The sequence below is a fragment of the Tinamus guttatus genome, unplaced genomic scaffold, assembly GCF_059628265.1.
Source record: "Tinamus guttatus ecotype Peru unplaced genomic scaffold, ASM5962826v1 Tinamus_guttatus_pri_ptg000254l, whole genome shotgun sequence".
Taxonomy (NCBI): Eukaryota; Metazoa; Chordata; class Aves; order Tinamiformes; family Tinamidae; genus Tinamus; species Tinamus guttatus.
The window spans coordinates 429954-554078 of NW_028288788.1; the positions used below are offsets into that span (position 1 = coordinate 429954).

Below are 124125 nucleotides of genomic sequence, written 5' to 3' on the forward strand. Positions count from 1 at the left end.
CCTGCGTTTCTCACCCCTAAACAAACGCACTCAAGCAGGGAGCAGCACCCCATCCTCCCCATCCCCTCAACAAACGAGCGCTCAGCAAACCTTCCCCTCCATTAAAAAAACTAACGAATAGCACCAGAAAAGCGGGAATTCATGGGAATCCCCCCGTTTCCACCCCCGGAGCTGGGCGCGCTGCAGGGTCTTTCCCCCGGGGCTACCTGGGGTGCGGGCGCGCGGGCGCCGCGGGGCTCGGGGCGCTGCCCAGCTCGGCCACCAAGCGGCTCCGGCGCAGCAGGGCCGCGCGCAGCTGCGCCCGCAGCTCCCCGATGCTCCGCTCCAGCCGCCGCAGCTCGGCCTCGCCGTCCCCCTGCCCGGCCGCGCGCGGCCGCCCGGGGCCCTGCGGCTCCGCGTCCAGCTGGAAGTGCACCCGGCGCTCCCGGCTCCGCTCCGCGGCGCACCTGGGATGTGGGAGAGACGGGGAATGGGGCCTGCGGGGCTGCGGCCCGAGGAGGAGGAGGAGGAGGAGAAGGAGGGAGAGGGAGAGGAGGAGGAGGAGGAGGGAGGAGAGGAGGAAGAAGAGAGGAGGAAGAAGAAGAGGAGGAGGAAGAGGGGGAGGAGGGAGAGGAGGAGGAAGAAAAGGAGAAGGAGGAAGAAAAGGAGGAAATGGATAGGGAGGAAGAAGAGGAGGAGAAAGAGGAGGGGAAGAAGAAAGGAGGCGGAGGAGGAGGAAGAGGAGGAGGAGGAGGAGAAGAGGAAGAAGAGGAGGAGAAGAGAGGAGGAGAAAGAGCAGGAGGAGGAAGAAGAGAGGAGGAGAGGACGAGGAGGAAAAAGAGGAAGAGGAGGGGGAAGAGGAGGAAAGGAGGAGGAGGAAGAGGAGGGGAGGAAGAAGAGGAGGTGGAAGTGGATATGGAGGAAGAAGAGGAGGAGGAAGAGGAGGAGGGGGAACAAGAGAGGAGAAAGAGGAGGAGAAGGAAGTGGATAAGGAAGAAGAGGAAAATGAGGAAGAAGAGGAGGAGGGAGAGGAAGAGGAAGAAGAGGATGAGGAAGAGGAGGAGGACAAAGAGGAGCAGAAGGAAGAAGAGGAGGAGAAACAGGAGAGGAAAAAGAGGAGGAGGATGAAGTGGATAATGCGAAGGAAGAAAATGAGGGAGAGGAAGAGGAGGAGGCTGAGCATGGAGCAGCTGCCCATACCTCTCCCCCAAGCCGAGCCGCTGGGTTTTCTGCTCCTCGGTGCCCGTGTTCAGCGCCCGGTGGATTTTCTGCGGGGCCCAAGGGGGTTTCAGCCGGCGCCAGGGCCCGGGCGCGGGGCCGGGGCCGCGGTGCCCACCTGGCTCGTGTGCAGCCAGTAGTTGAACTTCTTCTTCCGCTTGATGCGGGGCAGGATGAGGCGGTAGAAGACGTGTTCGCCCAGCGAGGTGAGCAGGGAGCCGCAGAGCCCGATGCACAGCAGCACGAAGAGCCCCGAGAAGTGGTAGATGCCCATCTGCAGGGTCTGCGGGGAGGGGGACGTCACAGCGCTGGGGACAGGAGGGGACAAACCCGCCGAGCCCCCGGTCGCCCTCACCTCGGTGACGGCGAAGACCCGCTTGCCGCAGGGCACCATCTTGTACCACTTGTCGTGCAGCAGGTCGATGAACCCGGACGACTTGTAGCGGCTGATGAACTCGGAGATGTTGGAGGTGAGCGGCGAGTTCTGCGGGAGGCCGATGCCGTAGCCTGGTCCGGCGGGGAGGAGACAGCGGCAGAGCTGGGGGCCTTGCCCGAACCTGTGTCCTGTCCCCCCTCTGCTGCTGCCAGTGTCCCCTGTCCCCACCTTCGATGGCGAAGGGTTTGCCCACGGTGAGCAGCTTGCAGTCGGAGTCGATGGAGACCTCGTAGTCGAGCAGCGACTTGTCCATGATGAAGGCATTGAGCTTGGGCGGCTCCGTCCTGCAGCCAAGGTGGTTTTTGCGGGGGGCATCCCCATGACAGTCCCCACCAGTTTGGGGGCAGGACAGGGGTAAATCCCCCCGCCACAGTCGCTCACTTGAGCATGGTGACGCCGGCGGGGGTGGTGGGCACGTTGTAGCGCCGCATGTACTCGTGCATCTCGGGGAAGCTCTTCTGGATGTACTCCTCGGCGCTGCTCTCCCACACGGTGCCGAAGCGGAAGCCCTGCGAGGGGTGGTGCAGCTGCAGGGGGGCACCAGAGCATCAGCACCCCCAGCCCCGGCCGGCGCGACCCCGCAACGCGGACGCGCTCCTACCTTCGGGTCATGGATGCCCGAGAGCTCCTCGAAGGTCTTCTCCCCCACCATGACGGCGGCCAGGTTGGCCGTGTAGCTAGAGAGCACCAGGAGGCAGAAGATGGCCCAGAGGTTCATGAGGAAGCGGCCGGTGCAGCACTTGGGCGTCTTGCTGGACACGGTGCGCCCGAAGAGGATGGCGTAGCACAGGTTGAGGGCCGAGGAGTAAGAGAAGATCTTCATGCGGTTGCGGCCGTGGGGCGTCATGCCGTAGGGGCTCTTCCACTCGTAAAGGGTGAGGAAGAGCGCGGTCATGTGCAGGGCCACGAAGATGCCCACCCACATGGTCCAGTGCAGAGGCCACATGAAGGCCCCGATGGGCGAAGCCGTGTCCTTGGTCCTCACCAGGATGCCCAGGCTGGTGGAGAAGAAAGGGCTGGTGAAGTCGATGACTTTGCTCCGCGCCGAGTTGATGCTGAAGGAGGTGACGGCCATGTGGGCCGTGCCGCTGAGCAGGTCCCCCACCAGGCCGGTCCAGCGGCCGTTCTTCCAGGCCCCGTATTTCCCGTCGCCCACAATGTAGAGCTCGAAGTCGAAGGGCAGATCCTCCGCCAGCTTCTCCAGCAGGTCGATGCAGTAGCCGTAGCAGCACTTCTTGTACTCGCGCGGCACGGAGCCGTTGCCGAGCTCCTCGAAGAGGGCGTCCAGCACGGCCGAGTCGTTGGTGCCGGGGTCCAGGCAGAGCTGCCCGGCGGGGCAGCTCCCGTCCTCGTCCACCTCCCTGGTGAACACGAAGGGGTGCTCCACCAGCGTGACGACGCGCAGGCGCATGCGGGCGCCGCCGGCGCCGGGGCTCCGGCGCTGCGGCGGGCTCTGCCACGCGCCCTCCTCCAGCTCCAGCTTCCCGTGGCTCCACGTGCCCACGGTGACCCAGCTGGGCTCCCCGCGCGAGTCCCGCAGCAGGCGCCACACGCGGAACTGCCGCTCCGTGCGCACCAGCGTCGCGTGGCGCACGGCCACGGGCCCCGTCCGCCCGTCGAAGGACGTGTTGGCCAGGAACCTGGCGGGGACGGGATTGGGGGGGGGGTCATGGTTGAGCCCCTGCTTTGCTCCACATGCCAAGCCTGGCAGTTGCCCCACTCCGCCGCCCGCTGTGGCATGTCCCCTGCTCACATTCCCGCGCGATGGGACGCGGTGCCGGCCCCTTACCGGGAGAGGAAGCGGCCGGAGGACTCGGTGCCCGCGCGGCGCTCGCCGTCGCAGCTGCCCGTGGCCGGCAGCAGCGCCAGGTCGGGGCGGGCGCGCGCGGCGCTGCCCGCGGCGCGCGACACCAGCTCCACGGCGTCCTGCAGGAAGTGCTCCAGCGGCGGCCGGGCCACCTCCCCGTAGGCCAGGAGCCCCGGGGGCAGCCCCTCGGTCTGCAGGTCGCTGGCGCCCAGCGGGGAGCCCAGCAGCCAGGGCACCTCGCGCGGCGGCGGCGGCCCGGCCGCCCGGGCCGCGCGGAACAGGCGCCGCGCGCGCCGCAGGTCGCAGCCCAGCACCAGCACCGGCCCTGCCAGCGCCTCGAGGCGGAGCAGGCGCCGGCGCAGGCGCCCGGCGGCCCCCGGCTGCCCCAGGGCGCTGAGGTCCAGCACGGTGCGGAGCCGGAGCTGCGAGTGGTGGGTCCGGAGCGCCGGGAGGCCGGCGGCCGCCCAGGGCTGGCAGAGCACCAGGTCGACCTCGCGCCAGCCCTTGGCCCGCAGGAGGCTGCCCAGCAGCTCCAGCAGCGTCTCCGGAGAGCTCTGCCGCTCCATGCACAGGTGGAAGGGGCTCTGCCGGCAGAGAATGCGCACGGATCCGCCAGCCCTGGAGAGGCCGGCGGCTCCTGTCGGATGCAGGGGGATGGAGCAGAGGGACCCAGGGAGGAAAGGCCACACGGGCTGGCTTTGGTGCTGCCCTGGAGCTCCTGACCGGGGGGTTAACTGAGCACCCCCTTCATGCACATGGACATGTAAACACCCACTCTCAGCCCCACGCAGCTGGAGCTGCCTCCGCAGCCCTGCCTCCGCGGAGCGGGAGCGCTCCAAGGACGCGGTGCCACTTGCTGGGCGGCAGCCGGAGCCAGCGGGAGGGTGGCGCAGCCGGCCAGCCGGGCTCCATCCCCGTGTCCCTGCGGAGCAGCTTGGGGACAGGCTGCTGCCAGCTCCCTGCAAGGGGAAGGAGTCACCTTCTGCCCAGGAGCAGGGAGCTGTGGGGAGGGACTGGGGACTGCGGATGGTGGCATCCGCTGAGGACCCACCGGGGTTGGTGGCCTTGGTGCAGGAGGCCCCCTGGTCCCAGCACTGGCACTGGGGGGTTGGGCAAGGGGACCTCAGGGGCAGGGGCCACCAGGGCTCTAGGGTGGCCCTAAGGACTCCAAGCTGGGACACATCCCCAAAGCCCTTCTGGGGTGCAAACTGGGAGCATGGGGCACAGGGCAGCTGCAGGAGCCAATCGGCCCAGGAGCTGGAATGGGACTGGGCTGAGGATGGAATAGAGCAAGGATAGGGCTGGGATGGGAGCTGGGAAAGAGCTGAAAAGTGAGCAGGGGTGGGAGGAAGAATGGGACCAGTAGAGGGGTGGGATGGAAAATAAGGAGGGAACTGGACTGGGTGCTGGAATAGAGCCAGGATAGACGCTGCAATGGGACTGGAATGGGAGTTGGGATAGAGCCAGGGCAGGGTTAGGATGGAGGCAGGATGGGAGCCCGGATGGGGTGGGCAGAAGCTGGGGTGAGAACCAAGATGGGGCTGAGATATGAGCTGAAATAGATCCAGGATAGGAGCTGCGATGGAACCGGGATGGAGCCGGGACGGAGGCAGGACGAGAGAAGGGCCGGGGACCGGGGCAGGGACGGAGCCGTCGCGGCGCCCCCGGGCGCTGCCCTTACCTGGGGGCGGAAGGGCAGGGGCCGGTCGGCGTCCAGGACGCTGAGGAAGGGGAGCTGCAGGGCGGCGGCGAGGAAGTCGAGCTGCAGGAGCTCGCGGCGGGAGCGCGGCACGGCCAGCACGGCGGCCACGCCGCGCGCCACGAGCGCCGCGCAGAGCCAGCGCGCGAGCGAGCCGGGGTCCCGCGCGGCCGGGGCGCCCGCCACCACCTCCACGCTCACGTTGTAGGGCCCCCCCGCGCCACCGGCACCGGCACCGGCACCGGCACCGGCTCCGGCCCCGGCGGCGCGGGCCAGCGCGGCGCGGACGCGGCCCGGGGCGGCGGGCGGCAGCAGCGCGCCCAGGCGCACGGCGGGGCCGGCGCGGGCCGGGACGCGGCAGGGCTGCGGGTGCCCCCCCGCGCCCAGCACCGCGGCGCACAGACACAGCGCCCGCAGCCCCGCCATGGCCCCCGCCGCCGCCGCAGCGCCCCGACGGGCCGGGCGCGCCCGGGCTGCGCCGCCACGGGGCGGGACGGGGCGGGACGGGGCGGGACGGGGCGGCCGCGGCCCCGCGCCCTCGGGGACCCGCAGCGGTCCCCGCGCCCGGGAGCGGACGGGGACGGGGCCCTGGCACCCCCGCTGCGGCGGCTCCGACCCGGCGCCGACGTCGCCGCGGCCACCACCGTGGCGTCGGGCCCGCGGCGCGCAGCGGGAACGGCGGGGGCAGCCCGGACCCCCCCAGCCCGGGCTCTGTGCGCTCTAAAACCCTCCTGCTTTCCCCCGTTCCAGCTACCTCCAAACAAGCTGCGCCGTCCTCCCGCTCCAGCCGGGCCCTCGCGTCCTATGTGACTCGAATGACGATGCTCCGGCGCTGCCGGCCTTGGCACAAATCCCTGGAGGCGACTGCGGGAGCGAGGCTCGGAGCTGTGACCTACCCGGGCCAACGGCAGCTCCAGCCTCAAGCCCAGGGCTCGAGGGGCCGGGGGCTTCGCAATCCCCTCCTGGCACCTTCCTCTGCGGGGAGGCCCCGTGGGGCCCTGTCCTCGTGTCACTGCGGGGAAACTGAGGCAGGGCTGGCAGGACAGGGCTCCCGGCAGCACCAACAGCGGCTGCTGCAGGGACGGAGCCTCCGCTAACTTAACATGAAAAATGATGGGGGGGAAGTGCCAAGGAGCAGCAGGCAAAAAATATCGATGATGAGACAAATGTAATGAGTCAAAGCTAATGGATCCTTCGGGGCAGGGAAGAGCGGCCAAGGAGGGGGAGGCTGCGGGCACAGACCCGGCGGGGCTGGGGACGCGCTGGAAGCCCCTTCTGCCAGGGCAGCCGCTGCCAAGGGCGGTCCCGGCAGCTCCATAAACGCCGGGAGAAACGTGGTCCACGGGGACGGATGGAGAAGGGCACAAGCGGGAGCTCCACCTCGGAGTCGGCTCTTGGAGAAGGGCTCTTGGGAGAGGGGAACGGACAAGCCCTGACTGTGAGTGTCACTTCCCTGGGCCACAGATTCGCTCCCTGGGGACGTGGTGGTGGTGACAGGGGTCACTGAGATCTGCAGTCACCAGCGCTGTTTGAAGAAAAACCTCAGGCATCTCTCACTATAAAAAACAAATCTTTTATGTAAAAAATAAACCTAAACAAAACCCACAACCCCCGCTGCCATGGTAGTGACAATACAAAAGGCCGATTCCCCAGAACACCATGGAAAACAAAGTAGCCGGGTCCAAATATATATAAATCATCAACTTAGGAGATTGGAAATAGCACCTTGCTCGGCCCTCCCTGCAGGTCAGCCCCGCTCCAAGCCGCTTCTCGGGCGCTGCGGAGCAGCGGGAGGAGCCGCGGGCTGGATGGACCCTGCGGTACCGAGCAGCGTCCCCGAGGGCGGCCGGGCAGAAGGGATCTCTCACATCCGACCTCAAACCAGTATTAAGAGAGGACAAAAACACTTTTCTGTCTGCACTGCAGGGTCAAGTAACAAAAAGAAACAGGAAAAAAAAAAAAAAGGCCCGGGGGGGAGTGACTGGAAAAGAGCAGAGCTCCATCCCGCGCTCGGTCCCGCCGGAGCCGGTCGCGCTCCTCTCCACCCGCGGCTACTCCACGGCTTCCCCCGGTGCCGAGAAGCGTCTCGGGGTGAAAACGGTCCCTGTGTTGTCCCACGCGCAGCCGGCCCGAGAGCACCCGCAGGGGCCAGGCCCACCCGCGGGGCCAGGCCCAGCAGGGCACCGCGCTGCGGGTGCTGGCGAGGACACGCGGGCCACACGTGCTGGCACGTCCGCGTGTGCACGAGCCCAGGGCCTGGCTGGTTCTTCCCCAGGAGCTGGGCCGGGAGAGGCGGAGGGGTGGGAGGGCTGGGGGTGCCTCTTCATTTGGCTGGTTTGGTGATGATGCGGGCGGAGAAGTCGAACAGGTTCTTGTTGATCTTCCGCAGGGTGCTCACCTCCTCCTCCAGCTCGCTCACCTGGAGTGTCAGATGCTCCTGGTCTCCCATCAGGTTCTGTGAGGGAGGAATGGGACACAGGAGCCTCAGGATCTGGGGTCTCAACTCTGGCCAGTGGGACATCAGCAAACCCCATGTCCCTGCATCCTCTGCCGCCTTCATCTCCGGCTCGGAGCTCTGTCCCTCCCACTCGCCACCTTTGACCCGGGCCCAAGGGGCCGGTTCTGCTCCGTGGGGACCCCCCGGGCTCTGCCCCTCCTCGAAGGGCTCTCACCTTTTCCCTCGTCGAGTGCATCTGCGCGTACATCCTCTCCGCCTTCTCCAGGTAGCTCTCCCCGCATTCCTGCAAGGATCGGATGGGACGAATGACGCAGGAACCCTGGGTGCCCTCACCAGGACCCGGAGATCCCCACTGGGGCTGGCGAAGAAACCCCCCGTTCCTCAGATGCAGCCACAGGGACAAAGCAGCGACCGGGCGGCTTCATGGGCCGCTCTGGACCAGGGAATCCCTGTGCCCTGCGTGGCTGGGCCGGGGGGCTCCCAAACAGCCCCTGGGAGCCCCTTGCTCCAAACCTCACAGCCCCAATCCCGCTGCAGGGGGGAGAGCTCCACGGACTGACACCTCCCAAACAGCTCCAGAGCTGCCCCTGTCCCCAGGAGGGGACAAACAGCCTCTCCGCAAGGGCTGACACCTCCCGGCTCTGGGCGCATGCATGAGAAGCGCCAGCATCACCCCTCTCCAGGGATGGACTCGGAGAGGGAAGCGTGGGGCGAGCGGATGCAGGGAAGCTCCGACGGCGCTCGGAGCGGCTCCCGCCCCGTTCGGAGCGGCGGGAGCCGTGGGAGAGCGGAGCGCGCCGGCGCCGCGGCGCGAGGCTGGCAGGACAAATGACTGCACCAGCCGGGCGACACGGGGAAGGCGAGGGAGGCAGGACGGATTTCACTGCATTGGAGGATGAACTTTGCCGAGGGGAAAACAGCCCCCCTCGCAACAGGAAAAAGCTGCGGACCAGCCTGGATCTTTGCAGGCAGGACCTGGGCACTGCAGGGCCCAAACCCTGATCCTGCCCTGTCCCCACTGCCTCCGGGGCAGTGACTTCAGAGCAGCCCCCCGTACCTGCTGGTGGAGGCCGAGACGCAGCGTCACCCCCTCGTTGCCCTGCTCGTCGCTGCTCTCGGTGCCGTGCAGGTGCTTGCTGAACTTGGGCAGCGGCACGCTGGGCTTGCCGTCCGGGTTGAACATGTTGGCCGGGGCCAGCACGATGAACGCGTTCGTAACCGGGCCTGGAGGAAAGGGGGGGAACGTGACCGGGTTTGTGTCCGCTCCGGGAATGGGACGGAGGATGCAAAGGCGCAGGCGGCCGGGCCTCCCGCATCCCTCCCCAGCGCCGCCGGGATCCTGAGCGGCGACGGGCAGGGATTTCTCCCACGTTCCCGGTTGGGAGCCGGGATGCGGAGCGCGGCGGAGGGGATCCCGGCCTCTGCAGAGCGGCCCCGCCAGCCGCTGCGGCGCGCGGCAGCTCCTCGCAGCCATCCATCACGCGCCGCGCTCGGCAGCGCTAACGAGCGCTTTAATTACTGCATTTACCCACACGGGCTGCTGCTCCGCGCGAGCCACCCCCGCCGCCCCCCTGCCACGCTCACGTGTCCCCGGTGTCCCCTCCGATCCCCGTGTCCCCTCCGATCCCCATCTACGTCCCGGCAGGGGTGACCGGAGCCCGAGCGGAACCGACCGCTCGTCCTGCCCCACGAGCTGGCACGAGCCAGAGGGCCAGAGGAGCCTGATCCACCCAAGCAGAGGCAGCAGGGACAGGGCAGAATGGGGCCCTGGACGGAACCAGGGACACCAGGGGCTCCTAGAAGCAGCTCTCACAGCAGCCCCTCATCCTCATCTCCCCCTCCAGGCAGAGCAGGGGCTGCTCCGAACCCTTGGTGAGAGCGCCAAGGCTCGATCCTTGCCGGCAAATTAAAGGCTCTGTCAAACGCTCAGTCCAGGAGCTGCTCTGCCAGGAGTGCTGGACTTGCCTCCAAAGCTGCTCTTGCCAAAACTTGGCTGTAATAAACCATTTGCTTTAATGCTGCTCCCTCAGTAAGGAAAATAAGTTTGCTGCCTCTTACAAAAACATCCATTAGGGATATTACCCTGCCTGGCTCACCAGCTGCTCATAAGGAAACGTCAAGAAAGGCAGGGAGGACAAAATCTCACAAAACATCTTACAGGTTCCCAGCTCTAATGGCCCCGTCCCCAGCGAGGATGTTAACGCCTCGCAGAGCCACCTCGGAGCGGGCGGATCAGGCATCAGCCTGGGAATAATCTCCTGCCAGTGTGGGAAGCACTCGACTCCATCAGGGAGAATAAATAATCCAGCTGCCAGCACGGCCAAGGACGGAGCCTCCTGTGCCGGCTGGGTAGGAGCATGGAGATATCTGTGGCCCAAGGCGTTTGGGGACAGGATTTGCAGGAGCAGAAGTAACTGATGCCTAGACAGGACGCGGGGCAGGGCTGGCAAGGGGACCCCGGCGTCCTGGCTCAGTGCTCCCCGCATCCAGGGAGCCGCTGCCTCCCGTTGCAGGGGGGCTCGTGTGCTCAGGGGGACAGCGGGTGACCCCGCGCAGCCTGTCCTGCCCGCACAGCCACAGCTCGTCACCCGAGAGCAGCTTCTCCGTGTCCATCCTGCTGCTCGTTCTCTGCTCCAGCCAAGGACGTGCAAACCTTGCTGGAAAAGCCCCCTGGTCCTTCTCGCCAGCCCCGGGTCCTGCTCCAGCCCCTCTCAGCTATTTCCAGCCCCATCATGCGGGGAGGCCGGTGGTTTCTCGTTCGCCCTCAGCTACCTCCCCTTTGCCCCTGTGACCAGAGGGACCTCGTTCTGCTGGACACAGCAAGCCAGGGGTTGCTGTCACATCAGCTGCAGCAGCAAAGCCCACGTCATCGCTGCCCGGCAAAGAGAGACACCCAGGGAACAGGCTGGGGGGATCATTGGGATGGCAGCATGGAACAGACCTTGCTCGGGGGCCAGCATCACCGCTCGGAGAGGCAGCAAGAACGGCACAGAGGAGACTATGACCAGAAATGAGCACTGCAGGCAACTGCCTGCCCCACTGAGACCAGGGTTCAGCCCCATGGGGGAGGGAATGTCAGGGAGAGAAGAGCCCCGGAGCTCCTGAGCGAGGAAAGCTGTGGATAAGTCGCCTGTGGAGTCCCCGTGCAGTGATTCTGCACCCTGTGCTCCCCACGGTGCAGAGCACCCTGAAGAGCAGGGCCCCGGGCAGCTCCCGAGCTGCTCCCAGGCCCGGATCACGCAGCGAGCGGTACCGGTGCCGGGGCTGCTCCTGGGGACGCAGCGCAGGGGCAGCCCTACCTTTGTGGTTCATCGTCTTCAGGCACTGCTTGCTCTGGATGTCCCACAGCCGGACTGTTTCGTCGTGCGAGCCGGAAAGCAGGAGGCTGCCATCCGTGGAGACCGACAGACACGTCACCTGGTTCCTGGAACGGGGAGGAGAAAAGGGAGATTAAACTCGGAACAGCCCCAGGTCCCACAGAAATAGGAGCGATGCAGGCAGACGTGGCTACGAGGTATTTGGCAAGCGTGTCTGGCTCCTCACCTGTGCCCTTTGAAGAGCTTCCCGTTCTCCCGCTCCGTCTGGAAGGTCCGGTCTCTTTGCACTGGCTGCAGAAACGATGGAAGGAAGAAAGGCAGGTTTAAACCCAGGGAAATGAGGGCAGAAGCTCCATCGCTGTGCCTGGACGGGCAAGGGGTGATTTTCTAGGTCATCCTCTTTCCCTTCCCGGGTTCTTCATTCCCTCTAGCAAGTTTCCTCTCTCCTGCCCTAGGCTCCCTCATCGCTGCTGGAAACCCCTCTCGCTGCCCTGTGGTGACATCCTGGCAGATCACACCAGTTCCAGGCAAGGAGGGTGACAGTTCCACAGGACACTGAGCTGCAGGAGGGCAGCACCGAGGGGGACTGCGGCCCCCATCACTCACCCAGGCACAGAGGTCAACCTGGAAGATGGAGCCGTCCATGCCACCGCAGAACATGTGATACTCAGAGAGGTCCAGAGTCACAGACATGATCCCCACGTCGAAGAGGACAGAAAGGAGGAGCTCTCCAGAGGAGACTTCCCACAGCTGGAGCGAAAGGATAAAGGAAAATTAGGGCTGCACAGTCAGAACAACACGTTGCTTCTCAGCTGCATATGCAGGGCCATGTACCAGCATGAACCAGCACGTCCTCACTCTGGGCAGGGAAACTGAGGCATGAGCTGGCTTGCCCACGGTCACGTGCAAAAGCAAAGGCAGAATGAGCAGAGAACCCAGGATCAGCCTCACTTTGACCATGATACAACAGATTTTCCCGGCAACTGTGGAATAGCGCTGAACTTCCCCGTGCCACCCCGTTTCCTGGGGCAGATCCTGCAGATCCCTGCCTGCAGGGCAGGAGAAGAGAAATTCCAGCCCCTATCTGGAGGAGCTGGGCCCTGGCAGCTCTGAGTCATTACAGGGACAGCCAAGAAATTGTGCTATGCAGCCCTCACGGGCAGCTTTGCTGCAGTCCAGCGGAGGTAATTTATTTTTTTAGCCCTACGGGGCTTGCAACCCCCTGGCACACGTGCTTATTCGTGCAGGTTTGGGGCCTGCGCAGAGACCCACCTTGGCTGTCTGGTCAAGGGAGGCTGTGGCTGCTCGCGCCAAGGGCCCTCCGAAGCCGCAGCACAAGTCGGTGATGGGGAGGCTGTGTCGGGACCACACGTGGCGAGGGTCAGGGATCTGCGAGGGCTCCGTCTGCAACACGCTGCAGGGGAGAGAACAGAGGGGAAGATTAACCCCGCGGGGAGCGACGAGGGCTCGGGAGGCTCCGCTGGCTCCGCACGGCCCTGCCGGGGGCGGGAATCGACCGGCGCGGAAGTTGTCACCGGCTACAGCGCGTAGAGAGGCTGGGGGCTGCTGCTGAGGTCCCTGTCCCCAAGGACACGGAGAGGGCGACCTCAGCTGCCATTAGGATCATAGAATCACAGAATGCTGAAGGTTGGAAGGGACCTCTAGATGTCACCTAGTCCAACCCCCTGCACACGCAGGGTCACCTAGAGCACGTGGCACAGGGCTGCGTCCAAGCGGGTTTGAAGATCTCCAGAAAAGGAGACTCCACAACCTCTCTGGGCAGCCTGTTCCAGCGCTCCGGCACCCTCACTGTCAAGAATTTTTTTCCTTAAGTTCATGCGGAACTTTAGGTGCTTCAGTTTGTGGCCATTACCTCTAGTTCTGTCGGTGGCCAGCAATGAAAAGAGGCGGCACCATCCTCCTCACTGCCTCCCTTGAGGTACGTAGCTGAGGAAGGAGAGTGAGAACTGCCTGCACAAAAGACCACTGAAAAGGGGAAGGGAATAATAGAGGTAATGGCCACAAACTGAAACACCCGAATTTCCACAGGAACTTAAGGGAAAATTTCTTGACAGTGAGGGTGCCGGAGCACTGGAACAGGCTGCCCAGAGAGGTTGTGGAGTCTCCTTCTCTGGAGATCTTCAAACCCGCTTGGACGCAGCCCTGTGCCACGTGCTCTAGGTGACCCTGCGTGTGCAGGGGTTGGACTAGATGACCTCTAGGGTCCCTTCCAACCTTGAGCATTCCATGATTCTATAATCCACTGTGGGAAAGTCAGAGGCTCACGCTACAGCTGGGGAGATTCACACGAGACAGTAGGAAAATCCCCCTAGCACTAAGGATAACAACACTGGAAGACACTGCTGAAGAAGGGCCGGACACATCATCACCCGTGGATTTTAAGAACAGCTGAGACATCGCTCAGGGCTGGCTTAGGACTGCCCAGGGAGGAGGCAGCCGAGCTCCCGTGTCCACGCGCCTCGTCCGGACGCTCCGTCCCGGCACGCGGGCGCCGGGAGCTGCTTGCGGGCGCCGTTACCTGTAGAGGTTCCACACCAGAGCCAGGCAGTCCTTGGCTCCCGACAAGAAGTGGCTGCTGTCGTCAGTGAAGCAGAGGCAGGTGAGGTCCTGGTAGTGCCGGTTGAGGATGGCCAAGAGGTTCCCATTGGAGACCTAGGATAAAGGAAAGGACACCGGGATATTAAAAGAAACTACATAAATACAATGGCTATAATCTAGAAATTATTTTTGCATATTTTAATATATTTAAATACATTATTTTGTAATAATATATTAAATATTATTTATTTCTATACGAGCAATGCGATGCTCTGCAGGCGGCTGCTTGCACTCCACAGGTAGCTGCATTTCAGCAAGGCTCAAGTCACCAGAGACTTTGGGACCTGAGCACAGAGGGTTCCCTAAACCTGGAGCTTTTCCCATGGAGAGGCAGCGCTGCAGATAGGGAGGGAAGCAGGAGGCAGCGAGGGAGGCCCATACAAAGAACAGAATCAACTCCCTCATCATCTGAATTACACCTAAAAATAAAACAGTTCAATAGAGAATAGGTGTTTGCACAAAGAAGGTGTAAAATGAGGGCTCTTGGAAGCCAATTCCAGCTCTAGGATGGATTGATGCAGCCTAATGTTCCCGTTTCCTCGGCCGGGAGGACGGTGCCTTCGCCTGCTCCAGCCGGACGCTCGGAGCGTTTGCGGATGAGACCTGCTGGAAGGGATCAGAAAGGGCCAAGTTTTGCAGATGAGGCAGAGCAGAGACCACGGGCAGGAGCCTCCTCCTCGCTGCAGCGTTGGCCCCAGCATTCCGACTGAGGTGGGTTTTTTTCCAACATTGCCACGAGCACATTTTTAAAAGAAAGATCTGATGAATTAAGATAGAGCCACCCACATAATAAACCTCAGAAGCATCCCCCAAGATTGAGAGCTTTACAAGTTAGACATCTTGTGTCTAAACCCAAGCTAAAAACCAGCTGTGCTTTTTAGCTGCTTGGTGAAGCGCTTAGACCATCTTGTGAGCCCCACTGAAATAAAAACGCTACATAAAACCAGGATGACGATCAGGGCGTGACAATCCAGCAGCTTTTGGAGATGCCCCGAGCACAATTCCCATGGGAACGTCGCGTCCCGGCCCCTCGCAGCAGCCCAGAGCCACTGCAGCAGTTGTGAACTGCACAACGCAGAAGTCTTTGCACAAACAACGGGCGTTCACGGGCACCAACGGGCAGGGAGCACCCGCTAACCGGGCGGGATGCAACCTCCACGTTGCCAGCGGATCCTTCATCTAACACCAGCCTCCTCCTCCTCACCAGCGCTGCTGGGATTTTGCACCCCCTTGGGATCCAATCTCCCTTTACGCACACGTAATTTGGAATCATTCATAGGAGATTTCAAACAGACTCCCCGTTTTATCGCGAGACCGGGATAACCAGCACCAACGAGTTGCCAGAAGGCAGCCACGATTAAACACAAAGCCACGAGGCAAACACGAAGGGCTGGAGCTGGGATTATGGTAGGAAAACACCCTGTTCCCGCTGGAGCCGGAGCCGCTCCAGCAGGAACAGGGGCCACCTGGACCCGGAACAAACGGACAGGACAAACTGCAGAGTCTCAGCGGTTCCAGCAAGCGCATTTTGGTGTCCCAAGGGGCGCTTGGTGCCAGCGCGGGGACGCGCGGTGCCCCCGCGGCCTCCTCACCTCCCACAGGTAGATGCTCTCGGCGATGCCCGCCAGGATGTAGAGGCCGTCGGGAGACGCCGTCAGGCAGGTCACGGGCCCCGGGCAGATGATCTTCTGCTGGAGCTGGTCCTGGCAGCGCGGGGGACACAGCGGCCGGTGAGCAGGGAATGGGACAGGGTGGGAAAATAAAGGGGGAAAGGAGGCCCTGGCTCGGGGCGGCCCGCAGGGAAGAGGCTTTTCCAACGTGGCACCCAGGAGGGCTCCAGAGCCGGTGGGAGGGGACGGAGGAGGGAGCGGGGGCAGCTCCGAGCTGCGGGACGGAGCCTTCCCGCCGCTTCCCGGGGCTGGAATGAGGGAGCCGAGTGGCTGCGGCCCCCGGAGCCGCCGCTCCCACTTGTGCAGCCACACGGGGGACAAGGGGGGACCGGGACGCGCTGCGGGGGCCACTGTGGGCAGGGGGGATCACGAGCGGAGCAGGACACGTGGGGGGGTGTCCCCACGCGGGGGGGGTGTCCCTACACGGTGGGGGAGGCCCACGAGGGGTGGGTGTCCACGCGGGGGGGGTGTCCCCAAGGCGGGAGGGTGTCTACGCGAGAGGGGCTTCACACGGAGGGGGTGTCCCCAAGGGGGGGGGGTCCACACGGGGAGTTGTCCCCAAGCGGAGGGGGTGTCCCTACACGGGGGGGAGGCCCACGCGAGGGGGTGTCCCCACGCGGGGGTGTCTCCACACGCGGGGTTGTTCCCACGGGGGGGGAGGTCTGTACGAGGAGGGGTCCACACGGAGGGGGTGTCCCCACGCGGAGGGGGTGTCCCCAAGGGGGGTGTCCCCACACGGAGGGGGTGTCCCTGCACGGGGGGGAGGCCCACGAGGGGGGGTGTCCACGCGGGGGGAAGTCCCCACGGCGGGGGTGTCTACGCGGGGGGGGGGGGGTCACACGGAGGGGGTGTCCCCAAGGGGGGGGGTCCACGCGGAGGGGATGTCCCCGGGGGGGGGTCCACGCAGGGGGGTGTCCCCAAGGGGGGGGTCCACGCGGAGGGGATGTCCCCGGGGGGGGGTCCACGCAGGGGGGTGTCCCCAAGGGGGGGGTCCACACGGAGGGGGTGTCCCCGCGCGGAGGGGGTGACCCCAAGGCGGGGGGCTCTACGCGAAGGGGGGTGTCCACGCGGGGGGGGTGTCCCCACGCGGAGGGGCTGTCCCCAAGGGGTGTCCCCACGCGGAGGGGGTGTCCCCAAGGGGGGGTCCACACGGAGGGGCTGTCCCCAAGGGGGGGGTCCACATGGAGGGGGTGTCCCCAAGGGTGTCCCCACGCGGAGGGTCTGTCCCCAAGGGGGGTCCCCACGCAGGGGGGTGTCCCCAAGGGGGGTCCCCACGCGGAGGGGGTGTCCCCACGCGGAGGGGGTGTCCCCAAGGGTGTCCCCACGCGGAGGGGCTGTCCCCGCGCGGCCGCTCGCTACCTTCCTCTGCAGCTCCCACACGTTGATGTAGCTCTTGCCGAGCTGCGCGCCCAGCAGCCGCTCGCCGCCCAGCAGCGCCAGCCCGCGCGGGCCGCTGTTGCCGCCGCGGTAGCCGGGCAGGGCCGCGCCCGAGGGCAGCTCCCACACGGAGCAGTTCCAGAGCGGCCCGGCGGCGTCCGACACCAGCGCCACCTCCGTGGGCGCCGCCATCTTCGCGGTCCGCCAAGGCCAGAGAGAGAGGCCCGCGCCGGCCCCAGAGCGCCGCCCTTCCCTGCGCGCCGCGCCGCGCCGCGCCGCCGCCCAACCACGAGCGGCGCGGAGGGCGCGCCCTTGCGCTTCCGCGCGCGCCGGGAAGCTAAGCAGGGCCCGCCCCGGCCCGCGCCTGGATGGGGGACGCGCGGCGCGGCGGAACGGGGCCCCATGGGGCCGCCGCGCTGCGCCCTGCGTGCCCCACAGCTGCCCCACAGCACCGCGTGCCCCACAGCACCACGTGCACCCTGCTGCCCTATTGCACCCTCCATGCCAGGGCTCGCGTGCCCCATAGCCGCCCCACTGCACCCTGCATGCTCCGCAGCAGCACGTGCACCCTGCTGCCCTGTTGCACCCTCCATGCCAGGACTCGCTGCATGCCCCACTGCACCCTGCGTGCCCCATGGCAGTCCCGGTGTGCCCTGCGTGCCCCATAGCCGCACCCTGCACGTCACATAGCCACCCCACTGCACCCTGCTGCCCCTTGGCACCCTGCATGCCGGAACTCCCTGCATGCCCCATGGGCACCCCACTGTTCCCTGCCTGCCCCATAGCCGCCCCAGTGTGCCCCATAGCCACCCCACTGCACCCTGCTGCCCCTTGGCACCCTGCATGCCAGAACTCCCTGCCTGCCCCATAGCCACCCCAGTGTGCCCTGTGTGCCCCATGGCCACCCCACTGCTCCCTGCCTGCCCCAGAGCATCAGCAGCACCCGGCTGTTCCCCACACCCTCAGGACACCCTTGCCCCATGGCCTTGGGGATGCCCTGTGCACCCCACTGCCCCATTGCACCGGCACCAACTGCCCCATAGCCCTGGGGATACCCTGTGCCCCCCACAGGCTTTGGGCACCCTGGGCCCTGGCCACCCCCCAAGTGGGAGGCAGCGAGGGGGACACAAAGACCTCTGACACGTTTTTTTTTTTTTTTTTTTTTTAATATTTCATCAACTTTACAGGGTTACAATTGTCTTAAATATTCTGAAGTTTAAATACAATCTGTATAATAATGTTATTATAAAATGTAAACTTTCAGTGTTTTTATTTTATTTTATCTTTTTTTTTTAATAATCAAAAGTTTCAATACCTGAATGTTTGCAAAACTGAAATATTTCGCCAGCGGCCCCGGGACGGTGCCGCCCGGGACCGCCGCTCTCAGAGGTAGAATGTGGTTTTTATTCTTTTTCTTTTTTTTGTCTTTTGTGTTTTTTTTTTTTTTCATTTTTTACCTGAGTTAAGGTATGCGCGCGGGACAAATGCGTCTGCAGCTGTGTTCATTCCTTTTTCTTTTCAAACCCCAGAGAAACTGATTTTTCTTTTTAAATCGATATGCAAAAAAAAAAATAAAGTGGAAGGTAATTATGCTCTCGCTCTCTCTCCCAAAAAAAAAAAATTAAAAAAAAAAGGCAGGGGGGGAGAAGAGCAGGGGAAAAAATAAAAATAATAAAAAAGAAAGTGACTGTACAAATGCAAAACTCACTAAGAATCTACCCGTCCCCCTCCCGGGCACCAATCCCAGACCTGAGCGGCCGCTGCCACCCCCGGATGCGTCTCCCGTTACCCCCGGAGCCGGGGGATGAACCTGAGGATTGGGGACGCCGGGGGGTCCGGACTCGTGTCACGGACGGGGCTTGTGGGGCAGGGGGGGTCCGGGAGGGGCCCCAACGGAGCTGGGGTCCGTCCAGGATCCGTCGGATGCTCCGGGTTGTCCCGAGCCCCTCGGGGCGCTGGGGGAGCCCCCGGCCTGGCCGCGCGGGGACACAGGGACACGGGCACCAGATTTTCCTGATTTTTCTGGCGGATGCCGGCGGTAACGCCCCGCGCCGGCGCGCGCCGAACCAGTTTGCTGCTGGAAGCGTCAAAGCCGGATCGGGTGTCAGAGCGCGGGGCGAAATGTGCCCAAACTGGCTTCGCGCGGGAGGATCTCAGGCGGGGGAGAGGGCAGGGAAGGAGCCAAACTGGGAGAAACCGGGTTAAAAGCGCCCACGGAAGCGGGGCCGAGCGGAGGCTCCGCGCGGGAGCCGCGTCCTGCCCCGTTCCCACACGTCCCCGATCCCGCGGATCGTCTCCGCTGCGGCCTCTCCATCCGCACACGGGACCACAGGGCCCCGTGACTAGGAATGGACGAGGAGAGGCCGCCGGTGCCCGGGTGTCCCCGTCCCCACCTGAGCTGGGGTCCCTGCACCCCAAGTGTGTCCCGGGGCCGTGGAAGCAGCGGGAACCTCCGCAGGCCGCGCTGGAGCCAGAGCCGGAGGTTCCCGGGAAGGAGCTGGGTGCGGAGCCGCATTGGGAAAAGAAAGGGGAGGTTAGAAGTGCCCGAGCTCCTGTTTCCCTGATGAACGCTAATATATATCATCTGCTTGTTAAAGTTCGATTCTTTTTTTTTCTTTTTAGAGAATAAAATAGAAGCTATGTACAACAAAACAATCAAACAACAACCTCTTAAAATCCCATATAGTGACTGTAGTTCTCAAAATAAAGGGGGAAGAAAAAGGATCTAAATGAATAAAATATCTCCCGATTTCCTTTTTTTTTTCTTTTTTCTTTTTTTTTTCTCTTTAAAGAGGGCCAGGAGGTTTCATTAAAGCTCGCGTTGGCAGGCGTCTGCACGTCTGTCTGGAGGTAACACGAGTTAAAATAATAATAATAATAATAATAGAGGTACAGTGCAAAGTGTGGTGTGTGTGAGGTAAAGAGCTCTGGGTCGCAACGCGTCGTGCCGAGGCGCTCGCGGGACGGCGATGGCTCCGAGTCCCGCGGTGTTTAATGAAACCCCCCGGGGCTAAAGCTTTTCTTCCTTGCAAACGAGAAATAAACCCAACAAAACAACACGAAAAGGAGGGGAGCCCGCGGGGCTGACGGCCCCGGTGCCGTCGCGGGGGCTCCGCCGGGGCCGGGCGTTAAGGCGAAGGGTTGTTCGAGGTAGAGCTCGGCGGCACCGACACGGTCGGGGCTGCCGGGGGGCCGCCGCGGCCGCCGCCGCTGCCGCCTTTGCTGTAGGCAGAGGCCGGGAGCGAGGAGGAGGAGGAGGAGGATGAGGAGGAAGGGCCCGGCGGCGTCTGGGCGAAGAGGACACCTGGGGAGAGAGGCCAGGGCAGGGGCTGGGGGCGCCGGCGGGAGCCGCGGCTGCGAAGGAGCCGTCGCGGCGGCGCGGCCGCCCGTGCCCGCGCGCGCGCCCGCCGCCCCTACCTGTGTACACGATGCCGTTGATCTCCACCGACATGCTGATGCTGTTGGTGCCGTTGCTGCTCGGGCCGCTGCCCGCGTCCTGGCGGTTCTCTGCCGCGGGAAGGAGCGCGTCAGGACGCGGCGCGCGCCGGGGGGACGCACGCGGTGAGCGCGGCGCGCGGCCGCCACGGGGAAACGGGGCGGCTTCCCGGGCGGGAGGGATGCACGCAGGGATAGCTCAGCGTTCCCGGCCGCTGTTTGCTGCCGGGGGCACCGCTCCGTGCGGGAATGCCGTGCGGAGCGGCAGGATGAGCCCGCCCGAGCGCCGAGTCAACCCATTGCCGGAGCCCGGCACGGACGGCGGCCGCTCCGGGTCCATCGGGGCCCGTGGGCACGCCGAGACCGGGGGACCGCGAGGCTCCGGGTGCAGCTCCCGTGTCCGGAGCCGCCGCAGCGGGGCCGGCACTGACCTGGCGAGCGGGTGCCCTGGCTGTTGATGCGGATGCTCATGGGCAGCTGGGCCGTCATGGCCAGGAGGTTCTGCTGCAGCGCCCGCTGCATCAGCCGCTGCTGCTCGTCCGTCACCAGCGCCATCTTCTTCTCCGGCGGCTCCCCGGATTCCAGCTTCTCCCTCAGCTGCTCCAGGGCCACCGCTTGGGCGGCCGCGGCCACCTGCACCGCGGCGGCCTGCGCTGCCACCACGGGGTGGCCGGCCAGGGACACGGGCAGCCGGCTGGGCATGGAGATGGGGATGGGCGAGTCCTCCTCTGCGGGAGGAGAGCGGCGGGGACGGTCACCACATCCCGCCCATGTAGAGCCCCCCGTGCCCCCCTGGGCCACTTGTGTCTACACAGAGGGACAATCTTGCCGGGGGGGCACGTGGTAAACCCAGAGCTTGGGGGGCACCTCTGGGTCTGCAACACGAGCGGGGGACCAGGAGCATCCGCGCTCGTCTCTGCCGTGCCGGGATCCTTCCCCAGATCCCTCCCTGCGCCCTCATCCCCGGGCTCCGTTACCTTTCTTGATCTTCTGCACGGGGGCGATGGAGCCGCCGTTGGTGGCCGTGGCCAGCCCCAGGGCCGGCACCTGCAGCTTGGGCGAGGAGAGGAGGCCGTGGGTGCCGCCGGGCGAGTAGGTGAAGAGGGAGCCGCCGAAGCCCTGCCGGCGGCCCTCGCGCCGGTTGCTGTCGATGGCCGCCTGCAGCTCGTTGGGGTTGCTCAGCCCCCGCTTCTCACATTCGTAGGGGTACAAGTACTTCATGTACCTGCGGCGGGAGGGCTCGCTGAGGAGGCGCCTGGCGCGGGACGTCCCCTCCGTCCCTCCCCGCGTCCCGCCGGAGCGGCCGCCGCTGCCGCCGCCGCGGGCCCCGCGCTCACTGTGTGCGTAGCGTGAAGGCAGCGCTGGTGATGGAGGTGGGCAGGTTGAGGCCCTTGGTGATCTCCCGCCACAGCTTCTTGTTGATGACCTCCACGAGGCCGCCCTTCTCCGTCACCAGCATGTAGAGCATGTAGAGGTCCAGCACCTGCTTGGCCATGATGGGGATGCGGTTGACGGGGGTCCCTGCGGAGCGGGGCAGAGCAGAGAGCGGCGTTGGCGGTGCCTCCTCGGGCGGAACTCCAACGTCCCCACGGCCTGGGACACGGGGGACGCCCGGTGCCCTCCCCTCCAGCCCCATTCCCGCTCCACGGGTCGTTCCCCAGACGCTGCCGCCGCCTGCCCGGTGCTGCCGGTCGCGGTGACACGAGCGGTGACGCCGGAGCGGCGACGCGGGAGCGCGGGGCCGGGAGAGGGCAGCACCTCCCGCGGCTCCGGCGCTGCCGAGCGCCGCTCCTGCCCCTCTCCCGTTCCCCTTCCCGGCGGATCCCGGATCCCCAGCCCTGCCCTGCGGCTCCCGCACGGCCCGTGGAGCCCCCCCGGCCCCAGGACTCCAATACTCACCAAGATGGACACGCTCGGGACCGGCCCCCATGAGGGTCCCACAAGATAATGAAAACGTGCATGCAATGCATAGGTGCTTGTGCACAGATACTATTTTTTGACAGTTTCCTTGGGCTAACACGGGCCAACATTTTTCCAAACACGGCCAGCAATTCGGAGCTCCCCATTAGCCCTTCGAGCGGGGAGGATCGCTGCAGAGCGGCCGCTTTGGGCCTTGCTGAGGAGCAGCAGGACAGGCCACCACATCCCACAGCACCGGAGCAACTGGGATCTATGGGTCCATCCCAGGGGCTGCCCGGCACCCTGTGCTGCAGGGGAGGGATTTATCCCTGCAGCCTCCCTGGGATGGAGCTGCCCGTTCGCGGCTGGAAAGGGGGAGAGACAAAGACTCCGACACCAGGGACGGATTTTGCCACCTTTGCAGCAAGAAGAGGGAATGGCAGCGTGGAAGGGGAGTGGGAAGGACAGGCAAAACCCCCCCAGAAGGGGCCAGTCTTGCTAGGAAGGGGCAGTGAGTTCCTGAGGCTTTGATAAAATTCGACTCAAAGGGACAAAAAGCAGGGCCGGTGTAATAATTTAACGACTTTAATTGCTCTGCTGAGTTAATGGCACCGATTCCAACAGAGCAGGTTTGACCCCGGTTTGCAAAGAGGTTAAAAATTAACTACTCGTCTGGCCAGAGTGTTAACCTTGAGGTTATAATGACATGCGAGGAAATAAAACCCGCAGCCCTGGGAGCCCGGATCCGACGTGGAGCCGCGGAGGGAAGGGGCCGGCAGCCGGAGCTCACCTCGCTTCTGCATGAAGCTGAAGAGGTCGTCGAGGAATTCTTTCCTCTTGGGGTCGCCGTCCAGCTCGTACAGCTGCACAAGGGACAAGGAGAGAGGAAAATTGCCTGTGTGTCCACGCCGGCCCCTCCGGATGGCCCGGGGGAACGCAGGGGCATCAGGGAGGTTCTGCATCTCTGGGGGGCCTGGGAGAGCAGCGGCCACCAAGGCCACGAGACACTTGCACGGAGCCGCACCGGGATCCGGAGAGGCTCCAGGAAGAGGCAGCAAAGCATCCGCTTCCCGAGTGCCAGCGCATTCCCGGGGCGACGCTGCCATCCCTGCCCCGACGTCCCCGGGGCTCCCAATCCACGCGCGCCGCGGGCTCGCGGCCATGCGGACACCAGTGGTGAAAAGAACGGTCACTCCCATGTGGGAAGCCAAATTCCCGGGAAACTCGACCCGGGAGGAGCCGGGATGCCTTGGGGAAGCCCGATGCCAACCACAGGCTCCGGGCAAGGCGCGAAACTCTCCGCGCACCTCGCGCAAGCGGCGGGCGCCCGGCCAGGTCACGCAGCGCCGGCCGGGGCCGCTCGTCCCGGGGCGCTGGAAGCTGCTCCGGCCGCGAGGTGCCCGGCCTGACATTTCGGCCCCTGATCCGTCCCGACAGCTGCGGCGCCGGTGCCAGCGCCGCGGCCGCCGCGCACGCCTGACATAGCTCGCATGGAGAGCGGCGACGTCTCCTCGCCGGGAACAGGCGGCGCGCGGGGCCGGCGGCAGCTGCGCCGCACCGTTAAAGGGACACGGAGCGCCGAGGTCCCCGCGGAGGGGACGGCGGGACCGCGGGGCTCCCTGCGGCTGCGCGTGGCCCTGGCGGCTCCGCAGTGTTTTTAACATCCACCCGGCTCTTGGTGTGGGATATGGCGGTGCCTCCACCTGGTCCCTGCTCCGGGGGCCTCTCCAGGTCCCGCTCGCCCCGCACAAGCCAGGCCGGGTTGCTGGAGCGCCCGGGGGCCGCCGCGCGCCCACGTTCATTCCATGCACGAGGCCACCGGACTCTGATCGGTGTCATCAGGGCCTCTGCAGTGCAGGGAACGGGGGCGGCTGCGCCCTCGGTGCGGGAGCCTCGTGCGCCCACGGCCCGGGCTCCTTTCGCAACTCCCGTTTTGCAAAGCTACAAATCAGGCTCAGGAGCCGGCGCTGAAAGCGGCGGCCCCCCCGGCGCGGTTTCGTGCCTGCCGGGAGCACGGCGCGGCGCTGGCAGCCTCCCCTCCTGCAAAAGCATTTCCCGTCCAAGCCTCCCTCGCAGGCTGCCTCCCGCTGCCCAAGGCACGATCCCGGGCTCAACCCGACAAGATTAATGACGCCGGTGCCGTGCGTTGCGCCACGCGGAGCGCCGGAGCAATACACCGCTGGGAAATGTTTTCATAAGCCGGGACAGGAAGATGTATGCGAGGCTCCCGGCGCAGACGTTCCTCGAGCGCCCGTTTATGCTCGGCCGGCTTTTGTGTCGGACCCACCCAGCGCGTGACGGCCCGACGCATTCCAGCCCTGATTTATGGCGGCCGGATTACCCCGCACGCATGCACGCTCATGCACGCGGCGCCTCTCCCTGCTTTGGAAAGCTGCATCCCGGCACGCAGCCTGCCCGGCGGAGAGCTCCGGGGAATCACCCTCTCCATGGGCATCGGCTGTGGAGGCATCCGGCAAAGGAGCTGCCGATGCCATGGGACGGGCTGTGCGCGGGGGGATCCGGCTCCGCAAGCACCGGGAGAGGCCAGGGAATGACTGGGAAAACCGCACACAGGGCGAGGGCTTTCCCGGTGCCCCGACAGCCACGAGGGCACCGTATCCCAAGGATCCGGCCCCTGCGTGCCGGGAAAGCCGCCCTGAGCCCGGCGCGGTGCCCAGCGCTCCGGCTCGCTTGGGGCTCCCAGCACTTGTTCTCCCGCATTTCAGACAAAGGAGCGGAGGAGGCGGGATGAGGAGGCCGGAGGCTCCGCCGGCAGCTGACCAAACACGTCCAGGGAGGGATCGCTGCTCCGAGGGAAGGGCAGCGCCGGGACCCCCCGCGCTCCCCGGCACCGCAGCGGGGTGCAAAGGGAGCCGCGGAACATCAGCGTGCTGGGACGGAGCGCTGCGCGGCCAGAGCTCGCCCGGCCGGGCTCCCAGCGCTCCGGAAGCGTTCCCGCATGGAAGGAGGGAAGCAGAGGGGCCGGGAGCCGGGCTGGAGGGAACACATGACCGAAGCGCGCACAGAGCGCGCTTGTTCCCGCGGAGCCTCAATGGGCGCTTTGTTCCCCGCGCGGCGCCGCGACGGGGCCCGGCGTGGCCGGGAGCCCCTAACCTGCCGCTGGGGAGACCCGGAACCGCTGGAGAGACCCGGAACCGCTGGAGAGACCCGGCCCCGCGGCGCAGGCACCACGCGCTGCCCGCGTGGCCCATTAACCTGCGGGGCTCTAGGGATCGATCGGCCGTTCATTGAAGTGTTGCTTCACTCCGTGTTTATAGAGGCCGCTCCGGCCGGGAGCTGCCGGGGGCTCTGCCGAGGGCTGCGCGAGCGCAACGCCGGGTTCTGCCTTTTGGGCGGCATTTCTTGCAGAAAGTCGGTATTATTTCCCTCTGGCTCCTCCGGCTTGGATCCCGGCTAACACCACCGGCATCCCGTATGGAGCACAAACGCTCCCGGTCAGCGCCCCGGGAACTGTCACCCCAGACACTGGTAGGGATCCGGCTTGGAAATCGCCTCCGGAAGCCTCCTCCGAACCCTTGGCACTGGGATGCGTGAAGCCCCGAGGCCCCGTTCCCTTTCAAAGGACGTGGGGAGGCACCGGGTTAAGCAGACGAAGGGGCGGCGGGCGCAGCGGAGCGAAGCATCTGCTCGGCCGCGGGGATTAGCGGCCGCGCCGCCCGCGCGCTCGCGGCACCTTTGATCCCCTGGCACCCGCTGGGGGCACAGACTGCCCCAAACGCCTCTGCAGAGCCCGGCCCCGCTCGTCCCTGCGCACGGAGAGGGGAAGAAATTAGTGACTTCCCCAAAGGCGGCGCAGGATTTCCTTGCATTGATGAAATCCTGGCGGTGCCCGGCCGGGTCCCAACGCTGCCGCGGCGCAGGGCGAGCAGGGCCGGCGCGAAACCCGTCCATCCTGGCAAACTGCACGGCTCTCATCCCAGGAAAGCTTGGATGTCGCCTCTGGAAGTGGGAATTGCAGAACCGAGAGCCACTGTGGGCTGCGCCCGGCGGGTGCCGCTGGCGCCCGCTCCGGGGGCGGCTCCATGGCCGCGTGCTCCGCGTGGGAAGAACGCGGGTCCTCAGGAGGGCAACGCAATCACCAGAGATGATGGAAAGGCGGCCGGGCAGCGAGCCACGAGGAAACGCCGCTGCCGCCGCGCGCGGTGACTCAGGGCTTCGAGGTGGGACGTGCGGAGCTGCAAATAATCTGCCAAACAGCCACCCCAAGAGGGTCCTCCACAAGGAAAGAGCCAAGGCTCTTCCCTGGGAAGAGCCGGAGGAAGCTCAGGAGGAGCTCGAGGAACAGCACTGTGCCAAAAGCGGGACGCTGTGCCGGCTGCAGGGATAGCGGCTCCGCTGGGATCCCTGGGATCTGCCGAGTGCCCGGCCCTGCAGGATGCTCCGTGGCAGGACCTGGCTGCACCGGGTGGCAGATGGTCCTTTCCAAGGGATCTATAATTAAGTGAAGGAGGAATTAGGCGCTCTGCGGGTAGGAGCCGCCGACCCCGCGCCCCCTGCGCGGGTCCCCGCTGGCGTTTGGTGTGGATGACCGGATTAACGTGTCAAACCAGATTACGGGAAAATCCCGCTCTGTTGGCTGCATCCGGGCTGTCCGGGACGCGGCAATGCCAGGAATGCTGGAGAAAGTCACCGCGAGCAGATCTGCGAGGGGCACTGTGCGCAGAAATCCCGCAGGATGAGGAGCAGGTCGAGGTGCCCGAGCGCACGGAGACGCCCGTCTCGCACTCCCGGGAGCGCCGCCGGCTGCGGTGCCGTCGTACGCAGCGATCCCACGGGACGGAGCTGGGAGAACCTCCTAATGGAAGCGCTTGGCCGGTGCCCTGTGCGGAGCCCTCGCTGCGCCTGCCAGCGCTTTATTTAGCTCCCTGCCCAAAAGGGAGAGTGAGGAATTTGCTGGGCTGGGGCTGACAAAGGCCACCACGGAGCCAGCACGGAGAGCCGCGGCGGGGCCACGCGCCGCGTCCCGCAGCTCAGCCAGAAACTCCCTAAAAACCCACTTAACGAGGCACAAACGAGCGTGCGGCGTTTCCAGCGCACACGTCCGCGCTGCCACTTCCCAAACCGTGGGTTTTGCGGAGGAAAATCCGCTCGGGAGCGCGCGAGCCCCCGCGCCGGCTGCCATGGCCCCGCGCGCGCCGCACACGTAGCGCCGGAGCGGCCTTGCCGCAGAAAAAGAAAGTAATTTGTCAAAACCAGAGCGGCCGCTCGCGAGCGTTTTGGGTGACGCTGCGCGAACGGAACGGGGCTTCCCGGCACGTCCCGCGTCCTGCGCGGGTCGCGGGGGCCGTGCGGCCCTGCAGGACACCGGATCGCTCGGGGGCTGCAGGAGCAGCCGCTCGGTGCCATCCCCAGCCCCTGCCGGGGACGGTGGCACCCCAGGGACGCCGCAGGGCTCCGGCAGCTGCGCCGAGGTGTCAGGTTTATATCGGCCCGTGTTCCGGGGATGAGTGTTTCCATCTGCCCTCTGGCCAGCGGGAAGGGCAAAGGGAGCCGTCCCCTCCCTGTCCCTGTGTCCACATGGGCGGCCCGAGCTGGGGCCACAGGGTCCGTCCCTGCAGCATTCCAGCCGCGTGTTCCCAATCCCTGCAAAGGGCCTGGCAGCCCCGGATGCCCTTGGAGGGAGCAGTAGAGGGTTGGGGGGGTTCCGCGCGTGCGGGCTCGTTAACGAGAGCGCTAACGAGAGCCGGGGCGAGCGGGGCCTCCCCCCCGCGCCAGGCCACGGAGCGGCCCCGCGGTGGGCGGACGCGCGGCCGAGTCCACTGACCGGCCCTGCGGGATTCCTGCGCCCTGAGCTCAGGCGGCGGCGGGGAGGGCGGCACCGGAGCCGGGCCGGGAGGGGGAACGTCCGGGCCGGGGGCGGCGGCAGCTCCCCGTGCCGGGAGCACCGGGCCCCTTTCCGGAGGGGGGCCGGGCGCGCGCGCCGGGAGGTTCGCAGGGGTCAGCGGCGCTTCCCGGCGGCTCCATTGTTCCTGGCGGTTCCCAGCATTGTCCCCCCGTGTGGGTTGGGCACTCCGGTCGGGTCCCCGCGCAGGTGCCGTGGCCCCGCGGCTGGCGGAGCTGCCGGGACCTCCCGGATCATCCCGCTCCTGCATCCACGGCCATTCCCCACTACGGCCCCAAACGAGCTCCGGGCACCGAGGGCGCTTTCAGCGGCATCAGCAAAACCCCGTGAGCCGCCGCGCGGCCGGGGGGGCCGCTCGGGCAGCGCCGCTAAATCCCGCCCGATTCCCAGCCCTGGCACAGGGGGAGCAGCCGCCCGCGGCCCCCGGCCCGGTCCGTGTCACCGCACAGGACGCTCAATGGGCGAATTAGCCAGCGTTTAACCTCGGTGACCCGCCGATTGTGCGCGGGGTGTTGCCGCCCGCCGATTGTGCGCGGGGTCTCGCTGGCCTCCCCTCGGCTGTGCTGAAGGACAACGCTCCGACCCGGGTGAGACCCCCGGAGCAGCCCTGCTCGGGATGGGACCCCCGACCTGCCCGCACGGCCACGACGCTGGCAGCGAGCGCAGAGCCGGGCCGGAGCGAGCGCCCGCACCGGGGCCGGTTCCGTTGTTGCTTTTTACCCCCTTTTTGCAGAGGAGGAAGTGAGCCTCACTGCAGCTGCATTTTAAACAAGTGCTTCGGAGGGAGTTTGACGCACCGGGCTGCAAATGTTTAAAAAAGGGGAGGTTTTACTGCGTGAACCATGAGTGGCGGCTCCGCCGCTGCCCCTGCTCTGGCTTTCGGGGCCGTTTTTCTTGTCTCGTCGCCAGCTCCGGCGGCGGCACGGGGGCCGCCCGGCGCGGACGTGCCTGTGCATGCCCTTGACACATGCTCCCTATCGCACCTGACCTTGCGCAAATATTAATTCAGCGTTGGGAAAGCGGGAGAGCGACACGCGGGCGCTGGAGCGAGCAGCCCAGCTCAGCGCAGGGGACACAGCCCCTTCCGTGGGGAAACGCAGACCCCGGGGAGCAAAACGGCCTCCCAAAAGAGCCAACCCCGCACGCGAGCCGGGCGGGAAGGAGGCTGCGCACCCGGGAAGCACCTGGCGGAAGGAGCCGGGCAGGAGCGGAGGGCGCGCGCGGCCGCCCCGAGCGCGGCCGGCTTCGCATTCCACCATATGCAAACACTCCTCTTCGAAAGGCGATCGCCCTAAGCCGAGGCAGATGAGTCACCCGGGGCTTCCACCTCCCGGCAGCGCCGCGGATTTGTCTAATTGCAAATCTGTTCCTGAAATGCGAGGCCTGGCACCTGGGTCAGCGCGCGGGCCCGGCCGCCCCGCGGGGAGAGCCCCGGGCCGAGGGAATCCCCCGGCCCCGCGCGCCCCCGGCCCTGGACGGGCTCCAGCCGCCGCAGATGGTTTTGACAGGCAGCCAGCTGTGGGCCGCCAGCCTGGGAACCATCGCCGCAAACCTTTGCAAAAGCAGCGCCCGGTGAAACCTCGCGGCTTCCGAGCGCCGCAGGACGGGGCACGGGGCAGCCGCCCCGGGGGGCTCCCGCTCCAGCCCCGCGCGGGCAGCGCCGCAGGCGCCCGCGTCCCGCGGCTCCGGGGGCGGCTCCGCGCGGGTCGGCGCTCCGTGCAGCTTTAAAAATAAATCTCCACGCGCGGGCACTATTTTTAGCCCCGAAGCAGCGGAGCCCGTGTCCCAGCGAGGGGGGAAGCCCGCGGCAGACGGGGAAACTGAGGCAGGAGGCTAAGCCGGGCGCTGAAGGGATTTGCGGCGGGAGCCGGCGTGGGTGTTCCCGGCTGCCATCTGCCCCGCGCGCCTGGAATGGCCCCCGGCACCGTCCCCAGCCCCAGGGCGGCCCCGGGCGCTGGTGGCTCCTGCGAGGGACAGGGACTGGGAACGGGGGCTCGGCCGCCCCGAGCCCCGCGGGGAGGAGAGTCCCGGCCTCCTAGCAGCTCCACAAAGGAAGGATTATCCGCGGCTCCGCGTTACAGAGCGGAGACCCGGGCACAGGGCGATTAAGCGGCTGATGGGGAAGGTCACGGCGCGGGGCGGCCGAGCCCGCGGCTCCCGTGCGGACGCGGCTCCCGGCGCTCCGGCTCCCCCATCCCCATCCCGCCCTCCCCGCGGCGATTGCGGCACGTCCGGCCGGGCGCAGAGCGGCTCCCGCTGCCCTGCGGTTGCGGACAGAAATAGGCGATGGGGCAACGCTGCGCCTTGCCCAACGGCTCGCGCCCGCCGCACTGTTTGCTTTGCTGACGAAGGACTTGGGCTGTTTTCCGTAATTCTTTCTTTTTTTTTTTTTTCTCCTTAAGTAAACCTCCATTCCTGTTAGCTCAGCTGCGCTGGACCCAGGAGGTGGCTGCATCCGTGAGATTGCTGGCCTGGCTCCGGCACGGCCGGTGCTCCCTTGGGAAGCTGGAGCTGGGGGGACACCGGGATAATGCCAGGCTCTGCCAGCCCAGCCCAGAGGATGCTTCATGCAGGAGCAAAGCAAACGCGGATCACGCTCCGGCGCTGTGCCGGCACCAGCAGCAATTCCCGACTCTCTCCTAATCCTGCAAGTGCAGCCCCAGTGAAAGCCGGGAATGGGCCCGGCTGGCTTTGGAATGGGGAGGACACAGGGACGTGGAGGGGACAGGACACAGATGGGGGCTAATGGGAGGCTGAGCTGGCTAATGGAGCCGGGCTGGCTGCAGCGGAGACCCTTGCGGCTAAGCGGCTCTGCAGAAGTCCCTGACCCCCGCGTGGGATCTGCGCCGGATTACGGCTCTGGGAACGCTCACTTAGAGCCGTGAGCCGATTACGGGCCGGATTCCTTGCGAGAAACACCCGGGACCGAGGCGGGAGCTGCCGAGGCAAATGAGCCTTTCCCTGCAGGAGGGGACCCCCGGGAACAGGCCCGGGAGCACGGACGGACTCGTCCGTTCGGAACGGAGCTGCTTCCCTGCCCACGAGGCACCGAGCGGAGCCCGCAGCCCCGGTCCCCGCAGCTCCCCTGTCACCTCCCCTCGGCGGGAGGCGCGCGGGGCCGGCGAGCTCCTCCGCTCGCTAATGCAATAAAGCCCCGATCGATATTTTAAAGAAAGCGAACGGCCCCCGCCGCGGTCGCCAGCGCCGGCCCCTCGCGGAAGCCCGCGGCCGGCCCCGGTATCACTTCTCCTGCAGCAGCAACTGACTCACGGGGAAGATCCCTGCGCGAGTCAGAATGAGCATTTGCAGCTTGCTCTTTCTTTCCAATTGACGAAAATCAGGGGGCTTTTTGCTAAACGCCCCCCGCGTTTGCTGCAGGGGGTAAACCCAGGGGTCTGCCCCTTTTTTACCCGGGGGAGAAGCCCAAAGGCCGGCGGGAGCATCCCCAGCTCTGCTCTGAACAAGGCTGGGACCCGGCCCTGGTTCGGCGAGCCCGATAAGCACGTTATCCATCCAGCCCTGAGGAGCTTGGGTCATAATGAAAGATATTCGAAGATCCTCGGTTCTAACGCAATTAAACTGGAGCCCTTTAATATTAAGAAGGGTTTAAAAGACAGGGACTTGGCCCGTGCGTTTTCAAGGCAAACAGGGCATCCTGTCCCAGGGCTCGCGCAGCATCCTGCAGAAAAACCCAGTTTACACCAAAACACAATAAACCTGCGGCCTCCGGGGCCCACCCCATCCCCCAGTGCCTTCCCGCACTAAAAGCCATTAGCGGAGTCTCTCTCCCGAACAAAAGTAACATCCAACCCCAAGCCGCATCCTGAGGAGCAATAGAGAGAACCGGCCCTATTCAAAGGGCGCCTTTGAACGAGAAATCACCATTTCCTCTGCCTCTTCAGCCCCTCTTGCATTTCCCCCTTTTCAGTTTTAATTGCTCGCTGAGTCATGTGAACAGCATGAAACCATTTAGGGCACCTGCCCCCAAGGGCAGCCGGCTCTGGGGCTGCGCAGCCGGAAAGGCTTCTCCTCCGCAGCGGCTCCCGGCCTCCGCGCGCGCTTCCCGAGGGAAATTCCTTGGAGAGAACCAGGAGCTTGGAAAGAAGAGCCGGGGCGACTTCCCGGACGGATGCAACGCCCGTGTTGCAACGCCTGGCGTCGCGGGGCTGTCGCCAATTACCCCATCGCTGGCTGGATTGCCCCATCGTTTAGAGGAAAATGAGGAGGCTGGTCTGCTGGAGCAAAAAATGTGCCTTGTTTCCCCAAAAAGCTCATAGCAGCCAAGCTACAGGCGCATTCTGGACCTGTCTACAAGCTGCCGGAGGGGCAGGGGGGCCTCAGTGCTGCTTCCCAGCGGATGCGGAGCCGCTTTCGCTCAGCCCTTTCCAGCGGCTGCACTTTGGATCGCAGCCGCCCGCGTAGCTGGGCGGGCACTGCAGCAGATAAGGGCTGAGGTTTGTGTCCCCCGCGTGCCACTAAGTCAGCCGTCCCCACCGGGAATGCTTTAGGAAACCTCCCCCTCCTCCCCAAAAAAGCACCATCCCCACCGCAAGGCCGGCACCCGCCCCCGGGTCTCCTTTTTTAAGCCATGCCCACGTCTTTCGAACAGGAACCGGGAGGCCGGTGCGAGCGCCGGGCAGCGGGATGGCTCGGAGGTGGCAAAAGCCCCAAAACGCCCCAGCAAACGCGGACCCGAGGAGAGGGCAGCGGCTCATCCCGCTCCTCAGCTCCCAGCCCCGTGGATCTGACGCCCGGAATGGCGAGAAGAGCCCGGGAGCGTCTCCAAATCTCCGCACGAGGCCCGGGCTCGGCGCTGGGACGGAGCCGCGCGGGTTTGACGGGGTGACGGGGTGCAGGCGCCGATGAATCAGCCGCGTTTACGGGACGGCGCGCGGAGCAGCTGCCTTTCACGTTAAACGCGCCGGAAACCCCGGCAGGGCAGGGACAGGAAGCGTCGGTGCCGCTGCAAACGTGCGCGGCCTTCGCTGCTCCCGCTATTAGTAGGACGTAGTAATATCTGAATCCGAAACAGAAAGGTCAGGGCAGGGATGCGCCCAGGCTCTGGATGCCAGCTGGAGCCTTGGGGACGGTCCCGGCGCCAGGGAAGGCGCTCGCGGGGCCACGGGTTTCTGCCGCTCGTGCTTGGGGGGACTCGTCCAAATGGGTGGCTCACTCGGCTGCCCGGGCACCCCCACACGGCGCCGTCGCTTTGCCCCGTGGCACAGGGGGGTTCCAGGGACAGGCAAGCGAAGGCAGCGATGGACCCCGTTCCGCCGCGCGCTGCCTGCAGCCTCCGGCGTCCTCTGCGCCCGGGGGGCTCCCGGCCCCTTTGTTCTGCTCCGGGTGGAAGCTGTTGAGCTCGGGAACGTCCCCGGGTCGAGCCCTGGCCTGACCTCTGCCCGCGCGGCGGCCGCCCCCGGGGACGGCAGCACCGGCCTCGCTTGTGGATGAGCCTCCCGCCGGCTCTCGCTCCCTGCCTCCCTGCACGGTGCCAGGGCAGGAACGCGGCCTGGATGGGGCACTCCATGGCAGGACATCAGCACCGGGCTGGGAGCTGCACCCTCCTTTTGGGTGCCCAACACCCCGGGCAGCTCTCCCGGCAGCCCCCGTGCTGCTCCGCGGGCACGGAGCACGGCTCCCGTTTCCCTTCCGAACGCCTCCCGGGTTGCGGGGGGAAGCCGGCAGCGCGCCGGAGCGCGGTGCGGAGAGGCGGGGGGTAAGGAAGTCATAAAGCATCCCCTGCCAAGCAGGGCTGGGGGAGGCAGCGGCGAGAGCGCGGCGGCGGCGGCCGGGCCGCACATCCTGCCCGCGCTCTGTTTACATTCCTGCTGCTCCTTCCCGGCGGGAGAGCGCGGCCGCTCCCGGCCCGATCAGCTGGGCCTGGAGCGCGTTCAAGCGCTCGCGCTGGAGGGAGGCCAAGCGGAGCTCCCGGCCCCGCGCGGCGCTGAGCAACCCCCTGGCCCGCGTCCAGCGGCTGCGATCCAAACGCCGGCGCTCTCGGGGAAGCCTCGCGCGGGCTCCGCCACCCACAACCACGCTGAGAAATAATTCAGAAGCGAGAGGTTTTTCTCCTGGCTTTGCCCAAAGTGGTTCTCCCTGCCAGATGTCCGGGAGAGGGAACGGGAGAGGGGCTGGGGCGGCCGCTTGCACGGGAAAGGAGGGGAAAAGCCAGGGCCTCGGGAGAGGCAGATCGCGGGGAGCGCGCGGCTGCAGGGACACCGACACGGTGACAAACAGGAAGATCACAGCTGCGGTATCTGAAAGCCTTTTCACAGATAAAACGATTACGGCCCCCACTCTCTAATTACAGGAAGCACAAAAGAGAAAAACCACAAGAAGAAAGAGGCGACGCGCGGCTGGGAGGTGAGGATGTGCACGCGCTCCGCACAACACAGGAAAAGTTCGGTGTATTTTTAAAAACCCACACACACGTTGGCGTTATGGGGGAACCGGCAGAGCCTCCGAAACGCTCCGCGGGCACCGCGCGCGCGGGCTGCCCGGGGCGCCGCGATCGGTCCCTTCGCGCTGCCACGGCCGGAGCGGCGACGCGGGGACCGTGCGATGCCGCAGCCCGTTGGCTTCGTGCAGCCCCGCGCTTGTTAGAGCTGCTCGGAGCTGTCCCGGAGGGCAGCGGCGCGGGGACGCGGCTGCTCCGGCACGGAGCTCGCTCAGGATGTTCCCCTCCCTGCCCCCAACGCTGCGAAATTCTTGAAAGCTCGGCCATATCCTGCCGCGAGCGCCACGTTGTGCAAGAGCCTCCGGCGCGGGGCGGCTGCTTCCCCCACCCCGGTGCGCCCGGACGGGCCCCTCCGAGGGCCGCGCGCGGACGCTCTGCCCGGGCCACCGCGGCACCCGTTCGGGTGCCGCGGTGGCCCGGGCAGAGCGTCCGCGCGCGGCCCTCGGAGGGGCCCGTCCCGGCGCGCGCCGGGGGCGGCCCCGGCCCCCTCCGAGTGGCCGCGGTGCCTCCTGCCGCCCTGGCCCCTCCATCTGGGTCCCATCTGCTGCTGGCCACCCCGGCCCCTTCCCCCGCCCTCACGCCCATGTACTTAAACACATACATCAAAGGCGCCTCCGGCAGCCTCCGGGGACTCCGGCTTTAAGCACATTTCCTTCTATTAGCCGGCAGCTTAGGGATTCAATACCGCGCGCCGGCCAATCGCCGGCGGAGGAAGGAGCTCTGCGAGCCAGAGCCGGGCAGGGCCGAGATGGGGGCTTTTCCCCCCATTTCCCTGGGTTTCATCCCCCGCGTTGCCCCGGAGGAGTCGGGACGAGCCGGCCCGGAGGGCGGGAACGCGGGCGCGCGCGGCTCCGGGGACCCACCTGCTTGAACTGCTCCTCGTAGGTCCAGTCGCCGTGGTCGGGCGCGGGCTGCGGGAGCTGCGCGTGGCCCGGGTGGCTCAGTCCGGCCGAGAGGCGCTCGGGGCCGCCCGGCCGCCGCGCCGGGCAGTGCGGAGCCGCCGGCGGCTTGCGGAGCAGCAGGGACCCCGCGCCCGTCCGCACCGCCTCCACCGAGCCCAGCCCTTCCTCTCCCATGTCTTCGTCCTCCTCATAGTCTTCCTCCTCCTCTTCTTCCTCCTCCTCTTCCTCTTCCTCCTCCTCTTCACCTAGGTCCTCCTCAAAGTCTTCTTCATCCCATTTGCCCTTCCTAGAGCAGGGGGAGAGGAGACACATCCTTAGTGCTCCGGGATGTGGCCAGGTCCCCCTGCTGCTTCCAGCACCCCTGTCCCTGCGGAGCCTCTCCCAAGGGTGCCCCAGGACAGCCTGGGCCTCAGCACCAGAACCAGGGGAGGCTTCCAGGGCCTCATCCCCGCTCCCGCAGCAGCTCCCACACACCACCCGTCTCTCCAAGTCTCCATCCCCATCACGGGGAGCGTTGGTCCAGGCCAGCGCTCCTGCAGCACCTGCCGGGTCCCCGCTGGGCTCTTCCTGCTGCCCCGGGCCAGCAGACGCCCTGGGTGCCCAATACCAGCGGGTGCCATCGTCTCCTGCGCCCCGGGGCACGTGGAGCCCTGCACAGGCGTCTCCTGCGCCTGGGCTGCCTGGGAGGGACGGGGGCTGCAGCAGGCAAAGACCTGCATAATTTAAAGCAGGGCCAGGATCCTCTGTCACGGCCCCGCAGGGCTGCCTGGAAAGGGATGAAATTTCGCCCCGTGTCAGCCCGTGACAAGGAATCACGTCCGCAAGCGAGCCCTGGCAGAGAGCAGGAGCAGCCGGTGCCTCCGCGCCCCGCTCGCAGTCCTGTCCCAGTGACAACACTGCTAACCCCAGCACTTGTCCCCAAAGGGGACACTCGCATCCCGGCCCAGTGCCCCGTGCCAGCGTCTCAGCGCTGCCGCCAGGGAAAGCCCTGGATCCCAACCCACCACCCGGCTATTGCTGCCACGCGCAGCCATACTCACAGCTCCTCCTCCTCCTCGGAGCCCATTTCCCGCTGGTATCCCCCGTCCTCGTCCTCCTCCTCGCCGCGCTCCTCCTCCTCCGAGGCCTGGCTCTCATCCGACAGCCCCGGGCTGGACGAGTGGCTGAGGCCGGCGGCGGCCGCGCGCATGGCGGCCAGGGCGGCCATCTGCGCGCGCTGCATGTGCGCGCTCTCCGGCTCCGCTCCTTCCTCGGAGGCCGCCGGCGCGTCGGGGCCGCGGGCGCGCGGCACGGCCGGGGTGCCGGAGCTCTGCCCCGGTGCCGGCTGCGGCGGCGGCGTGGAGCGCGGCGGCTGCTCGTGCTGCCGCGCTTCCAGCGCCTGCTGCAGCCGCGCGCGCTGCTGCCGCTGCAGGTTCTCCATCACCGCCTGCAGCTTCATGGCTCTGCCGGCGGGCGGCAGGTCCCCGGCGGGCCGGGGGGCGGCGCGGCCCGGGGGCGGCGCGCGGGGGGCAGCGCCCGGCACGCTGCAGCGCTCCAGCGGGGCCGGGCGCCTCTGGGCGGTTCCGTGCGGCTCCGGGGGCTCCGCGGCGGCTCCGGCGCTCCCGGGCTGCGAGGACGGGCCCCCCCGTCCCGCCCGGGGCTTTCCCTGGCGTTCCCCTCGTGCGATGGCTCCGGCGGGCGGCGCAGGGCTGCTGCGCGGGTGCGCGCGGGGCCGTCGTGCGCCGGGTCCTCAGCGCGCGGCCGCCGCGGGCCGGCGCATCGCTCCTTCCCTCGCCGCCGGGCGCCCCTACTCCTCGGCCGGCTCCGCTCCTCGGCGTCGGCGCAAACCTGTGCGGGAGAGGCAGGAGCGCGTTAGGGAGCAGCCGTTATCCCCCGCCGCCACGAAGGAGTTAAAGACAACCCAGGAGCCTCATTAATCTCGAGCTAATGAGATAGGGAGGCCGGGCAGCGCGGGCGGCTCCGGGGGGAAGGGGAGCCGCGGCCGGGCGGGCTGCTCCGCGATAGCCCTGCCCGGCCCCTGCGGGCAGCTCGGATACTCGCCGCGATAAGAGCCCCGCGGCGCCGCCGGACAGCGAGGCCGTTGCGGGAGCGCGTCGCGCGGCCCTGCTGCGAGGGGCCGCGGGGCAGGCAGTGCCACGTGGCTCCCGCGGGTTCCCGGCGCGCGGAGGCTCCCGCACGTCCCCCGGGACTCGGCGCAGCTCCCGCCGGACCGGCGGGGAAGGGCGCCAAGAGCCGCGCGCTTGCTCTTTGGAACCGCCGCAAACATGTTTACTATGAGATGCCACCTGCGAATCCCTTGTGTGCTTCCTTCCCTGCTTTCCCAAGCATTCGAGGGATGCGAGCTTTCCCGGGGCGAAGCCAGGCCCTGAGCAACCCAACCCTGCTTTAATCTGAGCAGCGCGTGCTGCAGAAACCATCGTGCTGGAGCCCAGCGCCCTCAAAGCAGCTCTGAAACAACCACTCCCGAGCACGACGCAGGGTCAGGCCTGCGTCGCACCGCGCGTGCACGGGGACAGCCGGGCTCGGGGAAGCGCCTTCCGCCCGCTGCGGAGCCGCACGTCGCAACAGGGCAATAAAAACCCTCCCGCGGACCCTGGCAGCTCCGACGGAGCACCAGGACGGTTCCGTGCACCCCCTCTGCACGTGGCGGGGCCAGCAGCCTTCCCGACGGGGGGCAGCGGGACGGCACCGGCTCCCCCCCGCGCAGGAGCCTGCGTTGACTTCGCCGCCGTCTCCGCACGCTCCGGCTCCTGCGCGCGGAGGTGGGGAAGGAGCGCGCGGTAATTCCATGTATGGCCATTTGCTCCCGGGCGCAAACGCCCCGTTTCTGCCGTGCCGGGGGTCGGCTCTGGGAGCTGCCGGTGGGGACGGGTGGGCTCCGCACGCTCCAGCCGCGGCGTTCCCGAGGACAGGGAATTCCCCAGGCACCGGAGCGCGGCGACCACCCAGCGAGGCTCCCGCACGACGCCTTTGCGGGGCCCTCGGCCCCAGGCGGCAGACGCAGGAGTCCTGCGCCGAGGAGCACCGAGCCTCCCGCTCTGCTCCGATGGGAACCCAGCAAGACGAGGGAGGCCGTAGGGGCCCGTGTCTGACGGCGCCGCTCGCTCGGCATGGGCAGGAGCCGCAGACAAACCGGGCAGGACGCGGCCGACCTGGGAGCTGCTCTAAGTCATTTGTTTCTTCACTAATCCCCTTTGATAAAAAACGGCAGCATTTGATACGGCGCCGTTCGCCTCGAAGCGGCAGCGAGGCTCCCCCGGGGCAGGGGCCACCAGGGAGGGTGACGGGCACCTGCCGGGGATGGGGTCCCTGCGCGGGGGCAGATTGCACCCCGCAACCTCACCGCACAAACCTGCCTTTCCCTCCCCAATCCGGCGCTCGCAAACAGGCTGCGAGCAGCCCCGGCAGCTCCGCGGCCCAAGCCCGGAGTCGGAGCGGAACGCGGGGCTCCCCTGACCATCCGACGGCCGCCCGTGCCTCGGATCCCCCTCCTCCCCGTATCAGCTCCATCTTGTTGTTTCGGATCAGCGGCGTTCCGGGCAGGGATCCTCCCTTATCTGCAGGCGCAGGGCTGAGGACGTGGGGCCCCAGCGTCCGCCACGGCTCCCGAACGGCAGCGGCCGCTTCCCAAGGGGCCTCAGCGAATCCCTCGGGGCAAACTGACTCCGACGGGGGCACTTCCCGCGGGTCGGCAGAGCCTTCCCAGGGAGGCTCCGCTGCTGCCCTGGCTCCCTTCACGGAGCTGTGGGTCAGAACCGGAGCCAGCCCCACGGCCACGTGCGCTCCCAGCACCGAGAGCTGCTGGGCAGGCGACGCGCAGGAGGGCCCCGGGCTGCCCGAGCCGAGCGCGGCCGCTCTGCGCTCCGGCACCGGGCAGAACCGGCCCCTAGCAAGGAGAAAATCCCTTTGGGGAAAAAAAAAAAACGGCAGCAAAAGAGGTGGCACAGGCGACACCGGGGACAGCCCCGCGGTGGCCTCGCGCTCTGGACAGGGACGTGGACGCAGCCGCCGCCACCCCCGCGACCTTGGGCCGCGGCCCCTTTGTCCCCGCGGCGGCAGCGCGGCCCCACCGGGACCGGCGCCGGTGCCGCCCGCGCGCCCGGGACGCCGCGGCGCTGGGGCCGGGATGGCCCCGGGGGGTCCCGGCCGCGGGGGTCCCGCCGCCGCCCGGCGGGCAGGTGCCGGGCGGGAGGGTCGCGGTGTCGCCCGGCGGGCCGGACCCTCTCGATTTCCCGGTTCCGGTTGACACGCGGCGCCGGCGGCTGGAGGGGCCGGTGCCGTCGGCGCCGGGGGGAGGCGCGGCGAGGACGGGTGGCCCCAGGGCCTCCGCATCCCGGCGCGGCGCGAGGGGAGCCGCTCCCGCCCCGGGGAAAGTCCGGACGGCGGCACCGCGGGGCGGGCGGCACCGCGGGGCGGGGGGGGCGCTGCCGCCGGGGAAACTGCGGCCCCCGCGCGCAACCGGCCGCCGCTCTGGAGAGCCCCGCGCTCCCCCGGGAGCAACTGGGCCATGGGGGGGGGGGGGCCGGTACCGGAACACGGGGGAGATGGCGGGGGCACTCGGTCCGAAGAAGGCCGGTACGGACCGAGGGGGCGGCGCGGCGTTGCCCAGGGAACGCGGCCGGTAACCGACGGCGAGCGCGGGGGGGCGGGGAAAGTCCTCAGCGGGGCCGGTAACCGAGCACAGAGCGGGGGGAGCGGAGCGCGAACGCAGCCAGTAACCGATGACCGGGGGGATGAGACGGGAACGGGTTCCACCGCCTGCAACTGACCTTCGGAGGGGGGTAAAAGGAAGGACCCGGAGCCGGTAACGACCGCGGGGGAAAGGGTGGGGGGGGAGGTCCCGTCCCGGTAACGATCGCGGGGGGAGGGGAGCTCGAAGGAGGCGGCGCGCGGCCGCCGCCCCGCTTACCCGGTGCAGGCTGCGCTCCGCGAAGCCGCATAGCGGGCGCGGGGCGCGCGGCAGGGCCGGGGCCAGGACCGGACCGGGCTGCGCTCGCTGCCCGCGCGGCGGCCGCTCTCAGCGCGGGGCCCGGCGCGCCCCGCCCCGCCACGCCCCGCGCGCCTCCATTGGCCGCCCGCCGCCCGTTCCGCCCCGCCCCGCTTCGCCATTGGCCGCCGCCGCCGCCGCATGCAAATAGCACGCCCGTCGCCGCGGGGCGCACCGGGAGCGCGGCCGGAGCGCCGCCCAGCGGCGGCCTGCGGGGGACGCGGTGCCTTTAAGCGGCGGCGCGGACGATTTAAAGGGGCCGCAGCGCGGGCGCCCCGGGGCGCGGGGGGAGTCGGGGGCGGCGGGGAGCAGCGCGTGCGGCGGGACCGGCGTCCGCGCGTGGAGGCCCCGCGCTACGTCCCCTTCCCGCGGGGTGCGGAGCCGAGCGAGGGCCGTGTGCGTCCCGGCGCTCCCAGTAGCTCGTCCCAGTGCCCCCCGTGTTCCCCACAGCTCACTCCAGCGTTCCCAGTGCTCCCAGGGTATTATCCCAGTGCTCCAAGTTTCTCTTCCTAATGCTCCTAGTGATCCAGTACCTCATCCCTGTGCTCCCAGCGCTCCCAGGACCTCATCCCGGTGCTCCCAGCATCCCATCCCGGTGCTCCCAGTCCTCCTAGTGCTCCAAGTGCCCCCCTCAGTGACTCCAGCATCCTGCCCCGGCGCTCCTAGCGCCCCCAGTGCCTCTCCTGCACCATTCCAATGCCCCCAGCGCTCCCAGGATCTCATCCCAGCGCTCCCAGCTCGCTCCCACCGCCCGCAGCCCCCGGTGGGCGGGGCCTGGGCGGGGCCTGCTCGGGCCTCGCCCGCGGGCCCCGCCCCGTGTGGCGCCACGTCCGGGGCGGGCGGCGCCGTCGCGGCGCGCGGCCCCTTTAAGGCCGTCGCGGGCCGGGGCGGGCGCGGCCATGGTGGTGCTGCCGGGCGGCGCGGGGCGCGGCGGGGCCCGCGAGGAGCCCCCCCGGTGAGCGGGGCCGCCGGCGGCGGGATCGGGGGCGGCGGCAGCGGGTGTCCGCGGGGCTGTCACCGGCACCGGGGGCGTCGGCGGGGCTGGCACCGGGGGGCGGCCCGTGGTGACCCGTGCGGGGCCGCGGGTGACCCGCGGGGTGGCCGAGGTGACCCGCGGGGTGGCCACGCGTGTCCCCAGGCTGCGGGTTTCCGTGATCGCTGCCCCCGCCGGGGGTCCCGGCCCCGCGGTGCTGCCCCCGCCCCCGGGACCCTCTGGTTCTGTCTCCCCCGTTTGGGTCCCGAAGCGCCACCGGTGCCGCCACCCCACGGGGCTCCCGGTCCGGGGGGTCCGGCTCCCCTCGGCTCCGGGGGGAACACGGGGCCGGACTTTGTCCCCGCGGAGCAGGAAGGAGCCCAGGAGGGCAGCGCGGCCCGCGGGCGGTGCCGATGAGCTCAGCGCGCTAATTGCGCTAATTGCGGCTCGTGCAGCCGAGGGTGACGAGGGGGTGCCCGGTGCCACCTCGCCCGTGTCCGCAGGTCCGTGGGAGCCGGAAAGGCATCACTGAGTCACCGGAGCCATTGAACGTGGCCGGGATGGGGGTCAGCAGCCGCGAGCACCGTGGCGGATGCCCCTCGAATGGCCCTCGAGGGCTGGGGACATGCGGTGAAACGGCCGAGGTGGCCAAGAGACCCTCGGCCCGGGGCAGCAGGGTCTGTCCCCAGCAGCCCTTTGCTCCCCCAGTCAGTCCCGTTCCCCTCCAGGCTCCGTGCGGGTCTGTGCTGGGCGCAAAGTCCCCCAGTGCTTCCCGCCATGGTGACGCTTCCTGTCTGTTTTTGACATTTTCACCCCAGTTTAGTGGCCCAGGTGCTGCCCCATGCAGGGGAAGCGACAAAATCAAGGCACTGAAGTGCAGTTGGGGCTGGCTCCCTTCCCAGCGCGGCTCGCTGTCATCTGCAGCAGATGTTGGGGACAGCTGTGCCACTGCTGTCACAAGGTGGTGTCCCTTCTGGGCCTGGGCATGTGGCCCTTCCAAGCAGCAGGACAGGGTTCAGCTTTGAGGGCAAAACTATTGTGATAAATATTCAGTGAGCTTCTCACCAGCCACTCGATTATGAACAGAAATCAGCCAAGTTGTGGTCACTTCTAAATTGTGCGTGTAATAAGTAATATCCTGAATGTGGAATTACTTGGAATGAAAGCCAGGACATCTTTGGTGTGTAGCCCTGTGTGGTGGTGACTGGGGACTGTAGCTTTATCCCAGCAAAGGCAACTGCTGTGGTGGGGTTTGGTGAACGCTCCTGCGTAGGGCAGGAGGGAAAGAGGGTGATGAGGAACAGCCGCAGCCGGGTAACAGTCTGCAGGGAAGATCCAGCTCCTGCGGGGATGACTGTCCGCTAGGCCGGGTGTTAACGCTCTCGTTTATCTGATGGAAATGGTACCTGCCCTTTGCAAATCACTTCGGGGCCCTGGTGCCAGGCTGGGCGTTGCTGGTTCCCCGTGGGCCTTGGGAAAGCGCGGCCGGGAGGTGCATTCCCAGGCCGGGAACATTCCCAGCTGCGTGCCACAGGCTCCTGCTCCCTCTGCGACCATCGCGAGTGTCCCAGGTCCTGCTCCAAGGAGAGGCCAGCTCCGCCGCTCAGCGGATTGAATATCTTTATTGCACCTTGCGTGCTGGTGGAGTTAATTACCCGGAGCATCTTGCTGCTGATGCAGCTGCTTTCATCAGGGCAGCTCCTCGGAGCAGGACTGGGTGTCAATAAGCCGTCCTGGTGCTCAGTCTCCCCTCGTTGGTATCTGCAGGAGGATTGAGGACTGCCTGCCTCCCCTGGAGGACTCTCCGGCCAAGAGGTTCTCCCCGTCCAAGCGGAAGCAGTATTACATCAACAAGGCCATCCGCAACTCGGACCTCATCCCCAAGGCCAAGGGGCGCAAGAGCCTGCAGAGGCTGGAGAACAGTAAGGACGGGTGGGCTGGGAGCAGCCCGGGGCAGGGGGAAACTGCCCCAAATCCTCCTGCTTTGCCCCATGGAGCAAATAGGAGCAAGGTTGGAGACTCGGGGCTTTCTGAAGGCGCTCCCTCCTGACTCGAAGACTTTGTTTTTCCCTCCCAGCTCGGTATCTCATGACGCTTTTGGAGCGAGATGAATGCGGGAACGACGAGGGAGAGCTTGACCACTCCGCTGCTCCGAGCATCTTCAGCGAGGCCTGTAACAACGAGACCTACGTGGAGGTAGGACAGGGACGTCTGCCCGGCCGGGTGCCTGCAGCCCCGCGCTGCGTTTGCAGCTCTGCACAGCTTGTGCATGCAGAGCCCAACCTGTGCAGGCTGCAGCACTTCCTTCAGCAAGGCCCTTTGCTGCACCCCTCCGTTGCTTCACTCTGCTCCATTGATATTGCAATATCTGCTCTGTAACCTGGCGTTTTGAAACTTTGGTGCCTTTCCTGTGTCTGCTGTTGAGGGTTTTTGCTCTGCCAGAGCTCTGTGCACGCTGGGCTCTGCAGAGAGCTCCTCTTACACAGCCCAAGGTGGAAGCCTCACGCAGAGCTGTGTTTGAGGCAGGGCTGTCGTGGGCTCCCAGCACCCGTTTTTGCAGCTCTTCCGAGCTGCTCCGTGCAGGCAGGACATGAGGAGGCAGGAGGAAGATCACCGTTGCTGTGGCTGATGTCAGCCTGGTCTATCTCTGCCCTGGCTTATGCAGTGTCACAGCTGCAGAGCTCTGCCCAGCCCCATCTATTCATCTCTCCAGGCTGCAGGGATGTTGCTGTCTCATCTCAACAGCTTGGAGGGAGGTGGTGGGGTTGGGTGGGCGAAGAGGAGGCTCGTGAGGATTCGGGTAGGATGCACAGGGGGCTGCGCAGCCGGGCGCTCCCGGCAGGACTCTCTGCAGGGCGCCTGGTGCTTGTGTTGGCAGATCTGGAACGACTTCATGAACCGCTCGGGAGAGGAGCAGGAGAGAGTCCTGCTCTACCTGGAGGAGGAGGCCAGGAAGAAGCACAAGAGGAAGCTGCCTGTGAAGAACGAAGACAAGTGGAAAGGTGCGGGGAGGGGAGGCTGGCCCGGGAGACCCTTTCCCCTTCCTCCCCATGTGCTCGCATGCATTCCCTCTGCATCCCTCCTTTTTTTTTTTTTGTCTCCATGGGCTCCAGAGCACCCAGCCTACACACCCAGGGAGTGTTTCCAGCGCATCAGCCGCCGCCTTCGCTCCACGCTGAAACGGGGCAGGATCCCCATGGTGAGCGGGGGGCGATGGCCGGGGTGGCGCGTGCGGCTTCGCCGGGGCCGTGTCCTTGATCGTCCCCGTGAGCGCAGGCGCTGAGCTAGGACGAGCACCGAGCTGAGCTCTTGGGAGCGCGATGGGCCTCTGGGGAGCCCTGTTCCACGGACAGCTTGAAGAACTGGTCACGTTAACTCCCTGTGCGAGCAGGTCTTCCTGGCTCCGTGTTCTCTGGTAGTTTTTACTCGGTGGTTTCCCGGTCTGCGCTCAGTGAGCAGCTGGTAATGGGAAATGAAGCCTCTTCCCCAAGAGGGGCAACAAGGGAGCCTTTGGGCCGTTTGGAGACGTCCATTAAGGACATTTGGAAGAGCTCAAATGCATTTTGAGAGGGGTCAAACTGCCTGGGCCACCGAGTGGCCAGTTAAATCCCAGCTGGAAGACAGGCCTGGCCTTGTGCCGCCCGGCGCGGGGAGCTGAGCTGCCGCCCGTGCGCTTTGTGCACACGCTTGTTTCCCTGGGCCCTGGGTGCCTGGTGCTCAGTGCTTGTTTCTCAATGGGGCTCTTTTCCTGCTCTGTTTGTTTTCCTTGTTCTAATTAGAGCCCTGTCTCTAAAAGCAGCCTCAGCCTCTCCTGCCTGTTGGCTGCAGGTCAAGTTGTTCTCCAATGAGACTTGCTTCTGCTGCTTGTCTCTGGGGTCACAGAGCGGCATTCAAGGCGATCCTTGGCTGCCAGGAGGAAAGGAGCTGCGAGGCACAAGGCTCTTCTAGCTGCTGTTGCTCTGAACGTGAGCCAGCGCTTGGCACACGGAGCGGGGAGCTGGCAGGAGCCTCTTCCCTGCTGCTGGGCCTGGAAAGGGGAGAGGTGGCTCCTTTCCTTGTGCTTTTCCGATGTCTGCGGCGAGTAGCTGCCAGGTGCTCCTGGCCTTGCTGTGCTGGGGCTGTGCAGGCACGGCAGGGGAAGATGACTGTGATCAGGGTACTCTGGGCTCTGCCTTGCCCCTTGCAACTCCTTAAAGACAAAATCAACATGTCTGCAAGGGGCACAGAGCTCTGGGGACAGAACCTGCTTTTCTTCTCCACAAGGTGCTGGTCTGGACGTGGGGAAGGAGTTTTTGCTCTGCAGCTTTTGCCTGTTGCTGCATTTGCTCTCCGTATCAATGGTCTCTGCTTCCCCTTCCAGGGGACCCTGGAGTGCCTGGAGGAGGAGCTGCTGGCCTTTTTCTCCGTCACCCCTCACTCAGTCTACACAGCGCTGATGGACAACAGGTATTTCTGCAGTCTCCTTTGTGCTCCCTGGATCTGATCCTCGGGTTTGCTGGGAGGAGCTGGGCAGGATGGCGCATGGGGAGATGCTGGTAGGAGACCCTCCAGCTCTGACCCTCCTGTTCCCCTTCTCCCCCGCAGCTTCGAGCGACTCCTGCTCCACGCGCTCTGCCAGTACATGGACCTCGTCTCGGCCAGTAAGAGCCTCCTGTTTGTTTGTGCTTTCCCCTTCTTGCACCACTATCTCTTGTCCCCAGCTCAGCCTCTTCCTCCCTTCCTCCTCCCAGCCCCACCTTCCGCTGTGGCTCTCAGATAACCCCGTTTTCCTGCTCCTGCTGCCTGTAGCTCCTCCGGGAGCCTCGGCTGCGCTTGTGCTGCTTGGCCAGTGGCTGGTGGGGAGCGATGGTCACGGCCTGGGGCCGGGTGCTCCTGCAGCTGCCTCGGGGATGTCCCGCAATGGGGTGCTCCGGGACCTCAGCTGAGGGGCAGGGGCTGCTCACTGCACTCTTGCCCTCAGGTTCGGACATCGAAGGGAAACGCCAAATGAAAGTGAGCAACAAGCACCGCGTCTTCCTGCGCCCCGAGCTCCTGCTCTCAGACTACCTGGAGCAGATGAGCTGATACCTGGCGGACGCCCTGCCCGCCGCTTGATGCGCTGAAGGCTTCGTTCTTGGCTCCTGGTCTCTCCCAGTCGCTTGATCCCTGCCGTCCGATGAGCCCGACCTGCTTCCCACATTCCCTGGCACAGTGCAGGGAATGCGGGGTCCATGTGGATCAGCTCCCTCCGCTCTCCCCTTCCCACCTCCGAGAGCCGGTGCTTGCGACCGCAGCCCCGGCACGAGGTGCAAAGCATCAAAGCATGGGGCTTGCAGCCGTGCCCTCCATCCCAACGTGGCCCCAGGCCTCCTCCGAGGAACAGTGCTCTGATCCCTCAGGGATACATGGAATCCCATGCAGCTGAGGGGTGGAAAGGGGACAAGAACTGCTCGTCTTGTCACACCGGTCTGGAAGCCCAGCCGCTGGCACGCTTTCTGCAGAGGCCAGATTGCCTGCTTTTTATTTTTAAATTATTTTTATTTTTCTCTGGGCTAGTGCTCCCTGCTCTTAATCTGCTGGAGGGGCTCCAGGCTGAGTGGTGCAGCAAGATACGGCCGTGCTCCGGGCGCGAGGCGCGGGCAAAGCAGGTGCCTATCTGCTCCCCTCACCCTGCTTCCTGGCCTGCGCTGCTCCCGCCTGCAAGTGTTTGCACGGCTATTTATAGACCAGGTGCTTTTAAAAACGAGCAGGTTGGACCAGAATCCCCTCGAGCTCTGTGAAGCTTCCGGGGTGATTTTGGCCCAGGTATTTCTGGCATGAAATAGGTGCAGCTGCGGGCTCTTCCTCGGCTCTGATGTGGCTGAGCAAACCCTGAGCAAGTGGAAGAGCCTCCGCTGTGTCACCTGCCTGGAGGGGACGGTGCTTTGCTTCAGCCCCAGCACTTGGACACCAGCAATGGAGCTTTTTGGTAAAGCTCAGCCCCTGCCTGGCTCCTCCCTGGAGGAGAGGAGGGAACTGCCTCAGTTCTGCATTCATACCCAAGACCGAGGCCTGGAGTGATCCAAGGGTGTTTGGACCTGGGTGGATAAGGGACAGGGAAGAGATTCCTGCCTCTAGGGAAGCATCCAGGCCTCAGACAAGGGAACTCCCCTTCCCTTGTGCCCAAATGCTGTGGCGTGAGGGGAGGCCCTGGCTCTCCTGCCCAGCCTGCTCCTGGTGCTGCTGATGTTGTGCTGTGCAGTTGCTGTGTAAGAAGCTGGTATGCAGACCTGCCTTTTATCTGTGGGGCAAGGGGCTGTTTTTAAATGTAACATAGTCTTTTATATGTTTGTACGTGTGCTGGTGCAGCCCCCTACCTTGGGGCCGTGTACTCGGAGCTGCTGCCGTGCCTGGAGTGTTGTGTGTCCTGCGTGTTGGTGCTCGTCTGTGTGTCAAGGGCTCCGTGCGGGGCTGCAGCCGCTCGAGCTGTGCAGGATGGGGGCTCAGCCCTGCCCGGGGGCACCCGCCAGCCCCGTTCAGCCCCCGTTGCAGCATGGAGCAGCGGGCAGTGCAGGCCGGGCCCTTCCCTGCCGTCCAGCCAGGGGCTATGCAGGGCTGGCAGGTGAAAGCCAGGCCCCTCCTTGCTCCTTTTCTGTGTTGCGTGTGATACAAAATGGGGGGAAGGAGGTGGGGGGGAGGGTGTTGGTGCAGGATCAATAAACATTGGTGCTCCCAAGGCCTCCTCGTGTCTTATGTGTTGCTGTGGGGATGTGGGCTATAGCATGGAGGTGTGGCAGGGGTGGTTTTGGGGAGCAGAAAGGACCTGCCTCGAAAAAACATAGGCGTTTCCCGTGGGGATTTTTCTGCCTGGTCTGTAAGGGGAGACGTGGGAAAAAATATGGAACGCTTCACGAATTTGCGTGTCATCCTTGCGCAGGGGCCATGCTAATCTTCTCTGTATCGTTCCAATTTTAGTATATGTGCTGCCGAAGCGAGCACGAATCATTTTATCGCCGGGCCTCTATTTATAGTCCCAAAGCAAGAGTTTTTTCAGAATAGGGTGATATTGTTTCTTTGTCCCTAAATGTCCTTAAGTAAGATTTTAGATTTCTTCTATCTCTTTGGATGCAGTCTTTCTACTTTTTTTCTAAAATCGCCCAAATCCACGCTTATATCTTCCTTCCGCAGCGCTGGTGGTTTCTGGGTAGGCTCCTATGCAGATTAGAGTCTGCCCCACCCGCCGCAGCAGGGGACCTTAATCCAGGGCTGTCCACGGCGGTGCCTGAGCGCCCCCCGCGGCGCAGGGCGGGAAGTGGCGCGCAGGCGCGCGGCGGGGCAGCCTGGCGGGGCGGGCGAGGTCCTGGCGGCGCGGCGGGAGGCGGCGCGGGGCCGCGGCCGGTGAGCGCGGCCGGTTCCCCCGCCGCCACCGGGGGCAGCAACGGCCGCGAGGGGATTCCGCCCCCTTTCCCCCCCCCCCGGGAGGGCAGGTCCCGCCTCACCCTCCGCAGGGGCCGCCCGGAGCCCTTCCCTTCCTCGCGGGGGACAAAGGCGGTTTCCCCGCCCCTGCCTCTTGGGGGGGTCGCTCTGGGGCCCCCTTCATCCCTGGGAGGGGGCAAATTCCCTTTCCTCAACCCTGGAGGTGGGGGACACATCCCCATCCCTCTGTGGGGCAGTTCCCTCCACAGACCCTCCCCACCACCTCCTCTGGGGGGACAAATTCTCTTCCCTGCGCCCTGGAGGGGGGGCAGGTTCCCATGTTTCAGCCCCATGACGGGACAGGGATCGTCCTGAGCGCCCCCCACACACACACTAATCTTTAGGGGGGCAGATCCTCCCCCATGCCTCTGTGGGGGCAGTTTTTCCCGCAGAACTACCTGCCCATCACCCCTGGAGGGGGCTGGAGCCCTTCCCTCCCCGCTAGCAGCAGGGGGGTCCCGCATGGGGGCCCTCTCAGTGCAGCTTGGGGGGGTCTGGGTTGGCCCCCGACGCTGCCTGTCCCCAGTGCAGGTGCCCCCCAGGCTGTGCCATGGACCTGGCCTACGTGTGCGAGTGGGAGAAGAGGCCCAAGAGCAACCACTGCCCCTCCATCCCGCTGGTGTGCGCCTGGTCCTGCAGGAACCTCATCGCCTTCACCACAGACCTCAAAAATGAGGAGGAAAAAGGTACCGGGCGCTCGCGTCTGATAAGGGGCAGTTCGTGGCATCCCCTGTGACAGTTCAGGGTCTGAGAAATGACCTGCAGAGGAGTCAGTAAGGAGGGGCAGCGCCTCACGTCTCTTCCATGCAGATCTCACGCACATGGTGCACATCATTGACACGGAGCATCCCTGGGACGTCTACTCCGTGAACTCTGGCCATGCCGAAATCATCACTTGTTTGGAATGGGATCAGTCAGGTGAGCTGGGATCCTTTCTCCTTATCCCTTTGTTCCCCTTTCTTTGTGTGTGAGAGCTTATAGAGAGGCAGGAGCTGTGCCCAGGGCTCCGTAGCCACGAGCTTTTTGACTGCGGTAGATCTGCACCGCGGTGTTGGGATTTCCTGTTCCCGGTGACTGTTCCTGACAGGGCTGTTTCCCTGCAGGCTCCAGGCTGCTCTCGGCGGATGCGGATGGCCACATTAAGTGCTGGAGCATGGCCGAGCACTTGGCCAACAGCTGGGAGAACACGGTGGGCAGCATGGTGGAAGGAGACCCCGTGGTGGCCCTCTCCTGGCTGCACAACGGCGTGAAGCTGGCTCTGCACGTGGAAAAGGTTTGTCCCGGCTCTGCAGGGGACCCAGGGAGAAAGGCTGGCTCGGGTCATTGGCAAAGGAGAGAAATGTTTCTCTCTCCGTAGTCATAGAATCATAGAATGCTTAGGGTTGGAAGGGACCTCTAGAGATCATCTAGTCCAACCCCCTGCACACGCAGGGTCACCTAGAGCACGTGGCACAGGGCTGCGTCCAAGCAGGTTTTGAAGATCTCCAGAGAAGGAGACTCCACAACCTCTCTGGGCAGCCTGTTCCAGTGCTCTGTCACCCTCACCGTTAAGAATTTTTTCCTTAAGTTCCTATGGAATTTTTGGTGTTTCAGTTTCCGGCCATTTCCTCTAGTCCTGGGGAACCTGAGGCAGAGAAGACTAAGAGGTTGTGCAAGAGGCTGGTCTGGCCACAGAAGGGAAGAGGGGACATTGGCAGGTTCAGTCTGCATGTAGGACACAGAAGCTCTGAGGTGCTCTGAGAGCTTTGCTGAGGGGTTGGTACCTTCCTGCTCTAAAACGAGGGGCAAAGGGGCTTCTGCAAGATCCCAGCACGAGGCTGGACACACGAACTCGATGCCCTGATTTCAGTCTCCGTTCAGCTCTCCCTCCTGTGCTGCAGTGACTTAGAGGAGTTGTGCAGCAGTAGATCCCAAACCTCCTCACGTTGTGTATCTTTTTTCACAGTCTGGAGCATCCAACTTCGGTGAGAAGTTTTCCAGGGTGAAATTCTCTCCGTCTCTGACTCTGTTTGGCGGGAAGCCCATGGAGGGCTGGATTGCAGTGACCATCAGTGGCCTGGTGACCGTCTCCCTCCTCAAGCCCAACGGGCAGGTGCTGACGTCCACGGAGAGCCTCTGCCGCCTCCGCTGCCGCGTCGCCTTGGCGGACGTCGCCTTCACCGGCGGCGGCAACATCGTGGTGGCCACGTCGGATGGCAGCAGCTCCTCCCCCGTGCAGTTCTACAAGGTGTGTGTCAGCGTGGTGAACGAGAAATGCAAAATAGACACCGAAATCCTGCCCTCCCTCTTCATGCGCTGCACCACGGACCCTGCCCGCAAGGACAAATACCCAGCGATCACTCACCTGAAATTCCTCGCTCGGGACATGTCAGAGCAGGTGAGCGGCTGCTGTTAAGCAAGTAGGATTTAAAAAAATAGCAAAGGAAGTAGCTATTTGCTCCACTCGGGCTTCCACACCCAGCTCTGGAGATAAACAGATCACGTCCTGCGGTGTCCTTTGCGTTCCCAGTTCCAGAGGGATGGGAGCATTTGTGGTTTGATGGGTCCAGGCTGTGGTGCCATATTTCAGAGTCTGCCTCTGCTTTCCATCTCGCTGGAATTAGGCACTCCACCATTATGTGTTGCAATTGCAGTCCTCTGATTTTCACTGTTGGAGAAAGAGTCTCAAAACAGAGTGGGAAAAACACTACTGGGCGCTGCCTTTTCCTGTTTAAAGTTTTGTGTGGACTGATACAGTAGAGGCTTCTCTTTTGAAGGTGTTGCTTTGTGCTTCCAACCAAAACAACAGCATCGTGGAGTGCTGGTCTCTCCGGAAAGAGGGCTTGCCAGTCAATAATATATTCCAGCAAATGTCTTCCGTGGGTGAGTTTCTGCACCTGATATTCCTAAAAATAGGTCTAAGTGAAAATGTAAAACAGATCCTTAAATCCCTTATCACGTAGATGGGATTATCCTCAATCCCATATTTATCCCCGAGAGCATCTCAGCTCTGTTTCATCTATTTGCCTACGTTTTAGGCAACAAATTGCTGCTCTCAAGGAAGTGGTTTAATTGTTGCTTTCACTCAATAAAAGACATTTTCTGTGTTCTGCTGTGCAGCTACTTTCCCTGCTGAGAAGAGTGATGTCAGTCTTCTAAATATAAAACATCTGTGCAGCGAGTGAATAGTTTAATCAGGGTGTCCAATGTGCACATCTATTCCACCTAATGTCAAAGATAAAGTCAAATCTACATGGTTTACTCCAGTGTAATGTACAGGATTATTACATATAAAGATTTCTTAAATCAGTTCCAGCAGAATCTTTCATCAAGACAGATTTAGCAGAAGTTATTCTTTGTGCAATTAATGAGATTAGTGAAGAATGAGGGAAATAGCCTGGTAGAAGGAATGTGCAGTCCATGTTTGATTTGTAAGCCCACTGGTTGAGGGAGTGTGGGCAGAAATCCAGGCATGGGAGAGGTGACATTTTCTGATCCATTGGGGAAAAAATGTCTCATTTTGTTTGTTTTTCTCTCCAAAGTTGGAGACAAACAACCCATGATATTGAAATGGCGAATTCTTTCTGCCACCAATGATTTGGATCGTGTTTCAGCTGTGGCTCTGCCAAAGTTGCCGATTTCGCTAACAAATACGGATCTGAAAGTAGCCAATGACACCAAATTCTTCCCTGGATTGGGTGAGGAGTCTTTATTTTTTTTCTCATAAAAATGTAGCCTCTGCCTGAAACTTTTGCCTTCTCCATTTCCTGAGCTGTAGCTGCAGGAAGGCTTCCAAACAACCTATATGAAACATAAATAACAAACATAAACAAAAACATAATATCCTCCTACTTATGGCCTTTCATATGCCTCTGTGAGATGCTGGTGTGGCCTGTAGGTGCCTGGGTGCTCTGCAGGGTGTGAGTGTCGCTGCTTTTCGGGACAAGGACCAGGTTCCAGCAGGAGCTGCTCCCTCAGCTTCCACCTCCCTCCGTCCCCAGGTCTGGCCCTGGCTTTCCACGACGGCAGCGTGCACATAGTTCATCGCCTGTCCCTGCAAATGATGGCAGTTTTCTACGGCTCTTCCTCGCAGCGCTCGGTGGACGAGCAGACCATCAAAAGGCAGCGAACTGCTGGCCCGCTGGTTCATTTCAAAGCCATGCAGCTCTCGTGGACCTCTCTGGCCCTGGCCGGCATCGATAGCCACGGGAGGGTACCAAGCTTTGTTCTGTGGGGTCATCCCTGGCGCTCTCTTTCTATGCAGTGCTTCAAAAACTTCCTGGGAATGGTAACTCTGGCTGTATGATCCCATGTTAAACAGGAAGGGATGTATCCCCTTGCTGGGAGAAGTGTATCTTTAGTTCAGCATGAGTTGCAGTTGCCCTGTGTTGTACAGCAGCTTTTGTGGAGTGGTTTCCCATGGCCTGTTCCTGACGTGGGCTTTCCTTTGCCTCCTCCTTTCAGCTGAGTATGCTCCGTATCTCCCCCTCCATGGGCCACGTGCTGGACATGAACATGTCCCTCCGACACTTGCTGTTCCTCTTGGAGTATTGCATGGTGACTGGCTATGACTGGTGGGACATCCTGCTCCACGTCCAACCGAATATGGTCCAGAACCTGGTGGAGAAGCTGCACGAGGAGTACATGCGCCAGAATGCGGCCCTGCAGCAGGCGAGTGCGAGGGGAAGCTCCCTGGATCCTTGCAGGGGGCCTCTGAGATGGGGACAGGGGAGCAGGAGTTGCCAGAACTCAAAAAACAGCGAGCATTAACTGCTAGGCTCTTCTGCCTGTGAATATTCTGCTTGAGCACTAATTTAGGTGTGAAGAACGGCTGTTTAAGGAGTGTTTGCTTTCAGGAACATTAATGGGAGTGTAGCTGTTGGAAACTTCAGGTGAGCTGGTAAAGCCTGTTGCTGGCAGAGATTCTCCCAGTGTACTGGGGACTGGTCTTGTTTATTTATACATGCACGGAGCAGTGTTCAGTATTCCTGTCACTGATGTAGCAAGAGTGAGGAGTACAGAAGAATAGCATCTCGCTTTAATAAACACATTGTAATTGTGCCTTTACCTCTGTGTTTTTCCTGGTGTGTCTCTGTCAATCAGGTCCTCTCCACACGCATTGTTGCCATGAAGGCCTCTCTTTGCAAGCTGTCCTCCAGCACAATAGCTCGTGTGTGTGACTACCACGCCAAGCTCTTCCTCATCGCCATCAGCTGCACCCTGAAGTCCCTGCTGCGCCCGCATTTCCTCAACACCCCCGACAAGAGTCCTGGGGACCGACTCACTGAGATCTGCTCCAAGATCACAGATGTAGGTAGGGATTGCTCATAAAACGTGGCACTGATGTTTGGAATCACATTGTGCCCCCTTTGGATTAGGTGAAAAGTGCTACGGGCTCCTAGTAACTCCCTGTGTTTGAACAAAGGAAAGGTGAACTCTCCTTACATCATGGGAGCAGGGAGGGATATTCGGATCCATTTACATCCTAAGCCAGGAGATGTCTTGCTTCTGTTTCAGACATTGATAAAGTGATGATTAACTTGAAGACAGAAGAGTTTGTCCTGGAGATGACCACACTGCAATCCCTGCAGCAGCTCATCCAGTGGGTGGGAGATTTTGTGCTCTATCTGCTCGCCAGCCTTCCCAACCAGGTGAGAGTCTGTGCTCCTGAGAGCAGTGTGGGGAAGAGGAGAGAAGAGGAGGCTCAGGGAAGACCTTATCACCCCCTACAACTGCCTGAAAGGAGGTTGTAGTGAGGTGGGGGTTGATCCCTTCTCCAAAATAACTACCAATAGGACAAGAGGAAATGGCCTCAAGTTGTGCCAGGTGTTCAGGTTAGACATTAGGAAGAATTTCTGCATGGAAAGTGGTGAAGCATTGGAACAGGCTGCCCAGGGAAATGGTGGAGTCCCTGTCCCTGGCAGTGTTCAAGAAACGTGTAGATGAGGTGCTTAAGGACGTGGTTGAGCAGGATGGCGTTGAACGGCTGGATTTGGTGACCTTAAAGGTCTTTCCCAACCATAACAATTCTGTGAGAACTGCCAGGGCGGAGCAAAAAAGCCTTTGTGCATTCGCTTGGGTGGCTTTAACCAAGTCGTGCACAGCTGTGGTGTTGCTGTCAAGCAACCTAAGAAAAGGGCTAAGACTTGTTGAAGCCCCTTCTGAACCCTTGTATGTGCCTCACCTCCACAGCATCCTCTGGCTGTGAGCTGCACAGACTGTGCACTGCGTGCACCCAAACCCAAGGAGAGCCTTTTTCACCCGAGCTGCCTGGGAAGAGGGGCCGCATTCGGTCCCAGCTCCTCTTTCTGCTCTGCAGGGCTCCCCTGTGCGTCCAGGACACAGTTTTCTGCGCGACGGAGCCTCCCTGGGCATGTTCAGAGAGCTCATGGTGGTGATCCGGATCTGGGGCCTGCTGAAGCCGAGCTGCCTCCCTGTCTACACAGCAACCTCTGACACCCAGGACAGCATGTCCCTCCTCTTCAGGCTTCTAACAAAACTCTGGCTGTGCTGTAAGGCTTTACTCGGTTCCTCGAACAAAAGGATCCTTCCTTCATGTGGCTCGTGCATGAAAGGATTAATTGGGGGGAGTAACTTTTGAGTGGGTCTGTAGCATTTAGAAAGGGCAAATACAGCTGCCAAGTTTATTGTTATCCGTGGTGTGTTGGCGGATGGGGGAGGAAACTGCACGCAGCAGCTTCTCTCAATCTTTAAATGGGAAATGCTAGAGCTGGTGTTCCCTCTGCTTCATTTTCCATGCAGGTCGTGAGGAAAATCACATGACGGAGCCAGATGATGCCCTGATAGATGAATGTTGCCTCCTGCCCAGCCAGTTGCTCATTCCCAATATCGACTGGTTGCCCATCAACGATGGCATCATCACCAAGTTACAGAGCAAACAGCTCGTGCGGCTGCAGTTTGGAAAAGCCCCTGGGCTTGTTGGTCACACTGTCTCTTCCCAGTTCGATGCCTTTGTAAGGTACAGAGAGGGTCTCTTTCCAGCCCTGAGAGAGCAATGAGTTTGGGATGCCTGAGTTCTTTACCTTATCCATTTGTATATGTGACCTGAGGGAGGTTTGTTCTCTGAATTTGACCAAAAAAAAAAAAAGGCTTGTGTTTAGATTAATTCCAACATATCCTTAAATTCCGTGGCAGTTTACACACTGTGTAGTAGAGTGTGGGATGTGTTTCATCCTATTGAAATGCAACTGCTGGTGCAGAGTGTGGCAGGCTCTCCAGTCAGAACTGCAGTGCGTGTCTTCAGCAGGGAATAAGAAATGTTCTACATCAGGTTGAAACTATAAGGGAGTTTGGACAAACTAGGATTTACCTGCACTGGGTTTCGGAAGCCCTTTCTGGGAATTCTCATAGCAAAAGGGGTTGCAGCAGTGTGAAATAGGGGAATTCCAAGGCTCTGGTCCCAGACTTTTCTGGGAGCAAGGAGGGAATGATTCTCTGAGAGTGCGTCAGCGCAAGGGATTTGCTTGGGCTTCCATTTGGATTTTAATGGAATCTCAGATACTCTTAGGAAAAGGCTGTCCTGGAAACAGCTTTTAGAAACAGTCTTTTTGAAAAGTTGCCCTTCTTCTTCCTACCCAGGGCACCTGGACAGCCCAAGATTGATCACCTGAGACGGCTTCACCTAGGAGCCTACCCAACAGAAGAGTGCAAGTCGTGTACCAGGTAAGCCATGCAAACACACAGCCCCTTTGCTGCAGGGAAGATCTTGGCAGAAACTCAAACCGTTCTTTCTGTTATTTAAAACTCTTTCAGTCTCTGTTTACCACCCTAACAGAGCTCTGTAATATTTCTATGTCTGCAGGAGGAAATGCTTCTCCTATAATAAGGCTTTTAGTTTGTGGCTCTGTGATTGCGCAGGAGGAGAGCGGGTTGGGTTATGATTAAGACTCCCCTAATGTGGACAACCAAGGTTCTTAAAAGAGCAGTATCCCTGGCTCGAGATAGCAGCTGCTGTCATTGCAGCACGGCTGTTGCAATAAGAATCTTGTTACCTTGTCCTGCAAAGTAACCCCAGTTCTGTGAGAATTAGCTACATTCTTCCTTGTTGGTGGCTGAACTACATTACATCTAGGAGCTGAATTTTGCATCAAGGAATAAACCTGACATTGCTTTAACAGAAAAATGTGAGAATATTTACATAGGTAAATGGAGAACAGATTTTGGCCTGTAGAAATCTTTACTGGTAATCTGATACTTTTTAAAAAAGCTACCTGGGTTCTTGGAGAGGAGGTGGCAAGAGGAAACAACCAGAATGCTATTTTTCAAACTCGATTTAAAGGTCCTTTTAGGTCCCCATACACCCTTTACAGCAGAGTCTGGATTTTGAAATGATGGTGCAGGGAACAAACATCTATCTAATCATATGATCGAATTAGCTTTAATTATTGGTTTTAATAGAAAGTCTCTGTAATAGATCATTTTTACAGGATGAGTGTCTGCTGTTTTATGTATAAATAGCAGCTGGGGGCTGTTGTCTTCAAGACAGCCTTGTGTTCCAAGATAACCTCTCTTCATTTAAGATAATTGCTCACATGGTCTCAGCTGTTTTTTACTGCTCACAAACATTACCTGTCAAGGGCAAAAGCTGTTTTTTTTTTTTTTTCCTGATTCCTTGTTCCCTGTGTGATTCATACAGGAGTCCCAGCAACGCTGGCTTTTTTCCTAGGCCTCTCTGCCCTTTGTGTGTGCTCCTTTTCAGGTGTGGTTGCGTGACCATGCTGAAATCTCCCAACAAAGTGACTGCAGTGAAGCAGTGGGAGCAGCGCTGGGTCAAGAACTGCTTGTGCGGGGGCTTGTGGAGGAGGATGCCCCTCAGCTACTCGTGAGAGCCCCTTTTGCGGGGCAAAAAAGCAGCAACGGGCGCCAAGTGGAAGAGCTGCTTGGAGCCGGCACCTCCGGAGGTGTTTGGGATGAGGGAATAGCAGCATTTTCCTTCGTGCGGGCTGAGAGCATCATTTGGATGCTGCCTGCGAGACGGTGCCAAGCAGCTGGCTGGTGGTGCTGCTGTGTTTTCCTTGCGTTGATTTTCCTGCTTCGCCCCTTTGTGCCATAAAAAGGGAGCGGGGGATGTAGCTTTGGACGGGGGAAGAGCTCGAAAGGCAGCTGAGAGGTTCCCTGTCGCTCTCCAAGGCAAAGTCAAGCAGGACAAGGTGAGAAACCTGCAGCCTCTGCGTGGCCCTTGGCTGAGCGCCGCAGCGGCTGCGCCTGGGTGATCCCTGCAGTGACTGGGGACACGCAGACAAAATCTCTGCGAAAGGGCAGCAAAGACGTAGTCCCTTACGTCCACCCTTTCACTGCTTGGGAACTGTGCCACGGGCCCCTTGATCCGTTTCCCTGATCTCCATCCTTGCAAGTGAACTTGCTCCTCTGCCGGGAGGCTTTGCCAGCACAGTGTATCCGTGTTCTCGTTAATGGAACAATTTCCTCCCAGTCTGGACGAGCAGGAGCCTGTTGCCCTGGAGCAACCCTCTGTTCCCCTGTCTCGCACTGGAGCAGCAGCTATTTTGTAAATAAAGTTTCCCTTAATTTTGTAAAGAATGTTCAGAATGTCTGTTTTGTTCTCAAAAAAAAGCTTCCTCTTCTGACTTTGCTCCATCAGTGGATTCATGAGCAAAAGCGAAGCAGAAAATCCCCCTGAAGTTCCTCTCTACAAAATGAGACCACGAAACCTCTGCCCTTCACCAAAGGCCAGTGAAGCTGCTTTGCACTGAGCCGTGGCTTGGCCAAATTCCTCCCACACTCGTTAACCTCCAGCTCTCCCCAGAGGCCACTTAAAGGAGAGAACAAGCCCAATTTAATATATACTTTTCCATGTGGGAATCAGTTTCCACTTATCAGTGAAAAATTGCACTGACGGCAAAGAGCTTGTTCCTCTTGATTCCTCCATTTAATGTTTTGCTCTGTGGCGCAGGTCTCTGCGTTGCCATTCTAGGGGTAATTAAGGAAACGAAACGGCTAATTAGGAAACTAGAACTTCTTGTTAAAACTCTTATCCCTTTAAGTAAAACTGTAATCAATCTGGGTCCTGGTTAATCCTCCCCTCCCCGAGCAGGCGTGGGGGTTGTTTAATGCTTGGTTGCTGCTGCTCTTTGTTTGCACGAAGGCAGGAAGGAGCAGTGGCTCTGCAGGAAAACCCCTTCCCGCTGCTCCCATCCCGCTGCGCTGAGCCCGGAGCCGCGGCCGGAGCCGCTTCACGGTGTCTTTGTGCACAGGTTGTCCCTGTGCACGGGCTGTCCCTGTGCGTGTGACAAAGCCCCCGCGTGGGCACAGCGTGTCCTGAGCCCGCGCTGGGGACCACAGGACATGGACAGGGCCCTTTTCGGGCGCCGCTGCAGCGGCTCCGAGGGACGGGGCGGGAGCTGCAGAGCCTGGGGACGGTTGTGCCCGGTTGTCCCCGTGCAGACGCGATGGGGCAGCTCAGGGACAACGCGGCTCTTGCGCAGGGAAGGGACATCCTGGAGCTTCTCCACGGGCTGGATGGGTCCCTGTCCCCTCTCCCTGCAGGGTCAACCCCCTGGACCCAGGGGCGGGGGGACGCGCAGGAGCCCCCAGCCCAGGGGATCCGCCTGCTCCAGCCTCCCTGGACTTGACCTGCCCCCCTGTGGGAGGGAAAACACAGCCGGTGCAGCAGGAGGAAGAAGCAGTCCCAGCGCTGCACCCGCCGCTGCGCCTGCCGCTGCATCCCCTGTTCCATCCCCTGCTCCATCCCTTGCTCCATCCTCCTGCTCCATCCCCTGCTCTATCCTGTGCTCCATCCCCTGCTTCACCCTCCTGCCCCAACCCCCTGCTCCATCCTCCTGCTTTGCTCCATCCCCCTGCTCCATCCTCCCGCTTTGCTCCATCCCCACTGCGTCCCCCCCGGCCCAGGCCCTCCCATCCCCTCCGCTCGCTCCATCCCCACCCGCGGCAGCTCAGGAATCGTCGTGACTTTATTGCAGGCGGGGACAGAGCGGGGCCCAGAGCGGGGGCCCAGGGGTGGCTCAGGACGCGTCCCCCTGCCCGGACACGGCCTCCATGACGCGGTCGATCCAGGCGGCGTAGGGCGCGATGCGGGTGTAGATGCCGGGTTTCTTGTAGTTGCCGCAGACGCGGGAGCCGGCGGTGACCACGGCCTCGGCCACCCCGTTGCAGACCAGGGGGCCGCCGGAATCGCCCTGCGGAGCGAGAGGCCGTTGGTGGCTCCGCGCAGCCCCACGCGCGGCGAGGCCCATCGGGACGGGGCGGGGGTACCTTGCAGGTGTCCTTCTTGCGGGAGTCGGTGCACATCATGTTGGGGGTGATGGAGTGGTCGTGGCGCGTGCGGTGGTTGCACTCGTCGCGGCTCAGCACCGGCCGCTCCACCTGCTGCAGCCGGTCGGGCCGGCGGCCGCTGTGGGTCACGGTGCCCCAGCCGGCCGCCTCGCAGACCGTGCCGGCCGCCACCTCCCGCTGCTCCCGCTGGAAGGGCAGCACCTTCACGTGCTCGTTCAGCTCCGCTTTCTCCTCCAGCTGCGGGGAGCCAAGCGGGGACGGGGTTGGTGGTGGCTCCTGAGCGGCTCTGGGGCTGCAGCCGCGGGGAGCACCGAGGGCAGCAGGGACGAGGTGGGGTCCCGGCGGCGGTGCCCACCTGGAGCAGGAGCAGGTCGTCCTCGTTGTTGTCGACGTTGCTGCCGGGGTGCGGGATCTGCGCCCGCACGCGGTACAGCCGCTTGTGCGGTTCCGGCGCCGTGAGCGAGTGGGCGCCCAGCAGCACCTGGAAAAACTTCCCGTCCCTGCAGGGGAGGGAACAGCTCAGCAAGAGCCTCCCTGGGGGCTGTAGAGCCCATGGGAGCCCTGGTACAGCCGGGGGGTCCCTGTCCCCCCTGTCGCCACCGTCCCCGGCACTCACGTCTCCTCGGTGCAGTGCGCGGCGCTCAGCACCCACTGCTCGGCGATGAGGAAGCCGCCGCAGATGTGCTCCCCGTCGAGCTGCAGCGAGGCCATGTGCGGCCGCAGGTGGGGCTGGGCCTCGTAGCCCCCCAGGATGCGGCCGCGGGGCCGAGCTGCAGCGGGGACGTGTCAGCAGCGCGATCCCGGCATCGGCACCGTGAGCCCGGCATCGGCACCGCGATCCCAGCATCGGCACCACAATCCCGGCATTGGCACCGCGATCCCGGCATCAGCATCATCATCCCGGCATCGGCACCGTGATCCCGGCATCGGCACCACGATCCCAGCACCGCGATCCCGGGTGTCACCGCTGCAAACCCAGCTGCCTCCAGCTCCCTTTTGCCAGGGGGAGCACCCGGACCGTCGCCCCCGCTCCTGCCGCACCTCCCCGGCCGCACTCACCGCTCACCGCAGCGCCCAGCAGCAGCAGCAGCGCCAGGACGGGGCGGGCAGCGGGACGGGGCGCCATGGCGGGGCCGAGAGCCGTCGCGGGCGTCGAGGGCGGCCGCTCTTCAGCTGCAGCCGCTTTTATGCCCCGTCCGGGGGCGGGAGGGACAGGCTGGGGGCAGCAGGGGGGTTTCCGCAGCGCGGCCGCGCGCGCGGGGGGGTGACACGGGGTGTTGTGAAACTCTTGGCTTGGAAACGGGGTCAGGAGTTCCCGGCACAAACAAACCGGCCGGAAAGGGCCCTTCCCGCTGCCGCGGCGGGTCCCGCGCTGGTTCGGGGGCCCCTCGCACGCGGCCGCCTCCGCCCCGGCCGGGGAGCAGCGCCGCGGCCGTCGCGCTGGCTGCAGCGGTGGCCAAGTGTCCCCTCTGCCTTTCTCGACGGTGCCGCTAAGCGGAGCCACCGCCTCGGCTCCCGACGGGCTCCAGCTCCGGAGGAGCCGCTGGCGCCGTCCCCCCCGCTCCTATTGCCTGCAGAGTCAAGTGTGTGTCCGGTCTCACCCTCCCCAAAACTTCCTCAACGAAACCCACGGCGGTTGCGAAACGCCGCCGAGCAGGAGGAGGGGACAGCCCGGGGCAGGGCGGCTTCGCGGTGACACCAGCGTGGGCTGGGGGACACTTGGCTGCCTCCCTCCATCGCGGCACTTGGGGCGCTCGGCCCTGCTGCGCGTTGCTCCGCAAACCCCTGCAACCCCCGGCCCTGCTGCTCCAGCCACAGGGCCAGCCCCACGCGGCTCTGTGGGTGCAGATGTGGGCGCAGATGTAGGTGCAGGTGTGTGGATGTAGATGCAGGTGCAGGTGTGGGTGTCACACGGGTAGGAGAGTGTTAAGGTGGCTGGCGCTTGGCTGCACCACGGATTTCTGCACTTTTGGGTGGCAGAGCCGCATGGAGAGCTCCATAATCCGGGATTTCAGCGATTTAGGATTTAAATGTTAAATACGCAGGGAGATTTCTGCCCACTTAGGGCCTGAGGTGGAACGAGGGCAGTGTGCCCTGCCATGCCTTGCGCCGTGCTGTGCCATGCTGCAGTGTGCTGGGCCGCATGGCGCCATGGAGAGGGACACCCAGAGCCACCCCAGGGCTCCGTGGTGCTCGGGGCTGCTCCAGGCGCCTGGGTGGGAGCGCAGGGAGCCATCGGGCTGCAGCTGGAGCCCCTGAAAACCTGCAGGGACAAAGGAAATGGGGCTGCTCTCCAGCTCGGGTGGCTTCGAGGTCTATCTGCAGGTTGGCACATGAGAGGCGGCCGGAGGGGCATGTGGTCCCGTGTTGCCGCCTGTGCTGCGGTGGTGGCAGGGGTTGTGATGGTGGCAGGGGTTGCGGTGGTGGCAGGGGTTGCTGCAGGGCACCCCGTCGGGAATGCCCTGTTGCTAGGGAACAGGCAGCAATTTCGCCATGCAAGTCACGCGCCGGATTCCCGCAGCTCCCCGGGGGCCGCGGCGGTGCCCGCGCCTGGTGGCAAAGCCGAGGGGGACCCTGTGCCGGCAGCGGGACCCCCAGCACTGCCACCCGCTCCCGGAGCCCCTGCCGTGCCAGGAGCTTGGTGGGTTTTGGTGCAGGCGGCAGATGGGTCCCGGTGTGGAGGAACCCAGTGGGGAAACCCCGGCTGCTGCCAGCGCTCCAGCGGGACAGAGCCCTGCATTGGAGCCGGGAATGGTGCAGGGTCCTCGGGGCTGGCACTGAGCTCGGCGGGGCCGGGGTGACGGTGACCCCGAGGGTGCCGAGCAGCTCCCGTGGCTGCGGATGGAGCCTTAGCGGGCGCGGATCAGCCCTTGTCGGGTGCAGATCGACCCTTGTCAGGTGCAGATCGGCCCCGGCCAGCGCGGATCGGCCCTTGCCGCGTGCGGAGCTGCCTCCGCGGGCGCGGAGCTGCCGTTTGCGGGTGCGGATCGGCCCTTAGCGGGTGCGGATCGGCCCTTAGCGGGCGCGGAGCTGCCGTTTGCGGGCGCGGATCGGCCCTTAGCGGGTGCGGAGCGGCGCCCGCGGGCGCGGATCGGCCCTTAGCGGGTGCGGAGCGGCGCCCGCGGGCGCGGAGCTTTGCGGATCCCCCCGCCGGGCTCCGCTCCGCGCGCGGGGCCGCCCGCCCGCTCCGCCCCCGCCCCGCCCGGCCCTTTGTCTCCCGCCGCCGCCGCCGCCGCCCGCGCCCCCCGCCCGGCGCCCCCGGCGGCTCCGCGCCCCGAGCGGGGCCGGGAGGAGGAGGAGGAGGAGGAGGAGGAGCGGGGGGCGCGGGGGGAGGAAGCCGCCGCGCTCCGCCGAGCCAGGAGCATCCCCGCCCCGGCGGGAGCCGCGGCCGCCGCCCGCGCCCCGGGGCCGCCGCCGCCGCCGCGCAGGTGAGTGCGGGGGGAGCGCGGGGCCCCGCCCGCCCCCCAGGCTCCCCTATTTCTCCTTTTTCCACCCCCCCGCCCCGTTTTCCTCCTTTTCCCATTGGGGCTGGGAGGGGTTCGGGCGCTGTCGGCTCCCTCCCGGCCCCGCGGCGGCACGCCCCCCCCTCCCCGCCTGTCGCGATAGAGCGGCCTGTCGCGACAGCCGCACCTCGGCCCCACCTGTTGTGACACCGGCCCCCACCGCGGGGCTGCCCCCACCGGACCCGGCGTGGTGAAGCGGGGGGGTCCCTCGGCGCGGGGTGGGGGGTCCTGGCTCGCCCCCAGGGTCCCGTTCTCGCCCCGGAGGAGCCGGCGCCGCACGGAGCAGCAGGGAACACGATGCTCCCCGCCAAGGAGAAGGCCAAGGTGCCCAAGGACAGCATGACCCTCCTGCCCTGCTTCTACTTCGTGGAGGTGGGTGCAGCGCGGCCGGCTCCGCGTCCCGCGCGGCCGCCGTCCCAGCGCGCTCTGCTCCCCGCAGCTGCCCATCGTGGCCTCCTCCATCATCACGCTCTACTTCCTGGAGCTCACGGACCTCTTCAAGCCGGCCAAGGTTGGCTTCCAGTGCTACGACCGGGCGCTCTCCATGCCCTACGTGGAGAGCAGCGAGGAGCTCATCCCGCTGCTCATGCTGCTGAGCTTGGCCTTCGCTGCACCCGCCGCCTCGGTGTGTCCCGGCCCATCCCATCTCATCACGGGGGTCTGGCCGCCCTGGCACCCCCTCCCCGCCAGCCCCCCTGAGCCCCCGCTGCCTCCGCAGATCATGGTCGGCGAGGGCATCGTCTACTGCCTGCAGTCACGGCTGCGCGGCCGCGGCGGCACCGAGGGCAGCATCAACGCCGGCGGCTGCAACTTCAACTCCTTCCTGCGCCGCACCGTGAGGTTTGTGGGTACGTTGTGACCCTGTCCCCTCAGGTGTGTGGGGAGCAAAGAGGCTGGTCCCAGGCTGCTCTGCCTGGAACAGGAGCTGTTCTGGGTCTGGGTCCAGCTCCATCAGGGCAGCGGGACGGTGTAGGGCTGGGGTGACCTCCCCCTCTGCAGGTGTCCACGTGTTCGGGCTCTGCGCCACGGCCCTGGTGACTGATGTGATCCAGCTGGCCACCGGCTACCACGCGCCCTTCTTCCTCACCGTCTGCAAGCCCAACTACACGCTGCTGGGCACCCCGTGCGACGCCAACCCCTACGTCACCCAGGACATCTGCGCGGGGCCGGACAAGCAGGCCATCCTCTCCGCCAGGTACCTGCAGGGGTGTAGGGGCTGCGGCACCCACCGGGCCCATCCCAGGCACCAATCCAAACTGCTGCCTCTCCGCAGGAAGACATTCCCGTCCCAGCACGCGACGCTCTCCGCATTCGCTGCCGTCTACATCTCGGTGAGTTCGCCAGCCGCGCCTGGCTCCCTGCATATGGCCAGCGGGCATCGTCCCCGATGGAGGCAGCTCCATCATTGCCATGCACGGGTCATGTCCGCGGCTGCACCCGTGCACCCGGCTGCAACGCACGGGCACTTGCAGTGCGGCGTGTACCGCTGCTAACAGCCTGTCCCTGCCGCCACCAGATGTACTTCAATTCCATCATCTCGGACAGCACCAAGCTGCTCAAGCCCATCCTGGTCTTCGCCTTTGCCATCGCCGCCGGCATCTGCGGCCTGACACAGATCACGCAGTACCGCAGCCACCCAGCCGACGTCTACGTGGGCTTCCTCATCGGCGCCGGGATCGCCGCCTACCTGGTGAGCGCCGGGGGCTTTGCCGGGTGCCGCGCGGGGTGGCCCGTGCCGTGCTGACGCCGCCGTCCCCGCAGGCGTACCACGCGGTGGGCAACTTCCGCGCGCCGGCGGAGCGGGCGCCGGCGCCACCGGCCACCAAGGACGCGCTGCGGGCGCTGACGCAGCGGGGCCACGACTCCGTGTACCAGCAGAACAAGTCGGTGAGCACCGACGAGCTCAACCCGCCGGGCCGGCTGGAGGGGGCGGCCCGGCCGGTGCCGCGCGACAAGAACTCCCTGGGCAGCCTCAAGCGGGCCAGCGTGGACGTGGACCTGCTGGCCCCGCGCAGCCCCATGGCCAAGGAGAACATGGTGACGTTCAGCAACACGCTGCCGCGCGTCAGCACGCCCTCGCTGGACGACCCGGCGCGCCGGCACATGACCATCCACGTGCCCGTGGACGCCTCGCGCTCCAAGCAGCTCATCACCGAGTGGAAGCAGAAGTCTCTGGAGGGCCGGAGCCTGACGCTGGCCGAGGAGCCGGGTGCGCCCGATGGAGCGCCGCCCTCGCTCTACCCCACGGTGCAGGCACGCGGGGCCGAGCGGGCGCCGCCGGGGCCGCGGGTGCTGCTGCCGCCGCGCGCGGGCCCCTCTCCGCTCGTGCACATCCCCGAGGAGAGCCAGGCAGGCGCCGGGGCGGCCGCGCGCGCCAAGTGGGTCATGGTGGCCGAGAAGGCGGCGGCGGCGCCGCGGGCGGCCAACCCGCCGCGCCTGGTGCAGGTCATCGCCATGGCCAAGCAGCCCGGCGCTGGCGGCGCGCGGCACTCGGAGACGTCGTCGTCGTCGGGCAGCTCCGACTCGTCGCAGTACCGCTCGCCCTCGGAGCGCGACAGCGGCAGCGTGGTGACCATCGACGCGCACGCGCCGCACCACCCCGTCGTGCACCTGGCCGCCGCCACCGCCGCGGGGCCCTGGGAGTGGAAGCTGCCGGCGCCGCGCGGCGCCCAGGACGGGCTGGAGCTGGGCGAGCTGCGCCGCGGCGCCCGCCTCTCGCCCGGCTCCTCGCTCAGCGACGGCGAGCAGGACGAGGCGGCCGCGCGCGACGCCACGCTGCGCCGCAAGCCGCCCGCCGAGCCGGACGCGCGCACGGACGTGGAGGCCGACGGCTACTACCGCAAAGCACCGCCGGGGCGCAGGTTCAAGGAGTGACCCCCCTGCCAGGCCGGGCCTGTCCCATGCGGTGACTCTTTTTTTTCCCTTTTTTCTCCCGCTCCGGGGCTGCGTTTCCGTGCGGGAAGGGGGAGCTTGTTGGGGGTTGTAAATCTGCCTGCAGGAGGGGGGGTGCAGCCGGCCGGGGGTGGGACCGGGGGGGTCGCAGAGCCCCGTGCTGGTGCCGCCGGGTGGTTTTGGGGCGGGAGGGACCTGGGGCCGCGCTCGGGGCCTTCTGTAAATACGGGGTGGCCGAAGCTGCGTCCGCATCGGGGAGCTGGGGGCCCATCGGGATGTGGCCTCGTGGTGGGGGGGAACCTCATTCCCAGCTCTGCCGAGGGCCGGGACGGGGCAGGGGACGGGGGGTCGGGGCTGCGGCGGCCCCTGCGCTGGGTCGGAGCCAATAAAGACGTGAACGGAGGCGGCTGCTCTGGTGCCGCCGGGAGCCGCGGTGCTGCCGTGCCCGGCTCGCCCGCGGAGCCGCTGCTGCCAATTGGATTAGGGGCGGATATCGCCGAGCCGCGGCCTTGCAAACATATGGATAATCCGGCAAAACCCCGACTTTCCGCGCCGGCCGAGCGGGGATTAGCGGGGGCGGCCCGAGCTGAGGGCTGCGCGGAAGCCGGGGCAGCCGCAGCGCCGGAGCGGGAACGCGGATCCCGCGGATCCTCCCGCTTGGCAGCACGTGGCCGGTGCCGGCTGCTCCCGTCAATGGAGGTGAAGCCGGGTCGGCCGCGTCGGGGCTTCGGCACGCGGCTTCCCACCCCGCGGCCGTGGAGCCCCAGCCGGAGCCCGGCCCTTCCCTGTCCTTCCTGGAGCGAAGCCGCATCCCGGGCCGAGGTCCCGGGCGGCAGCGCCCTCCCCTTCTCCCTGCTCCGCATCCCCCACCGTCTCTCCCGGCTCATTACAGTGACGGATGGATTCACACTCGGCTTCCCGGGCCCGCCGTTGCCGTAGCAACAGCCATCCCTGTTCCCGCAGCCCCCAGGCCCCGGCACCGCCGCGGCGACACGAGCCCCCCGGCAGCGCCGCCGTGCTCCGGAGCATCCTGCTCCGCGGGGAGCAGCGGGATGGGCTGCCGGGAATCCTGCAGGGCCGGGGATGCCCTTGGAGCCCTCGGCTCCCGTTTCCTCTCCTGAACCATTTATGCTAAAAACCGCCCCTCCGCAGGCAGCATCTCCCTCTCCGCACTCCGGCAACAGCTCCGGGGCAGTCCCGGCCTCTGCAAATATTGGTCTGGGCTCCACCAGCGCTTGCTGCTTTGGGAACACTGGGAATGCTGCGGGGAACAGGCGGCGTCAGTCCCAACCCTGTGTGCATGGAGGGGACAGGGGCATTCCCAGCGCTGGCTGGGAAACCAAGGGTGCCACATCCACTGGGACAAGTTCATCCACTAGGATCTGGCCCTGAGCACCGGAGCTCACAGGGAGCACCCTGGGCTGGAGGCAGCCGGGAAGCCCTCGTGCTCTGCTTGGAAATTTGGGATTCCCCAAGTCAGCATTTTCCGATTAAAAAAAAACGTAGGAAAAGGTGTTTCACCATGTTGTTGGAAAAAGGGCAGCCTCATTGCGAGCGCGGGTGGGAGCGGGCACCATCCTGCTGTGGTTGCGCAGAGTGAACACCCCGACGCTGCGCCGGCTCCGAGGACAAAACCGGTGCCGGTGCCAAGCAGCAGCGGCGGAGCTGGCGCCGGGCCCTGCGCCCCGGCCTCCCCGCGCACATCCATGCACCGCCGCGGCGTTTCCATGGCGATGCGCACGGCGTTTCCAGGCGTTTCCATGGCGATGCGCGCGATTGTGCGGCACGCGTGGCGTTTCCACGGCAATGTGCCCACGCACCCCATGTGCACCACCACATGCGGCGCTTCCGCAGCGGTGCATGCGGCCGTGCACCCTGCGTGCACCATGCACGGTGCTTCTGCAGCGATGCATGCAGCCATGCACCCCATGTGCACCATGCACGGTACGGTGCTTTCGCGGCGATGCATGCAGCCGTGCACCCCGTATGCACCACGCATGGCGTTTCTGCAGTGATGCATGCAGCCGTGCACCCCGTATGCACCACGCACGGTGCTTCTGTGACCATGCGCGTGGCTGTGCACCCTGCGTGCACCATGCACAGCGTTTCTGCAACGATGCATGCAGTTGTGCACCTTGCGTGCACCACACACGGCCTGTCCACGGCGATGCATGCAGCCGTGCACCCCACGTGCACCATGCACGGTGCTTCTGTGACCATGCGCATGGCTGTGCACCCTGCGTGCACCATGCACGGTGCTTCCGCAGCGACGCATGCAGCCATGCACCCTGCGTGCACCACGCACAGCATTTCTGCAGCGATGCATGCAGCCGTACACCCCACGCGGCCGTGCATCCTGCATGCACCACACACCGCATTTCTACGGCGATGCTCGTGATGCAGCAGTGCACGGGGGGATGCAGCAGCCAGCGGTGCTGCTCGCGCCCCTGCACAAGCCGCTCTTCCCAGGGAGACGCAGCCCCGAGCGCTCCCGCCATCGCTGCCGGCAGCCCCCGTGGGACAGGGACAGCAGCACCAGGAGCTGCTCCCTCCCTGCGCCTCCTTCCCACCCCACCGTGCAGCTTCCACGAGCTCCGCCGCTCCCTCCTCAAGGGATCCGGCTGCGTTAAATTTCCTGTGATTAATGAGCCACAAGCACCAGGGGGAACAAAATAATAATCCGAAGGGAGGTTTCCAGGGGGAAACCAGGAGAAAGGAGAGTTGCAGGGAGAGAGGAGGACAGGGCCGTGCACCTCCGGTCCCCGACCTTCCCCACGCAGCCCCGAGCCCCCTTCCCGCGGGCGCTGCTGCATGCGGCTCCGCTTTGTTCACACGCAGGCAGCGATGGGCAAGGGACAGGCAGCTGTTACAAATCCTATTACAGCTCCAAGGAACAAGCGGGATGGCGTGGAGGAGCCTGAGGCTCCCGCAGAATCCGGCTCAGTAACGGTGGAGCTCAAGCCGTGCTCGAGCTGCCTATAAACCAGGCTGGGGAGCCAACACAAAGGGGAGGCAGCTAAAGGATGGAGAACAACAGGGCCATGAAAGGAACAGCTCAACATATTTATTGTTTAGGGCCCAAGGCCCCAGGGAAGTCTATTCAAACACATTATCAGCCCTAGCCCTGGGGTGGGGGGTAGCTGCTCCCTGCGCTGTCCTTGGAGGGTCCCTCTGCCACCGCATGGAGCCCTTGGGCCCTGGTGCTTCCCATGGAGCTTCCCAGGCAGCCCCGAGGTATCCACGGCCTGGGAATGAAGGAGGAATCCCCTCACACACACATGACCTGGCTGTGAAACACGCTGCAGCATCCAGAAAGCTTTCACACATTTAGAGCATCAAACTGCGGAGAGGAATATGTATTTGACTTGGAAGTTGGTTATTCCATGGATATTAGCTGGAGTATACGGAAAGTTTAGGAACATGGAGAACAAAATGTGTTGGAAGGTGACAAAGGCAGAGCATCAGTTAAGGCCCTACAGCCCCATACCTCTGAGCCCCCAGGCTGGAGCAGGGGCCTTGCAGGGGATCCCTAAAGCGGCTCCAGATCCGCTCCCTTCCCAACCTCCTACTGGGAACACGCTCCGCTAGCCCAGAGGTATGTGGAAAGGCAAAGTTGTAAAATGAGGCAGCTGAAATTACATTAGAAGGAAAAATCAGAAGCAAAAAAAAAAAAAAAAAAAAAAAAAAAGCACAATAAAAAGATAGGAAAATCAGAAGCAAAGAATACAGAAGAAATTTATTGAAAGCACAAGTACAGACTGGCCAATAACTGCTTTCTACAATCTGAACAGTAAATAATGGAGCTACAGAAAGGTACAAAGGTTGTTATAAAATAGTTTTAATTTCATCTTTTTGCATTACAAACATTCTTTGAAAGAGGCAATGGAATTCTGATGTTGTGGATGCTTCCCCTCCCACCCCACCTTCCACAATACTGAACCTGTAATAGCTGTTATCAAAATATACAATACATCTGTTCACCATAAAAAACTGGGTTTTGCTGCCCCCTCATGTCTTACAACAGGTATAAAAAAATTATAAATATGTACACCCTTTTGTTACTCACATTCTTTACATGCAAACACAGGGATCCAAAGGAAAAACCCACAATTGTCTGGGTTCGGGGGTTACCTCAATTGCATTTTGCAAAATACACATAGCCTGTGTGCTGAGCAGGTCGGGGTAAAGGCCACCAGACAGGTTTCATTCCAATAAGCCTCTTCCCAGCGTCTTGGGTGAGGTTGATTGTGTTCCCAAGCTAAACCACGGTTGTTGCTGCTTGGATTGTGCATGGACACGGTCAAGGAGGCCGCTGGAACAGCCGGCGCTCCGGGGCTGCAGGAGGAACCGATCCGCCCTCGTCCATCTGCGGAGGAAGGCAGAGGAGGAGGAAGGCAACGGGACAGTCACCAAGACCTCCAAATCTGCCCCACTGGGGATAAGATGCAAAGAGCTGTGAAAAGCAGCAGGTGACAGAGCTTTTCACTAACCAGCTTATCCCAATTTGCAGGTAACTGAAACCATATTTCAGCTGAGCTTTTTTTCCAGCTCAACCAGGGGCAATGCTTTTATTTAGGATGGTTTCACACTCCTTTCAGCCACAAGCTGGACACGAAGGCAGACGAGTCTCAGCACCCTCATGCCAGCAACCCAAGCTGAACCCTCACTCAGACTTCACACACTTCTCCAGCATAATTCACATCCTCGAGACTTCAGGGAGGAACTAAGAAAAGTTAAGACTTTTCCAAACACTCAGTGCCAGGCAAGTCAAGAGCTCCCACACTAAGCGAGGAAATCGTAACTTGCAACACTAAGACAATTAAAAAACAAACTTTGGTCCACAATTTGCAGAAAAACCCTGAAAAAAAAGTACAAGATTCTTGTTATTTTGCATCCGAACAGGTTGCAGGTTAGAGGGAAACGTAAGGCAACATCGGATTATACAAAATAGAAGGCAGAATGGCCTGAAAAAAGAATTGTAAGCCAGGAAAAAAAGTATAATCTGGGAAAAAACGATCTGCTGCGTTCTACTTTTAATAAATTCCCTTCCTGTAACTTAAAAAGATTTGGGCTTGCAGTTTAAAAAAAGTAAAAACTTTAGCCTGGGTCTTTTTACTTAAATTCACAAGCCATTTGTGCTTCTTATCTCAAAACACTTTGCTTTAAAAATCTGCTTCGCTTACCACGGTTGATCAATTCATTACATTACTCATCCTCAGTCATGACCTCAGCCTGATAACTAAATTCCTGCCCTACAGTTTCAATTACAAAAAAATAAAATAAAATAAGAAAGTACAGTATACAAGGGTAATACCACAAAGGAGTAAATTTAGATTACGTTTATACCATCTTATCGTTCTATAAAAAGGTACTTAAACTATTTCTTTTGCATATAAAGAGATTAGAATATTTGGTCAACTGGAAATATTGCTAGGCACAGATGACAGCAACTGCATCAAAAGTATAATACAAGAATTAAAACAAAAAGCTCAAATGCTGAAGACATGCTATAAGAATGATGGCAGAGCTACATTGGTCTTGTTAATCTCAAATCAGGGGCACGAAGGTGACTCACATGAACACCTTTCTAAATGTGGGACATTCAATAATTTTTCAAATCCTAGCCAAGTATTTAGATATATATATACACACACACACAATTTAGACAAACTCTTAATGATTCGTCTTCACAAGTGTCCAACAGTGGTTAATTTCATATCTTGATCAATGCTCTTGTGAAGGGCAGAGCCTGGTGATTTGCTATTGACATTGGAATGTAATTTGGTCATGGGAATGCTTCCCCACCCAGACCTTTCTGCTTAGTCTGAATGTTACAAAAAAAGGATCTTAAATAACTCCCACTTGAAAAGTTTGCAGATAGAGATAAACCACATGCGAATTGGAAAGTGGCATGAAGATACATGATACTACGCAGATCGAGACATTTCATGGACTGTGGGATACAACTGCCTAAAGAGTCAAAGCCCAGTATTTTCTTTATCCACTTGCCAGCTTCACTTGTCCTTTTTACAGTAAACAGATCTGGTAAGTCAGAGCTCATTCATTCCCCTTAACTCTCCCAATCAAATCCCTACAGTTCAGATGTTTTCCCCAAAAGAAAAGAAGTTTAAGGCACAGGATAGCAGATGCACAGTTTAGGTAAGATCAATGCAACTTATTTTTGTGCTGGGGGAGTTGGGAACTCCTACACACCATGCATTTTGCAAAATCCTGACTCCAAGGCGCTAAAGTGAATTTACACAGTGGTTTTAGGTCTTTCAAGGCATGGATGGGTAAAGAAAATAAAAAAGGCATCAATGTGAAACCTGATAAACTTGTTAGGATCTGCTTTTTGAGGGGAGGAGGAGCAGGAGGGGAGGGGAGTTTTCCCAGAGCAGGTTCCAAAGTGTAAACTTTAACTTGTGATTTTTATTTGAACAGTCAAGATTGTTACCCATCACCACAAGGTTAGCAATATGAATTAGATTTAATTTTCTTTTTTAAAAACCGGTAAACTGATTTCTCCTTAAAAAAATAAAATCTCTGGTCTTTTAAGGTCACTTCAGCTGCATTTTTAAAGTGGCTTTTTTTTTTTTCTGGAATGATGGAAGTTGAAACCCTAGTGTTCAGCCCTCTAAGGTTAAGGCTGAACCCAAGAGGTTTTAAGTCAAGTCCATTTTGTCTCATGCCTTCCAAAGCTTTAAATGGTGGACTTTGAGAAGGACACACGCAGGTGATGATTCTCCCCAAGGTCGTGATTATGAAGGTCAATGAGCGACTGAATTGCTTCTTCCACAGAGCCCATCTGGATCAGAGCCATTTTACGGTCCTTCCTGACAAGGCAGAAATTTATGTTTAGTAACATTATTTGTTGAGTCTAACTCTATGCAAGTTTTCTTGTCTAGCACTCAAGAAGGCAAGGCAGACATCTTACTTCACAGCTACTTGGGTAATTGAAATCCATTTCTTTCCTTTTATATGGAAGAATAAGTCTGCACGATAAACATGCACATCCAAGCAACTCAGCCACCTTAAATCGGATTTCATTTGCTCAGCATACTCACCATGCACTCAAACCGAGTGTTACACCTCAGAATTCTTTATTCTACAGGAGTCAAATACAAAAATAATTCTGCTCACCTTTAACTTACCCCAAGTTAATTTTCAGTCAAGATTACTGGTAAGTGCTTCTACTACCCTTACAGAGCTCAGCATGAGGTAGGCTGGGCCATAAGAAAAAAACAAAACAAAAAACCCAACAACTTACTGGAAGAATTTGAATCCTTTGACCATCCCACCATTGCTTGAAAATAGCATCTTGAGGTCTTCTTCAGTTATTGAAGGTCTGAAAGAGAATGATCATTTTTTTTTCCAGTCAACTGTATACACACAATCCTCACCAGTCCCTGTTCTAAATCATCTGTCAGTAATTCCATGGGCTGGCAAAACTGCGGAACTGCAGGAAGATGGACAAACTTTACTCCTGCCAACAGTGAAAAGCTGACTATATTCACCTTGAAATAAACTTCAATTACACACACTTTCAATTATTATACTCCATGCAGATACTTACGGAATATTGGACAGATGAAGAGTGGCAGAAGGGGGGAAGATGTTTTGGAAATTTTTGGAGCCTGGTTTCTTGAAACGATGGAGAGGAGAATTTCCATAATCCTTGGTCAGACCCTGGTCTTCCTGCCCCTCACGGGGAAGCTGTACTGTCTGGTGCTTGGACAGAGTTATACGGATTGGCTTCCCGTGAAGCTTCTGACCATTTAAATGACTCATGGCTGCAACAGTTAAAGAAAGCATCAGCTTCAGTTCTCCCCTCATGTTTCAAGCCAAACTAGAATTTCCCTCCATTTCTTCCCTATGCAAATATCACATGCGCTAGGAATTGCACACAGGCATTTTCTCTGCCTTATTTTCCCTCCCCAGTACAATTTTCTGACACAAACATACTATACCTCCTCCAGGCTAGCACTATACCCAAACTACATATACAGGCAAGTAATTAAGTACTGACATTGAGTGTTTTTTTTGCTGTTTTTCTAAGAGAAACGATGATAGCACTCCATAAAACTTGGAGTGGTCATTAGGTCTCTTAACATGTTTGCAATCTGATATAATTAAGCTTGCTTACCAAGCTGAGCCTGGTTTCCATCAGCCATCTGAACTAGGGCATTCTCTTTCTTATTAAATAAAATCTTCACCCTCTGCACATCACCATAGACTCCTTCAGAAAGTGAGGAACAAAAACAGTCTTAGGTAGGACAAAATGAAATCTCATTCAACTTAGCATTAGCTAATCAATCCAACAGCAAAAACATTCATTCACAACCAGAACTGATCTCATTCCAACCATGTTTACTTATTCTGCTCTACTTAAGGAACATTTTATATAGCAGAATAATAATGGAACAATACATTAAAGAAAAGATACTGGGTTTCAGCAAAAAGCAAAAATCTAACTGCCAGAAGACTGGACAAATTTAGCATGCTACCACAATTTAAAACTCTTAAAAGACATGCAAAGCAATAAACCATGCATAACTGAACATAAAATAAAGGCAAACTAAAATTAAATAGCAAACTAGGTAAACAATGTAAAAACGAAATTACGCATTCAAAAATGGCAAACTGCAAACTGTACATTTTTGAAGTATCAAAAAAGTAATCTCAAATAAATGAAAAACAAGGTAATAAAAAGTGTGAATAATAACATACCGAAAAGAATAAAGAGGCATTGGGGTGTAACTCTCTTTAGAGAACAGCAGAGCAAGGCAGCGGAGGGACAGGGAAGAGGTAAGGAATCGAAGGGGAGAGCGAGGTTGCACAAATCGTCCACAACGAGGAAGGGCAGAGTCCCCGCAGGAAATGGCGAAATTGGTTGATGGATGATGAAGTTTTCAAGATGGTTAATATTGAAGGGCAGGTTGGTTTCCGAAGAGCAGGGTTTTTTTTTTTTTTTTTTTGGAAGGGGAATGTTTTTATTTTGTTTCAAGCAACAACAGGAAGCAGAAGTACCGTGCAGTCAGTTGGCAAAGAAATTCCGGATCAGGGGAAGAAAAAAAAATTCAGGGATGGGGGAGAAAAGAAAAAAGTAGCAAAAAACACAGGTCAGTAAATACATAAGGAAATATGTAGTGTTCCATCAGTCAGATTTATAGAATTCTACATACAATATTTGTTTACAGAAACAGTTAATAGGTTTTACCTAGTGGAACACAATGATAAAGAAAAGGCATTTTTACTTAAGATATACAAAGAGATAGGAGACAGTATCACAACAGAGTGACTTCTACTGGCTTCAATACCGAATTAAACTGCAGTATTCTGTAAAACCACAATCAAAATATTGTTTTCACTATTTCCAAGCATTTCTTAGAAGAAATGCCTTTGTGGATCAATTCAGAAACAATACAGCTGTGTTTGCTCCTTTAAGATAAGCACCTAGAGGAAGGAGTCTATATTGGATATTTAGGTGTAACCAAAGAGGAGTCCAATTTGAATATGAATCATTGCTCCTAACGCAGAAGATTGAGGAGCAGCTGTACTATTTAATCAGGAAAAAAAAAAAAAAAAAAAACCTCAAAGTAGTAGAAGTGCTTGCTATAAAGGAGCTTATTAATACATTTACTAGAAAAAACTCTTCCCTTCCATCTTTCTCAATGGGTTGATTTCCCAATGCAGAAATTATTACTCGGCCAGAATATCAAGAGCAGAAATAGCATCTCTGTTCCCCATGACAGCACTACATAACATGCAGACAGAAGCCTGCATTTAAAGTAAAAGGTAGTGCAAGTCGAGGTATCCAGACTTCCTCCATCCATTGTAAAAATGGTAAGTGGAATTAATTTTAATTTCCATGATTCTGAGCGAGGAAAAAGCCCCATGTTACAAAGGAGTCACTCTAGAGGAATACTGTCTCTTAACTAACTGGTTGTGGCATAGGTAAGTTTCTACAACACTGATTATACAAGCAATGGAAAAAAGTTTTAGGTCTGTTAGTTCTCAGCTTCAGTCCAAGTATCAAAGTCTCTCTAGCCCAAAGATAAGCTGGATGGACAGTGAAGAGCTCATCAAAATATACAAGGCATGAAATAACTGGTTGCTCCTATTTAAATAAGAACTGTGCACATTGTTTATACAGTGCTCTTAGGAGCTGTGAACATATGCAATTTATATAGGATAAAAGACTATGCTATGCTCCTATCACTGTCACCTTGTCAATGCAGAATCACCACAAGAAAAACACACTTGGCCATATTAAATTGGGCAAAACCAATGCCAGCTCTTAACATTTAAGGTTTTTGCCTGTAGAGCAAGTCACTGGGACCAAGCCAAAGACGACAGTTCCTGGAGCAGCCCAAGAGTTCCTAGGTAGAGAGAACAACTCATACCAACCAAAGCTTGCCACAGTCCATGCCATTATTTCATGCCCTGGAGAAAACAGTAATGATAGATAAAAAAAGAATTCTGAAATACTAATTCAATTGGTTAATGTCATCAAGAGTTAAATATTTTTGATTATTCTTCATCACATCCAGACTTCCCCTTTTGATTCAAAAGAGGTTTTGGGTTGCTCTGACATTGCTGGTAAGTTTTATAGCTTTACAAAGTAGTACTGTGTGTGCAGTCCCACCAGTTACTGTTTTCCATCAGAGTCTCAGCATACTCTATTACACACAGTAAAAAATTCTACACTTTCAGGCTGACAGAGACAAGAACTGACTTAAAAATCCAAGATATTCTTTATCAAATTATCTCATGGAATCTTTCATTAAAGATTTTTATTCAATTTTAGTTGCTTCATTTAAGAAGCCCAAATATTTCAACTCATTGAGATAAGTTAAACAGAATTGAAAATGTGAACTGAGTTGTTAAGGGTTTAACTAAGGAAAAACTTCCAGGAATCTTGGAAAGGAAAAAAATTAAATGTGCAAGCACATGGCAAAGAAAATACTGCACAGGTACGACAAAGTCAAGCTGGCAGGGGTCCAGACACTACACAGAAAGAGTAAAGGTCAGAATGAACTCTCTCTGTAGCTCTGAATTAATATATTAACAACTAGAACATGCTAAGAGGGAGGGGTAGGGGGAAGAATGGACATGACTTCTCTGTGACCCAAATGACACTATGCCATGGAAGTGGCAGGGAGATTCCAAATAAGAGGGAGGAAGGGACAGGCTTTGTAGTCTTTATGGGACAAGAGCAGGCAGGCAGCACCCTTGGCTTTCAAAGAAGAGCAAAGTTCAATTTGAGACAGACTTCCCATTTCTCCTCAGCAACTAGAGTACTGATCTGCTTTGAGGTTTAGAACTGGCAGAGCCCATGTCATCTGCTTTTCTGGTTTTGCCGTTTCCTTTAGGATACAGTAGGATTTCACTTTCAATGAGTTTCAGCAAAATCTGTGTTCAGAAAGTGAAAGCAGAGGTAACAGGAAGGAGGAAAAAAAGTAAAATTAGGACTCCACTAACCTCAGGATTCAGATTGCTAACCAGCAGAACGGAGTTCCCTGCCCCAGTGAGGCCGGGAATGGCAATCCGTCCTGCTGCAGCCGCTGCAGCTGCTGGGATAGCCAAAGGAGCTAGTGCTCCATGAACATTTGGAACTGACAAGCCTGAAATTAAAGAATATTAACCAGTAAAGAAGTTAACAGCACGTACTCTAGTGTATTTGCTGCACCAGAAGGGAGAACAGCACACCTCCTTCAACATGCAAGTAACAGTTCAAAACACAGTCAACTACTCGAGCAGCAACAGGAGACTCCAATTCTGGTGCCACAGGACGTGTTATAATTTCTAGTAATATTTGCTCTTGCAGTGCCTGGTGCTTAACAGATGCCTCTCCACACAGTGTTAACCACAATATTTTGCATGTTTTACAAGCAGAATCAGCACAAAGCCTCAGTTCTGTTGGTGCAGGAAAGTGTCACAAGCAATGCATATGAAAAGGTCTTTCCGACTGGTGCATGCCAAAAATGCTTCGTTCTTTAACCATGCATTTAGGTCAGATATCATATGCTACCATTAGCTAATTCCTTCTGGGATGAAGGAACATTTAAGTTTCATTTATACACATTTTCAGGATGCTCAGTAACATTTGGCACCTCACAGTATGAGCCCTCTAAAGGAAGGAACTTTAGTCCTCATCTGCTCATGGTTAAATGAAATTAATTCTCAATGTGGCACTGTTCATCTACCCAATGGGACAAAATATTGTCAAAACATTAGTGGCTGGGCACTTTGATTCATTTGTCACAAGCAAGGAAATTCTAATCAAGTAACAGAAGAGTCGCTAGCTCAGTATGCGAATTTATTTTACTAACACTCCAACAGGAGAATTTAGTGCCTAGAACCTCATTTAACCTGAAATAGTTATTTCTGAAAAAAGCAATATTTTGTCATATACAACTTGTCAGTTTCACAGTGCAACTTTAAAAGCATCATTAGGCTCATATTTAAATATTAGCTTTATTTAGGATATTTAGAAGTGGATGGAACCTGACGGCTTTCATAGCAATCAAGTTCTCAAACAGAGAAACTTAGTAATTTAATACTCTAAGAGGAGAGTCTAAATACAAAAGGCTTACTCATCAACCCCAAATACTTTAAACAATGCTTTTACTACCTGTTTCTTCTATTTAGACTTTCCTGTGGCCACTCAACTACATTTTTATATTCTTAGTTGAGTTTATACACTGAAACATCATTCCCTTCTACGTCCTAAGGCCAGCATTCAAAATTTACATGACTAACCCCAACAAAAGAAAACATTACTTAGCTCTAAAGCCTCAAGACAGACCCAGAAATAAGCAGAGAACCTATATAAAAAAAATCCAACTTACGAAATACAGTACCTGCAGCCTGAGGAATTGCAAAGGTAGGAGGAAAGCCAGCTCCTGCATATGGAGAGGCAGAAATTATTCCAGGGGCACCTGGGAAGAGATATAAACGTTATACATCAAACCCATAGCAAGATAACTCTCTATACACAGCCAGAATATCTTGAGGTCTCTATCCTTCAACTTGAGCACTTACCAGGAAGCTAAGTCCTAAATATAAACATTAAGCATTTTCAAGCTATAGGCTACAACATCCCAAATTATTGCTGATTACAGAGTGTAGACAGAACAGCAGATGGCACTAGAAGTGCAGAAAGCAGCAAAATCTAGAAATCCTCACACAAAGCAACAGCTTTCACAGTAACAGCATGCACCTGCATGCATACACCTGTCCTAGTACTTCACACTACTCTCATCCATTGGTTCCCAAGCTTTTCTAATCAGAGAAGACTAATTTTGCATGACCAAATATACTAGGATTACACTGCCACCCCTTTCCCAACTCACACAAGTATCAGTTCATTTGTCCTGCCCCTGGTTCAAGAATTCTCACCAAAAGCAGCTGCCATGGTCTGATCAAGAGAGGGCTGGTTGTCCCCAGAAGGTAGGTCTGGCCGTGTATAGTCTCTGCTCTTATCATTGTTATATTTTACATTGAGACTTGTGAGCTTGGAGAAATCTATGCGCAGTGTACAGCAGGCATTGTAGATATTCTGTCCATCTAAAGACTGCAAAGAAAGAATTCTTTACCCCAGGTACATTTATATTAAATCAGGTAAAAATCTGAGAATGTGAAGTGTTACCTCACCTCAGGAAACTTTGGTCTCTTCATTTTCTTCATTTTATCCCCTCAGAGTATTTACTCAAAATACTACTCTTCTAAAGGTGAAATTCCCACCCACTTGTATGTGCAACATGCCACTGTATCAATGCTTGCACAAACATAATACAACAGCAAATATTCCAAAAATGTTAATTCCTAAAGTTGATCTACATTAATAAATACCTGAATTATTTAAATTCTAAAGCTTGCTTTTAGCAATGCAAACACTACTCACCAGTTTGGCATGCTGAGCACTCACTGGATCAGCATATTGTAGCAGGGCTTGAAATTGGTTGTTCTTTGTGAATGTAATTATTTTCAAGACTGTACCAAACTTGGAAAAAATCTGCAAGATAATATTTGTATGCATTGTTATCTTATTTCCAATAGGGCAATTTCATTTATCCCCCACTACTATAAGCAAAAAAGTTTTTATCTTTTCTTCCTATTAAGTTGTTCAGTTTAAGTATTTGAGTTTCTAAACTACCCTGTAGGTGTTTTGTTCAGATTAAAACATAGTTACTGAAGTGCTCCCTTAATAAAAAAGGGTTGGTTTTGTCTTACTAATTCTTATACAGGAAGATTCAAACACCTTCATAACCTGGTATTTCTCAGAAAAGTGGAATCTGACAGCTACTTCCTCTAAATCCTAGCTACAGTTTCAAGAGCTGTCTTGAAAGTACCAGTATGGATGCTGATGAACCATCAACCAAGCCTCTGGAAATTAAAGTTTAGACAGATGGGGACAAAAAAATTCTCATGGGCACTATGGTCTGGAAAGCAGAGCTTTGAGGGATATGTTCAGAGCTGCTCACTTCAAAATTTGTTTTAGATGGATAAGAACATGCTGTTAACACTTATGTTGCAAATACACTAGTAGTTGTATACCAGATGTTGTTGTAACATGTTTTACCTGATGCAGAACATCTAGAGTGACAGGGTAGAAGAGATTCTCCACAATGATCCTCAGGACAGGGCTCTGGCCAGCCATCGCCATTCCTGCATCCACAGCTGCCGCGGAGGCCGGCAGCGCGAGGTTTCCGGTCTGAACAGTGTTCACTGCTTGCAGAGCTGCTTGGGCACGCTGCAGAACCAAACATCCCGTTAGACACCCACTCCTGCTTGCAGGAACGCATCCCGAGATTCCCATCTATAAGCTACTACGCTGCAAGACAAACACACAGCTGCTATAGGGATCCAGGAGTGAAAGAGACTTGGAAAAAAAAATGGGAAGAGTCCCTGTTATATGTATGTTGTAATAATGGGCTCAGCATTGCACATTAAATTCTGCTTTTGTTATATGCACCAAGTAGCATTTCATCTCCGCAACATTAGATCCTGATGAATGTCAGTCTGAAAAGTGAGAGGAGGCAAGCTGAATGCACTAGGAAAACAACCCTGATAAGGAGGCACAAGTAACTTGAACTTCTTTCCAGTGTTCTTGTCCTGAATGAATGCCAATACGAGCTGAGCCAAAAAGGGAACCTTTTACTCTATGCAAAGTATCTGTCTTTCACTGAAACTCTAGATAGCACAGACAAAGCACCAAGAACTGCTGTGTTCGAGTGCTGCCTGCAAAAGCTAATGCTCATTAGCAATGCATTGCATGAGCACTGCATGTACTGAAAGCAGAATTTCACCCTAGAGCTTCATTTTATATAAAGCTTCAAATATTACAAACTTTTTCCAAGTTCAATCTTTAGATATCTATTCAGTTATTGTTTTTAATTAAAGAATGGTAATACATTGATTCTCATAACCTTGTATTTGTGATTGTATTTTCTTCCCCTGACATTTCAGGCCAGTTTTAGTAGCTCATCTGACAGTTTTTGAGTTAAAACCCTTACAGAGTCCTTAAGCTAGAAACCACTGGTAGATATCATGATTTCATCCCTCCTGTTTCCAAGTAGCATATGAAAAAACATAGGTAAAAGGAAAGATACAAGCAAGAGCACTTTATTTTGAAAGCCAGGCTCCCAAACCCCATCAGAAGTTTGTGTTCAATTTGACAGGAAACAACCTGCTCTGCTCAGCACTATCACAGTTAAATCAAATCCCTTGAAACCCTTTCATGCCTACACCAGCAGCACAAACCAAAGCAGCAGGCAAGAACCACGTCCGCCCCTCCCACCAATACGTCAACGTAAAGAAAACTAACTGCTTGGTTTGGAGAGTTGTCTGTTTTGAGCTCCTTGTGGTTGGAGAACTGAATGTAGATGGGCTGGCTTCGAAGAACTGGAGTGACTGTGGTATAATAGTTTACCATGGTGTTGGCTGCCTCCTCCGTATTCATTTCGATGAAAGCCTGCAGAGAAGTCCAATCCAAAACATCCAGATATTATCAAAGCAGCTCATGCTAGGACACAGTGTTAACACTTGAAAATATCATAGTACAATAACTTGAAAAACAGCTTTACTTCTAATTGAATTGCGTCAGTTTTGTAACGACTACTGCATTTACATTCAAGGTTTTCATACTAGAGTGACAGCCCAGATTCTTAACTTATTATCATATTAAGAGACCTCATAATTCTCTGTAAACTTACTCATTCTTTCATACCTTTATGGACTTGCTCTACTTAAGCAAAAAAATGCAAAGGGTTGTAAGGAGTCATTATATTAAATACGTTCATATAAACATGCCATGCAACATCTAATAGAGGCACATTTTCATAATTAATATTAACGATGTAGTATCTTATGTGATGATTAAAGTTGGCTTGCTTCTTTACTCATTAATTTGTAAGAGACAATTTTAGTCACCAAATTAGTCCACACCTCCTGCATCACCCAAGCGTATCTTGACTTTACCCAGCTCATTTGGTGTATCTGTAAAGGTATCCTCAGCCTGCAAAGTTCACACTTGGGGCTACTCGGCTATCAAGAAGTCCAAGTGAAAAAAAGCCAACTCATGCCACTGTTGTCCAAGTCATTTACCTAGTCTGTAATTTAAACCCAAGCATAATGCCAATTATAAACGACAACCTAGAATTACGAACTGAACTCCTTGTACAGTCTGAAAATAGCATTTTATACAGCTCACAAAATAATCATGGAAAAGTAAAATACAGTATGCAGAAGTCATTGACTCCTAATGCATGACAGTTGTTTAAACAATTTGCATGTGGTTTACTGATGACAAATCATCAAGTTTGACATGATCATTACTTTCAATTTCAAACAATACCTGATTTTTTCCTTTCAACATTAGAAGATTGGTGACCTTGCCAAAAGGTAAGCCCAAAGAAATGACCTCTGCCTCCGTGACGTCACTGGGGAGTTTACGGACGTGGATTACTCGAGATGGGACCCCAGCACTTCTACTATCACCTTTGAATTTTTTGCTGTCGTTTCCATTAGCTATGGAAAGCAAAAATCACTGCTTATTAGAGCGGGTTTAATAAAACATTGACATATTTACCACATTCACACGCAGTGTGTGCTCCCCAGCCAATTATCACTCTCCGCATTAGACTGTACCACGGTCCCATTTAAACAGAGTTTGAAGACGTGTGGTTTTGCTCATTTTTCAAATTACATGAGTGACACGAGTGACGTAGCAGAATGCCACAGCAATGGAATCAGCTCTCCAGTGGCCATTTTGCAGCTTGTTTACTGAGTACACACACAACTCCACCCACCCGCAGCTCCGCTTCCCTTTGGTCCCAGCCACCAATTCCTGACAGCTGCTTTTTCTTTTTTCCCTTTGACCGGCACTGCAGACAATGAAGCAGCATGAGGAGCACATCTTAAAGTAAGTGATATTAAAACAACAAATACAAAATTGTTTTGGATCATGAATTAACTGGACTGCACACAGGGGAGGTGTCAGCAGCACAGGAGCAAACGCATTAGTGGACAGGGAGGCCACACTTGGGCAGAGCATAAAGGGACTCGAAGGGTAATGGCAGCTCAAAGCAGGACAATTCCAGGCACTGGAACAAGCACAGAGAAAAGGTCTAGACTCAGCACCCAAGCATTCCCTCTCAGATAGGGTTACTTAGGAATCTAACATAATGTAGAAGTAATAAAAAGCTATTATATACATCAAAATTTTCCTACATTAATTCAACTGTGCTAGAGCTGCACCATTTTTCAGCACAAACTGCATGTTCTAATTCCTGTGAAATCATTTCAGCAACTGTCCTTTTTTATTCAAGCCACTAACCCTTTAATGCTATAGGGTAGAACTTTATAACCTTCAGCTCAGCCTTACAGCCTAATAGCAAACACTAAAAACGAGTAATTTTAAAATTAAAACAAGTAGGGGGCAGGGCCTCACAGCATTTCAATGCCAATAACCAATTTCTGTTCTTACAGACGATGTTACCTGCAGAGGAAGCGTTGCCGCTCATGATAAAGGGTCCGTTAGTAACACAAGCAGTGAAAAGCTCGTCAGATCCCCGCTGGAAAAGAAAAGAAGAATGGGTAAGCTGACAGCGTTCTGCTAAAATCCCTTCAGGTACTTGGAAAGCAGACGAACAATTGAGTTAAGGTTCAAAAAAAATGAACATAAGTGCAAATATACTGACAGCAGGCAATCAACCTCTCCTTCATAAATTAAATACAAGTAAAATCCAATTTAGCAATTATGCAGCACTATCCACTAGCTCCATTCAGCTCGGCATTAGGAACCCTCAGGATTGTCTGAAGGCAATAAATCAAGTCCTCTGTTCAGATATTAGCTCTCCTAGTATTTCTAGTGAGATAGATTTGACTACTGATATCAGACAAGATTATCATCATTTTAGTTTAAGCTAGAACAATACTGCAGCTTATCAGAAATGGCAAAGCAGTTACCAAGAGTAAGAAACTCTTAAAGCTAAAAAAACAAGTTGTCAAAAGCACTAGCGCATGACTTAACCATCTTGAAAACAAATGTGCACTGCGACCTGACAAGGAAAAGATGTAACCTGGAGAAACTGAGAACTGAAAGAAATGGAACTCTTTCATGCTTACCCCCACAAAGGCCAGAGCAAAAGTCAAATGACTAGAAAAGTAGCTACTTTTCACATTTTACAACAGCAAATTAGTCTGCATACAATAATCTAAATTCTAGTACACACACACAAAAAAAGGGAAAACAAATCAAATCACTTTGTTGCTTGCAGCCATAGTCCTCAGAAGCCCGCAACACTTTCCAGGAGGACCAGAGTACCCTAAAGCCTCAGCAAACATTTTAGAGCAAAGTCCAAAGACAGATTTAACAGACACAGACTAGCATCACAAAGCAGAGAAATCCACTTGGCACAAGCCCTTTGTAAGGGCAGGTCTAATTCCATCTATTTGCACTCAGCCTGGCACTTCCCTCCATTCCCTGCAAATAAAGTCAAACAGATTACTAAAAGATTTCCTCTAGAAGATGTAGGGGAAAGAAAAGAACCAAGTTCATCCCTGGCTCAGCTAAATCTCATCCAACTCAATAAAAGCAGACCCCATTTCATCCTGTGAGCATCAGGAACACGATCGCTCACCATGCCCTATATCTAGTGGCAAGTGCAGTAACAGTATCTGTGCGACAACAAAAGCTCTCCACTTACTCCAGCAGTAAACAGGTTGAAAAAGTAGGTCACAGAAGGAACCCCAGAACACCAAATTAGAGATATTTTATAAACAGCTTTATTTTTTCCCCACTCTTGAATTTCTTGTTTGACTACTCACTGCTAACTCTTCAAAGACAAGCTCAGGACTTTGATGTACTGAATGAGAAATCAGGACAGGTTCCAAAGTCATGGTTCATGTGCGGCTTCTGGTCATCTGCAACACACTGGGGAGGTTCCACAAAGGGTAACCCAGGGAGGGCTCCTTGTTCTAGCTTAAGCAGTAATTAGGCATTGGCTTTAACACCTGTTCTAATTAGCCTGGATTTTTAAGTACAGAGGCAAGCTAGTCTGGGAGATCCATCTTTCTGATTAAATTAATGCATAAGTCAAGGTTAAAAATCCACCAGTTTGAAAATGCTCTTTCAAAAAAAAAAAAAACTTTACATCATGGCACAAGTTACAATTGGCTATATAAAAGGACACCTATGGCAAACAACCACAAATACAGACAGAAGTTCACTGACCTAAAAGAGCCTTGAAGGGCCTCTGAAACCATGGACAACATTCCCGAGGGGGCTTGAACTTTTTTTTTTTTTTTTTTTTTTAAACAAAAACTCCAATGACACTGTGTACATTTCTGAGCACACACAGCTCAGACATTCCTAACATGAATCGAGGTGCCTATGCAGTACACACAGCTATCCCTATGATCCACCACGGAAATGCTAAGAGAACAAACCCACTTGTTTGGCTGTCATGGAAGCAAAACTAGGAAACTATACACTGGAAAACAAACATTTGGACCATTATGGAAAGAACTTAAATTTCCTGAATGAAAACTTTCCTAATGACTTGTTTAAAATAAACATTTTCTTATATATTTAAAAATTTGCTTGCAATGCACTTCAAGGAACGCTTACTGCCACTTCCACACGTCCACGCTGCTTTAATGAAAGATCCCAAATCCACTCCCCTCTTATCTTGAAGACCTTCTCTGCCGCCCACTGCGACCAGAGCCAGGAGGCAGAGGGGGATGAGTGTTCGACATCAAAAGCAGCAGCAGCAATTTGTGAACTTCCCAGCTGGAAGTGCATGCAGAGAGGGGAGACTGCAGCGCCTGGGAAACTGCAAGTAACCTAAGGTCTCTTATGTACAGGAGAAAAGTTGGACACGCTAAGTGCATTTTATTGTACAGCTACAGCAGAATCACCCCCCACATTAACTCCCTTTAATATAACATCTTTTATACTGCAAGCCACGGAGCAGCACGCACAGCATGGCAAGGAGTCACAAATGATAAGGACAGCAATTGGAGCAGTGGTCACTGAGCTCTTCCCAGAATTTTTCCTTTTGTACATGTTGTGTTGCCAAATTTCATCTCATCCAGAACAAGCCTATTTGTTTCTAAAAAGCACTGATTAGCCACAAAAATTATTACCAGGTGACAATGAGCATCTCTGTGCAGCTTTGTTCTGTCTGCTGCACTGTGGCTACAGAGGGTCCACTGCTCAAGCCACATGAAATAACAGCCCCCTGCTCTGGGTCCCCTTGCTTCAATCCCCTTTTCTGAATCAGGGAAAAGAAGCCTGTCACAATTCTAAAGATTCAGATTTTTCTAAGTTATAATCTTGAATATTCCTGTTCAGAAACTTCCCTAAGCCACAGGCTGAGCAAACCTAAAACCTACAGGAAAAGCCACCTCCTGGCTCCCTGAGCACAGGGCAGCAGCGACTCCTCCTCGGGCCTCTGTCCCCTCCCAGGGCACACAGGTCTCCTTCTCCTGCTCCTTTTCCTCCATGGAAAACCACAATAGTTTACACAGTTATACACCAACATGGAGAAAAGCTCACAAGAACCCTTCGCTCTGATAAGAGGTAAAAAAAATAAAATAAAATAAAATGGAGGAAGGCAGAAAATATTGAGCATCTCAAGCATGCTTAAAGAATGCTATGAGTTCAGCCCCGGATGAATTAAAGAACACATACTGAGATTTCAGCTCACAACTCAAATAACTCTGCAAAGAAACTAATAAGCAAAATCCAGGCTGATGACATCATCATTCACACTCATCATATTACATGCCAACATTTTTTGCTGAGATTCAAGAGCTAAGAGTGGAACTAAATTTAAACTACTAGGAAGAATGAGGCCAATTTTCCTTGTCTTCCATAGAGGACTTACTTGCAGCAAGATTCACTGATTGACCCCCACAGGCTTCTCTATCCTCCTGTCTTAAATACTCTTTGACCACTTAAAGGCAATGCAGTGTAAAAACAAGCATTATAACTTGGTCAAACAGAACGTGTTAGTCAATTTTCCTGTGAAAATGCATCTGAAGAACAGTGGACACAACTTCCTACTCCTTCAGTCCTAATCAAGTTGGAGAGTTAACATTAACATGACTTAAACAGTCTAAAAACTGCAGGCTCCAAGTAGAATTTTAATAGTGCACTATGATACTAGTATGTAAAACATGTTGGTTGTCTCCCTGCCTGTAAGTAGGGATGTTTGTCATCCATCCCTCCATGCCTCCTGCTTGAGACAAAATTGATCATCCAATCAGACCCCAAAATGAGAGTTGCGAAAATAGATCCGTTTACTACATGACTGTTTATGGTTGAACTTTACATATTAATTCCAATGCAGAAACCTCTACATCATTCACCAAATTAAATCCAACCCAGCAGTCAGGACACTATGCTGATACAGTCAATCTGTAAGGGGAGCGTTTGCGTTTCTGGCAGGCCTATAGCATGAATATATACCCTATACTATTAGGTTTTGTTCAGCTGGGGCTAGCGAGCACCCATGATCTACCATGGAGGGGTGGTCTAAACGGCCACAGCCTCGGTCTTGTGTGGACAGGGTTCACTCTGATCCCTGCACAGAGGGGCCAATGAGCCTGGTTCCCCCAGGACACTGCAAGGACACCAGGTCCCCACACATTTTCAGCGCTTTGGAACTAGGTTAGTTGGTCATGGTGCTACCAAGAGACACTCAATTATTTTCCTACTGTACATATTGCTGTAAGAGCTGGCACTCTTTCTGCAGTTGCAGATAAGACCTCCGAGATCCTAAAAGACACTGAAGCCTTAGCTATTGCATATGAGCAATTGCTCATGGAGCCCAGAGGGGAGATTCTGCACAGAGGGCGACTCCGAGCCGAGGCATCCACAGAGCAAAGCCAGATCCTCAGCACTGTCTCCTCATCCCTCCCTGACTTTCATTCTCAGCCTGAGCTGCTATGGAGACGCCCTGCGAAACAAACCTGCCCTTTGAGCCCAGAAAAGGTGTGGCCACTTTAAATGGCCCCAAATTCCTGAACTCCAAGCACTGGAGCAATGCAGTCATTCCTGCTCCGTAGGGTAGCACACACCCAGTGCAGACACTGCTCCGGAGCTGCAGTTTAACCATTAGCAAACCCGGAGTTTTTAAAGTCATTACTCTGAAGCAGGTAGAGCTTTAGTAAAACTCTACAAACATAAGAAAAAATACTGCCTGAATAATTCAGGAAAGAAAATAGAACCCTTGAAAGACTATTTTGAGACAAAGCTATGAAATGGCAAATTGAACCTGAGAGCCCAGCAGCGCCACACTAATTCAACCCATCTAAATTGAGATTGCATAACCACCAGAAGCAGCTTTGGCAAAGGAGCAATCACTACCTGGGGATTAGCAAGCACAGCCACTGAACCAAGCGCAGACCCTGCTAGAGTCTTAACAGGAAGCTTGATAGAAGAGTAAAACAAACACCACGAGGCCATATAAACCCTAGCATTAAACAAAGCCTCTCCCCTTGCTTTTTTTGAGCAGATGACAAATGGAGCACCAGCACAAACTGCATTTTCTAGTCTGACAAAAACCAAACCAAAACAAAAACCACACACACTTGAAATAGATGTCACTGACTTGGAGAAAGAAAAGAAGCCAATCTCTACAGTTGTGAGTGGCAGTATTAAAAGGATGAAGCAAAATCCATGCCTGTGAAATGTCTTACCATGCCTTACAGTGCCTCACACCTGGGCTTCAACCAGTAAATTCAGTGTAACAGAAGTTGAAGTAAACAGGTTTCGTAGTGCACTGGAAAGTTTAGCTCTTGCCCCTGCAAAGGGCAGTTATCTATAAATTGCAGACACAGGTGTATAAAAACTGATTGTGCCACTTAAATCCTGCAGATTGGATGGGACTATTTGCCACACCTGACACAGTGCTTGCCCACAGGTTTCAGCATGCCTGTGCCTTGCTGTGCCCATGTGGCTCATGCGTGATCATGCCTGATCCAGAGAGGCCACAAGCGCCAGCTTGTTGCAGCCTCCAGCTAAAGCCATAGGAGGGGACTGGAATTTCCTCGCAACATTCTTGGCTTTCTGCCTGCAGCCATAATTACTGTTCCCATGGCAAAGATCCTGGCTTGACCACAAATCACTTCTACAGTCAGCCTGTATCACACTCTAGTAAACCTTGTTTTAAAAATTAACTTTTCAAATGCCTTAGAAGCATAATGGTTTGCTGTAAATGCATCCTTCAAACAGCTCAGCTTAGTCAAAACACTACAGGAATATTGAACACACAGCTTTTTTTTTTTCCCCCCCCCTCCAGCATTTTTAATCTATGAAATGCAATAGAACTTATAGTTAATGATTATTACAACTCTGAACTTTCTAGGAAGTCTCACCTGCTCAAAGACCGTTACAGCCTAAAGAAATAAAGCGATACTTAGGCAAATTAAAGAAAAGAGTGAACTTGTTCAAAGCACTTAAAAGCAGTAACTACAAGGGACTTTGCCTTAGAAGTACAAATACAATGCCTCCATCTTAAAGATGAACTTCCTTCCTTTTCAGATAGGAACAAAATTACAGGAAAACAGAAGTCCTAAATCATGTGTTTCTAATCTGCAGGACATTCCAGGCTAGGCATCCTGAGTCCCACAGCAGTGCTCTAATGTGTTTCCTACTTTGAATTGAAGAGCCTCAGGACTAGGTTAAATACAAAGCCCTAAAATGGCTACTTGGATTATCATGCTGATAAAAACCTTACTGTAAAGTCCTTTAGAACTAAACCATCAGAGTATTGGGGCAGCCTGAAGACTATTATTCTGAATAGTTACATTACAGAACATAAATAGAGTGAAAACCTAAGAACAAAGAATACAACCAAGTGCAAGTATCTGTAATAGGTAACTAGGATGGGAGAAAACCTTTCCAAAAATGCTAGCATCCTGCCTTTTAAGACAGCAGAGTGAAATGATACATACTTTAACAAAATCTTTAACTTCAAAGTTAGACCGTAGCAATCTGGAAAGCTTTACCTGACGAAGGCAACTAAAGCTGCCACCCTAAAGTGTTTCTGACTTTTTTGTCAATGATGTTTCCTGAAATTATAGGCACTTTTTCCTGTTTGTCTGAGATTTCCCCGGCTTTGGTACACTCCAGTTACACTAGCAGAACAGTTGAAAAGGTTTCCACTATTCTCTTATTAAAATGCTGCTTAATAGTACACTGAGACAGCTGACAGGTTTTTTAGGACTGTAATCCTCTCTAATACCTTAATAAATCAAATGAAATACTGTTTCTGCCTTCTTTGTACATACATAAGAATGAATAAATTTACATGTCAGATTAAAGGCAGTCTTCCAACCCAGCTTTGCGTGCCCTTCACTTAGGGGCTCAGGCTGCAAGATCTTGTGAGTGCAGCTCCAGGAGTGGGCATCAGCAAGGTAGTTCCATTCCCAGCTGATTCCTGTTTCCATTAAGTTTGATAAATTCAACAGAACACAAAACTGTAGTTCCACTGCATTGCTTTAAGTTAGTAGGCACTTACAAAGAACATCTGCCTCTGAATAGGGAGGAGAAAAATCAGCTAATTCTTTAAGTGATTTCAGTGATGCCCAAGGGATGAGACAAGTGATGCTGAAGGAAGAAAGCCCTATCTCTAAAATTTCAGCAGGGAGATCACTGAAAGGCTTTTGTGATATTACAGAAAGTTTCTGCAGTATCTTCAAACTACTGAATTAAAAACCCAAAGGCAACAAGATAACAAGAGCAATGACAACTTCACAAGAGCTGTAGCCAGTGAGGTTTCACACTTACCACCAAGGGAAGCATTTTTAACAAGTAACACACACATGGTTTGACTACACATCCTTTTAAAGCAGTGAAGAGCCTGAAAGCCCCTCCACGTAAGAACCTTGCAGTCAGATGATCTTCCATAGTAGAAGAGCCACAGGATATAGGCCAACCAGCTGCACACAGGCATGTACAGGCATAAAACTTTTTTTTTTTTTTTTTTGCTAACTGTGCTTGTAAATAGGATTCAAGCTTATTTAAAGCAAAATCCATGACATGCATAATATGTTATAGCAAAATATTAAAGAACAGTTTGTATTCAATGAACTACACTGGCACACTCAGTACCTTATTCAAATACAATCAGATGCACAACTATTTCAAAAATTTTTTAAACTTACCTTTATGAGATGATTCACTTTTTTGCTTCAGTCACTCTAAATTTTGATTCATCTTCCTCAAAACCCACCTTGTCTCTCTTGCCAAGAATGCTCATTTTTAACGCAGCCACCTCTCGCCACTCTCCTCGCTACTGCACAACTACCAGCAGAGGAGCTGGGGTTTGTCCTGTGCCAGTCCCCATCTGAGACACCTCGACTCTATTCCTCCAGGTGACTGAAGTCACCCTGTGGATGGAGGTGGGGGAGCCTGCAATATCACATCCTGAGGCTTCCCAAGATTCATAGAGAAGACTAGAGTTTCAGAGGCTTCCTGGTCAAGTTTAGTTATATAAAGACTTAAAACTGCAGCAACCTAGGATTATATGTTGTTATAATTGACTACAGGGACTTACACCAAGCAGTCTGCTTTCATACAGAGATGTAATGGAACTGGACTACAGCAGTCGAGTGATGACTTAGGCTTAATTAAGCCTTGACAGTTGGACTATCAGCCAACTCGACTGTAAAAAGCTCAGGCTTTTCTGCTTTGACAACAGGCTGAATTCCCTCTTGCAGAAAGTCTCAACCAAAACCAGACACTAAAGTGTCACTAAGATCATAATCCAAGTCTCCGCTACCGATAGTAGAAAATGCTAAACCATCCGTCCCCCTACAACTGTCAAACAGATCCCCTTCATTTGCTTCTCAGAAATTCCAAAGCACTAACACATAGGCCTAACACTTAACAATATCAGTAGCACGTAATTCTGTCTCCTCAATATTAAAAACTTTGCTGTCTAGAAAAAACTTATCTAATTTTTAATTTACTTACATAGATTCAACAGAGCTCATCTACACAAGCTCAACTCTACTTAAAAAATTAGCCCTATCACACATTGCATCAGCTCACCAGCCTACATTCAAGTTTCCACTTGCAACTCTGCTTCATTTGTGTTAATAATAAAGAAGCTAACACAGAATTCAGGCCATTAAAAGGCTGTCAGATTACTACTTTGAGGGCTCACTCACACGCACTACCTAATAAAAAACTTACAGGGCTGAACTTGCTGTAATCCTGATTCCAGAACATTAGTAGCAATGTTCACTAAGTAAAATAAAAAACCTCCTAACACATGAAGGAGTGCCAGTCTATACTGCACATTCCAGTTTAGCATTTCACAGGAATGAGCTTTTATCCTGTGAACACAACAGGCTATTACCATGCACCAGAGATAAGGAGGCTCCTGTCAGCACTTTGAGTTTCAGGGCTAGGTCTGCACTTTCAAAACCCGAGACCAGAAGGGTAAAGGTCATATTTACTGTACTTGCAAGAGATAAAAATCAACAGCTAAATAAGCTAAATACTTGTGATTTTTCATAGCACACAGATTTGACATAACTAAATAAGAATTTACATTAAGAGAGCTCCCCAGAAAGAAAGGACCATTTCTGCATTGAGAAGCATTGCCTGCTATACAAATCAGAAGCGTGGCTTGAAGTTTTCGTAGGGGAAGGGCTGTTTCTACATGCAGTAAAGTTCTGATGGTTGATAATCAATGTCCAAATGCCAAGAGCTAAGTGCTGAGCCATAATAAAAGTTTTAAATGCACGTGAAGCTAAGTTACCCCCTAGTTAAAAGCAATTTATGTGGTACCAGAAATAACCCTTTAAAGCTGAAGATCTACATTTGGTGAGGCTAAAACTAAGTCAGATGCTGAGCAGTGTAAAAAGAGAGAAAAAGTGAGAAGTGCCTACCTTTGTACCAACTGTTATATCTTGGACAATGCTGTAGAAAAAAGAAAGAAAAGGATTAAAAAGTTAGATAGGTTTGCCACAAATATCCAGCATAGTTTACAGTAGTAAGAAAAAAAGCAAGTCAAAGTGCACAGTTGTCTTTGCAAGTGAGCCAAGGACAGTTTATACAAGGAAAAATTATTAGATGGTGATGGTGGAGACCCAAGACCCAGCAGTGCTAGAGAACGGCAGCCCTTCCCCTTCCTCTCAGCTCTTTCTGCCAGCGCGGCAGGGAGGGCAGAACCCAAAGGCCGCGTTCACAAAGCCCGGCATTCTGCGCAGGAACGCGGCGAGGACAGAAGCCGGCCCTGGGCAGGGGCACAGCATCCAGAGCCAGCTCCAGCATCTGCTTCCGCAGCTCTCAGCGCACCTATAATTAAAGCAGTTAAAATAACCTTTGCTGGGACGTAAAAGGGCTCTATCTCTACAGAAATTTTCACTTCTAGAGTGAAAGAGACTAATGCTGCAACCCCAGTGGTACCACAGCTAAGCAGCAAAGACCAGCAGAGCCTGGAGCGTGGCCTGAGGCAAACAGGAGCAGCAGGCACTGGGTGCAGACCCAGCAAGGGGCAGCTAGAACCACAAGAGGGGCAGACAGCTCTGGCCGCGGCGCCCTGTGCAGAGCTCCCTGACCCACTGCTGCAGAGGAAACGCACACCGTGCTTTTCTAACAGACACCAAGAAAAGCAAACACAGTTATTAATCTAGCACATACTTTTAAACCTGAAACTGAGACTTTCTGACTAGCTAACCAGCGTGAAAAGTAGAGTAACTTTTCATGTTATTCTAATGCATGCATCTAAACCTTTTTCCTGCATCTCAGATGGCTCGTGCAGACCCTTGCCAGCAGCAAACACATCCACTAGAGCAGCTTCTTCCATTGATGGGATCAGAGTTACCAACTTGCCCACCTGGAAGCCCCAGCCCAGGAGCTTCCCAAGCTCCACATTACCCATAGAGTGAGGCGTGGTGAAGGACTCAACACGGACCAAGAACTTCAAATATACCCTTATGTATAACGTGTGTTTTTTTAAAAAGCTCCAAATCACGGTAAAGCCGCATTGTAGAAAAAAATGGACAGCTGAAATGGTGGGTTTATAGGCTTGCCATACACATTGCGCTGCATGCTTTGACCCATCTTTGCAATAGCTGACACCACAGTATGCACATAAAGGATCCAAATCCACACTAATAGATCTCCAGGAATTTTAGGGAGACATGGCAGAAAGGTAGAAGGCATGGTAGTTGTTTTTAAACAGCAGCATGAAATCTGGAAGATTCAGAAACAATTCTACCATTTGAGTGATTTAACGCCAAAGTACTTAATTTAACTAGTTCTTTTTTCCCCTGCATGCCTGCAACACTTCATGATTTTTCAGGGAATTAAGCATTGCTCAATCTTATTAAATCATCCATGTTTCAGCAGCTCCACAAATAAGCCACAGCACCAGTTCGAGCCAGCTCAGCTCCTCATACTTCCTCCTCGAGCCCGACCTGCCATGTCATCATAGCCCAGCAATTTGCAGCCTAACCCATGTGCTGCCAGGAAGGACACGACGCTCCCTCTTTCAGCCTCCTTCAACACCGCTGTATGAGAACGCGGGGTCTAACCCCCGCTGTCTGGTCACCGACAGACAGATGGGATCGGCTGCGCCTTGAGGGCCAGCAGGAATGAACCAATTAAACCCATCTGTACACAATTAATTTAAAGAATCATAATCATTTTGTTAACATTACTAAATCTTCTATGAGAACACATTTCTTCAATTAAAATACATACATTTTTGCCCTGCAACTTTCATAACCTTAAATCTTTCCAACAGAGCCTAAAAAGAGCAAGAATCTATCGTTTCTAAAGCTCTCGAACTTACCCCTAAGCAATTTCTCTTACTTCCTGTTCCTCTTGTGGGCCTCATACACAGGAAATGTTTTACATAAAGTAGCTTTAACAGGGGAGAACATTTAAAATTACCCAACAGGAAGAACATTTTTATTTGCCAGAAATCACTGAATCCTGGAATATTTCTGTAACCTACATGATCACGAGCGCAACATGAAGCAAGCACCAATAATATTGTGCAGTACATTTGCAACTCCCATCTCCCCTCTATAAGCTATTAGTTTTTAAGCTGCATTCTCTTGATTCTAACAACCTCAAGTGTGGAATCCATACCTGGAAATTAATGAAGTAATAAAAAACAGCTAATAAAGCCTTTCACAAAAATTACTATTTATGTGAAATGGGAGTTTCCAATGTGCTAAAGGAGAGAAAAAAATAAACTGCACCAAACAACACCTCTAGGCCATTTTCCAAAGCAGTCTTTGTATATGAACCCCTTGCATGCTTCAACAAAGAACATATTCAAAAAGAACTTTGGAAAACTGCAACTAAGTATCATTTTAGGTATGAGAAGTAGATGCAAGAGCCCACTGAGAGAGGCCACACACTGCCAATGAGACAGAAAACAAAAAAAGCATTTTCAGAAGAAACTACTGAAATTTCAACACAAATACAGCTTCCCCAGGGTAAACATATCCTGCGCTGAGAGCTTTAAGAGGTAATTAATAATTAAAATTTCAAGACTTGATGCTCTGCTCGAGTTTCTACGGTAAATTAAGAGCGAGTTTACGTGCACAGCAAGTTAGCTTTCCCGGGAACTACACTGACCACGCTGCTAAGCAAAGAGATTTTTAACATTAAAATGGATGGTTTCACATGGGGAAGTGTTTTTTCAGTCCCCGCTCAAGTTGAGCAACTTCTTACAAGCAGAAGTGACTGCACGGGGGACTGCAAGCTCCTTTACGTGCAAAAGGCCTGAAGTGCTAACTGAAAAACCCCAGTGTGTTATTTTAGAGATGAAAACAGTACCGAAACCGACCTTTCCAAAGGGTTAAAAGCCTGACATGTGACCGTGCTTAATTGGCACCAGGCTAATACCGAGGCAAGACAGGAGGCACTCACCAGGCTTCCCGTAATTAAAGTTCTGGAAAACACAGTTTATAGGGAGGCTTTTAACAGAACTTTGCCTTTTTATTTATCTAACTGTGATGATTGCATTCTTTATAACATAAGGTAAATAAAGCCCCAAAACACCACGGAGAACTCAGATCACTATTTGGGACTCAAGAGCAGCATGGAGAGCTCGTTTCTGATCACGCTGCCTTCATAAAGCAGTTTAAAGTAAACGTTTGTGCACCCGGACACGGGAGGAGGTGACTAAAGAGAAGTAAATGGCGCCCAGCATCGTGCTCTTAAAAAGATAAAAATAAATCAAACGAGGTAAATATAAAAAAGGAAAAATAATAATAAAAAAGCACGTGCCCCTGCAAACCCGAGTCGCGGAGTCTCGCCTGGGGAGGGGGCTGGTTAACCCGGGGGCTCCGCCGGGTCCCGGCGGCGTCGCCTCGTTCACCGGCCGCGCGGCAAGCGACGGATCGATAACGAATACGAGCCGGAGCAGCGGAGCGCCGCCCCGCCGCACAATGGCAGCGCGGCCGCCGCCCCGGCCGCCAGGTGCGGCCCGAGCCGCCCCCCGGTGCGGGCGGCGGCGCCGCCGCAGCCCTCGCCCGCCCGCCCGCCGGACGCGCCCTGCCCGCGGGGGCGGCGGAGCGCGGGGGAGGGCGGAACGGAGCGGCCCCGGGGGTTGCGGTGAGGGGCGCCGCGGCCGCGCAACGGGCACCCCCTCCCCCGCACCGCAGGTAACGGCGTCCCCTCCCCCCCTCGCCTCACACGCGGCCGCCCCCCCCCCCCCACTCCGCCCCGCCGGTAACGCCCCGACCCCCGGCGCGGGTCCCGCGCGCCCGCCGCGCCCCCTCCATTCAGGGGCGACTCCCGGGCCCCAAGCCGCGCCGGGGCCCCGGGCTGGGCGGGACTCACCCGTCCATTGCACACGGAGGAGACCCGTCGGGAAGGGAGCGGAGGCGCCGGAATAGCAGGAACGAGCCCAACCGCTCCGTGTTATAGACTCACAAAATGGCGGCGCCGCCCGGCCCGCCTCGCCCGCGCCAGCGTCCCATTGGCTGGCAGCGATGTCACCGTGATGGCAGGGGAGGGGATGGCCCGCCCCCGAGGGTTGGCGCCCTCCCGCCTCTCGCGAAGCCAATTGGCTGCAGGCGGGAGGAGGGGCGGTGCAAGGAGTCGTAGTGCGATATGATTGGGTAGGCGCCAAGACACGGCTGGGAGGAGCCATCTTGAGAGCGGGAAGGATGCCGAAATACCACACTGAGGCGCCATCTTGATTGGGGGCAGGGTATGGAACGCCCGCGCTGGGCGCCATCTTGAATGCGGGCACAGGTTCCAGCGTGCGCATTGTGTTGTCATCAGCGACCAGGGCGAAGGCTCCGCCCCTCGCGGCAGCCATGCCCACTGCGGGCAGCGGAGCGCGCTACCGGGAGCAGCCATCTTGAGTAAGGGCGGAGCGAGCTGCCACACCGAAATTACGTTTATCATTTACCACCGTCGGTGTGTGCATTTTTTGTTTGTTTTTGTTTTTTTTTTTTCTTCCATTTTCTTCATGCAGCTAGGGAACACAAGTTATTTTTAAAATACAGATTAACATCTGTTTATTTGGTTAGTGTTCTGCAAAAAAAGATGCGCAGTGGCTGATAGAGGGAGAATTTTTGAGGTAAGAAACAACACTTACTTCTCTGCTGAGGTATCAGGTAACATTTTCCTTAACTTCCAGCCCTGGCCTAGTTTTCTGACCAAACCAGCCCCTTTCCCAACTTCATGGCCCACAGTATTTTGCTAGATTAGCTCCTTTCCCTCTAACTGCACTACTTACCTGTACCTCTCATTTTTACAAAGAAATTTGTGTAAAATCTACGTATTTTTGAGGTGTTCAAACCTCTGAAAGACTTCTCTTTCAGGTATGGGGCCCATCTATAACAAATATAAGCCTCCTTATAGTGGGCTTGTGCCTGTTATGTCCTTTTTGTGGTTCCTTTAAAAATAATTGCCAGGCCCACAGGAGCTCACGTGTCACAATAGGAAAGTCCCTTAAAAATGAATAAAATAATAGTAATATTTTTAAAAAAAATGAACGAGAGAAAAACTTATGCCCCATTGGTTTTCTCTGCCAGCTTCGACTGTGCTTTTATTCCGTTCCAGTACAGGAACGGGCACGTAAGCACCAGGATCCTGCCATGGAAAAGATCCCATTCACCGTATTATAGACCAGTACATTTGGGGTCTTTTCCATTACCGTCGTTTTGCAAAGCAAAAATAAAAAGGAGATTTGCTCGCTGGGGATTCTACCAGCAATTACTTACTTTCATGGCCTCGCTTGTCGCATCCCTCTCCGCCGGCTGCAGCCCGGGAATTAATTGTCCCAGCCCTCCCTGCAAATCCCTCGCCAGCACCGACGCAGGTATCAGATGTTCTGTCCACATTGATCTCGGCTTCATTAGTTACCGCCTGGTTAGGGGAGTTTCTAGGCAACATCACCCTGGTCTTGCTGCAGCAAAGAGCCCTAGTGCCTCATTAGCAGCACCCGTTCGTGGGTTTTTTTTTTGTAAAAACACCATTTTTTTTTGTAGAAGCTCAATATTTTTACACATGTGCCAATCTGCCTCTATTGTTTGTGGTAAGTAATAAATACTAATACAGACCGGTGCCACCGAGGAAGGCTCTGAGCTGCAATTCAGTGGCCTATTTGGCAGACAGGATTTAAAAAGCGAGGAGGTTTCTCCTGGGGAGTGTTTCAGGAGCAGGTACAGACATGCAGTGTGCACTTACCTTCCCTTTGGAAGCATGCACTGGGCACCTGTGTGTGTGTATATATATATATTTATACATATATTTACATATACACGATTGCTGCAGGTGACCGAAGGCCCCATGTGAGACCGAAGTGATTTTAAGTGGGTGCTGCGCTTAAAAAGAAGCTCAGGGTTTCCCACAGAGCTTGGAAATACAGAAGGCAGATGAAGAACGAGAAAACGACAGGATTCTGTGGTTCACTTTAGAGTTGCCCAGATACAGAGAGATAAAGGGATTTGATCAAAGCGGAGCAGGAATTTCGCTCCCGTCTCCCAAGCCACAAGGGAGTTTCTTGAACCAAGCCTGTTTTAAGCTATGGGTCCATGGAGCTGTTTCACTTCATCTTTGTTTTAACAGAAGATTAACTAACCGGATTTCTGTTAGTTAGAAATCCTTCCTGAGCAGAGGCTAGTATGGAGACAAGGCATTTTTTTTTTCAAATATAGGATTATTTTTGTCTGCTTTAAAAGAAATATATCCTTGACATAATGCAAGGACTTTGAAAAAAAAAAAGTTAATGCTACATACTACTCCTTAGTAAAAATGGCATCTAATTGCTGGTGGCTATTGAAATTACTTTATTGTACGTGCAGATATCTCAACCGTTTTTTAGATATCTTCAGGGAAAAAAAAACCTAAACAACAAGAACAAAAAAAAACAAACACAGGTGGTTGCCATCAAAGAATTATTACTTTTCAAAGTGACTCCTGTGCAGTTGTGGTGAAACTTAAAAGACTCTTTTGAGGTTCATGCAAGCTCGCTCGGATTTTCCATAGTTCAAGCAGAAATGCTGATTGTGCAACATTTTATCAGATGTTTTGCTGTAATATTTAACAGATTTTTTTTTTTAGCATCTATTCAGCCAGATTGCCTGCAATTTGAATAAGGATACATTGGGTAATGTACAGTGTTTCTCTGGGAAAACAGGAAAATGCATTTAGGAGCAACGTAATAATTAATATGGGAAAAAAAAAGCAGCTAGGAGAAGTCCCAGCTCTGTAAGTCTTTTTGTTTGTTCTGAAAGAAAAAAAAATGGTCATGTGAAAAAAGGGGAGGGAGAAGAGGAAAAAATATGAATCAGCTTCTTTTGCACAATCCAGCAAAATGTCCCCCCTGCGCCGGCTCCGGCTGCCGCAAGGGCAGGACGCGCCCGGGCTGCTCTTGTCGAGTCCTTCCTGCTGGGTTATCTCTCCGAATTTAATTTACCCTGCGGGGAAAAGAGGGGGAAAAAAGCTGAAGAAAAGACCTCTGAAACAAAAAGACACTTTTCCTGCTGCTTTTTTTTTTCCTTTGTATTTTTTAAATAGACCTCAAGCCTGTACTATATTTACTTTTCTATGTAATTATACTCCTTTGCAAACTAGCACCTTTCCCTTCTCCTTCCTATTGCACTCTCCACCTCCATCAGGAAATTGAAAAAAGTTCCTCCCAAGCATATGGTTGCTGTTCAAGAACATGAACAGAGGATTATCTTAGATATTGTTTTTAACAACAAAACATTTTTCCCTGCACTCTTCCCCCCACAGGGACATGTTGTCACGGTACTGAGCAAAGTCCCAAACCAGGAAAGTCTTACAGACATAACTTTGCTACTATCTATAATCCTGATTGCATGTGGAGTAGGGATATTGATATTTTAGCTTCTTTCTGTTGCTTTTACTCATTTTAAACAGCTTTCAATTAGCACGGCTTTGTGCAAAGCGGCACTTGCAGCTTTAGCAACATCTTAGGACGCCAGGACATTCTTTTGTGCATCGTTCACGATGCCACATCACAGCTCTGGAAATGGTTAGTTTGGAGCGAGCAGGGAAAGAGCAAAGTCGCTGCCGCGTTTCTCGGTCGGGCAAAACGCAGCAGATGGGCAGGGAGCAGCCAGGTGATTCACACGCGCCTCAAAACTTGACCCTGTCTCCTTATTCAGCTCCCATTTACAGGACAACAAATGGAGAGAGACCACGAGTGACGCAGGGGTAGAAGTCAAATCTACACAGGCCTTCGGGGATCTTTGGGGGAGGTTTGTGATAGCTGCAGTTTCGTGACAGCCTTTTAAGGAAAAAGTAGAAATTCGTTGTACCTGCCAGTCCTGTGCTTGAAACGTTGAGCAGTGTTGCTGTTATACAGCCTGATTTCACTCTTTACCAGGACTTTCAAACTAGACCCGTAAGCTTTGCTTTGTGCTTGAGTAGCTGTATACATTTAAAACATTAGGTGTAATCACAAAAGCTGCTGTTTTCTGCTGTTTTCTGTTGTTTGCCTTTTCCTAATCTATTACAAAATAGAGACTTATCGTCTGTGCTATTCAGTCGTTATCAGTACATGTTATTTCAGAACTTCCCTGCTCCTCGCGGATACTTTTCGGTGACTCATTTCCTGTCAAGGATGAACGAGCCATTTCCTGGCTATTCAATACAGGCCTCTTTTTTTTTTTTTTTTTTCTCTTCCAGTCTATGTTGCTGGTGGGGGGGTTAACCTATCCTTTGATCAACCCTTCCCACTTTACATCAAAACTGAAACCCTTCACTGCAGCCTTGTAAGATAAGGAACTGTCAGCGTGATGGTGACATCCCTAGAGCGGCAGCCTGGGCCACAGGCCGTGTGGTTTCTTGGTGTGAAATTAAAATAATCCCAGAGATACCGATTTAATAATTGGGGTCAGTAATTTAGTCATTGGAGGCAAATTCTTCTCTTAATTCAACCCATTTAAGCTCATAAAAATCGCCCGTTGCAAGGACATGTTACAGCACGTCTCTAAGGGGAGTCATTTTGAATCACCCAGTTAGGGCTGTGAATTGGCACTCGGGTAGCCAAGGTAGCACCCACACAGGGGCTTTCTGTTCTTCCACAGAGCTTGCTAGCACCTTGTGTAAGTCCCTGTATTGATTCTGTACTCATCATTTCAGCTCTTTCCTCCTGCCCTTGTTTCCAGCATCCTGAGCTGCTGTTTCTTCATGTGTTGATTTTAACTCTTGCAGACAGCTCGCTTCAACACGTGCCCCGAGTTACGAGATCGTCCTCGGCTGACCAGCAACGCCAGCTTGAAGTATCCCAACGCTTCCAAATCCGCTTTTGTTTTGGTTTCTTTTTGCTGTGATTTCTTAAATTATTCTTTTAGATCCTGTTCGCATCATTTCATCCGAGTATTTGGATTCATTAGCCTGTCGTGTAGCTGCAGCGTTTGGGAAGAAAACGCACAAACAGCGACGCTGCCTCTCGAGTCTGAACGTGCGCGTGCTGGGGGCTGAGCACTGAATAATTCACACCGTAATGATTTATTCATGCCCCAGAGCTGGATTCCTCCTCTGTGACTTTCCCTTATCTCAGAGAGGAGGCAGGTTCCTGGTTTTTGGAGCGCCGCAGCAGCCCGTGTGCTGGTCCCTGTGTCTTCACAACCGCTTCCTTAGGATTTATTGGGAGCATTTCTGCTCCCCAGTACGTGGGAAACTCCTGCCATTCCGGTGCCAAATACATAAAGGTCTGTGCCCTGCCATAAAAGCTGAAGTACAGATGTATTTTTTGCACATTTTTTTCAGGAAGGAAGGTGGCTGAAGAGGCACCCTAAGCTCTTTTCCCTGGTTTTCCAGGAAGTGAGATGCTGGAGTCACAGTTTGAATGCTGAGCATTCAACGAGCAGGCCACGACTCCGTGATTTGATACTGCAGGAATGACCTTGCTCTGCAAGAGAAAGCTCGGTTTTGTTTCCCATGGTAAAGTTAGAGTCTGGAATCCTTGATATGAACATGTTTCCTAAGCTCTCAGGAAGCCTTGAGGGAAAGTCTGGACAAACAGCAACCACTCAAAGTAATTTCCTTACTCCCTAACTTGGGCCACCAGAAAATATGGTTTTAGCAGAGGTTTGCAAGACCAGGATGCGAGCCGGCTGTCCCAGCTGAAGATTTTGCAAGACATTCAAATTCCATTAGTCTAGGAAGCATGAAGGATGATTCCGCATTTCAGCCATCTCCAGATCCACAAGCAGCACAGCCCCTTGTTGGCTATGAAGCTTCCAGTTGCTTACCCTGTAATCCCGACTTCTTTTGTCCTTGGAATAGGCTCCACGTAGCATAATTAAAAATGTCAAACATGCTTGAGAAACTCTCCAAGTTACTAAAAATGAACGTGAATTTCCTCCCCACAGCCTCGCTTCATCTTTCCCTTGCCCTGGCCTCAGCTTTGCAGCGGGCTGTGCTTGCAGCCCTGCAGCATAGTTTGCATTCCACTGCCAAGAATGAACAGTTATTTATACAAACAACCATCCTCGCAAGCACATCCCTGCGTGCTATCCCAGGGCAGGGAAGTAAACATGATTTCTCTTGCTGTCCTCTCTTGTCTCGCTGAACTTCTACATTTCTTTATTCAGAAGGAGTTTTGCAATGAAGGGTTAGTGCTGTTCAGTCACTTTGCTGTGCTGCAGATCTGCTCAGAAACGGCCTGCAATGCTTTTGCGTTTCCCTACTGTGATTTCATTTCGTTACGCTCTGATGGTGGTTCCAGTTTCCTGATAAACCACTCGGGGCCCAGCAGCTTTGCAGGGAGCTTTCGAGAGCTGCCTGCGCCTTGAGGGCTCCGTGTGACCTCCAGAAACTGGAATCCCGGGCTGTTTTCCCCCAAAACTCGGCATAACTCAGCTTTTCCCAAGCCTGAGCTGTGTCACGTAACCCTGCAGCGAGGCTGGCGCTGTAAAGGAGATCAACAGCAGCCGAAGCAGCAGCCAGGCGAGCGGCGCGGGGAAGGCCGATGCGGCGGGGGGCTCATGCATTATTTGTGCAGCGTCGCCGCCGCTCGCCTGCCACGTGAAACGCGAGCTCCTCGCGGGGTCCCCGCCGGCTCCCGCCGCTCGCACGGGCGTCGCGCAGCTGCTGGGTGTCCCCAGCCAGGGCAGCTCTGTGGTCTGAGCACTTGAAATGCAAAAAGGGGCTGTAAAAGAGCTAGGGACACGCGCAGAGCATCCAGAACCCCCCAGGTGGGTATGTCTGCAAGCTGCTCGTGACTGCGAGCGCGGCCGCGCGGCGCCAGCTCCCGCTCCGGCTCCCGGAGCGCTTTGGAACCCGGATAGAGAGGGCTACGGTTACAGCCGCTGGCTTAGGCGGAAGGATGGATACTCCATCACCTGCATTTCTAGACTGGTGTTTTAAGAAATTAAGCCTCGAAGCAGTTTCTAATGGATCCAGGGGAATATTAAAGAAGAGACATTGTAGAGTAGAATGCGTGTTTTCAGAAAGAAAAGCTTTTTTTTTTTTTATGCTTTTAAAGCATCAAAGTCAATGAACTACTACAGTGAATGAAATAGAAGTTTTAGTGAGTACTTTCCATGAACCATTACTGAATATTTATTGCCTTAATACTTTCTTAGTAAGTTCACTGGTGCCAGTCTTAGAAAAGCATATTTAGTTTTGCTGCAAAACTCCTATAGAGATAAAGGATGAGCAATGACCCCAGAGGGCATTAGGCAGCACCAGGGCAGGAGTGCTGAGATCTACCCGCGCTGCCCCAGTCGTTCCCCAGTTGCCCCTAGCACTTGTTGGCGATGCCATGCGCTTCCTAGGCACTAAGAAGCCCAGCTGAATGAAAGTCCTTCTTCCCAAATTGCTTCAAGATCAAATATGCCCAAATCCATCCAAAAGAGCAGCAGGGCTGAGACACGACCCCTCCGTGCGCCCGCCACGAGGCCGCCTGGTCACACAGGCCAATAAAGACATCATTTTCCCTGGGCTCCAGCTCTGTTAAACACAACGCTCTGAGTGATTTCCTACTTGGATCAAAGATGCGTTTGTTCCAGTGCCACTTAAGTTTAAAAGGCAATAGTGGCACTGAATGCAATCTCCCCGGTGGCAGCTGCTGAGGTTCAATTGGGTTGTCAGTGCCGTAATTATGCAGCGACGTCTTCTGTTTGCCAGCCCATGTGTTCCTGAAGGATGTTGTGTAATGGAAGCAGCACAGGGAAGCTTTGCTCCCCGAGCTAAGAGTTTCTTTTGCGGTATAAAGACTTGCTTATGTTTTAGATGGTGAAAACATGAAGAAACTAAACAGCCCCCGCGCTTGTTCGATCAAGCTAGACGGGACGCACATGAACAGAAGCAACTGCCTAAGTGCAGTGTCCTAGACCTGGTGCTTTAATGCAGACACAGACCACATTTTTCATGTGCTGCACCCCCCACGCTTCCCTTCTCCTCATTTCTAACTCAAACCAGTTTTTCTGTGCAACAGAAACGCGCATATAGTAACACCCCAATGCCAAAGTATTATATAGAGCATTAAAAGAAGATTAAGGCTTGAACCTGCAGAATGTGGAAGTCAGGCAGCATTGAGAGCACCCAAGGTCTCAGCTGCCAAAGGAACAAAAAGAAACCTAATAGCCTTAGATGCTTCATATTTAATTTAGTAAGGGGCTCAGGTGGAGGGCAGCAAAGGCCCCTGCAAAGGCTGAGCAGCAGCCACGGGGACCGGCTCCGTGGGCCAAAACACAGGTGCACAAAAGGCCACTTGTTTGCAGAGTTGGGAGTGTTATGCCCATCTCCCTGGTCTGCATGTGCAATATACCTTTTCTAAACACCGTTTAGTACATGTCTGTTCTTATTAAAGGATAGCATCCGCATTGTACGGGATGCCTCCTAATGTTCTAAATATTTAGAAAGGGCAAAATCAGCGTCACATCTAAATGCTCGGGAGCTGTCACTGGCTCCACGGTGCCCATCTTGCAAACACCTCAAGCCAGTAGGGTAATTTTTGTGAATTGCAACGTTCCTGCTGTGGAGCTGCATTTACTTCAGAGGGGCTTCCCTGACTAAATTTTCTTGCTCTAAGGCAAGAAATAAGCATTAAACCCACACGTAATTTACTGAGAGGATAATGTTATTTAGCTTTCGACCCCAAGCTGAGCCATTACTTGTGCAGCAATCAGCTGCCCAAGAGCCATTCGGGTCCCACAGAAATGGACTGAAGTTTGGGGAACCTTCTGCTTATGGATCCCATCCTGCTCGAGGGATCCTCGAGTTGCTTCGAGACCCCTTCTCTGCGTGACTAACGTCTCTCCCGCGGCCCCCCTGTCTTGCAGGTGATCGTGAGGCTCCAGCCCAGCTCCCGCAGACGCCCGCGCTCCACGAGGCCTCCGCAGCAGCCCCCGGGGAAAGGTAAGGGAAGGAGCAGCACTCGGAGCAAGGACACATCTACAACAACCAAGGCCGGGGCCCTGCGCGGTCCCCGCGGCCCGTGGGCGCTGCCAGGTAGGGTGGATTTGCAGCCAGAGCCCTCCGGTGCCGCTTGCTCCGCTTTGGTTCTGAAGGACGTTCAGCAAACCTTCCTAAACCCTCTCAATCTCAAACCCGTGTTAGCTCCGCGCTGCACCCACACCCCTGGTGCGTCCGTGCCGATCGTAAGTGCTCCTTGAAACACCAAAGTCCTTAAGCTAGGGATGAGTCGAATTGCTCTGTTAAAATTGCTCTGTATTATGAAAAGTAGGTTACCGTGTGTCATTGTGACCAATTAGGTCTAATTACAAGTCGCAGCTACACTGCAAATACTATTTAATAACAAATTTCTGTGACACTTCATCCAGGTTATTTCGTGAGGTAGGATGTTACCTGCCGTTTGTGGCTGGGTAAAGTGTGAGGCAGGATGGAGGAAAGGAGTGTTTCACCCAGGATCAAACAAACAGAAATAGGTGCCAGGCCCCGACTGTCACAGTTCCGAGCAGCCGATCATACTTCCTCCAGCACGCCCTAGTTCTTTTTAGTTGAGTTGGTTGTTAGAAAATACTCATTTGTGATTTTAAGCTTTAGAAGACTGCTCAGAAATATATAAGAATTATATATACAATATATATAATATATATAATATATATATAATATATAAGAATATATAAGAACAACAGCAGGGTGTTGGACTAGGTGATCTGTAGAAGTCCCTTCCAACCTTAACCATTCTGTGATTCTCTAATAAGAAGATTTGCAACTTTCCCTTAGAAAACTAAGGATTTTTGATATTTAATATTAAGAAAATCCTCTCAACGGGGCAAACAGTAAAAGCACTGAAGCTACAGCCCTTCTCCCCCGCCAAGGACTGCAAAGAGGGAAGGTTCTGTACCAGGGAAGGCAGCACTAGCAGCCAGCACGCCCCACGCTGCACTTTTAGCGGTCAGATAGCGAGTTGCCTGCAAAGCCAGCGCTTTGCAAGGTTGCTAAATCCATGCTAGGAGCTTTGCACGGGATTTTTGCTGTTTTCCTGCTCTGGAGCGCTGGGGACAAAGGTTCTTTGGCAGCACCGAAAGTGCCTCAGGGTGGCGGCATCCTGGGCGTAACCGCGCGGCACCTTGACCCGGCCGTGCCGAGCAGGATTTATGGAGCGCCGGAGCCGGGTCAGGGCTGCGGCCCTGGCGCGGGCCCCACGAGGAAGCCGAGGGCTGGAGCAGCGTGGCCAGGCCCAGGAGCGGGATCGGAGCCCGGAGCGCGGCCAGGATGGAGCCCGGAGCGCAGCCGGGATGGAGCGCGGCGGCCGAGCACCCTCTGCCGGGATGCGACGGGCTCCGGCTTCCCGGCTCCGGCTGCAAAGAGCTGCCCCCACTTGGCACAATCCCCTTCTTGTTTTGATCCAGCTGAGCTCAAGCTCTGGGAAATAGCGAGCATTAAAAGTTTTTTATACTTCTATAGAAACAGAGAGCGCTGCCACATGTTTAGGGAAGTTGCACTGGGTGAGAAATTCCACAAATAGCAAGAGAAGCAATTAGAGAAGGAAACGCTGCTCCGAATGCCGCCTTGCCGCAGCCTCCCCCCCTTAGGGTGGAACGGGATCATTTCCATACAAACGGCTGTTGGGAACCCAGTTCCCACAGTCAGGTCTGTGCAGATACCAGCATGTGCTCACTCGGAGCGCAGGGCTGGAAAAAATCCATGGAAAAATAAACCCGTCTGTCTGTAGAACTGCTGTGAAAACCGGTGGCCCGTTCTCCCCTTGGGGAGCAAATTGCAGCCATGACGCCGCTCCATGCGGAGCATTACCAGGATACGTAACAGAATTTTGCATTGCAATTCTAACAGAATTTCAGCATTGCAGAATTTGTTGTACCAAGTCATAGAATTGCCCACTAATTCCAGAGAAATAAAATATTAGGATCTATTTATAGCACTTAGTTTTCCCTTTACTCCGTCTGTTTTTAGTGGCCGCTTGCAGCCTGTTGGACCAGGCAGCTCTCTGCCAGCTGCGGATTTTTATTAGCTCTTCTTAGGCAGACTTGCTCTGGAGCTGCCCACGCAATACAAGGACAGCAGTGCTGTAAAACAGGCCCTCGAGAGAGGGGATCATCAGAGCTCAGAGGGAAGGAGTTGTGTCCAGTTCCTTGGACGGAGATACAAAATCTCCTTTAAGGAATGTGGTTACTGCAGATAAGAGCAGTCGCTCAGACCGGTGCGGTCAGGGCCTGCACTGGATGGGACTTCCTAGGAACATTTCTGCAACTGGAGGAATGCTGCCCTGGAGCAAGCACGGAGCCTGTCGTGGGGGTGGTATTTCTGCAAGGGAAGCAGAAGCTGCTGTTGGAAAAAGGTCATGGAGCAGGAACGAAGCTGGAAAGGTGCTGAGAAGCCTCTGGTACGGGGGAAGGGGGAGGACAGACACAAACATTGCAGAGAACAGGAAAGACCAACGTGCTGGAAAATGATTAATCCATGCCAAAGGCCCTTGCTGAGCGGTGGGACACGCTCAATGTTTTCTGGCCCCGGGCCAGAATACAAGTAGCCATGGGCCACTTCTGGTGCTGGCTCTGCTGCTCTGGTTGTGGGTCACAACCAGACTGTTTTTAAGCACAGCTCATCCCATTCCTGTGCCACATTCTCCTATCCATGTCCTGCAGCAGCAATCCAGCAAAACACCACCTCTTCTGCGTGGGTTTTCCAGCTGTCCCGTGTCCCTCCACCTCCAGGACACGTTTCACAAACAATCCATGCCGGGGAAGGGGCAGGAGCCAAGTTTAAGTGCTGTTGTTCTGCATCCTGTTGTTTTCCTACCAGGATTGTTGCAGCTTCCTGCACTGTCTTATCTAGAGTCAGAAAGCCACAGCTCCCCTGTTTACCCACATTGTGCCGTCTCCACGTTTGTCGCCTGTGGAACAGGGAATATTAGACCTCAGAGAAAGAGTTAGCTCTATTCCAGGGTGGTGGAGAAGCCACAAGGCGGTTAAAGGGCTCTCAGTGGCCGTGCAATGAGCTGCTCTATTTAGTTATCCCGCTCGCACAACCCTCTGCAGTCACAGAGGGCTCCAGAGACCCTCAGCCTTCCCCGAGCGATACCCCGAGCTCTCCTAAATGTAAAAGAGCAAAGATCAGATGTTTGCACGTGCAGGCTCCGACAGAACCACATCCACAAAATGCCGAGTCTGCTTTTTTCTGATTCTCAAACTAGACACAGAAAACTCAAAAAAAGAGGAAGACCTTCAGTTCTTCTGGCCACTCTATAGTTTTAGAAGCCTCCATAGAAATGCAGCAGACTTGCCAACTATTTGGCCACGTTTTCCTGAATACGGGTATAAAATAAGCATATATTGTGCTGACATTTTGAAAGTTTATTTTGTAGATTAGAACTGTGAGAAAGCAAAACCTCGTAGCTGTAAGGACATTTAACTTCCTCTGCGGACCATGAAGTTCCCTTAGCTCTAGGTTATAGCAGTTCATTTTTTTTTAAGCCAGCCTTTGCCATCCGGCTTCGGCACGTGCTGCTCTGCTGCCCGGCCCTGCGGGTTTGTCCGTAATCAGATGGGAGCCTCTGCTGGAAGGATCATTAAAACGCTGCATCGTTCAGCCAGGCAGCGACCGAACCAGACCGGAAAACAGGACAAATCCCCAAACCTCCAACACCCGCCACGCAGATCCCATCAGTTGGGCACATGGAACATCGTAGTATCCATCAAGATAGATTTTTATCAGCTGAAGATCAGAGAAATGTGCCGATTCACCCCTATAGATAAATACTTTCTTTTTTTCCCGCTTAATTGCCACAGAATAAATCCAAATTGATTCCTATTGGACACTCTCTTTGGACAGAACCTCAACTGATATAAACAGGAGAGCAGAGCAGAGCTGAGGGGTCCTTAACTGATTACCAGAGCTTTTATTTGGAACTAAATATCAAAAGAAAAAGGCTTTTCAGAAGAGATCAGGAAAAGGAAGACATGTGCTCGGAGATAAAGCGGGATAAAAGCATTCCATTTAAAGCGCCGGCGATAGAAATCAGGGAGTCCATCTGCCACGTCAGTGACTCCGGGGCCTTGTGACCACGCAGAGCTTCCCATCCCGCTGCCCTTTCCCACACCAGCCCCAAGCGCCAGCTTCGCTCCTGTTCGTTTGACCGGCCCATTAGGGAGGAATTACTCATTTTAAACCCATAAAACTCAGACTTCCACAAGCAGCAGCAGCTTTCCCAGGGGTTTGGGTCCAGCTTTGCAAGGCTAAGCAGAGCGGGCGGCTCTTGGAGGCGACTTCCAGCCCCCTTTGCTGTGATCCGCTGTGAAGGAGGCCATGCTGAAAGTAAAACCTGCTTTAAGGCTCCTTTTAAACGTGTTTTTTTCCCTAAAAGATTTTTAGAGGGATTTTTGGAAGGAAAGAAAGGCTTTGATTGAGAAAACGCTTTGAAAATCCAAGCTTTGCATGTCTTAGCATATGCAAAACATGCAGAGCACCCAAGGCTAAACTTATGCACAGAAAGGCACCCAAGGAGAGGTGCTCGGTGCAGGGGGCCCTGCTCCCCAAACAGCAGCTCTCACCTCCACAATTCCTTCTCCATAGGGAAGGAAAACTGACTTGGCAAGAGGGAATTTGACCTGCAATTTGTTCTTTGAAAGGAGCATTTAGTGCCCTGACCTGCGTCCTGAGGGTAGGGAGAGAATTTCTTGGGTATTTTGCTTTTGTCTCCTTTCTGCTTCGGGCTGCGCTTTGCCTAATTGCAGAAGAGTCAGTAATTGCTGGGGATTTGGTGCTGGCCCTGCCTTGTCCTGGCCAGACACTTCATGGCTCTTCCTCCCACATGGAGCAGCTTTTGCCCAAGCCTTTTGCTTTGGGCTCTGCATCCAGCAAAGCTCTTTTAACTGCCCTCAGCCCCAGCTGCCAGAACTGCCCACGGAGACCAGATTCCCATGGCCAGGCCTGGCTCTTTTCTGCCTCCAAATGCTAAACTTTAATTAATAACAGCCTAAGACGCCCAGAGCAAAGGCTGCCACGGTGAGCTGGACACACAGGCTGCACCGGTGACACGTGGCGAGGCCACCGGCCGGCAGCCACTTGTGTCACCCACTGCCCCTCTGTCACACAGACCTTCGTGGCCTTCAACACTGCTGCATTTAGGTTTTCAAACAGAGGGAGGAAATTCAGATTTTAGTATCTGGTAAATGTGAACTACCTGCGCAAAAAATGCTCCAGTTAGGAAATTAGCTTTTTTTAAGGTTTGGAAGTCAGAAATTTCCCAACCTCAACCCATTTCACTGTTTCTGGTATTTCCATTTCCGGAGTTTACTCCAGTTTCTGCAAACTCAAATTTGCAAACAGCCATCTGCGTTAAATGCTCTGCAAGGGACCATCTAGGGAGGGTTTTAAAAACTAGACTATTTGCAAATTTTATGTTTTGTTTCATCTTTGGTGTGTTGCAATCCTACAAATATTTACACAAGTAGCATTTCTGTATACAGTCTGTGCAAGCTTTGCTCATGCTAGTAAGGTCACATCCTTTGCAACATCCTTCATTGGGGGCCAAGTACTGAAAAATTTCCCTGCATCTGCTAGCCAGAATTAAAATATATATGTGTATTTATATGCATACACAATGATTATTTTAGGTTCTGAGAAAGAAAGAAGGAAGGAGTAGTCAAGAAAAAAAAGAAGGAAAGAATAGTCAGTCACTGAACTCCACTTGAAAGCACATTCAGTAAGACAGAAGACAGCAGCATGGTGAGTATTTGGCTATCCTGGTGTTCTGTAGCATAAGGAATGCCACAGACAATGTTTTCTAGCAGAATCAGTTATAGTATGAGAATGTTGTAGGTTTTTTTTATGAGTTTATGTAGGTATGTGGATGCGAGGTCCGTTTTTCAGAAGAGCATCCCACAGATTTCTCCCCCGTGTGTCAAATCCCCTTGGTTGCAGCCGGAGTTGCCGTTTTGCCGGAGGGAGGGAAGAGCAGCCGCGGGGAGGCAGGAGCCGGCGGGGCCGCGCGCCGCTTCCCGGCACCCTCCGTGCAGGGGTTGGGAAGCGGCCCCAGGTGCAGCCTCGCTCGGGTCCCAGGGCTCGTGTTTGCCTCTAAGGCAGGCTAAGCCTTTTAAGCACAAACAAGTCATTTCAAAAAGCCTCACTGGAAGATTCACCGACTTAGAATTATCAATCCGTTGAGACCGGACTGGAAACAGCCCCCAGGTTGGTCATTTTATACACGTTCTCTTCCACCCAAGTCATTCCCACCACTTTTTTTTTTTGCAGAATGAGAATGCTGGTGACCGAAGAGGCAGTGGCGTCAGCTCGGTTCGCACGGATCTCTCCAATCTCGTGACTTGGGCCCACACTCATGGAACTATATGCAGTCAAATCCCAACCTTGGAAAACGGGCAGAACGTGGGTCACCCTAGCAAGGATAATTCCATTCTGTGGATATGCGGTGTTGGACACGCGTATCACTGGTCCTGTGGAAAACTATGCTTGAGAAGTGGAGACGAGAAGGAAGCTGCAGAAGAGAGAAAGAGGGCTCTATCCTATGAGATGTCATCAGGGGAACCCAGTTTACATGAAAAGAGGTTCAAGGTAACCCCATCTTTTGAGAGGGCTAAAGGAGACTGCATTCCCCCGGGGTCACGTAGCAGATCTCCAGAGGTCACTCCGCACAAAGACGACACTGTTTACCTAACAGGTGAAGCACCAACAACACTGAGAAAAAATGACAGCACGCTGATCACTCAAAAAAACAGTAAATCCATGAGATCCCATTCTGCAGCAGAGCAGCGTTTTCCAGTACCTGATGGTGAAGTCAAAACTGACCTACATAAGGTGAAGCTAGAAAGCAATGAAGATCTACAAATCATCTCTGATGAAGAGCAGTTTGTCTCAGATGCAGAAAACCAAATCGACAGAATCAACTGGAGTATGCTGTCAGAATTACAAATTAAAGGAGTAGCTGCTGAGGTCGAATTGCAAATGCATCGCAATTGGAAGACAGCCATTAACATGCAGACAGCCACCCACACGTGTGGCTGTGCCCCCGTGGAGAAGCCACCGTCGACTCCTTGCTTACAGGAGGCTTTAGAAGACGTCAACCAGAAGAGCCTGGAAAGCAGCTGGAAGCTACTTCCTCTTAATCCTGCAGAGCCCAAAAATGAGACCTCTAACGCAAGGAATTCCTCTGGTTCAGCAATATCTAAAGAACATTTCAAATCTGTTCCTGTTTCTGACGTTGAAGCAAAGGCCCAACAAGAGTCCCCTTCCTCTGTGACATTCTTTGAGTTTGAAGCCACAGTAGATGTCCAGCAGCATCTCCAGCTGAGCTCTCCTGAGCGTGGCACGTCAGAAATAAGCTTAATTAGGAACTTTGCTGAAATCCCTATTCAGGAGGGTAATCCATTAGGATCTCAGCATGCACCTCATGTTTCAGCCTCACCGAGTCCAGCAGACAAGAATTCAGATCATCCACCGGTGTCTTCAGACAAAAGTGAGAGCCTGCACTTTTATTCCTGGAAGGGTTTGTGTGTTTAGGGGCGCATTTTAATAATTGCTTTTTCAAAATGGTAAGGGAGGGCAATTTCATATAGCTGCCAAAATCTGTCTTGCAGCATGTGCATAAATGCGTCTCACTTGGAGCACACTGTTTCTGCTAGAAGGGACTAAAAGGTTCCTCCCGTAAGCAATCAGCATTTCAATAGATAATGCCAATTACTGAGGTTTATCCAGCAGTGGCTCAGCTTTAACCACCCGTTTGGAAAGCTTTGGTCTTTCATTTTACTCCATACAAAGTCACAGCTGCATAGAATGACCCCCCCCCCTTATTTATTTTATTTTTTTTAAGATGTTGTTAGACTATTTCTTTAATTGATTACATTTATCATCAGAAGCTCCTGAGGATTCACCTGGGTACGTCTGTGTAATAGCTGTTTCTGCCAAGATAAATCACTTATGGCTCTCGTGATGCCTCCCCATGTATTGATTTATAAACTCTTCATCTCCTCACACAGACCAGTCAATAAAAATCCCAAAAAGGCAATACAGAGTTGTGTATAATCCACCTCAGTCCAGCTACAGTATTTTAAGATAACGACTGGACTAGCTTACTTCAACCACCAATCAAACCAAAGCTTTAAAGAGATACATGAACACCCCATTACCTCTGAACTATTTGTAAAAGAAAGGGAACATTTCCTTATATTTCATCTCCTTATATTTCATTGATCCCCTTGTTAGTTCTTGCTATCCACAAAGCTCTGTCTTATCTTTTAGATGTCTTGAAAAAGTGGGAGAATAAGAGAAGCCGCAACGCTGGTGACATAAAAATGTTCAGAGACTGGTTGACTTTGCATTTCCCTTCTGAAACGCGTGAGATCTTCCTCCTGCCACCAGAAGACCTCGATGGTTACCTGGCCTCCTTCTACACCAATGCAAAGAAGCAGAATGGCACAGAGTTTTCTGCCAACTCTTTGTACTTCTTCCAGAGCAGCATAGACAGATACCTCAAGGATCACAGCTATGAGTACAACGTGGTTAGAGGGATGGAGTTCAGAGCATCCCAAGAAGCCTTAAAACAAAAGTGTCAGCAACTAACACAGAAAGAGAGGGCGAGGGATTGGAGTGTTTTGGAGACCCTGACAGATAGAGATGTGGAAAATCTTCATAAAAAGGGGGTAGTAAGTCACACACACCCTGAAGGCTTTTTACATCTCATGCTCATAAATATCATTAGGGGGTTTGGGGCAAATACGCATAATCAGAGTCATAATCTGTACTGGGGCCAGCTCGTGTTGAAAAAGAACGAGGAGGGGCTGGAATACCTGGAATGGAGGAATGGGCTTGAGGCAGAGGCAAACACAGGGGAAACAACTGTGTGTGTCTATGCCAAGCCCGATAATCCCGAGAACTGTCCAGTCCAGGACTATAAGGAATATGCCAAGAGGCGGCCGCTGGATATGCTCCATGACTATGACCCGCTCTACCTGGCTCCCAAACCTCTGTGCTCCGTGTGGGACCAGATCTGGTACTGTAGGAAATCGCTGACAAAAGCCAAAATGGAAAAGATCGTGAAAGTTATTATCCAGCAAGTCAAAGGAACCGAAAAGAAGCACAAGAAACCCAAGTATTAGTTTCTGCTTTGCCACTTTCTTAAGTTTTAAAGTAGCTTTCAAAAGGTTTATGTGGCAATAATTAGTGTAGGTTGAAAGAACAACCCTATCCTATGTTCTCCTGTAAGAACAGGAAGTCAGCAACAAATTTATCACCTTAGTTTTCAGGTTAAGAGAAAAAGCTTCTATTATTCTTTCTATTAAATGAAATTGGTAATTCCGTAAATGAAATATAAACGCGAAATCTAAGATTCTCCCATTTAATACAAATTAATATTATTCTATATTGATGAGATTATATGAAAAAAATAGTATTGGCATGGAGGGGGCAGCAGTTGAGTACCTTGGCTAAGAGCTGCATTCATTGGCACCCAGGGCTGCCACTGCTGCACTGGCACCATAACGAACGCCCCGGGTAGCTGAGGGGTGGGAGGAGAGCAGCGAAACACGAGCGGCATCGGCTGCTCCACAGCAAATCTCAACAAGGTTTATGGCATTTCTCTTAGATTTTTAGATTTAGAAGGTTGTGGTAGTTATTAAGTTATTAAACAAGCAAACAAAAGGCTGACAGCATTGGAATATTTTGTAGTAACCATCGTCTCCAAAGTGCTCAATATGACATCTCGGAGAGGCTCGGGTAGATGCTGTTAACCATTCCATCGTATATTCCCTCACAGTCCGGCCGAGCTGTTGGATGGAATTGTTGCCGTTTCCCAATAAAACGTTTTCCTTGGCACCGTGTGCGTGTTCTAAAGAGACGACGACGCAGCCCAAACGAGCGAGGCAAGAAAACCCGGCCCGGGTGCCAAGGACCCACCACCCCGAGGCAGAGGGATGTAGAAGAACACGGAGTTTTCCTGCACCCTGTAGATACCGGTAGGGCCCGAGGAGGGAGCCCCTCACCTGCCCCTTCACACCCAGGGACCTCCAGATCCCATTTACAGCACTTCCAAGCCAAGTGTGCAGCAGATTGCACTACAAACGAGTAGCAGCCTATATGGATCTGCTAAAATACCCAGCATCAAGGATTTAATTAGTAAAATCAACCAGAGAACCGTTTTGCTTTGTAAAACCAAGGGCGCACATTTTCAGAAATTTGGATTAACCTCCCCATTGCAGCTCAAACCGTCACCATTATTTTAAATAATTAGCAAATTACCTGTTGCTGACTGACACCAGAACTTCCACGTGAGCTTTTACATTGAAAAAGAAACCAAGCAGAGGCCAAAGGGTGGCTGGGGCCCAGTGCCCTCTTTTATTGGGTGTTAACGATGGCCAGATAGCAGCAGCTCCGCTCATCAGTGAGCCCCTGCACCTGGCAGTTTCCTGCAGAAAAATCCTGTGCAGGATCTACGGATTAACCAGATTTTTTCTTTTTAATGACTAAAAGGCAGTCATAATGTGATTTTTTGAAAATTAAAGAATTTTGCACACACATATTGGGTGGAATTCCAACTGTCTCTGCGCTTCGCTGCAGGGCCATAGAGGAACTGGAGAGAAACGCTTAAGATAAACCCTTCAACACGTGGTTTCCTCTGCGCATCTCAAGAGCAAAAATTAAGAGAGCAAACTGCAGTGGAGAGGAACTTGCGGTCGAGCGCTGAGCGGTGGCTCCGTGTCCCCGTGTCCCCGCGTTGTGGCCGCGCCGGGGGACACAGGGTTGCCCAAGCCCGGGCTGGGGGTTCCGTGAGGCCCCCAGCACCGCAGGGACCGGGGTGACGGAGCGAGCGCCGCTGCCACCTCCCGCCACAGGACGCGGCCGCGCTCGGGGCTTCTAAAAACCAATTCCTTCTCTTTTTGCTGCACGCTCCTGCCGAGAGAGCGGGGGAAGCAGCAGAAGGGACCTTGGCACATAGTGGTCCCCGGGGCAGGTCCCTGCACGGAGAGCTGGGGCCGAGCGCGGCCCCGTCTTGCCGGCTTCAGCCTCTCGTAGGGGCCACCGAAGCCACGTCGGGGTTGCCGCTCGCCACCCGCCTCCCCGGGCCATCGTTCACATGTGGCTGCGCCCTGCGCCGCTCGCCGGGAGCCATCTAGTGACAGGGACATTGCAGGGCCACCGCGCAGCCCTGCCGCGCTCCCGTCCCCCTTGCTGGGGAGCTCAGCTCCCCCGCGCGATGCCAACGTGGCCACCGGGGCCACCGGGGCCCTTCCGGATCGGCACGGAGCGCCTTGGGCTCAGCTCAGAGGCAAACGGGTCCCGGGACCGGGTTTCCAGCGCCCCAGGCCACTCTCCTCCGATGGCGCCGTTCCTTAGGAATGAGCATTCGGACAAACAAAACAGGATAGAAAGAACGAGGGGAACGATGACTCTTTAATAAATTAGCAAAATACACAACAGCATTAAAATATGCATATGTTACTTATCGCTGTGTCCCAACAGATACAGGACTTAAATCAGAACCCCTGATTTCCCAGCTGGATGCTCCCGTTGATCCAAGGCACGTGTCAGCCCGGGCGCCTTCCCCGGCGATGCCTGATGCCACGGTACCCAAAACCTAAAACCACTCAGAAATGCAACATCTCCTTTGTAAGCCAGAGATGCAGCTTCTCGGGAGAAAGGAGTTAAATTACCATATGATTTCTATTAATTTATGTCTCCTTGAAGAAGTGATTAAAAGCAAGAGATCTGCTTTTTGCCCTTTATAAAAAAACGTTACTCCCCCTCAAAGGGAAGGGGGAAAACCCAGGAGGATGTTTAATGCGTTGGAGCGATCATCCCTAGACGGAGAACGGGCAGAATTTGTGATTTTGCAGTCTCTGATTCCCAGGCCCCCCAGCCACTGAACTGATCGGGTATTTTGTGTCGATTGCATCCAAGGAAGGACAAGCAGGGAGCGGCGAGGGCGGCCGCGGCGCTGTCACGCGAGCGGCCTCACTCGTCGTCCCTGACGTACTGCCCGGCCTCCCAGCGCTTGGCCATGTCGCTCTTGTGACGGATCACTCTGGTGCTCTCCACAACCTAACGAAACCAAAACACACATTTTGAAACAAATAAATAAAGAGCTGCATTTCTAAAGGATCTTTCCTTGCAAATCTTTCCCTTCCAGCCAGAAATCCCCAACGTTCAGGTCAGGATGCTCGGAAGCAGCCTCAACACCTCCTGCCTGCTTTGACCCTCCGCATGGCCACAGCTCTGGGGCCACCTGGCTGCTGCTCCACCAAGTTCAGGCACGGGGAAAACAAGCCAGATTTGGCCCCGTGCCCATGGCATTTTGCCCCTTTCATCCCAGGACAAGGAGCAGACGCGTCCCCGGGTGCGGAGCGGGCGTCGCTCAGAGCACCGAGTGCGCAAGGGCCGTTACCTCTGTGTTGATCTTGTCAACGGGCTCAATGCCTGCGTACTGCGAAAAGAGGGGGAAGCGCTCAGGGCCGAGCGAGGCGGCAGGGACCCCGCGGGGGAGCTCGGCACGGCACGGCCGGCGCACGCGGCGCGTGGCACCGGCTTGTGCTCCGCACCGCGCGAGCGGCCGTCAGGATCGGGGACGGCGCAGGGGGGTTCTCCGTGCTGGGAACGCATCCGCGGGGAGCCCTCACCTTCCCGTCTTCCTTCACCCGCCGCCTCCTCTCGTCGAAGGGGCCGGAGCGGCCGGACTCGAGGGCCTCGGCGCTGGGCCCGGCCACCCGCAGAGGGGTGAACGCGGACGCCAGCGCCAGGACCCCGCCATGGTGCAAGACCGGGGACGGCAGCGGGGACCCCGACACCGAGTAGCTGCCGCTGACACCGGAGGCAGCTGCAAGAGAAGGAGCTGCTGGGTGCGAGGCCGCAAGGCGCCCGCCGAGGCCGCGAGGCTCCCGCCACGGGCACCTCCAGCAGCCTGGGCACCCAGGGCCACTTCCACGTTGCAGTTTGGGCTGCCCCGGCCCCGCTCCCTACCTGAGCTCTGCGAGGAGAGCGGCGAGCGCGCGCGCTCCTCGCCCGCCAGCCGCCGCCAGCGCCGCCGCTGCTCCTGCAGCTCCTCTTCCCGCTGCAGGTCGCTCCGGATCTCCTCCTCGATGAGCGCCGACGTGTGCGGCTTCCAGGTGCGCAGCGAGTACTGCTCCTCGCGGCCGGCTGCCCCCTCCGCACCCCTCTCCCTCCGCACGGGGCTTTGCGTCCCCATGGTGTCCACGAAGGAGACCCTGGGCTTCCAGAAGGGCAAGGAGAAGTATTCCCTGCGCAGGACGGCCGTGTCCGCGGGGCTCGGGGTGGAGCCGGGAAGCCTTCCTGCCCGGGAATCCTCGCTCGCCCAATTGCTGACGCGGGCGGAAGCGCCAGTGTCCATCTGCGGATCATCCCGGCTCCTCTCGCCAGTGGCGGCCACAAAGCGCGGCTGGTTGGCCTGGAATTGGGTCAGATTCACCGTGTAGACCGGGCTCCTCTTCCCGCCAGCGGCACCTTCCGCAGGGCTGAGACCGTAACCCGGGGCCGGCTCTGCCGCGGAGCCGTTGACCCAGCTCCCGCGGGATTCGTCTGCCCTCCACGGGGCCGGCTGCGGCTCCTCCTGCTGGAACACCCTCCTGCGCTGGTCCAGCTCCTGCGGCGTGCCCTTGTCGTAGGTCCCCAGCAGCCTCCCTTCCCTCTTCAGATCTTCCTCGCGCTTCGTTTCCTGCTCTATTTCCCGCTGGACGTAGAAGGAAGTGCGGCCTTTGTCCTTCCCCTTCCTGCCTGGAAGGGGGGACAGAGACATGGAGAGGAGCGGCTTGGTCTGGATCTCCACCAGCTCGCTGCTGGAGGTCAGCCGCGGGATGCCCCTCTCCTTCCAGAGGTTCTCCTCCCTCTCCATGGCCATGCGGATTTCCCGCTCGATGGGCGTCTCGCTGCTGCTCTTCGCCCCCTGCTCTGGGCCGTTGCCGCCAGCCCTCGAGGGCGCGAGTGTGTCGAAGACCTCGGTGGCGCTTCCGTCGCTGGCGTAGCCCGCATTGCCTTCGGGGAACATTTCGCCCAAGCCGGAATCCAGGTCATCCCTGGACGACTCTTTGGTCAGGCTGGATATTCGCACAGTGAGATACGATCTTTCCGTATCAGCCCTTCTCCCGTAGCCTTCCTCCCTCGCCGGTGCCTTGTAGGACGTGTTGTTCACCGGGTATCCGCTCCCGGCCGGCCGGGATGCCGCGAGGCTGCCGTGAGCCCTGGTCGCTGGTGCGGCCGTCTCAGCACTCCGCCACTCCTGCCCTTTTGTCACCAGCTCTGGCTTTGGAGACATGGCCTGTTGCCCGGGGCTGAGCAGGGAGCCCGGGTTGGTCTTCTCCAGCATCAGGAACTGTTGCCGGGCTGCGGAGAAGTTGATCTGCTCCGTGTCGATATTTTCAGGGTCAACAGGCGTCGCTGCCCGCCCGGGGGAAGGTTTGTCGAAGCAAACTGCGAAGCTGGGGGAGAAGCTGCCCTTGTGCCTGCCCTCGGCCTGGCTGCCCGCGTGGATGGAGCTCAGCTCGTCCATGGAGCTCCACTTCTCGGCCATGGTGCCGCTCTTCCGCAACGCCTGGCTCCGGATGACCTCCCTCCTCTCGTCCTCGAGCTCCTTCGCCTTCTCGGCTGAGAGGTTTGGTGGTGGCACCCTGCGCTCTTCCTCCTCATCCTCCCCGTAGAGCTTTGAGGGCTTCCTCTCGCCTCTGTAGGCCCTGAGGTCATACAGGTCCCCCGACCTCAGCACTTCCAGCCTGGTGTCTCTGTCTGGGGAGGGTGTCCAGACGTCTCCTCCTCCATCAAGGAAATTCGAGGGTGACTTAGACCTGAATCTCCACTCGTAGCCGTTTTCCACTCTCTGGACGCCGTGTCGAGAGGAGCTGAAGACGTCGTCGTCGCCATCAGCGCCTGAGCTGCCCAGGCAGCCATCGCCGTAGTCGAGCTTGGGAGCAGCCTGCGGGGACTGGAAGACGAGGTGCCTGGTGACTCGGTCCATCTCCAGGAAGAGTCACCATCCACTCTCCGCCACCTTTCCGGGGTTGTTGCCTCAGGCTCCTGCGTCACCGGAGACCTCTGGAGTGAAGGTCGGATCCCACTGGCCCTGCAATAGGAGAAGGAAAGACGTTGGGAGACGCACAAGGAGAAGCCGGGTCTTCTGAGGGTACCTCTGGGATCTCCTGGAGGTAGCAGGCTCACAGGCAGTGTCCTGCTGTCCCCAAAGCACCAGACAGGATTCACTGGGATGCACCGGGAGCACCAGCCCGGTGGCAGGGTGTGTGGCTGGGAACAGCCAACGTCACTGCCACCCGCTCCTTTCCGGAATTCCCAGTGGCGCCAGGACAGGGAGGAGGCCCGAGGAGCTGGCGCAATCGAAACAGGGGAGACCATAAAGCTGCTTCCCGGCTCGTAAAACGGGGGGGACTTTAACCCGGTGCCGCTGTGAGTGTGGGGAGCGCCCGTGGTGACCTCGACAGCGCGGCCGGGAACTGGGTGTGATAAGGACGGGGCGGCGGGGGCGCCGCCTGCCCGGGTGGGACCGCGGGCAGCACCGGGACCGGGCGGACGGAACCGGAGGCGGCAGCGCCCCGAGCCCCAGGGCGGCCCCCGGGAGCAGAGGAGCCTCGAGCGGCGCCGGGGCCGCCGTTCCCGCCGCTCCTCCCGCCCCGGGGAATGCGCGGTGACACCGCAGGAGCGGGAGCCGCCCCCGCCGCCCGCGGCCGAGCTCCCGCCGAGCCGCCTCCCGTCGCCCGCCGCACGCAGTGCCCGTTACCGCGGCCTCGAGGCGGCTCCCCGCCGAGCACCGGCACCCGCGCGTCCCGGCGAGCTCCCACGCGCGGCCCCGACGCGGGCAGCGGCCCCGCGCCCCCCGCCCTCGCCCCGGGCACTTACGGGCTCCGGCGCATGCAGGGGCCGCGGAGCCCGCGCTGCGGGGCGCGCCGGGGGGGCGGGCGGAGGCGGCCCCGGGGCTGGCGGGGCCCTGATAAGAGCTCCCTGCGCCGGGGAGAATTCCAGGAACCGGCCGGGCTCGTGGCGGCGTCGCGGTCGGTGACCCGCTTGCCCGTCTCCCCCCACGCTGCGGCGGGTCCCTGCGCCCGGTGGAGTCACCGTGTCACCCGCAGGGCGCTCTGCAGCCCGCGACGCCCCACGGTTCGGACGGCAGCGCAGGATGCACACCCGTGTGCCAATGTGCCCGTGTGCCGGCACAGCCGTGCGCCAACCACCAACGTGCCAACGTCAACAGTGACCAGAGCGGAGGTGCAGGGGTGCAAAGCGGGAGACGCAGCGGGCAGCGCCGCAGCTGCCTGGCCCCACAAGCCTGGAGTCACATGCAGATTCCACCCGGGAGGAGAGCGCGGCCCAAGCACAGGCCATTGCAGCTGCATGAGCACTGGGTGCTCCTGTTTACACCCAGGGGCCTCTGCCCGGCCTGGCTTCCTCCTGCGCCTGATAACCCCGTGTTTGCACACAGGGGCTGGGCCAGGGCCGCTGTCATGGCAGGAGTCGCTGCAGGAAGCGGCCCCGGGCCAGGCAGCTCCGCGGGGCCCCGGCGAGGAGGCAGCGCCACCCGCCACAGCAGGAGTGCGGTGACCTGGCCCCAAACTCAGCCCCGAGTGGGGCCCGTGCGTCTGGGTGCTGCTCCGTGGCCGGGGTCCCTGGACTGGAGCCTTCCCTGCCCCGACGTCGGTGCCGCACGGTGCCGCGGGAGCACCGTGCCATACCGTGCCACGGGGGCACCGTGCCCGCGGTGCAGCGCCCCGGCCGCCCTCGCTGCCAGCTCCGCAGATCCTGCTTACCGCGGTCCTGTTCTCCGATGGCGAGCGCGGCACCTGCTTGCCCTGGGGCTGGCAGTTTCGGTTCAGCCGGACGCCGGGCGTCTCCGGGCGGGAGGCAAAGTCCGCAGGGATGGAGGCGGTGCCAGGTGAGCACCACACCTGCGGGTGCCGCTCCGCCACCGTGCCCAGCCCGCGGGCAGAGCATCCCGCGCTCCCGGTGCCGCGTCCCGCCGCATCCCTCGCTCCTGCTGCCCGAGCCTCGACGCGCGGGCAGGAGCGGCGGCCACAGCATCCCCGTCCCCAAGCAGAGCCGAGGCGGGTGGTTCACACGGTTTATTTGCTGGGTTCGGGGTCCTACAAACAACGGGGACAGGGCGCATCAGACGGCTTCGCCACAAACCAAAAGCGGGGTGGGGTGGGGGGGGGCGCAAGATGCACATGGGGGCCGGGGGCTGCAGCACCTCCCGGTGGGAATGGCCAGATCCCGCTCCGGATCCAAAGCCGATGGAGCGGCTGGGGATGTGCCAGCAGGTGAGGGGGGGGCCAGGGGGGACTGTGAGGAGACTGGGATCGATGGGATTGCGGGATCAGGGCGGGATGGGCCTGGCCCAGGGCAGGCGGCCGGGGCGATGCTGGGATGACGCTGCGGGATGATCCCGGTGCTCCCTGGGTGCCCGGTGGTGGCCTGTGTCCCTGCCGAGCCCCGGCCGCTGCTCCCTGCGGCCGCGCGAGCCGAGCCGCAGCCTCGGGGCTAACTGGGGAACCGGTGGCAACTGGTGGCAACAGGGAGGGCA

At 56.7% G+C, this 124125-nt stretch overlaps 10 protein-coding genes and 1 non-coding gene across 13 annotated transcripts; 4 read left to right on the plus strand and 7 right to left on the minus strand.

Annotated features, from left to right (window-relative positions):
• Positions 1 to 202: 202 nt before the first annotated feature.
• Positions 203 to 5565, minus strand: GRIN3B (glutamate ionotropic receptor NMDA type subunit 3B). Its single transcript, XM_088526803.1, has 9 exons — positions 5122 to 5565; positions 3423 to 4024; positions 2235 to 3273; positions 2015 to 2160; positions 1802 to 1917; positions 1553 to 1704; positions 1316 to 1480; positions 1180 to 1247; positions 203 to 476 (listed from the first exon to the last, which is right to left on the minus strand). Exons 1-9 carry the CDS (start codon positions 5563 to 5565, stop codon positions 203 to 205), a joined length of 3006 nt encoding a protein of 1001 aa, XP_088382929.1.
• Positions 5566 to 7442: 1877 nt separating this feature from the next.
• WDR18 (WD repeat domain 18) lies at positions 7443 to 16793 on the minus strand. Its single transcript, XM_088526757.1, has 10 exons — positions 16563 to 16793; positions 15126 to 15236; positions 13454 to 13587; positions 12187 to 12328; positions 11521 to 11664; positions 11141 to 11205; positions 10897 to 11021; positions 8655 to 8821; positions 7812 to 7880; positions 7443 to 7594 (listed from the first exon to the last, which is right to left on the minus strand). Exons 1-10 carry the CDS (start codon positions 16770 to 16772, stop codon positions 7463 to 7465), a joined length of 1299 nt encoding a protein of 432 aa, XP_088382883.1. The 5' UTR covers positions 16773 to 16793; the 3' UTR covers positions 7443 to 7462.
• Positions 16794 to 19096: 2303 nt separating this feature from the next.
• Positions 19097 to 36683, minus strand: ARID3A (AT-rich interaction domain 3A). The gene is made up of 8 exons (XM_088526745.1): positions 36177 to 36683; positions 35098 to 35422; positions 22705 to 22777; positions 21353 to 21536; positions 20993 to 21240; positions 20447 to 20743; positions 19998 to 20087; positions 19097 to 19884 (listed from the first exon to the last, which is right to left on the minus strand). The coding sequence occupies exons 1-8, from the start codon at positions 36572 to 36574 to the stop codon at positions 19709 to 19711; spliced, it is 1791 nt and encodes a 596-aa protein (XP_088382871.1). The 5' UTR covers positions 36575 to 36683; the 3' UTR covers positions 19097 to 19708.
• A 4339-nt stretch (positions 36684 to 41022) lies between these two features.
• R3HDM4 (R3H domain containing 4) lies at positions 41023 to 46280 on the plus strand. The gene is made up of 8 exons (XM_088526756.1): positions 41023 to 41078; positions 42864 to 43018; positions 43174 to 43292; positions 43975 to 44098; positions 44210 to 44295; positions 45457 to 45542; positions 45681 to 45736; positions 46057 to 46280. The coding sequence occupies exons 1-8, from the start codon at positions 41023 to 41025 to the stop codon at positions 46158 to 46160; spliced, it is 786 nt and encodes a 261-aa protein (XP_088382882.1). The 3' UTR covers positions 46161 to 46280.
• A 1666-nt stretch (positions 46281 to 47946) lies between these two features.
• LOC148594339 (U6 spliceosomal RNA) lies at positions 47947 to 48053 on the minus strand. The gene has a single exon (XR_015913513.1). It is a non-coding gene; the product is annotated as a U6 spliceosomal RNA (small nuclear RNA).
• Positions 48054 to 49070: 1017 nt separating this feature from the next.
• On the plus strand, positions 49071 to 57453 carry MED16 (mediator complex subunit 16). The gene is made up of 14 exons (XM_010216865.2): positions 49071 to 49216; positions 49341 to 49448; positions 49634 to 49803; positions 50476 to 50907; positions 51287 to 51392; positions 52052 to 52207; positions 52511 to 52722; positions 52974 to 53180; positions 53613 to 53823; positions 54027 to 54160; positions 54829 to 55021; positions 55272 to 55488; positions 56109 to 56192; positions 57229 to 57453. Exons 1-14 carry the CDS (start codon positions 49081 to 49083, stop codon positions 57353 to 57355), a joined length of 2493 nt encoding a protein of 830 aa, XP_010215167.2. The 5' UTR covers positions 49071 to 49080; the 3' UTR covers positions 57356 to 57453.
• Positions 57454 to 59507: 2054 nt separating this feature from the next.
• On the minus strand, positions 59508 to 60555 carry LOC148594340 (complement factor D-like). The gene is made up of 4 exons (XM_088526759.1): positions 60397 to 60555; positions 60136 to 60280; positions 59760 to 60017; positions 59508 to 59683 (listed from the first exon to the last, which is right to left on the minus strand). Exons 1-4 carry the CDS (start codon positions 60489 to 60491, stop codon positions 59510 to 59512), a joined length of 672 nt encoding a protein of 223 aa, XP_088382885.1. The 5' UTR covers positions 60492 to 60555; the 3' UTR covers positions 59508 to 59509.
• Positions 60556 to 63531: 2976 nt separating this feature from the next.
• Positions 63532 to 66157, plus strand: PLPPR3 (phospholipid phosphatase related 3). Its single transcript, XM_088526738.1, has 7 exons — positions 63532 to 63655; positions 63723 to 63908; positions 64002 to 64131; positions 64283 to 64478; positions 64557 to 64614; positions 64800 to 64973; positions 65045 to 66157. The coding sequence occupies exons 1-7, from the start codon at positions 63581 to 63583 to the stop codon at positions 66155 to 66157; spliced, it is 1932 nt and encodes a 643-aa protein (XP_088382864.1). The 5' UTR covers positions 63532 to 63580.
• A 5505-nt stretch (positions 66158 to 71662) lies between these two features.
• On the minus strand, positions 71663 to 97602 carry PTBP1 (polypyrimidine tract binding protein 1). 3 transcript variants are annotated; one of them, XM_088526747.1, is made up of 15 exons: positions 97506 to 97602; positions 93590 to 93620; positions 84177 to 84252; positions 83034 to 83206; positions 82005 to 82151; positions 80760 to 80930; positions 80082 to 80192; positions 79577 to 79751; positions 79039 to 79116; positions 77657 to 77799; positions 74903 to 74936; positions 74319 to 74411; positions 73749 to 73965; positions 73443 to 73520; positions 71663 to 73008 (listed from the first exon to the last, which is right to left on the minus strand). In XM_088526747.1, exons 1-15 carry the CDS (start codon positions 97511 to 97513, stop codon positions 72876 to 72878), a joined length of 1668 nt encoding a protein of 555 aa, XP_088382873.1. In that variant the 5' UTR covers positions 97514 to 97602; the 3' UTR covers positions 71663 to 72875. The 3 variants fall into 3 exon arrangements, with proteins under 3 accessions (XP_088382873.1, XP_088382872.1, XP_088382874.1); XM_088526746.1 differs by having other exon boundaries at positions 79027 to 79116; XM_088526748.1 differs by lacking the exon at positions 93590 to 93620 and having other exon boundaries at positions 79027 to 79116.
• Positions 97603 to 113004: 15402 nt separating this feature from the next.
• On the plus strand, positions 113005 to 115818 carry LOC104578545 (uncharacterized). The gene is made up of 2 exons (XM_010226104.2): positions 113005 to 114057; positions 114840 to 115818. Exons 1-2 carry the CDS (start codon positions 113115 to 113117, stop codon positions 115694 to 115696), a joined length of 1800 nt encoding a protein of 599 aa, XP_010224406.2. The 5' UTR covers positions 113005 to 113114; the 3' UTR covers positions 115697 to 115818.
• Positions 115819 to 118250: 2432 nt separating this feature from the next.
• Positions 118251 to 121591, minus strand: MISP (mitotic spindle positioning). The gene is made up of 4 exons (XM_088526740.1): positions 119550 to 121591; positions 119210 to 119406; positions 118978 to 119016; positions 118251 to 118634 (listed from the first exon to the last, which is right to left on the minus strand). The coding sequence occupies exons 1-4, from the start codon at positions 121552 to 121554 to the stop codon at positions 118548 to 118550; spliced, it is 2328 nt and encodes a 775-aa protein (XP_088382866.1). The 5' UTR covers positions 121555 to 121591; the 3' UTR covers positions 118251 to 118547.
• Positions 121592 to 124125: the final 2534 nt, after the last annotated feature.

What these genes read in the sequence shown, in the direction of transcription:
- GRIN3B (XM_088526803.1), bottom strand. Translation starts at nt 5,565, where the DNA reads ATGGCGGGGCTGCGGGCGCTGTGTCTGTGCGCCGCGGTGCTGGGCGCG. An exon ending in TCCGGCCGCTTCCTCTCCCG is followed by an intron (nt 3,274 to 3,422) that starts GTAAGGGGCCGG and finishes CGTCCCCGCCAG; the next exon opens with GTTCCTGGCCAACACGTCCT. An exon ending in CGGGCATCCATGACCCGAAG is followed by an intron (nt 2,161 to 2,234) that starts GTAGGAGCGCGT and finishes GCCCCCCTGCAG; the next exon opens with CTGCACCACCCCTCGCAGGG.
- WDR18 (XM_088526757.1), bottom strand. Translation starts at nt 16,772, where the DNA reads ATGGCGGCGCCCACGGAGGTGGCGCTGGTGTCGGACGCCGCCGGGCCG. An exon ending in TGTGGGAGCTGCAGAGGAAG is followed by an intron (nt 15,237 to 16,562) that starts GTAGCGAGCGGC and finishes CCGCGCTGCCAG; the next exon opens with GACCAGCTCCAGCAGAAGAT. An exon ending in GTCTCGGCCTCCACCAGCAG is followed by an intron (nt 7,881 to 8,654) that starts GTACGGGGGGCT and finishes CGATCCTTGCAG; the next exon opens with GAATGCGGGGAGAGCTACCT.
- ARID3A (XM_088526745.1), bottom strand. Translation starts at nt 36,574, where the DNA reads ATGAAGCTGCAGGCGGTGATGGAGAACCTGCAGCGGCAGCAGCGCGCG. An exon ending in TCCGAGGAGGAGGAGGAGCT is followed by an intron (nt 35,423 to 36,176) that starts GTGAGTATGGCT and finishes CCCCTGCTCTAG; the next exon opens with GAAGGGCAAATGGGATGAAG. An exon ending in ACGAGGAGCAGTTCAAGCAG is followed by an intron (nt 22,778 to 35,097) that starts GTGGGTCCCCGG and finishes TCCCTTGTGCAG; the next exon opens with CTGTACGAGCTGGACGGCGA.
- R3HDM4 (XM_088526756.1), top strand. Translation starts at nt 41,023, where the DNA reads ATGGTGGTGCTGCCGGGCGGCGCGGGGCGCGGCGGGGCCCGCGAGGAG. An exon ending in ACAACGAGACCTACGTGGAG is followed by an intron (nt 43,293 to 43,974) that starts GTAGGACAGGGA and finishes TTGTGTTGGCAG; the next exon opens with ATCTGGAACGACTTCATGAA. An exon ending in AACGGGGCAGGATCCCCATG is followed by an intron (nt 44,296 to 45,456) that starts GTGAGCGGGGGG and finishes TTCCCCTTCCAG; the next exon opens with GGGACCCTGGAGTGCCTGGA.
- MED16 (XM_010216865.2), top strand. Translation starts at nt 49,081, where the DNA reads ATGGACCTGGCCTACGTGTGCGAGTGGGAGAAGAGGCCCAAGAGCAAC. An exon ending in TTTGGAATGGGATCAGTCAG is followed by an intron (nt 49,449 to 49,633) that starts GTGAGCTGGGAT and finishes GTTTCCCTGCAG; the next exon opens with GCTCCAGGCTGCTCTCGGCG. An exon ending in AGAATGCGGCCCTGCAGCAG is followed by an intron (nt 53,181 to 53,612) that starts GCGAGTGCGAGG and finishes TCTGTCAATCAG; the next exon opens with GTCCTCTCCACACGCATTGT.
- LOC148594340 (XM_088526759.1), bottom strand. Translation starts at nt 60,491, where the DNA reads ATGGCCTCGCTGCAGCTCGACGGGGAGCACATCTGCGGCGGCTTCCTC. An exon ending in ACGACCTGCTCCTGCTCCAG is followed by an intron (nt 60,018 to 60,135) that starts GTGGGCACCGCC and finishes GGCTCCCCGCAG; the next exon opens with CTGGAGGAGAAAGCGGAGCT. An exon ending in GCAAGAAGGACACCTGCAAG is followed by an intron (nt 59,684 to 59,759) that starts GTACCCCCGCCC and finishes CTCGCTCCGCAG; the next exon opens with GGCGATTCCGGCGGCCCCCT.
- PLPPR3 (XM_088526738.1), top strand. Translation starts at nt 63,581, where the DNA reads ATGCTCCCCGCCAAGGAGAAGGCCAAGGTGCCCAAGGACAGCATGACC. An exon ending in TCGCTGCACCCGCCGCCTCG is followed by an intron (nt 63,909 to 64,001) that starts GTGTGTCCCGGC and finishes CTGCCTCCGCAG; the next exon opens with ATCATGGTCGGCGAGGGCAT. An exon ending in TCGCTGCCGTCTACATCTCG is followed by an intron (nt 64,615 to 64,799) that starts GTGAGTTCGCCA and finishes TGCCGCCACCAG; the next exon opens with ATGTACTTCAATTCCATCAT.
- PTBP1 (XM_088526746.1), bottom strand. An exon ending in GTGCTCAGCATGCCAAACTG is followed by an intron (nt 79,752 to 80,081) that starts GTGAGTAGTGTT and finishes CTTTCTTTGCAG; the next exon opens with TCTTTAGATGGACAGAATAT. An exon ending in AAAGGATTCAAATTCTTCCA is followed by an intron (nt 73,009 to 73,442) that starts GTAAGTTGTTGG and finishes CTGCCTTGTCAG; the next exon opens with GAAGGACCGTAAAATGGCTC.
- LOC104578545 (XM_010226104.2), top strand. Translation starts at nt 113,115, where the DNA reads ATGTCATCAGGGGAACCCAGTTTACATGAAAAGAGGTTCAAGGTAACC. An exon ending in ACCGGTGTCTTCAGACAAAA is followed by an intron (nt 114,058 to 114,839) that starts GTGAGAGCCTGC and finishes CTTATCTTTTAG; the next exon opens with ATGTCTTGAAAAAGTGGGAG.
- MISP (XM_088526740.1), bottom strand. Translation starts at nt 121,554, where the DNA reads ATGGACCGAGTCACCAGGCACCTCGTCTTCCAGTCCCCGCAGGCTGCT. An exon ending in GGGTGAAGGAAGACGGGAAG is followed by an intron (nt 119,017 to 119,209) that starts GTGAGGGCTCCC and finishes CTCTTTTCGCAG; the next exon opens with TACGCAGGCATTGAGCCCGT. An exon ending in TTGACAAGATCAACACAGAG is followed by an intron (nt 118,635 to 118,977) that starts GTAACGGCCCTT and finishes TGGTTTCGTTAG; the next exon opens with GTTGTGGAGAGCACCAGAGT.